At 39.1% G+C, this 144179-nt stretch overlaps 2 protein-coding genes, 1 non-coding gene and 2 pseudogenes across 3 annotated transcripts; 4 read left to right on the top strand and 1 right to left on the bottom strand.

Moving 5' to 3' along the window:
- The window catches only part of LOC141419771 (small ribosomal subunit protein eS24 pseudogene), a 368-nt pseudogene extending 168 nt beyond the window's left edge, over nucleotides 1-200 (top strand).
- Nucleotides 201-12038: 11838 nt separating this feature from the next.
- LOC141419626 (retinal rod rhodopsin-sensitive cGMP 3',5'-cyclic phosphodiesterase subunit delta pseudogene) lies at nucleotides 12039-12691 on the top strand (annotated as a pseudogene).
- Nucleotides 12692-43582: 30891 nt separating this feature from the next.
- Klhl15 (kelch like family member 15) lies at nucleotides 43583-83428 on the bottom strand. Its single transcript, XM_074063897.1, has 4 exons — nucleotides 83272-83428; nucleotides 82500-82704; nucleotides 66609-67320; nucleotides 43583-48864 (listed from the first exon to the last, which is right to left on the bottom strand). Exons 3-4 carry the CDS (start codon nucleotides 67311-67313, stop codon nucleotides 47755-47757), a joined length of 1815 nt encoding a protein of 604 aa, XP_073919998.1. The 5' UTR covers nucleotides 67314-67320; nucleotides 82500-82704; nucleotides 83272-83428; the 3' UTR covers nucleotides 43583-47754.
- A 7780-nt stretch (nucleotides 83429-91208) lies between these two features.
- LOC141420052 (U6 spliceosomal RNA) lies at nucleotides 91209-91315 on the top strand. Its single transcript, XR_012444760.1, has one exon. It is a non-coding gene; the product is annotated as a U6 spliceosomal RNA (small nuclear RNA).
- Nucleotides 91316-99758: 8443 nt separating this feature from the next.
- Nucleotides 99759-118473, top strand: Eif2s3 (eukaryotic translation initiation factor 2 subunit gamma). Its single transcript, XM_020178043.2, has 12 exons — nucleotides 99759-99917; nucleotides 100459-100522; nucleotides 102549-102676; nucleotides 102763-102884; nucleotides 104988-105082; nucleotides 106599-106757; nucleotides 107859-107993; nucleotides 108691-108785; nucleotides 109170-109314; nucleotides 112368-112537; nucleotides 114518-114690; nucleotides 117884-118473. The coding sequence occupies exons 1-12, from the start codon at nucleotides 99849-99851 to the stop codon at nucleotides 117945-117947; spliced, it is 1419 nt and encodes a 472-aa protein (XP_020033632.1). The 5' UTR covers nucleotides 99759-99848; the 3' UTR covers nucleotides 117948-118473.
- Nucleotides 118474-144179: the final 25706 nt, after the last annotated feature.

Genomic DNA, 144179 nt, shown 5'->3' with positions numbered 1-144179 from the left:
TTTGGATTCAGGACCATTTTGGTAGCGGAAAGACAACTCGCTTTGGCATAATTTATGATTCCTTGGATTATGCAAAGAAAAATGAGTCCAAACACTGACTTGCAAGACAGGGCCTGTATGAGAAGAAAAAGACCTCAAAGAAACAGCAAAAGGAATGCAAAAATAGGATGAAGAAAGTCAGAAGGACCGCAAAAAGCTGAAGGAAAAAGAATTCCACAATGACTTTTAACTGCGATGGGTGTGCAGGTTTTCCATGAGGATTAATAAACTGTAAACATCTGTGATGGTTATGGGCTTTTCGTGAGGATTAATAGACTCAACACTTTCATGAAAAGAAAGGTTTTGCTGTGAGTTGAGATATGAGAGAAATAAGAAAGAAGGCACCATTTGAGAGGGAGAAAAGGATGATACATGTAGGAGAACTGGTTTAAAATGCTTGCTTGAGCCGGGCACGGTGGTACAACCTGTCATCCCAGCCATTTGGGAAGCTGAGGTAGGAGGAATGCTTGAGCCTGAGTGTTTAAGGACACCCTGGGAAACACAGAGAGACCTGGAAACTCCATCTCCAAAGGGAAAAATAGGTGGCTTGAATGTCTGTGCCTCAGCTCCCCACTCAAGTCCTACTAAGAATAAAGAGGGTTTTTTAAGTCATAAACCTTCAATAATAGAGATCAGATAAAATGATAACAAAATTTTGACAGTTGAAAAGCCTTTGAATGATTGGTGATTGACTTAATAGATCTGGAAAACTGAATCTTAAATTGCTTTTGAAGAAAGCTAAGAAGCAAACCAGTTTATACCAAAGTGCCCCAGAAAATCAGAAATTGCAACAGCAGGTTACCTTTAAAAGTGAAGGGTAGGGCTGGTGGAGTGGCTCAAGTGTTAGAACACCTGCCTAGCAAGAGTGAGGCCCTGAATTCAAACCCCAGTACCACCAAAAGAAAAATGAAAGTAGGGAGTAAAGAAAAAGGAATTGGTTGAAAAATCTGTTTAACAACAATTAGAGGGGGCTGGTGGAGTGGCTCAAGTGGTAGAGTGCCTGCCTAGCAAGCGTGAGGCCCTGAGTTCAAACCCCAGTGCCACCAAAGGAAAAACAAAAAAATAACAAACAATTAGAGGGGAAGAAAAGAAACAATTGCAGGGCTGGGGCTTACCTCAGTGGTAGAGCACTTGCCTGGCATGTGTGAGGCTCTGGGTCCCATCCCCAGCAACAAAGAAGGAGGAAAAAATGAGAAATTAAAACACCAAGTCTTTCCCCATCATTAGGGGTTGAATTACATCTCTCACAGACATAATTAGTTGAAATGAGATCATATTGGAGTAGAGTGGGTCGCTAATCCAGTATGACTGTTGTCCTTTTATAAGAAGATAGCCATGCCAGGTTCTGGTGGCTCATGCCTGAAATCCTAGCTCCTCAGGAGGCAGACAGCAGGTTCAAGGCCAGCCTGGGCAAAATGAAAATAAGACCTTATCTCGAAAATACCCAACACGAATAAAAAAAGGATAGTAGAGTGGCTCTAGTAGTAGAGCATCTGCCTAGCAAGCGTGAGACCCTGAGTTCAAATTTGAGTACCACAAAGAAAAAAAAGATAGCCAAATAAAAACAGACACACAAGGAGAACACCATGTGATTGTGAGGGATTGAATTTATGCAGCTATGAAGCAAGGTTGTTAAAATTTGTCAACCAACCACCAGAGGGAGCATGGGCCTGCAGATACTTTGACCTCAAATTTCTAGCCTCCAGAACTGACACAATACATTTCTGTTGTTTTAAATCACCCAGTTTGGAGTACTTAGTTGCAGCAGACCTGGAAATCTAATATACCCACCTGTAGTCAGGCAGCTACCCCTTCTTCACTTGGACAAACGGCTAGACTTTTCTGTCTGGAGAAGGCAAAACAAAAGTTCTGTGGACTGGAAAACATAAGGTACAGCTAAGAGCAGGGTACTATACCAAATGGGGATTAAACACAAGTTTACATGCTGAATGCTGAAACTCTTGCCTTCTGCCCTGATCAAGCACTCACAATGCTGAAAGCTAGAGTTGCACCCTCCAGGAAGTTTATAAGAAACCTCTGGTAAGTCTGATCAACAAGGAAAAAGACTTCAAAATATTGGTATGGGGAAGACAGTCCTACAACTAATGGCCTAGCCAGACAGAGAAGCAAGCCTACAGGCAGCTAGCTTCACTCTACATGGAGCCTCGGATTTGCTTTTTCTAGTACTCCAATCTTAAATATGTGCAGAAAACTGGGCATCACTGCACGTCTGAGGAAAGCTTCTAGCATGAAAGAAAGAGACACAGAAAAAGCTTTGAAGGATATAGTTGGTTCAAATATAGAGGCCTAGAAAAGATCATTAATAAGAGATAAGAAAAGATACCGCATTTATGAAATAAGATTAGCATAATTATATATCTATGTATCTAGATACATAGATATATAATTTAGAGAATTGGGGGTTTTAAAGCCTCAATATAAAGGGTTGAATTTAAAGTTAAGGAACTTAACCCAGGAGTGAATCAAAATCACACAGTTTCATTGTAATATTTTAGAATACTAGGGACAAAGAAACAAATAATAGTCCCATAAATTTCTAGAGAAGAGAAACCAATTTCATATAAGGGATCAAGATCAGTCTTCTCAACTGTATCACTGAAGCTGGAAAACAATAAAGCAGTACCTTCAAAATTCTGAGGAATATCATTTCTTGCCTAAAATTCCAAAACCAGCCAAATTCTCATTTGAGTGAGGGTAGAACAGGGCATCTTTCATTCATGCAAAATCAGAGAAATTTTACTTCCCATATGCATTTCTCAGGAAACTCTGGAGGATATCATTTCACCAACACAAGAGAACGAACAAAGAAAGATGAACATGGGATCCAAGAAACAGGGAATCTAACACAAGAGAGACAAGAGAAATCCCTAAGGTGATGGGGGGAAATCTCAAAATAGCAGCCATAGAGCAGACTTGGAGAAGCATCCAGATTGGGGCAGGTCAGATGGCTCCAGAAGACACTTCTTAGGAAGATGAAATCATAACCTACTGTGTCTGAATATGAAAGAAGGTTTAGGTAACTGAAGAAAGTTTCAAGACATGTACTTGGAAAACCAAAAGCATGAAAAAACAGGATACTTATTAACTTCAGGAAAAGCAAAAGGTGTTAATGGAAAGGAAGAGTAATTGCAGTATATTATATGTTAAATAACATTTCCATTTTACTGATCTAACTGTAATTAGAAAATAGCTGTATGGGAAGACTGGAGGGATGGGAAATATGTATTATGTAGTTGTGGAGGTGGGTAAAGAATGAAAGAGTTTAATCCTTATCTCCCATAAAGGGAAGTCATAGGTGATATCTATCTTGGCCTGATTGGGCAACTGTAACATAATAGCAGAAACTGTGTGGCTTATAAACAACAAAAGCTTATTTCACATGGTTCCATAGACTGGAAGATCCAAGGTCAAGGCACCAGTACATTCAGTGTCTGGTGAAGAGGGCCTGCTTCCTGGTTCGTTGATGGCTGTCTTTTTACTGTGTCCTTACATGCCAGAAGGGGACACATGAGGTCTCAGGAGTCCTTTTATAAGGGCACTAATCCTATTCATGAGTGCTCCATCCTCATGATCTAATCATCCCCCAAAGGCCCACCTCCTAATACCATAACATTGGGGGTTACAATTTCAGCATGTGAATGGAGGTGGGGTCACAAACATTAAGTCTATAGCAGTGTCTGAAACTAAAAATCAAGAAGTATCTAATTTAGAAACATGGAGGTAAATGCCAAAAGAAGCTGTTAAAGTATTTGAAATGATTGCCTCTGAGAATTAGAAAGAGGAAGAAAGAGGAGCAAGGTCTAGTGATTTTTATAACAATCATTGTAGAAGTTTTTGATTTTTAAAACTCTGAGCCTGTACACATTTGATTTTTTTTAAAAAACTAAATTTAAAAGAAAACAAAATTACTAGGTATATGATGGAGAAGCTCATATCTAGCTTGCTAAAACTAATTGTTAAATTTTCAGGAATTTTGTGAGCCAGTTGTTAAGCACAGACATTATTAAAAAATAAATTGTAAGGCTGGGCATGGTGGCTCAAGGCTGTAATCCTAGCTACGTGGGAGGCAGACTTGGGGAGATTTCAGTTTGAGGCCACCATGGGCAGAAAGTTGGCAAGACCACATATCAACCAATGGCTGGGCACTGTGGCATGTGCCTGTCAACCCAGCTACATGGGAAAGCACAAATAGGAAGATTGTGATCCAGGCCAGCCCCAGCATTAAGCAAGACCCTATCTCAAAAATAAACAATGCAAAAAGGACTGGCAGAGTGGTTCAAGTGGTGGATGCTCGCCTGCCTAGCAAGTGTGAAGTTCTAAGTTCAAACCCCAGTACTGCTGATGGAAAAAAAAAAAACTAAGTTGTAAAAACAGCTATAAACTATATTAAAAACACAGTTTACCTATTCAAACCATCACTTTTGTGTGTGTGTGCATGTGTGTGTGCTGGAAATTAAGCCTAGGGTCTTGCACGTGCTAAACATGTGCTCTATCACTGAGCCATACTCCCAGGCCAAAACTCATCACTTTAAATTATTTTGCTACATTTTTACATTGATCTCTGCTGTTGTTATTTATATCTTTATATTATATATGGTATTATTTATATCTGTTGTCTCTGTATGGCGGAAGTGCTATATATTGGTGAGCCACTGGATATCTCTTCCCAACTATGTTATGAATATCATATTGGAAACTTAAGAATATATATACATATGTATACATATTCCTTATTTGTTTCTTAAACATTTTAGTTTTAAAATATGCATCTATAGAAAACCATATAAAATAAATGTACACTTTAATGCATTATTATATGACAAGATACCTTTGTAACTACCACCCATATCAGAAGAACTATGACTGACCACTCCAGAAACCCTCCACCTGTCCTCATTTCTCCTAAGGTAACCATACTCCTCACTTTCATGGTAATTATCTCCTTATAGTTTCATCACCTAAACATGCATCCATAAGCATGGTGGTTTAATTTTGCCTCGTATTTTTTATGGATTTTACCTCTTTTAATCTGGAAGTTCCCCACAAACCTCGTTCTTCTCCTTAGTGGTTTTTTTGTTTTTTGCAGTACTGGACTTGAACTCAGGGCCTTCACCTTGAGCCACTCCACCAGCCCAATGTTTTGTAATGGGTATTTTTGAGATAGGTTCTCGCAGAACTATTTGCCCCGGCTGGCTTCAAACTGCAATCCTCCTGATCTCTGTCTCTTGAATAGCTAGGATTACAGGCGTGAGCCACCTGCACCCAGCTCTCCTTAGCATTTGGTGATGGAACTAGTTCATTCATCCTATAGCATCTCCTGTGATCTGAATTTTGCTGATTGAATTCCCATGATTTAGTTGACATCTTTCTCTGTCTTCTGTATCTCCTGTAAATTAATTGGTAGTTGGATCTAGAAATTCATTCCTTAATCTTAAAAGCAATGACAAGAACCAAAATACCAAATATAGCAAATATAGGTTGAATATTTATTACATACTTGAAAAGGATAAAAAATATGAAGTAATTTTAGAGACTTTCATCATTTCAGGCAACACAACAGAGTCTTTTTTTTTTGGTGGTACTGGTATTTGAACTCAGGGCCTTGCACTTTAGGCAGGCACACCAACACTTGAGCCACACCCTCTGCCTTTTTTGCTTTGGTTTTTTTTTTTTTTTTTTGGCTTGATAGAATCTTCTTGTAGAACAAATCGTTGTAGTTCCCTCTGTAACATTAGCTTGATCTCTGTGTTAGTCAGCTGTCTGTCACTGAGACAAAAATACCTAAGATAATCAACTTATAAGGAGGAAAGATTTATTTTGACTCAGTTTCAAAACTCATTTGGCCCTGTCTCTCTGGGCCTATGGTGGCACAGTGCAACATGACCAGACTGTGTGGCAGAAAGGTCCTGTTCACCTCATGCCAGTTGGGAAGCAAAAAGAGAGATACAGAAAGGGGTCAGGGTCCCAATAACCCCTTCAATAACACACCCCAAATAACCTAGCTTTCTTTCAAGGACCTAGCCTTTAATATATGAGCCTTTAGTGACACTTCCAAACCACAGCACTCTCCAACTCAGGAGACACTTCAAAAAATGTTAGGCCTTATGTGAGAAATATATATTAACTGACAAAAGAACTCCTGATTACAGCATAGAGGTAGTGCACCAATGCCTTCCCAAAGAAATTATTAACTGGGCCAGGCATGGTAGGGCACACTTGTAATCCTCTCTAATTGGGAGATGGAGATCAGAAATATCATGGTTCGAGGCCCGCCTGAGCAAAAGTTCGGGAGACCCACTAGGCATGGTGGCACTGCCATCCCAGCTACAAAGGAAGCATAAATAAGGATGGTGGTCAAGGCTGGCCCAAAGCATAAACAAGAGACTCTATCTGGAAAACAACTAAAGCAAAAAGGGCTGGGGACCTGACTCTAGTGGTAGAGCACCTGCCTAGCAAACATGAGGCCCTGATTTCGATCTCTAGTACCACCCAAAAAAAAAAAAAAAGAAGAAATTATTAACTGTTTAATCACTCACAAAAAAGCTGCTGTCTATTTTCCAAGGCCAGTTTTATGGTTTTAACAATGGTACATTAACCAAGCACCACTAATTTCATAGGAATAATTTGCAGGAACTCAGCAATCAAAGATTTTCTAAAAAGACTTCATTACATATTTCCAAATGATCAGAACTTTAAGTTAAAAATAAAAGAGGACACCAAATAATAAGGTTCTATAAATTTTTCCTATAGTGAACCAGCAATAGTTTCCCTAAATAATGCTAATTATTTTAAAAGAATATTGACAACTTGAAGAAATGCCGATTTACTTAAAATCAAATGTCAAGGCTTCCTTTTCATGAATAGTACTAAGCTAAATTATTTTAAGTGTGCCTTAATTTAAAATTGTTTTATGGCTTTTTTATATTGTACTAGTGAATATATATACTATGTTTATAAAACTAGTGTTTTAATAATATGTGAACTTACTTCACCTGTACTCTTAAATGTTTGCTTGGAAGTAAGGTAAGAAAGAGGCTTAGATTGGTGGGCCAGGAAGATGTGAAAAAAATGAAGATTGCCCAAAATCCAAAAATTTTCAACCCTACTCTATTAATTTACAATATTATATTCAGCTATGATTCATAGAAATGACATTAAGTTTAAAATATTCATGTGCATCATTTTATAAAGTTCTCCAAGAGTAAATCATTTCCTTCTGTATTTCTGGAAAAGTGAATATTCATTTCTCCCTGGTAATATTAAATATGACAATCTTTGGCATTCAAATTAACCTGTCAAATTATATTCACCAACATTTGTAGAGATATGAAAGCTTCTAAAAGTGAAAATAACAAGATATGATGGTTATTGACCACAGTAAAAAGTTACAAAAAATTATACTGTTCCATCATGGAATTTTTAAAAAGAATCAAATATAACATAAGCATATTTTGGATCAATAATTATTACAGATATCTATAAATAAGCTTCCAGTGTTAAAAGATGTTCGGTCAGCATTTCCGGAAATCTATGACTAATACAATTATACTATCTGTTCCAGAGAGTTTATTATGACATCATCTCTTGAGAAACTTTAAATATTAATCTATAGGTTATTCTCAGCATGCAATCCATTACTTTTTCCCTATTCAGGGTACTTTCTCATTTAGTACAAATAAATTAATGTAATCCTTTTAATGTGCTGAAGTGAATAGGATTAGATGATGATATTTAGGTTTGCATTAATTTAACATGAATAAAAATGCCCTATGCAAACATTATGCCTTACCAGTCTCTTTTTGCCTTAATAGATTACTTCTGAAGGCACAGCATCAAAGGAATATTTTTTGAGATGGGGATCTCACTGTGTTGCCCAGGCTGGCCTCAAAATCCTGGACTCAAGCAATCCTTCCGTCTCAACCTCCCAAATAACTGGAATTGCAGGTACGTGCCACTTGTGCCTAGCAGGAACATTATTTTTGACAAAATTTTTACAGTGTCACTCTCAGGAATATATTTGTATAGTTCAAGTAATTTTGAAATAAATTAAATCATGATATTCATATTTTCCTTCTAAGATCCTACAAATCTTTCTCCAGAGGATAATTTCTCTCACTATGCCCAAATGTAATTCTTCTGCCCTGCTGTGGTAGAGGCTGTAGGTGGGCTACCCAAATCTTCTGGCCTTTGCCACTTACTTGACTTCCAACTTACCAGCTCCTAGGCTTCTTTGTTTTGGGCATTCTCCCACCACTGGTCTTATGCAAGCAGGCCTGAAGTCTTAGAGAATTGTTACCCCTCGGAGTAGCGATCACTCAAATACCTAAGAGAAGTTGGTGTATCCTCAAGAGGCCACGAATAGCCAAGACAATACTCAGTCAAAAGAACAATGCAGGAGGTATCACAATACCTGACTTCAAACTATATTACAAAGCAATAACAATAAAAACAGCATGGTACTGGCACAAAAACAGACATGAAGACCAGTAGAACAGAATAGAGGATCCAGATATGAAGCCACACAACTATAAGCAACTTATCTTTGACAAAGGAGCTAAAAATATACGATGGAGAAATAGCAGCCTCTTCAACAAAAACTGCTGGGAAAACTGGTTAGCAGTCTGCAAAAAACTGAAACTAGATCCATGTATATCACCCTATACCAAGATTAACTCAAAATGGATCAAGGATCTTAATATCAGACCCCAAACTCTTAAGTTGATACAAGAAAGAGTAGGAAATACTCTGGAGTTAGTAGGTATAGGTAAGAACTTTCTCAATGAAACCCCAGCAGCACAGCAACTAAGAGATAGCATAGATAAATGGGACCTCATAAAACTAAAAAGCTTCTGTTCATCAAAAGAAATGGTCTCTAAACTGAAGAGAACACCCACAGAGTGGGAGAAAATATTTGCCAACTATACATCAGACAAAGGACTGATAACCAGAATATACAGGGAACTTAAAAAACTAAATTCTCCCAAAACTAATGAACCAATAAAGAAATGGGCACGTGAACTAAACAGAACTTTCTCAAAAGAAGAAATTCAAATGGCCAGAAAACACATGAAAAAATGCTCACCATCTCTAGCAATAAAGGAAATGCAAATTAAAACCACGCTAAGATTCCACCTCACCCCTGTTAGAGTAGCCATCATCAGCAACACCACCAACAACAGTTGTTGGCGAGGATGCGGGGAAAAAGGAACCCTCTTACACTGTTGGTGGGAATGTAGACTAGTACAACCACTCTGGAAAAAAATTTGGAGGCTACTTAAAAAGCTGGATATCGATCTACCATTTGATCCAGCAATACCACTCTTGGGGATATACCCAAAAGACTGTTACTCCAGAGGCACCTGCACATCCATGTTTATTGCGGCACTATTCACAATAGCCAAGTTATGGAAACAGCCAAGATGCCCCAGCACTGACGAATGGATTAAGAAAATGTGGTATCTATACACAATGAAATTTTATGCAGCCATGAAGAAGAACGAAATGTTATCATTCGCTGGTAAATGGATGGAATTGGAGAACATCATTCTGAGTGAGGTTAGCCTGGCTCAAAAGACCAAAAATCGTATGTTCTCCCTCATATGTGGACATTAGATCAAGGGCAAACACAACAAGGGGATTGGACTATGAGCACATGATAAAAGCGAGAGCACACAAGGAAGGGGTGAGGATAGGTAAGACACTTAAAAAACTAGCTAGCATTTGTTGCCCTTAATGCAGAGAAACTAAAGCAGATACCTTAAAGCAACTGAGGCCAATAGGAAAAGGGGAACAGGTACTAGAGAAAAGGTTAGATCAAAAAGAATTAACCTAGAAGGTAACACCCACGCACAGGAAATCAATGTGAGTCAATGCCCTGTATAGCTATCCTTATCTCAACCAGCAAAACCCCTTGTTCCTTCCTATTATTGCTTATACTCTCTCTACAACAAAATTAGAAATAAGGGCAAAATAGTTTCTGCTGGGTATTGAGGGGGGGAGAGGGAGGGGGCTGGAGTGGGTGGTAAGGGAGGGGGTGGGGGCAGGGGGGAGAAATGAACCAAGCCTTGTATGCACATATGAATAATAAAAGAAAAATGAAAAAAAAAGTTGGTGTATCCCTTGTGAAATAACTGGACGGGGGTATGTCCTGTATACTGATTCTCAAAATTTCCCCAGTACAATTGAATTTGGGGTACCCACAGTAGTAATTGACTTACTAACACATCCTTTATTGGCTGCTTTGCCTTCTTTGTCCTATTTCCCTGGTAATTTCCCCATTCTCCAACTGAGATATTTTTCATTTTGTTTTGTTTTGTTTTCACATCTTATATATAAACTACCTGCACTGGAATCTTTGCCTTAGGTTCAGCTTCTGGGGAAAAGCAACCTAAGGCTCACCAGCCCTTACTGCTCTGGTTTGTTCTTTCCTCAGCATTTGACTTCATTGTCATCTCCTGCTTTTACAGTGTAGTGAAGACAGCAAATGTCAACTTTCTTAGGAAATGGTTTTTCAGCTATTTCTGAATATACTTACTGTCTTCTTTGTACTCTGTATCAAGAACAGTGATTTTATTCCTTTGCTAATCCTCCAAGATACAAAAATCTCCAATTGGTTTTGGCTACCTGGAGAGAAAAAATGGGATCTCTAGGGTGTCTATAATCAGACCAAGGTTCCAGTCAGTCCTCAATGATTTCAAGGGTGTCTTTCAGCTTTAAATTCTATGACTTTTAAAATGAATTCTTCAGAAACTATTCCATAAAATTGAATAGAAAGGAATATTTCCCAACTCATTTTATGAGAACAATATTATCCTAATATTAAAAGCACAGAAAGGTAGTAAAAAAGAAAAGTACAGAACAATATCACTCATGAACTTAGATACAAAACTCCTTTAAAATTTTACAAAATCAAATTCAATGATATATAAAAAGAATTATATATACCATGATCATTTGGGAGTATTCCAGGATATAATGGTTTGATGTTCAAAAATCAAACCATGTGGGCCTGGTGCCCAGTGACTCACCATGTAATCCCAGCTACTAGGGAGGCAGACACTGGAAGAATCACAGTTTAACTTTAGCCCAGACAAAAAGTTAGCAAGACCACATTCAACAATTAAGCTGGGCATGGGAGGCACGTGCCTGTTATTGTAGCTATATGGGAAGCCATAGGTAGGAGGATAGTGGTCTGAGGCTGGCCCTGGGCAAAAACGGGAGACCCTTCCTACCTGAAAAAAATAAGCAAAAGCAGAAAAGGATCAGAGATGTGGCTCAAGTGGTAGAGTGCTGACCTAGTACATTCAAGGCCTTGAGTTCAAACCTAAGTATCACCAAAAGAATCACAAAATGTAATCCTTCAGCCACATCAGTAACTGAAGTAGAATAATTTCATGATGTTGTAATTGATGCAGATAAAGCATTTGACAAAATTGAACACCAATACAAGATAAACACTCTCAGCAAATTAGGAACACAGGGGAACTTCCACAACTCGATAATATATATAATATATTCAGATTCCCACAAGTAACATCATACTTAATGACGAAAAACTGATGCTTTCCCCCTAGATCACACTAATAGTTATTCTTTTTTGACATAGTACTGAGAGTCCAAAAAGCTACAATAAAGCAAGAAAAAGAAGTAAGATGCATACAGATTGGAAGCAGAAGGGAAACTATCTCTATTTGCAGATGACATGATCATCTAAATAAAAAATTCACCAGGAATCTACAAAAAAGCTTGTAGAACTAATGAGTTCAGCAACAGTACAGGGTACACAAAAATAAGTCTGATTTCTACATACTAGCAATGAACACGTGGAAATTTCATTGCAAAAATTAAAAACACAATACCATTTAAGATCGCTTTTTACAAGAAGAAGGGATCAGCAGTGGGAGCTGAAGGGAGGGAGAGGCTGGTCCGGGTCTGGCCTCTGCTGCTGCTCGCCTGAGGTCTCTAGGCCGGGCTGTGGCTCTGTCCTCGGCTTCTGGGTACCGTCTGCGAGGCTCGGCTGGCCAGTGTGGGAGAGCCGCAGGTGGCAGCCACCACATCATGTCAGCCAAGGACGAGCGGGCCAGGAAGATCCTGAGAGGCTTCAAACTAAATTGGATGAACCTTCGGGATGCTGAGACAGGGACGATAACTCTAGCAAGGAACAGAGAACCTATCGGTCCCTGGTGTGGAACATGAAGCCCGTGTTCCCAAGAAAATCCTCAAGTGCAAGGCAGTGTCTCTAGAATTGAATTTTAGTTCTGCAGAACAAATGGAAAAATTCCTCCTGAAACAAAAAGTTTACTTCAAAGGACAATGCCTAGAAGAATGGTTCTTCGAGTTTGGCTTTGTGATCCCTAACTCTACAAATACCTGGCAGTCCCTGATAGAGGCAGCACCTGAGTCCCACATGATGCCAGCCAGCGTCCTGACAGGGAACATCATCATAGAGACAAAGATTTTTGACAATGATCTTCTTGTAAGCACGTCCAGAGTGAGGCTTTTCTACGTTTGAGAGAAGAACTTGTGTATACTTCAAGAATTGGGGTTTTGCGGGGAGGAGGAAATTGTTTACTTTTTTCCTCCACACATTTGATTTTTGACACTTCACTCAATTCCCTTGATGCAGAACCTGCTTATGTAGGTAACCAGGTGGCTTTTTTCTCCTAAGCTGCCATCTTCCACTGACCAGTCTACACTCCCAACCTGAGATCAGGGCAGGCGATATGCCTGGACTCCTTCCTGGTACACACACAGGAACAAGCCCATACCTCAAACCAGTACTGCAACTGTCACCTGCCCCACCTGCTCCTTGGGCCCTACAGGCTTCCTTTGGCTCTGGTCAAATTGGAAACATTCACACTCCTGACCCATGTCCCATGTTTAGTTTTTTCCACCATTTCTATTTCGTACATTCTCATACATTTAACTTGTAAAATAGACTGTGATATTATTATTACATAATGTAGTTAAAACATGAATTAAAATATTCCTACAGTCTTTAGCATGGCAAAAAAAAATCACTTTTTAAATGATACTTAGGTATAAATGTAGCAAAACACTTATAGGATCTGTTTGCTGAAAGTTTTAAAATGCTAATGAAAGGAATCAAGAGTTAAATAAACGGAGAGACACACTGCGTTCACAAATTGGCAGACTCAGTATACTAAAGTCGTCAATTCTCCCCAAGCTAACAATTCTATCAGGATCCCAGCAGAACAATGGGGAATAGGTGGAGGAATAGACACCTAGATCAATGACGCGAAATAGAACCCAGAAACTGACCAAAACAAATATACCAAATGTATTTTTTACAAAGGTGCAAAGGCAATTCAATAGAGGAAGAGTAGTCTTTTTAACAAATGGTGCTTGACCAACTGGACAACCATAGGCAAAACCAAAACCCAAACAAAAAATGAACCTGAAGTGTGCACAAAATTAATATAAAATGATCATGGATTTCAGTGTAAAACATAAAACTAAGACTTTTAGAAGAAAGCACAAGAGAAAATCTTCAGGAACTAGAGCTATGCAAGGTTCTTAGAGATGACACCAAAAAGATAATCCATAAAAGTTATTAAATAGCACTTTAGGAAAATTAGCTTTCATACTACAAAAGACCCTGTTAAAAGGATGAAATGACAAGTCGCATACTAGGAGAAAATATTTGCAAACAACATGCCCAACTTGTATCATGAATATATAAAAAGCTCCCAAAGCTCAATAATAAAAACAATTTAAAATTAGAAAATGTACAAAAGAAATCTACAGAGGATATAAAAATAACAAATAAGCACATAAAATGTGCTTCATTTTATTCATGTTCAATATCATTAGCAAAATTAAAACCACAATGAAATATCACCATTCACCTATCAGAAGTACTAAAATAAAAAATAGTAATTATACCAAATGCCGGTAAGGCTGTAGAGGACCTGGATCACTCATACATTGCTAGTGGAAATGTACAGTGGTACAGAAAGTCTGAAAAATAATATAGCAGTTTCTTAAAAAATAAACATACACTAGCCATATGACTGACTATTCCCACTGTTGAGCATTTATCCTGGAAAAAAAGAAAACATGTTCAGGGGGAAAAAAAACTGTGCATGAAATTTTCATAGCAGCTTTATTTGTAATCGCAAAATGCTAGACACAACCCAAATGTACTTCAGTTGCTGAATGGTTAAACAAACTTTAATACATACACAGAATGGAATTCTATTTAGAAATAAAAACAAATGAATTCTTGATACACGCAGCAATTTGCATGGACCTCAAGAGTATTATTGTCAGTTTAAAAAAAGTCAGTCTCAAAAGGTTATATGCTGCATGATTCCATCTATATAATATGCTTGAAATAACAAATCTTTAGAGGTGGAGAACAAATTAGTGGTTGCCAGGCAACAAGAACAGGAGAATAGAATGGGGACTGCATGCTAATACAAGAAGTAGTGAGAGAGTATTCCTCAGTGGTGATGGAACAATTCTGTATCTTGACTGTGGTGGTCAGTACTCAGATCTACACATGGGATAAAATGTACTCTCACATAAAATCCACAGGAATGAATGTTGATTAAAAATGGTGAAAACTGAATGTCTATAGTACAATTAATAATAATTTATCAGTGTCTGGTTTTGATATTATACTATGTCTATGTAAGATATTACCATTGGGGGAAGGGCTCATGGGACAATTTGTACTATTTTTGCCACTTTCTCTAAGTCTCTAGTTATTCCAAAGTTTTTTTGTGACTTTTTTTTCTTTTGGCAATACTGGGATATGAACTCAGAGTCTCACACTGGCTAGACAGAAGCTCTATCACTTGAGCCACACCTCCAACCCAAGGTTTTTTTTTTTTTCAATTCTATGAATTTATGTCATTATAACAAGAGAGGGATAAAAGACCAGATGCGGGGGCTCACACCTGTAATCTCAGCTATTTGAGAGGCAGAGGTAGGAAGACTGTGGTCCAAGGCCAGCCCAGGCAAAAAGTGAGAGACCCTATCTGAAAAGTAACTAACAAGAAAAAATTTGCTGGTGGAGTGGTTCAAGTGGTAGAGCGCCTACCTACCAAACACAAGGCCTTGAGTTCAAACACCATTACCACCAAAAATGGGGGGTGGAGATAGAGAACATGGCACAATAGGTATTGGTTTTGAATTTTTTACCAGTATTGGGACTTGAACTCAGGGCCTTCACCTTGAGCCACTCCACCAGTCCTATTTTTGAGAAAGGTTTTTCGAGATAGGGTCTCTGCCTCCTGAGTAGCTAGGATTACAGACGTGAGCCACCAGCGCCCGGCTTGAGTTCTTGACTACTGTCATTTTCCAGGTGATAAAAGTATAGGCTGATATAAAACCAGTTAAGGCCTGACTGAGGCTAGAACAGTTATTTCTACTCTACCAAGAGTTGAATAAATTTCACCATGTCACAGTGCCTCATTATTCTTGCTGCAAAGGAATGAGAGTGGAATGAGGAGGAAAAGGGACCTGACCCTAGCCTTTTTGATCTTACCTACTTGGCACAGTGAAGCAGGTGTACTTGCCTTGCCTTTCCTCAGCTTGCTAACCTAGGAAAAGCTGTTTAATTAGACAAAGAATCTTTAAGCCACAATTAGAAATGATATAAGTACTTTCAAATGTAATCTCCTTGGCCTGAGGATGTAGCTGAGTGATAGAGCGTTTGCCTAGCATTCTTAAGGCCCTGGGTTCAATATCCAGCACAGAAAAAAAAAAGAGAAACACACACACACACATACACACTAGGACAGTAAGCGCACTGGTATGTATAAATTTCTGGTGTGATGTAAATTACCCATCATCATAAAAGCTGTAATAGAGTTTTCTTGAAGCATGAAGAACAAGAGGAGTTTGTTCTGCCCATTGGGGTGGAAATGCTCTCAGAGGACTGGACCTTTTCTACTGTTGTACCTTGTGTTTCTATCTGATATTCTGTTGGTATTTTGCTACAGTTGGGGATATATGAAGTCTTATGGTTTATATATAATATAATGATAAAATATCCCTCTTTATCTTATTAGATGTTTACTGTTTTGAATTCCACTTTGCCTATTATTAAAACTTCCACAATGCTTTCTTTTTGCCAGAATTTGTTTGGTATAGCTTGCCCAAAATTTATTTTTAACCATTGCTTGTCATTATATGTATCCTTAATAAATAGCAGATAGCTGTATTTTATTTTCTTTGCCCATCATCAAATCATCAAGACTTTGATCTTTCAAAGAAGAAATTTAAGCCAGGCATGGTGGGACATGCCTATAATCCCAGCACTCAGGAAACTGTGGCAAGAGGATCTTAAGTTTCACACCAGCCGGGCTGCATAGTGAGACCCTATCTCAAAAAAAGAAAAAGAAATTTAGCCCATTATACATTACACTTACTCTTGATCTTATTTGTAGTACTCTATTTCATGTTCTCTGCTTCCTATGTGTTCTTTCTTTCCTTTTTTTTTTTTTTTTTTGGTGAGACTGGGATTTGATGTCAGGGCTTTGTGCTGCAATGCGGGGCTCTACTACTTGAGCCATGCCTCCAGTCCATTTTGCTCTGGTTATTTTGGAGATGGGGTCTCTCACACTCTGCCCAGACTGGCTTCAAACTGCGATACTCCCAATCTCAGCTTCTCAAGTAGCTAGGATTTCAGGCATGAGCCACCAGTACCCAGCTCCTATGTGTTCTTGATGTTTTACTTTTTCTTTTCTGACTTTTGCTAAGATGATCCAGTTTTCATCCATTTCTATTTTCATCCTAGTATTTCATCCTACTTTTACTTTCTTTACTATGTTGAATTTCTAATTCTTGACTCCATATTTGAAAGGATGTTCTATGTCATTTAATTATGAAAAGTAAAAATTATCCCATTCCTGTCAAGACATTAATTGCACTTTAACTCTACTCATATATCAAATATTTTGCTGAAATATTCTGGAATTTAGTTTGTATTTTACCTGTTTTTCAAAATTGCTTTTTTGTCCCAATCATATTATTTAAAATTGTGGATATTTAACTGCTGATTTTGTTGGATTCTTTGCTTGTGATTGTTTCTCATACCTTGAAGCTTGCTGCATTCTGATTAATATTTCACATGACATTATTATTGCTTCTAGTTAGCTCTTAGAAAGGGAAATGACTGCTGACATATCTGAAAATATGTCCTTATGCACATGAAGAATAGTTGGAAGAGGAGCTGAATTATGCAGCCACATTTCTTTTCTGACACAATTCCATTTTTTCCATCACTCGGTTCCAGACTGGAAGCTTTGCACTGGTGAAAAATAATACTTAATAGCGTTTTGGTCAGATTGAGATGAGGGATCAACATTGATAATGATCAAAGCAGTATGACAGAATTCTTTTAAATTAAATTTTATGTTTTCTTATCTTTCATTTATTTCCTTCCTGCCTTTACTAAAATGCTTCACTTTCAGCCAAATGTTGAAGTGTACTGGTTAAAGAAGCATAATTCTTCAAGTAAAAAAAAATGAATAATAATTTTCAAAGAGGAGAAAAATAATTTAGCTCTTGAGTCCCTGTTTTTCTGCTCTTGCTAACGGCTGAATGGCAGGCACTTCATCAAGCATGACTACAGTTAAAATTTTCACTTAGAAAAATGGGCTAGGGGAAAAGATTCTCAATACACAGTGATGACTTTTAAATTAATTTTAAATTTTTAACTTCTTTATTGAGGTACATTGTAATGCACAGTAAAATGTGCATATTGAGGGAAGACAATTTGCTAGGTTTTAAGAACATATACATCACAATGAAGGCAGTGAGCACAGCTTCCCTATTCGCCTCAGTTTCTTTGGGTTCCTTGCTCTCTTCATTCTCAGCACCCACCTCCAAGCCACCACTCATCTGCTTTCTATCAGAACAAAATAGAGTTCTAAAGTTCTAGAAAATGAGAAATCAAATAGCATGTGCTCTTTTTCCATCTGGTTTCTTTCCCTCGATTTCTTTTGCTTTTTTTTTTTTTTTTTGATACTGGGGTTTGAACTCAGGGCTTACACCTTGAGCCACTCCACCAGCCCTGTTTTGTGAAGGGTTTTTTCGACATAGGATCTCTAGAACCATTTGCCCAGGCTGGCTTCAGACCGCGATCCTCCTGATCTATGCCTCCTGAGTAGCTAGGATTACAGGTGTGAGACACCAGCGCCTGGCACCTCGATTTCTTTATTTTGAAATTCATCTATATTGTTGTGTATATTAACAGTTCATCATTCCATTATTTCAGTATACCAGAATGTGTTCATTCACGTGTTGATGGACCTTTGAGTTGTTTCCAGTTTGGGGGCTATTACAAATAAAACTACTACCAGACACGTGTTAAGCATCTTTTCATAGTGTTAGGCAGGCACTCTACCACTTGAGCCACTCTGCCAGCCCTTTCTCATGTGTTTATTTTCCATTTGTGTGTCTTCTTTGGTGAAGTCTCTGTATGAATATTTAGTGCATTTTGGGTTGGGTTGTTTGTGTTCTTATTATTGATTTTTGACAGTTCTGTATATAGTCTGCCTACAATTCCTTTTGTGATTTGGGTTTTTTCCCCTTTTTTAAAGTGCTTTTCAAAAACCAAAAATTCTTGACTAGGCGAAGTGGATCACTCTTGTAATCCCAACTACTCAGGAGGTGGAGATTGGGAAGATCATAGTTTGAGGCCAGTCTGGGCAGACAAAAAGGGAGAACCCATTTAACCAATAGCTGAGTGTGGTGGTATGTGACTGACATCCCAACTACACAGGAAACATAAATACAAGGATTGCAGTTCAGGACAGCACAGACATAAACGCAAGACCCTATCCCAAAAATAACTAAAAGAAAAAGTAGAAGTTCTTAGCTTTAGTGAAGTTCAACTTATCAATTTTTATCTATTATCCGTCTACTGTCAGAAATAACAAATTTTTGTCTAACCTAGGTCAAAAGATTTTCTTCTAGAAATTTTATTGTTTTAGATTTTATATTTAGGTCCATGATCCATTTTGAGTTCATTTTTGCACATCATGTGGGATATCCAACAAGGCTCTTTGCTTGTTTGGAATGTTCAGTAAGTTCAGAAATATTCATTGAAGACATTATCTTTTTAAAAATTGTTTTGGCACATCTGTCAAAAATCAATTGACCATATATCTGTGGGTTTATTCAGAACTCTTTGTTCTATTCCATGGATCTTTGGGTTCATTCTTTGCTGATAGAATTTTTGTTTTGATTACTCTAGTTTTATAGTACATCTTGAAATCAGGTACTGTGAGTTCTCCAACTTTGATATTCTTTTTCAAAATTATTTTGACTATTATAATTCCTTTGCCTTATCACATAAATTTTAGAGTCAGCTTGACAGTTTCTACAAAAAGTCTTTCTGGGATTCGAGTTGGGCTGGCAACAAATCATCTCATCAATTTGGAAAGAATTAACATTGTATTATCTATTACTACATTACAAATTAGCCCAAAAATTTGGCAACCTACAACATCAAATATTTCGTAGATTCTGTGGTTCAGGAATCTGGGTGCAGCTTAACTCAATACCTCTCTGCCTCATAGTCTCTCACAAGGTTGTAATTAAGTTGTCAGGGCTGAGCTGAAGGCTCAACTAGGGGCTCCCAAACCCACTCATGTAGTTGTTGGCATGATTTAGTTCCTTGCTGACTGTTGGCTAGAGGCCTTCCTCGGTTCCTTGACTTGTGGACCTCTCTGTAGAGCAGCTGACAACATGGCAGTTAGCTTCCCTCAGAGAAAGAGACTGTGAAAGTACTCAAGAAAAAAGCCACTGACTGCAACCCAATCTAGGAAATGGCATTCCATAATATTTGCCTATTCTGTTCATTCCAAGTAAATAATTAGGTTCAGCCCACCTTTAAAGGGAGGGAACTGCACAAGGATGTGAATACCAGAAGGCAAGGACCACCTGGGGCTATCTTACAGGCTACCTGACACAGACCTATCTTAACAATGAGGCTTCAATTTAGAACACATTGTTTGTCTAGGTCATCTTTGATGTTTTTTACTGATGTTTTGTAGTGTTCAGCATAAAGACCTCATACATATTTTATCATTCTGTGTTTAAGTGCAGTTTTATTTTTAATTATCCTGCTTGGTATTTCTTGGGTTTATGCATCTGAGGATTGGTGTCTCATAATTTCTGAAATCTTATTTCCTTATATGCTCCCTGATCATCTATTATCTTTGTTCCTTCCTCTGGAACTCCAGTCAAAACATATATAGTACCTTATCCCACTATGATCCATTTCTTTTCGCCTCTAGTTAGTATTTTCTATCATTCTGTCTTTTGTTCTAAATTGATAATTTATTTAGAGCTATCTTCTAATTCACTAATTTTCTCTTTAGTTCTATCTGTTGTTTGTAGCATCACTTTGAGTTTTCAATTTAAATTACAATTTTAATTATTTAAACTTCTGTTTGATTTTCTTTCAAATCTGCCCTAGACATTTTTTTCTTAATCTTTTTGGCAGTACTGGGAATTGAACTCAGGGCCTTCACTTGAGTCATGCTCCCAGTCCATTTGCTTTTTAGTTTGTTTTTTTTTTTCAAATAAGGTTTTACACTTTTGCCCAGGCCAGACTTGGACCCTGATTCTTCTATTTCCACCTAGTAAGTAGCTGGGATTAAAGCCATACAACCACCATGCCCAGCCCTTTTAATTTTTTTTTTTGAGATGATGAAGTCTAGGGTGTCCTGGAACTTCCTTTTTTTTTTTTTTGCGGTACTGCAGTTTGAACTCAAGGCCCACACCTTGAGTCACTTTGCCAGCCCTTTTTTGTGATGAGTTTTTTTCAAGATAGGATCTCGTGAACTCTTCTCCCGGGCTGGCTTCACACCATGATCCTCCTGATCTCTGCCTCCTGAGAAGCTAGAATTACAGGCATGAACCACCAGTGCCCCCGCAGCCTGGAACTATCTGTGTAATCCAGACTGGCCTCAAATTTATGATCCTTCTGCCTCAGCAGTGCTGGGATGACAGGTATGAATCACCATGCCTGACTCTTAATGTTTTATGTTTTAATCGACACATACAATTGTACATACTTATGGGGTACCCTGTGATGTTTCAATACGTGTACATGTTGTGTAATGTTCAAAGCAGGGTGAGAATATCTTCTCAAACATTTGTCATTTCTTTTTTCTTTTTTTTTTTTTTGAGTCAGGGTCTGGAACTGACTCAGGTTATGGCCTCGATTATGGCCTCGAACTCATAATCCTCCTGCCTCTGCTTCTTCAGTACTGGGGTTACAGACATGTGCCACCATACCCAGTCATTTATCATTTCTTTGTGGTGAAAATATTCAAAATTCTTCTAGTTTTTTTGAAAGATACAGTACATTTTCATTATCTACAGTCACCCTACTGTGCCTTAGAACAACAGAACTTATTCTCCTAACTATAACCTAGTACCTGTTAATCAGCTTTTCTACACCCTTCCTCCCTACTCTTCCCAACTTCTGGTAACCACTACTTTATTCTTAGTTTCTATGAGATCAACTGTTCTAGATTCTAAATACCAGTGAGATCATGTGGTGTTTGTCTTTCTGTGCCTGGCTTATTTTACTGAACACAGTGGCCTTTCAGACCATCTATGTTGCTGCAAATGACAGGATTTCATCCTTTTATGGCTGAGTACTATTCCATTGTGCATATATGCTATGTTTTCTTATCCATTTGTCAGTTGATAGACATTTTGGTTGTTTCCATTTCGTTATTGTGAGTAGTATGGCAGTAAACATGAGAGTGCAGATGTCTTTGGCATATTGATTTTCTTTGTATATATAATCAGAAGTAAGATTGCTGGATCATATAGTAGTTCTATTTTTAATTTTTTGAGGAACCTCCATACTGGTTTCTATAGTGACTGTACTAATTTACATTCCCACCAACAGTGTGAAAGATTCCCTTTTCTCCACATTATCACCAGCACTTGTTACCTTTGTCTTTTTTGACAATAGCCTCTTTTTTGGCAGGACTGGCAGTTAGACTCAGGGCCTCACACTTGCTAGGCAAGTAAACCACTCTGCCAGCCTTTTTTGTGTTGGTTATTTTGGAGATAGGGTTTCGTTTTGTGCCCAGGCCATCCTGGAACATGATCCTCCTATTTGTGCTTCCCTGCATAGTTGGGATAACAAGCGTACTCTACTGTGCCCAGTCATTAGTTGAAATGGGGTCTCATGAACTTTTTGCCTCTGCTGGCCTTGAACTGCAATCTTCTCCATCTCTCCCTCCTAAATAGCTAGGATTAAAAGCTTGAGCACTGTGCTCAGCCTTATTAAAGCTATTCTTACTGGAGTTAGGTGATCTCTCATAGTTTTAGTCATTAGTGAGGTTGAACATTTTTTCATATACCTGTTAATCATTTATATGTTTTCTTTTGGGGAAATGTCTAATTAGGTTTATTACCCACTTTTAATCATGTTAATTTTTTGCTATTGAATTGAGTCCCATATATATTCTGGATATTAATCCCCTGGTGGGTTTTGATAGCTTATTGTACCCTTATTCTACCAACCTTATCTTTAATTCTTTATATGCAATAAATGTCCTTATTTATGTTCTAGATCTTACAGTTTCTCTACCTATCATCTTTATTGTGTACCTGATTCTGAAATTTGATGTTTCTGCTGACTCTTACTAATGATGGCTTGCTTCCTAAAGAGTTTTGTGATTTTTTCTTTTTTTTTTGTGTGATACTGGGGTTGAACTCAGGGCCTACACCTTGAGTCATTCTATCAGCCCTTTTTTTGTGATGAGTTTTTTCAAGATAGGGTCTCGAGAACTATTTTGCCTGGACTGGCCTTGAACCATGATCCTCCTGATCTCTGCCTCCTGAGTAGCTGGGATTACAGCTATGAGCCACTGGCACCCGGCTGTGATTTTTTTTTAATTCTGAATTTGTAAATTTATGGTAATTCTTTAAAGTCTGTAGAATGTGTGTGTCCAAAGAGAAAAAATTTCTTCTCTAGGCAGCTTTCTGTAGGTACTAAGGGCCACTTTGAACTCTATTTTTGACCAGGGCGATTGCTTGTGCTTGGCGCTTCTCAGCCAGTTTACTTCCACCAGCCCTGTCTGCAGGATGGGCTTTTTCCAGTTGACCTTCCTGAGAGTGTTACTCTTTGGCTTTCCTGCCTTCATGTATATGGGAAAGATCCACTTAGTTTTTATGTGAGCTCTTTGGCTGGATCTAGGAACCCAATTAAAATAAGTGCTGATTGACAAGAGGAAAGGATAAAAGTTTTATTGATTTTGCATGTATATGGGGATGTTCACAAGAGAGTGAAGTCTGAAAAAATGACCAAAGGAAAGAACAATACATTTATGAAAGAATGGCAGCACGATGGATAGCTGGACTAGGGTACAAACTGTAGGGATCTTCCCAAGAGATATATAGGGTGGGGTGTAGAATCTAGTGGGAGATTAGAGTTACTTTCAGGAGTTTGTTAACTCAGGTTCATTGTAGCTCCAATGACCAGACTCTGGTGATCAAAGCTATTTTCCAGCCTTGATATGTGAAGGATGTCCCTCCCCAAAGAACCGTATGGCCTGTGACATGTAGGGAAAGTCAAGCCAAATGGCCTCTCCTGCAGCTACAGTTCCTTTAGTGATTTCAATTTCAAATAATCAATATGCCAAATTGGCATACTTTAGGGTGGCACATCTTTGACCCTGCACACATAAGAATCTCCAACCTGACCTTGCATACTGCTTGGGCTCTGGGCTTTACCTCCTGTCCCCAACAGGACTGGCTCCAGCAGGAATCAGTAGATGATGCCAGAATAAATAAGGTCTCTAGCTCTTGTGGATTTGTGCTTTCTTACCATTTGTGCCTGCCAGGAATTCCCTTACTTTCTCCACTATGCTACATATTAAAATATTAAAACTTCTTTTGGTATTTAATGTGTTCTGAACTAGAAGGAATTTCTCTTGAGTTTCTAGTCCAGCATATTGTTAGAAATATATGCCCTGCTGTTAAAATAATAGTGTATTCTTTTGCAGAGTATTTTTCTATGTGGGTAGATAGTCTATATTATAAGAAAACACTATGTGTACTGCTTTTTAGCCTGTTGTGTCATTCAGGAATATATTTTGCATCAATTTCTTGGTGGTACTGGGGTTTATGTCGGGGGTCTTGCACGTGCTAGGCAAGCACTCGATTGCTTGAGCCACACACCCCAAGGAGTATATTTTGAATACCTATGAGAAGAAAATAAGTTAGAATGAGACAGAAGAAGCTAGGCAATGGTATAGTAGCTGCAAGGGCTCTAGCTCTGGAGCTGGAAGGGCCCTGCAGAGTGGTCCCAAATTTTAAAAAATAGTCTGGATCTTTATACTATATAAACTGATATGAGCTGTCCCTGGGAGGAGATTAGGGGGACACCTGGCAGGGCAGATAGCCAGCTGAGTGCAATTCCTGGAGCTAGCTGACAGAGTATCTGAGAGTCTTGATGGGGGATCTGAGTAGTACATCAGAATCCACCACAGTTAGTGATACTTTGGGCTACAGATAATAGAAAATCCAGCTGATCTTTGCTTAACAAGTATTTAATTTTTCTCATTTCACATAAGGTCTGCAGAAGAGTATTGCTGCCATAAACAATATTTGTCCCTTTTTATTAGGAAAGCAAAAAACTTTCTCAAAAGTCTCCTAGTAACCAGGCAATGGTGGATCATTCCTGTAATCCTAGCTATTTGAGAGGCTGAGATTGGGAGGATTGAAGTTTGAGGGGAGCCCAAGCCCCCCCCAAAAAAAGTTTGTCAGACCCCATTTCAGCAGGAAAAAAAACTGGGCATGGTGGTTCACATCTGTCATCCCAGCTACAGCAGGAAGCATAAATAAGAGGATCAGTGATCCAGGCCTGCCGGGGCAAAAAGCAAAACCCTATCTCCAAAATAATTGGAGTAAAAAGGGCAAGAGGAATGACTCAAGTGGTAGAGCACCTACTTACTGAGTACCATGAAAAAAAAAGAACCCCCTGTAGACTTGGCTGTACATCTCATTGACTAGAACCAGACCTTGTAGCCCACTCCTGGCTGCAAGGAAAGCTGGGAGAGTGGGATCAGAATTGTCATAATTTTCTGCCTGGATTGGTGAACACTGCTGCCCTGAACAATAACTGGGTTCTGTTAGCATAGAAGAGAAAAAAGGATATGACATATACAACTAACAGGGTCTGCTGGAAAATAGACCTCCACAAAATTATTTTGAATAATTGCATATGGATATGAGTTACCAAAGCAGTCCCTCATTGCTGGGTATTTTGGTTTCTTCTATACTTTACTATTATCCACTATGCTGCGTTAAACATCCTTATCAGCTCCCATCCCTAATTATTTCCTCAGGACCAAATGCCAAATATGCCATTTCTGGCCAGTAAGAATGTGTATTTTTTTTAAGGAGTTTGGTACAGATTACCAGATGTACCCGAGGAGAGCTCCGCAGACTTGTGTTCCCAAGAGCAGTAAGTACAGCAGCCTAAATTCACCCACATCCTTACTGGCACTGCATATTAACGTTCTTAATTTACTTCATCAGACTTATATTATAAAAAGTACTTTGTTCTAATTTGCATTTTCTTCCTTTTCATTCATCATATTTATTCATTTTTGAGTTATGGTCCAAAAATGGAGCTTCTATGGTTTTAGTCTTTTGGAAATTTTGAGCTGTCGTGTTTTACTCTTGGGTTGTAAGGGTTAATTATGGCATGTCTGCAATTAGCGTGAACTGTTTGGTTAAAGCCCCTTCTTGACACTGATGCCTGATCAAAGCATGAGGCACATTGATTAATAGTGCCTCTCTGTAGCCAGGAGTCCAAAGAGCTTCAGGACAGTTTGACCCAGCTTGTCAGCATTGCTAATCGACAAAGATGAGATTGAAGAGTTGCACCCAGACTTGATGTGCTATCTCTCCCCAGAAATCTCGCCCTCCTCCCCAGAGATCTGCTGGTTATGCAGCAAGGCTATGCCTAAGTGACCAGCTACACATAAACAACCTGGACAAAGATTTCATTTTAATCTCTGCAGCTCCAAAGTGTTCTCCACACACATCAGTGGCTCCTGATCCACGAGATATCTGGCCTGGCCCTTACAGATAGAAAAGATAGCAGAAGCCCGCACCTGGCCTCTCCAGCCCCATGCTGGGAGTCATCTGCTGTGACGTGCAGCCTGGCTTTCATGCTCTTACCATAGCATGTCCTTTCCCTGTAATGAGGCATAGACTGGTGTCCTGTGAGTTTTCTTTAGCAATTGAACTGGTTGAGGGAGAGTTGTTTTGTTTCTTTGGTGCTGGGGATGACCCAAGGGCCTTGTACATGCTAAGCACATATCCTGTCACTGAGCCCCACCACCAGCCCTTGAACCTTATTTAAATGCCATTGTTAATGCAGCTATAGATTCAATTTCTGTAAAAGTTGTGCAGGCACTAGGAAAAAAAGATACAATCACATTTCTTTCCAGGAAGCTATTAAAAAAAACTAACAAAAGCTGGGTGTGGTATGTATGCCTGTAATCCCAGCACTTGGGAGGCTGAGGCAAAAGGATCTCGAGTCCAAGAACAGCCTGGGTTACATAGCAAGTTCAGGGCCATCCTGAGTTACATAGTGAGTTCAAGGCCAACCCAAACTAAATAGGGAGACCTTGTCCCACAAAAAAAAAAATTTAAGACCAACTGTATTTTTGAGTCCACATTATATTTTGCCTTTATACATTTCAATGTCATTTTATTCAGGTTATTTTGGTCTCAAATTTTACCAACTTGAGTATTTTCATCTTTGGTTTCCCATCTTCCCCATTCTCTTACATTGTCCCTTTTGTGCCATTGTGTGATTCTTATTTTTAGATAACATCGAATTGATTTTTAATCTAATCTGGGACTTTTTATTTTTAAGTGTGGGAGTATATTCCATTTATATTTATCATTATGACTATGCCATTTAGGTTCTTATGCTTCATCTTTCATTGCTATTTTAAGTGGTTCTTTACCCTTTCAGTCTATGAATATTTTTTCCCTTCTGAGTATTTTGTTTGTTCTTAGCTTCTTCATTGCTTTGGAGGGCATAGCTGCTCCCCTTAGAACTAGTAAGTATGAGCCATAAGAATTCTGAGGCTGAGGAAGAACACATACAAAACTTTTTTTTTGCAGTACTAGGGCTTGAACTCAGGACCTTTACCTTGAGCCACTTCACTAGCCCTTTTTTGTGCAGGGTTTTTTCAAGATAGGGTCTCTCGAACTGTTTGCCCAGGTTGGCTTCAAACCACAATCCTCCTAATAGCTGCCTCCTGAGTAGCTAGGATTACAGGTGTGAAGCCACCAGTGCCCGGCAATGAGTCATTCTTAAAGTAAGTTCCCCTTCGCCACAGTTGGGGTAATGTGAACATCACGGTAGATAACTGCAGTGGACTGAGACACAACAAAGAAGTTTGAATCTGTGAGTTCATAATACTACCAAAAAAGGAGTCTTTATTGTCTACCTTTAAAAAAACTTAATTGCTTTCCTTAAGAGAAGCTTATGGCACAAACTATTTGGAAAACTACTAAACAAAATATTTAAGCAGAACAACAATAATTTTGGGGGGCGTGTGGGCAGTTGAACACAGGGCCTCACACATGGTAAGCACTAACTCCACCATGAAAGGCACATCCCCAGCCTCAGGACAATAATAATTTATAAGCATTCTGCATCCTATATTGCTTGTGAGAATGTTAAAAATGAAATGGTAACTTTTCATTCTTTGTAACTCAGCCAAGTTGAGCTCATATTTATTTTCTCTACTCTTTGATGAACTATTTAGACTTTTAAAAACAACCTTGTAGCTTTCGCATGAGTTTTCCATTTTTTAGCTATTTGGTTTTTTGATCCTTTGTTATTGTAGAGTATACTTTTACTAGATTTTTTGCAAGACATGTGCATTCATGTTATGTCTTTAATCCTGGCAATATAGAAGAACAGTTCACAGCATAGGCGCAGAAAGTCAGGTTCCATCATGGCTCTTAGATAAAGTCACCTAACCTTCTTGGGCTGCAGTTTTCTCATCTGAAAAATGAGAATAATAAGAATTCCTGTGTGACAGGGCTGTTAGTGGAGTGGATGACGCTGTACACATATAAATTACTTAGAACAGTGTCCGTCACACATCTTTGTGTAATACTTATATATGAAATCATGAAAGACAATTTGATAGATGTACAAATGACCAGTTAACAACCCTTTTCTCTAAAAAGTCTAGCTATATGTCTGAAAGCTAATGTTGCACAGAAGTCTGTGGAAGCAACTGGTTCTGCTTCTTTACAGCAGAGCAATTAAGAGCTCAGGAATTAGTCTCCTTCTTTAGTATGCTAGCTTCCCCCTGACTAGATATGTGACATTAAGCAAGTAAGTTATTGACCTCTCTTATCTTTACTGTGATTATCTGTAATGTGAGGAACACATAAGTCTTCTTTGTCATGGACCTTTTGACCAAACTATTTTCCTTCCCTTTTATTTTATTTTGTTTTGTTTGTTTCTTGCTCCAATGTTTTAATTCCAGTGGGATTTCCAATCATGGTAGCCTCACCTCCTGGCCAACTATCCTACTCCACTCTGTGGGCCACTGTGCTGGATCTAAGTATTGAGAACACCAATGAATCCTTCTACGGTAGTTCCATGAAGCAGGCACCTAGGACTCTTGTGTGCACAAGTGAAATTTTGCTGAAACCCCAGCTCTGCTTGGTCTCTCCTGCTTGGCCTCATCTTTTTATCAATTCCAAAATTTGCCATAACTGTGTTGGAGGAACCAGAAGGAAGCAGCTCTCTCCTCTTCTTTTGGGCTCTAGGGCTGGAATCACATTAGCCCAGAGTTGCCTGTGCTGCACTGGAGGGAACCTGTCTGTGGTCTGAGACTGGGGCACTACGTAGAATGAAACAGGCTGAGTGATTTTGTTGGGTTGCCCTTGAAGTTCCAACAAGAGAATTCACACAAAGCACCAAGTAGCACCAGCCTTGTGTTGCTCCCAGCCTTCCTGGGCCTGATGAGGCACGGGGAGGGGTCTGAGCCACTGGCTGTCATGAGCCCGGCCCCTTTCTCCAGGCCACCTGAGGAAGAAAGTTCTGCCATTTCCTGCCTCCCCCTTCACACACACACCTTGCCTGTCTAGCAGCAGCGCTGGCCAGTGCTTGCAATGTGTGACTTACAGGTGACACAGACTCCATGCAGGAGAAGCAAAGCTCTGCAGGATCCCAGAAACCCCTACTGCTCAGACCAGTGTGGTCTAGGGCATCCCTGGGTGCTGCTGGAATGCAGATTCTTGGGCTCCATCCTGGACCCTCTGAATTGGAATAACTGTCCTTGCAGCACCTGGGGACATCGTGTGACCTCCAACAGTGCAGAGCTCTGGTCCAGATCACAGCTCAGTTTACCCCTTTTACTCATAATCCAGTTTTTTTCTGCCCACAAAGTCATTCCTCACAGCGAAAAACCCCAGCTTCTCACCAGACCAGATCACGGAAGCTCTGACTCTTTTTATATTGCATTTTCATGTGAAATTTCCCCTTAATACGATGATATTGCTAAAAAGCAGGGGCTCCGTTGCCAGGCACCTAGAAATCTTGTATGCACAATCCAGACTTTGTTGAAACTTTCCTGGGTCCCTCTTGCTGTATCCCTGGTTTGCCTCACTTTTGCAAGAATTCCCAAATTTGCTGTAGTTGTGCTGGCTCCTGTTCTTCCCTCCATAGGAGTCACTGATTTGAATGTTTTTGTCCCTTTGTTTCTACTTACTAACCTTGCAAATTTTCTTTCTCGAGTGTTGGGTCAATATTTCCTACTCAACAATGACAAACTTACTAAATGACTAACATTGGTTGCCATACATCATTGGCATGGTTCATTAAATCTAATACTCACCCTGATTTTCTGGGGTAGGTTTGAATATTCCCACTTTGTGATGAGGAAACTTAAGTGGAAGTAATAAATGGCAGTTCAGATCTTTCTCTTTCTCTTTAGGGGACTTTACAATTTTTTTAAAATCTTCTCTCTTTTATTTTCTTTCTTTTTTTTTTATTATTGTGCTTGGTGGGAGTACATTGTGGCATTTACAAATGTTCTGACAATATATCAAATATATCATGATTGAATCATTCTCCTTTATCCCCACCCCTCATTCCTGGAACGGTTTCAACAGGTCTCATTTTTCATTTACACACATGTGTACACAGTATTTGCACCATATTCACCCTCCCACACCCTTTCCCTACCTCTTCCTCCCTCCAACTGGTACCAACCCCCACATTCTTATGGTAAAAATTATGGTGGCTATATGGAGATTCATTATATTATTTGATCTATTGTGTTAGTTGACTTTCTGTTACTATAACAAATAGCTAAGATAATCCACTTATAGCCTGTAATTCTACCTACTCAGGAGGCAGAGATCAGGAAGGTCTAGGTTTGAAGCCAGCCCTGGCAAATAGTTTGTGAGACCTTATCTTGAAAAAACATCACAAAAAAAGGGCTGCTGATGTGGCTCATGGTGTAGGCGCTGAGTTCAAGCCCCAGTATGGCAATAAATAAGTAAATAAATAAAAATAAAAGATAATCCACTCATAAAGAGAAAAGGTTTGTTTTAGCTCACAGTTTCAGTCCATAATCAAGTGGCCTCAATGATTTGGAGCCTGAAATGAAGCAGAGCCAAGCCTTCTCCTCATCTTGTGGCTGGGAAGTGAAAAAGAGAGGAAGAGACCAGGGTCCCACAAACCCCTTTGAGGGCATGCTTCCAATGACCAGAAGACCTCCAACCAGGCCCTGTTTTTGTCCTCATGAAACTTATAATTAAGCCTGGTAATTGTTTTCTTTCTTTTTAATAGTTGTTTTGTTCTGTTTTTTGTTTTGGTGGCCCTGGGGTTTGAACTCAGGGCTTCGCACATGCAAAACAGGTGCTCTGCTGTTTGAGCCACACCTCCAGCGGCTCAGTCTTTCTTTTAAATAGTGATGGGGATTGAACCTTAGGCCTCACATATGCTCAGCAAACACTCCTCCACTGAGCTACAGTCCAGTCCCTAGGCACCTCTTAAAGGTCCCACCACCTCCCAATAGCACCATGCTGAGGACAAAACCTTTACCACATAAGCCTTTGGGGGACATTCCACATCCAAACTATAGCATCTACTTTTATAGTGGATGAACCATCCAGATAGCTCTCCTGTTCTGTCCATATTTATACATCCAGTGATTCTGGACCTTACAGGCATCTGAGGCCTAATGTGCCTAAGCTCATATTCCTGTTTTGCCTTCCTTAAATTGCTCTTCTACCCCTACTTCCCCTCTTAATTAATGGAAGCGACATATGCCCTGCACACCCTCTCCATCCATCACAACCTTCAACCATCTTAACCTGCAGAACACATCCTGGCTCCATTCACTTCTATGCACAGGAGCCAGCACATCACACTGTCCATGGCATTGTCACCCCTCACCTTACCTACTCCTCTCAGTGAGCTTCCCTTTAAAACATAAATCTCAAGCCTGGGGCAGATTACGTCTGTAATACCAGCTCCTGAGGCAGGAGGATTGCTTGAGCCCAGGAATTTGAGGCCAGCCTGGGCAACATACCCAGACCCTGTCTCAAAGAAAAAAACAAGTCCTATCAGCCATCTACTTACAACCCTTCAACAACTTCCCAATTTCTTTAGCATAAAATGCAAACTTCTCACAACCTCTTCTGTGGCCCGGGCCCTGCATGCCCTGGCCTCAGTGTCTCTTCTTGTGTCTTGTGCTGCATTCCTTGTCTTGCCCTGTTCCTCTTTCAGGCTCATTCTTGGCCCTCTCTTACTCCATTTTATATCCCAAACTATACGTTCCTTCTTTGAGAGAGAGACAGAGAAAGAGCTGAGAGCCCAGGCTGGCCTTAAACTCTCAATCCCCCTGTCCCAACCTCCTGATTGTTGGGATTACAGGCATGCACCATCACATTTGGCTATATGTTCATCTTGTGTGTGTGTGTGTGTGAGTGTGATGGTACTGGGATTTGAACTCAGGGACTTGTGCTTGCTAGACAGGTGCTCTATCACTTGAGCCATGACTCCAGGCCTTTATGCTTCAGTTATTTTTTGAATAGAGTCTCACATTTACGCTCTGGCTGGTCTGGGTAGAGATCCTCCTATTTATGCTTCCTGAATAGCTGGGATGACAGGTGTGCACCACCACACCCAGCTTTTATTGATTGAGATAGGGTCTCACTAACTTTTTGCCTGTGATTCTCCTGATGTTCCCCTCCTGAGTAGCTAGGATTTCAGGTGTGAGCCACTGCACCCAGTCTATATGACTTCTTTACAGAGCTCTTCCCTCAGCACCTAATCAGAGCTGACTCTCAATCGATCTTTACAGTGCAATCAAGGCATCAGCACCCTTCACATCTTTGTTTCTATCTGTGGCAACCCTCACAACTTGTTAATTATACGTTAACCTGTGTTTAAGGGTTGAATGGTTGCCTGCCCACTCTGTGGATGGAGAATGTGTCAGACCTAGCACAGTGACTGGCACAGTGTCAGTGTTCACTAAGCACTTTGCATTTTCATCTTGTGTTCTGGAAACCTCAAGAATGTATTTTACATCAGCAAGTGAATTTTCTATAATGTCCCTTCTGTTCTCTTGCCATTGGATTCTTTTTGGTAGTGCTGGCATTTGAACTCAGGGCCTCACGCTTGCTAGTCAGGTGCTGTACCACTTCAGCCACTCTGCCAGGGGGCCTTTTTACATTGATTTTATTTTTTTGGCAGCACTGGAGTTTGAACTCAGGGCTTCATGTTTGCTAGGCAGGCATTCTTAACCACTTGAACCACTCTGCCAGCCCTACGTTTTTAAAAAAATTTTACATTACAATGATTGTTTTTGAGGTAGGTTTTTTATTGAAATTTAATTTTAATTTATTTATTATTTATTTAATTTGAGATAGGTTATTTTGAGATAAGGCAAGATGCTTTGTGTCTGGGCAGGCCTGGACCGCTTTCTACCATAGCTGGGGCTGAGAGGCATGTGCCACCACGCCCAGCCATTGGTTCAGATGGAGTCTTGAGAACTTTTTGCCTGAGCTGGCCTTGAACCACGATCATGATCTATGCCTCCCAAGTAGCTAGAATTACAGCTGTGAATCACCGTGCCCGGCTACCCTTGGAATTTTCTTATACTCACTGAGTCATCTACCTTTTCAAGTATTGCTTTTTTCATCAACCTCTGACCTTTTGCTTCTGGTGCACAGAGGTCATGGTTGTTAACAATCTTTTGAAGACACCAAATTATTTGACTTTTTCTTCTGGCTCTGAAAGCAATTAATTTTCAGAAATATTTTCTTTCTCTGAGTCTTCCAAGTTGTTCCAAGTTGATGGGTACTGCTCCTAGTGCACATTTTGGTTTCTGGTCGGCTTTTCCTGTTGTACCTCTTTTTGTAGCCTGGTGCCATCTCCCTCCTGTCATCCTCCCCTTTTCTGGTACTGGAAGCCAGTGGTAGTAAGTGGGGTACTTCTACCTCTATGGTTGCCTACAACAAACAATGGGAGGATACGCTCACACTGTGGCTATGGCAGTGTGCCCTTACCTCTGCCCAGTTGATTACTGGGATTGTTCTCTCTGTCTCAATGTAAAAAATAGTGAGTAGATGGGAATGGGGGCCAGCAAGGGACAAAACTGCTTGCCTCATTAGTGTGACTCCTGGAGTCAAGAGCCGAATGCCCAGCCCTCTTAGTGAAGGCCGGCCTAAATCTTAAGTCAGAACACAGTTGGAGAGCAAGAACAATGGACCCTAAGAAAAGTCTTCCTCCAGTTGTTCCCCTGCATGAGGTATTCCCGAAGGTGAAGGACGGAGCTTTTACTCGGTCTCACTCCATTTGCCTTAAATTCTTTTCAAGGCTGCTCACAATTTTGTATTATGTTGTCTGTCAATCTCTCACTGTGTTAATCGGTTTTATTCTTTTCCTATAAAGCCATGGGATATTTTAGTGAAAAGTTGTGAGGCACAGCAGGGGGTGGGGGCTGTAAAACTGATTTTTCTCTTATCCTCTTTTAAAAAGGTAATCTGCAGATCCACAAAATATTCATGAATTTTTTTTTTGCTTGACATCTGCTCCCATAGTTCTGTCAGTAAGGAATTCATCACTTCCAAAGCATTCCATATGCTTTTCCACTCCTCGTTTGCCCATGCAGTCTCCCCTGGCACAAATTCTCTTCATTTTTGGCCTGTAGCAATTCAAAAAACAGGCTGTTTCAACTGTTCCCTTGTTTTGAGCCTGAGGACATAGGCTCCATTTTTGTGAGTACAAACATTTTAATCTGAATTACACCAACATGGACAAATCTTTTTTGAGACAGGGCCTCACTATGAAGTCCAGGCTGACCCCAAATTCGAGATTCTCCTGACTCAGCCTCCTGAGTGCTGAGATTACAGGTGTGAACCATCACACCAACCTCCAACAAGGATGAAATTTTATGAAGAATGTATTTCTCTAAGCAAACTCAAATCCACTTCTTATATTTTTTGGCAGTATTGGAGTTTGAACTTAGGGCCTTGTGCTTGCTAGGCTAGTGCTCTACCACTTGAGTCACATCCCCAGCCCATAATTCACTTATTTTCTTTCTTTATTTTTATTATTATTGTGCTGGGTGGGGGTAGATTGTAGCATTTACATCACTTATTTTCTTGATATCAATTTTCTATACAGTGTAGGCAAACTAATCCTAGTATTGTTTTCATGTCTATTTTTATTTTACTCACTATTTTCATATGGAAAATTCATATAAATGATACCATAAAGATTTATTTTGAAATTTGTTCCAATGAATTTTGAATTTTTTAAACTTATGAGTTGGTTTACTGTTATGGTTATTATTTCTACAATTTCCCATGGTTGCAAATTTTGTCAGCCTAAATTTTGTCAACATGCAATTTTTCTGATAGCTTCTAGTTGATAACAAATGAGGCAGGCGGTAGTGGTGTTCTACCTATCTTCGTTTGGCATTCACCTTTCAGAACTTGAGAAGGGCAGCTGGCTTCAGAGTATAAACAGCAACTCTCCATGTGAGGGCTTTCTCTCAGCCAAGATGCCCCAGCACTGACGAATGGATTAAGAAAATGTGGTATCTATACACAGTGGAATTTTATGCAGCCATGAAGAAGAACGAAATGTTATCATTCGCTGGTAAATGGATGGAATTGGAGAACATCATTCTGAGTGAGGTTAGCCTGGCTCAAAAGACCAAAAATCGTATGTTCTCCCTCATATGTGGACATTATAGATCAAGGGCAAACACAACAAGGGGATTGGACTATGAGCACATGATAAAAGCGAGAGCACACAAGGGAGGGGTGAGGATAGGTAAGACACCTAAAAAACTAGCTAGCATTTGTTGCCCTTAATGCAGAGAAACTAAAGCAGATACCTTAAAGCAACTGAGGCCAATAGGAAAAGGGGACCAGGAACTAGAGAAAAGGTTAGATCAAAAAGAATTAACCTAGAAGGTAACACCCACGCACAGGAAATCAATGTGAGTCAATGCCCTGTATAGCTATCCTTATCTCAACCAGCAAAACCCCTTGTTCCTTCCTATTATTGCTTATACTCTCTCTACAACAAAATTAGAGATAAGGGCAAAATAGTTTCTGCTGGGTATTGAGGGGGGGAGCGGGAGGGGGTGGAGTGGGTGGTAAGGGAGGGGGTGGGGGCAGGGGGGAGAAATGAACCAAGCCTTGTATGCACATATGAATAATAAAAGAAAAATGAAAAAAAAAATAAAATAAAAAATAAAGTCATAGTGAGTTAAAAAGGAAAAAAAAAAACACATCTGATAGGAACAAGTCCTAAAAAAAAAAAAAAAAAAAAAAACTAGCTAGCATTTGTTGCCCTTAATGCAGAGAAACTAAAGCAGATACCTTAAAGCAACTGAGGCCAATAGGAAAAGGGGACCAGGAACTAGAGAAAAGGTTAGATCAAAAAGAATTAACCTAGAAGGTAACACCCATGCACAGGAAATCAATGTGAGTCAATGCCCTGTATAGCTATCCTTATCTCAACCAGCAAAACCCCTTGTTCCTTCCTATTATTGCTTATACTCTCTCTACAACAAAATTAGAGATAGGGCAAAATAGTTTCTGCTGGGTATTGAGGGGGGGGAGAGGGAGGGGGCGGAGTGGGGGGTAAGGGAGGGGGTGGGGGCAGGGGGGAGAAATGAACCAAGCCTTGTATGCACATATGAATAATAAAAGAAAAATGGAAAAAAAATTGGAAAAAAAAAAAAGAACTTGAGAAGGGCAGCTGGCTTCAGAGTATAAACAGCAACTCTCCATGTGAGGGCTTTCTCTCAGCCAGCTGCCCCAGCTCAAAGTGCTGAGGAGTTCGTGTCCCGGGGAACCACCCTAAGCCAATGACCAATGGGAGTTGGAGGAAAATACCCCAGCATCCCAGCTTTCTTATCTCTCTGGTGGGATGAGTCTGAGGTAAAGTCAACACTATATCCCTGTTCCGGGGTGGGAGGGACTGAACTTTTTCTCAGTGGAGATGCTACACTCTTGACGTCATTCCCAGCCCTGTCTTATGTTCCCCCTCCCCTATTGGCGCTTCCTGGAATGACCTCTCCAGTTTGCCATTCTCATTCTGTTCTGGGGATAGCCCAACTTAAGACTACAAATGCCATTCTAGAAAGATTCTGCATTGTCAGTTTTAGTGTGCTAATTATTTTTACCAGCTATTTTTCCCATGGTCAGAATTTTTTAAATTCTCAGGTAAATTTTCTTTAATGAGTTAAAATGAGTCTTTGTCTTTTTCACTCAGACACTGATTATGGTATTTCTACCAGTACTAGAATCCATTGGAGTGGAAGATTGAGAGCGATCACCAATAGGGGACAGGCATTGCATCTGTGTGCATACCTGGTCACTGTTCGAATATCCTCTCTTCCAAGCCCTTTTCCCCTATTCTCCACCTGGAGAAATCCTGCTCAGTCTCCATGACCAAGTAGAAAATCAGTTCTTCCATGGAATTCTGATTCTCATTAGAGAGGATCGTAACTTTCTGAGCTCCCAGGACATGTGGCTTTTTCCTCTATTTAGCACTTTTTCCTGCTTTCCGTGCTTTTTGTTTATACTCCCTCGTTATATTGACAGCAGAGTGGATCTTACCTGTTTTTCTTTCATTTCCACCTACCTTCTCTCCTACTAGCACTCACATAGCAGGTATTCAATAAAAGCCTGAATTATATCTCCATTACAAAAGATGGAACCCTACAAAGAACCTTCTCACCCGCATGTGGTGGTACACACCTGTAATCCCAGCTACTCCGGAGACTGAGGCAGGAAGATCTCGAGTTCCAGTCCAGTCCAGGCAAAGTAAGTAAGACTCTTATCTCAGAAGTAAAATGCAAATAAAAGGCCTGGATGTGTAGCTCAAGAGGTAGCACACATCCCTAGCATGCTCGAGGCACTAGGTTCAATCCCCAGTACTGGAAGAAAAAAAAAAACACTTCTCATACTCCAGATCTAAGTAGAATGCTGTTTGTTAACTTTTGAATAGGTTTCCTCTTGAATCTGTAATGTATACTGTGTTTTTCTCTGTATCTTCATGGCTTCCCTCCCTCAATTATATTTGATTCTTTTTTTTTTTTAGTAGTGGGGTTTGAACTCAGGGCCTACAGCTTGAGCCACTCCACCACCCCTTTTGTTTTTTTTTTTTTTTTTTGAGATAGGATCTCGCAGAACTATTTACCCTAGCTGGCTTCAAACTGCGATCCTCCTGATCTCTGCCTCCTGAGTAGCTAGGATTATAGGCATGAGCCACCAGCACCTGGCTTGTATTTGATTCGTAATCCTTTTTGCTGTCAGTATAATTCTCACCCGCTTTGTTTCTTCTAATTAGTTTTGCTTCCCACAGTTAATGAAATTTGATTGTATGATTGCTAATAAATCAACTCCATGATTAAAGATACCTTAGTCATCATTTGGAGTATTCAAGTGTAAGAAAGCATAGATGAAGAATCCTTTAAAAATCCACAATGAGCCAGGCACCAGTGACTCAAACTCCAGTGCCACCAAAAAAAAAAAAATCCATAATGAAACTCCAAAATACCATTGAAAATGCATAAATGAAATGAACAGGAATTCACAGAGCATATATGGCAAATAGATGTAAAATTACTCAGCACTCACTGATAAAGAAAGAGAAGACAGGTGTGGTGGTCCACACCAGTAATCCCAGCATGCGTGAGGCTGAGGCAGGAGGATCTCAAGGCCAGCCTGGGCTACAAAGTGAGGCCCTATTTCAAAAAAAAAATAGAAATTTCATCAAGAAGATGATATGGGTAGAATATTCTACAGCTTTTCTGGAGCCTAAATCTACCAATATTTGTGAGGGCATTTAAATAGTTCATTTTTGAAGCTGAAGGCATAGCTCAGTGGTAGAGCACTTGCCCAGCGTGTGCAAGGTGCTGGGTTTGATCTCCAGCGCTGGTAAATATAGAATAATACATTTTTAATTCCATTCTTAGAAAACTACATTAAGGAAATAATCAGAGGTATGGATACTATATATATAATATATATATATATAAAATGAACAAAGAACTTTAAAATATAGTCTCACAATTAGGGGCATGGTTAACTTATGGTATAGACATACTATGTAACACTAGGTAATCACTAAAAATGTCAATTTCAAAGAAATTTTAATGGCTTATGAAATTTTCTGATAAAACTTTAAGTGAAAATACAGGATATGACCTCAGTAACACTGATTCCTAGGAGAGAGTTTCTATTGACTCCTCACTTTCCTGTTTGCATGTCCTGTTTCTTTTAGATAACATATTATAGCAACTCTGGATTCTGTGTTCCGCAGTGAGGGGGGGTTGCTGGCTTTTTGGTTTTGTGCTTTGCCTGCACATTCTGCTGTTTTTCCCCCCACCCTTCTCTCCTTACTGTGTACAATCACTGATGTCTCTGCACAGTTTTTTTTATTCTATTTTATTTAGGGTCGGGGGGCCTGTCTCAAGTGGTACAGTGCTACACAGTAGCAAGTGTGAGGCCTTGAGTTCAAACCCCAGTAACACTAAAAAATAAAAAATAAATTCTAAGGCTGGAGACATGGCTCAAGGGGGAGAGTACCTGCTTAGCAAGTGTGAAGCCCTAAGTCTTAAAAAAAAAATGTATCTGTTTTGAGATGGGGTCTCACTACATTGCCCAGGATGGCCTGGAGCTCCTCCTGCCTCTGCCTTCCAAGTGGCTGGGAGACAACAAGGCACACTCAGCATGCTGGATTGCTAGGGCTTACCACTGAGTTGGCAACTTTTGTGGTCACTGACTGGTCAGTTGTGCTTCGACACCTTGAGCCAATAAAGCTTCCACCCTTTGCTGATGAACGTGTGGCGTGGGGAATGCACTCAAAGTCTGAGCAGTTTCCATGTCTATTCTAGCTTTTTATTTTTTGTTTCCGAGTTTTCACATCCAGTCAGGGACAAGTAGCTTGCTAGGTCATTCTTTATTCCCTCCTTGGATACACAGTCCTGTGCATGAACACAGCCTCTAGGGAGGTCTCATTCCTCGAATCTCCATTCAGCTGCTGGCTGCTCTGTCTGCCAGTGTATTGCTAGCCCCAATCCCTATTGAGATCTCAGGCTAGCTGTAATGTTGGCCACCTGAAATATGGGATTCTCCACACTCTACTCCATGGCCTTGGTAGAACCTTTGTGACATGCAGCTAGGGATCAGAGTTGTTGGGATGGGAGTAGCCCCAGGCTAAAATGTGCACACTTCTTGAATAAACAACATGTCAATTTGTTGCAGGTCTTTGGTCAATTTCCAGAGTCTTAAAGCTTTTTTGAAAAATTGGTTTTATTATTGTTTTGTTGTAAGAGGATTTGCTAAACTTGGTCATTCTGGAAATCCTGCTTCTTAAACCATACAAGTTGTGCAAATTAATTATATAAATTGATCCTACTTCAGGAGCAGTAGGTGGTAACTTTCTTGTGATGTGAAATTCCAAAGGTAATGTTACCTTGGCAAAATGTTTGATTCAGCCTGGTATCTAACTGCATCTGCAGAACCAAGTCTCGTTCAGAGACCAGAGAGCCTGAATCAGTGATACTCTGTGCTTTTCTTCTAGTTATTCCTTAGCCAGGCTTTTTCAAGAGCATTCAGGGATCACTTATACTCGTGAAAGAGCTCAGTGGTCAAATGTTTAGTTTACACCGAGGTAGGTAAACAAAAATCAAGATGAATCAACAGTAGGACTTCTCAGAGCCTTTAATATGCTAATGTTGGTTGAGATGACTAAGAAAAGACAAAAGGTATGTGGTGTGTCCCAAGATTCTGAACACTTCCCGCACAGTGACAGAGAGCATTTCATAGGATTAATGTTCTGCAAACACCCCTTAGTCCATTTTATTTGGTAATTGCAGCCTAGATCAGTAATGAGGTGGTAAGGGAAGTTTTGTTAACCGTGATAAATGTATGTGTCGACCTTACAGGCATGGAGTGGTGGTAGCAGAAATGAGTGGAGGGAAATTCCTCAGAAGTCAGTTTTGACAGACATTCAAGCACACAGTTACCACTCCTCCCCAGGAGCATTTTGTTGGTAACCCTCTGAGGTTCTGGGTTCTATTTTTATTAAGGCAGACTTACCATATGCCAGATAGCAAGTCAGAGTCTTAGAAGGTAAAAGATAAAAAGACACAGTATCTGTTCTCAGAGAATAAAGTTAAGGGTGGAGGGAAGAAGACAGTTACCATCAGGTGTCAGAAGAGATGGGGTCTAGATATCCATAGGTTGCTACAGGAAGACCAAAAGGAAGGGCTACAAAAAACACTTGACAGAGGGCTTGATGCTCAGGTTGGCTCTTGAAGTCCAAGAAAGGGTGAGTTAGAAGAGAGTGGGTACAAAGGCAGTGAGGCTCAAGAAAACAGCACGTAGCTTGTATAGGAGAGTGTGAGTAGAAGAGACTGAACAGTGGTTTGAGGTGTAGTTCAGTGGTAGAGTTCTTTTACATCAAGTGCCAAGTCCCTGGGTCCCATCCCCAACACAGAGCTGGAGGTAGGGGGAAAGGACAGGTACCAAGGGAGCAAGACATGAAATGGGCCTTGTGTGGCACTAGGCGTTGGGGTCTCATTCTGAGGGTAAAGGGGGATTATTAAAGACTGCTGAATCTCAGCATCAGATTTGCCTTTGAAAACTCTGGTAGCAGTGTAGAAAATGGATTATGGAGGTAGAAGATATGAAAGAAAGCTACAGGAATCTAGCAAGAATGATGTGAGCGTGAACTAGGTTAAGTATGGCAGGAAAGGAGAGGGCAGTTGAGAGATGAAAGTGACAGAGGTAGGTGAACTCAGATATTGGGGGTAAAAGGAAGAGAGGCAGTCAGAGGTTTCTGACTTAATATAGGCAATGGTAGACCTTTATGTGGTAATACAGGGACTACAGGACAAGAGGCAGGTTTGCTGAGAGGAGATGTGTTCAGGGTTGTACTTGTCCAATTTGACATTCCAACAAAACAGGTGAAATGTTAAGGAGATAGCCGAACTCAGGTTGAGAAATGCAGATTTGACAGGTTATCAGAATAAAAGTTGTAAGTGAAGCTGTAACTGTGGATGAAATTATGTAGGGAGTGTGGACCAAAAAGAAAGCAGAGACAAAAATGCTGGGGAACTACAATCTCTCCTTCATTTGAATCCTTATAGTCATTTATATGGAATCTGTCATATGCTGCAATAAACTTAGCCCAGGGTCTACTGTGAACCAAGTACCATGCTCTAGCTATGAGGGTACAGGGAAGAGTAAGAGAAGGTCCCAGGTCCCTTCATCCACGGGCACTATCATCTAGCCAGGGAGAAAAAAGTATATACACAATTGTGCCAAAAAATGAAATAAAAACTACAGATGTGTTGAGTGTAGAAAAGGCAGGTAATTCAATACGGGTTTCAGGAGGGCAGGGAAGCATTTGAATTGGGCTTTGCAAAATAATTTGGATTTGAAAGAAAGGCAAGCAATTTGAGGCTTATGGAAAGATAACAAATGGAGTGGAAGAAATGATGAGGAGAAAGAGACTGGAAAGGTGTTCTAAGACCAGAATCTAGGTGCCTGGGAATGCTGCTGGGGTTTCTTAGGAGTCCATTTGAAAGAAGGCACACACTTATCTATGTATACCCAAAACCTTGGGTTATTTTCTTAAATTCAGAAATACCTTTAAGAATAATGAATCAGCTGGGTACCAGTGGCTCACACCTGTAATCCTAGCTACTTGGGAGGCTGAGATTGGGATGATCTCGGTTCAAGGCCAGCCTAAGCAAACAGTTTGAGAGACCCCATCTCCAAAATAACCAGAGCAAAACAAACTGGAGGTGTGGCTCAAACAGTAGAGTGCTTGCTCTGCAAGCATGAAGCCCCGAGTTCAAATCCCAGTCCCATCTAAAACAAAACAATCAATCAGGGGGAGGGAGGGAAGTTAAAAGTAATGGAGTAAATTTGACCAAAGTACGTTATATGCATGTATGGAGATAACACAATGAAATCCCTTTGTGTAATTAATTTATGCTAATAAAAAATTTTCAGATATAGTCTAAATAATACAAAAAAGAACAATGAACCAAACATGCTAAAGGAAATATTTTAAAAACCTCCAAACTAAGGCTTGAGGCTTCTAAATGCTTTTACTCAGTTCTATTATTTCCATTCTTTTTTTTCCTTTTAAGCTTTAATAACTGTAATAATGATGACGATTATAACATTAGGCCACAGTGGTGTTCTGTGGGCTAAATGAGTTTAAATATGCAAAGTACTTGAAACAATGCCTGGTCCAGAATAAACCCAATATAACTTATTTGCTATTATTATATAGATATCATCTTTTTTGTAATTATGGTTATAATTGGATTTTACAATTTTATTTTTTTCATTTTTATTGGCATATATTCATTGTATAGGGGGATTCATTGTGCCTATTTCCAATAGACTTACATTGTACATTGGTTACACTAAACTCAACATCCTCCACCCCGCCCCACTTAAAGCAATTGCAAGAGGTTTCACCATTCTATTTCACACATGTATATGAAGCCCATCAACCATATTCCCTTCACCTTCATCTCCTCCATTCACTGCTCCCCAGTACCCCCCACACTGTAACTATTTTACAGTCCTTTCATTTTTAATTCCAAAGTCAGTGTTCAAAGGGGTTTCTCCATGTATCCAGCTGTCAATACACTTTACTTTGGTCAGTTCAATCCCTCTATTCTTTCTATTCTGAAAAACTGCAAAACTCCTGTTAGTGGAACTTTAATTATGTGGCTTCATTATAAAACTTCCATTGCATATAAGAGTATAAATAATTTCACTCTAATGCTAGCATTTATATCTGTGGCTGAAAGCACTGACAGAAATTACAATTTCATGGCATTTTTTTAGCATAATGAAAGACAGCAAAATATATACTGCTAATCATTAGGGACTCTGTATGTGAGGGACTACATTTAAGACAGTAAATAATCAGAGATATGAAGACGTATACTTTAAAGATTAAAAATATTTTATTTAAACTTTTCTTCATAAACACTTTTAACATTTTTTTTCAATTTAAAAACAGAATGGATAGCATAAACGTGTTTGAATAGATTATATCCACGGCTTGGGAAAAATTACCTGACAAAAAATGTAAAGGCTTCCAAAACAGGTATAAAAGGCAAACCTTAAATTATTCTAACACTTTTATATCGGCCCTAGGATTATTTGACTACTAGCCCAAAATGACCTAAAGGTCAAAATATTTTTCTATAGACAAAAGTGTGCCCAAGAGGTATAGGGCACATACAAGTTAGGTAGAAAATAACCTCTCCGATCACCTCTTAGGAACACTCCTTCCGACAGCAAACACCTAATCCTGACTGATATACTGATTAATTAAATTTTAATGCAATTGTTCCCAAAGATGTAAAAAAAAAATCCAAGAATTTTAAGAGGGAACAAAGCTAATGGTATTCTCTCAATGTTACTCATGTAATATTGAAGTTATACTGGTATACTGAAAGAATATTATTTCCATGAATTTATCTATTCCAGTCTATGCCTATTGAATATGTGATTTTATAAACTCTCAATAAACTAATTTTTAGGACTTTAATTTTTAAGATAAATCTCTTTTTTTAGAAGATATTTATTCCCAAACCGACTCTAAATGTGATTGAACAAATGTATGATCTCCAAAAATGTTCAGAATACAAAAAAATCAAAAATGTGTAATAATAGGCAAACAAGAAAACTGGCACTAGCAGTTTTACTGCCATATAGCCCTCAATTATCTCTAATTTACACTATTATCTATGCTTTTACTTCAGTCTAAAACTTTAAATTATGTATTCTCAAAAGAGCTAGTCTCTTCTGAGAGATAGCTTATAAACTGAAATAACAATTTATATTATAAACTGAAATGTTATGACCTACACCCACATATACATATATAAAAATAGTCCCACTGAACGTTTGACATGTTTAGATTATGCAGCTCAAATAATTTGTTATAAAATATTTTAAAGCTTAGTTTCATGTAATTAAGACAAAACTCTCCATTTTACCACTACTTCCCACACAAATGTGTGTCTTTTACTATGACTCGAGCAGACGTCCCAGAATGAGGTGTCCAAAGGTGCTGCTTTAGAAAAGGTAAGTGAAGGGCTCAGTCAGTATTTCACGCAGGGCAGAGCAATGAGGACACAGAGAAAGCTGTCTCAAGAAAAGCTAATCATTCTATTAATTAAACATTGCTTTTTAAAAACCAGTAGCATTTCTTCCAATACAAAACCTTCACGGTGAGAATCTTGTATTTTATGAAAAGGCTATGCAAGAATTTTCTTTAAAAATCAAAACTTAGAAGGTCAACAACATGGCAGAGAACAAACAGTGCTGAGATGCCAATTAATGAAGATCAGCTATTTTTGTCAAGTCTGGCATTTAAAATATAAAGTGAAAATAACACATAGATCACAACAGTTATACTGAATAGTTTTCAAATCTCTTACTGAATTTTTTTAAATGACTGTTTTGGGCATACACAATGTACATATAAACAAAAATGGTTTCAAATGAAGCACACAAAAATACTTGAAAAAAATCTATGAAAAAAATCTCCACAGTTTAGTATAAAAAAAATAAATCTCTTGCAACAATTAAATCATAATTTTAAAAGGGAATGTAAGTTAATTGTGGATTTACTACCTAAATTAGAAATACACATAAACAAAAGGGTTTTCTCATACATTCAGAACCCAAGCAATAGCAACTATTCTTAAAGCTCAAAACTGATTAACAGCTAACATCAGGTCAGACATGACTTATGTGAAGCTGAACCCAGAGTTAGTTCAAGTTAAGATTTCACAAATTTCAAGAAACATAAACTTTGACCTTGGCCTAGTCTTTAAAATGGAAGACCAAGAATATTCAATTGTTTGCTCAGATGTTACCCTAAATAGGGTTATGAAGTGATATCTAAGCAATTAAAGAGAACCACTACTGGAGTGTAAAACCTTTGATACCGGTACCCTGGCCGATGGCTCTTTCTTGGTCTTTTCCAGCAAAAGACATCGATGAGGAAAATAATGAAAACGTTATTTTTTGTAAAGCAAAACAGCACAAATACAAGATTCTAAATGAACTAATGTATTAGAAAAAAATTAAATGGCTAACCTAATTCCTCAATTTCAAAAGGAAAATAATTAAAATTCTTTTTAAAATATAAGAAAAGACTTTTACCCACATTCCATGGGAAACTAAGATACTGAATTCCGTTTTTAGAAATTATACGTAAGTGAAGGACCACTTAATGAAAATTTACGCCTCACATACAAAAAACCCTACTATTATTAACTTGATTCCTGAAACCAATGTGCCAATGTCTCTCTTCTTTAAAAGCTACTTGTGCCCTGGGTTCAGTCCCCAGCACTGGGAAAAAAAAAAAGTTACTTGTATACCTAACGGTTTCCTAAACTCAAATACCTCCAGTTTTGGAGTCTTAAAATCAGGTTTTATGTCATATTATGTCTAATTGAACTGCAAAAAAAAACAACAAAGTTCACATTTCTACAACTTCACACTTCCGTTTTATGTTCAATGGTGGCAGCAGCAAAAAAAAAAAAGTGAAACTAGAAAATTTATACAACAGCAGCCATATAGAAGGCATTGCAATATTGCACCAATATCCTAAGATCTGGCAAGTTTTGCCAGTGTAGATCTATTCTGAATCAGATATAGACTACTCATGAGAAAATCTGAATGATTCACTCCCAAATTACTCTTGACTAATTTTGCCAACTATATTTTCTTCCTTTGTATTGAAAGATTTGAAAGGTGCAGCTAATCTTAAAAAATTTACAAATGCTTTTTCTAAACTATTCTTGATCCATTCTGAACTTGGTGGTTATTATCCTTCATGCTAGTAGCTTCCAGTAAATAAAACAAAAGCTGAGAGCTGACAACCCTAGTGCCACTGAATATTTTGTACAAAATAAACAAGTAGATATAACCAGTTACAATTGTTTCTTACCTCAAAGTCAAAACTGAGCTCAAATTTTCTAAGAGTTGCTACTCTCCATTAAAAAACAGATGCAGCAGCTTTACTGAGTGTAAAGAATGGGAGTTGCACTTACTTTTAAGGGGCCTTTATTTAGGAGTCTGGTATTACTTAACTTCTCTTTAAAAGTGCTTGCACGTTGCAGGGTCAGAGCTTGTCAGATACCACTCTGATTCTCACTAAAACAGGGCAACACTAAACAGACTACAAAGAAAAACATTTTCAGGAAGAAAAGACACATATTGATAAGGAACACTAATGTTTACTTTTGAAAATAAAATGTAAAATGTTAATTTTCATGAATCCACACGTTTCAGGAATATAAGGAGTTTGAATATTACTGAATCAGTATGGACATAGGCTATTTTGATACCAAATGAGGACTCCAGTTATTTTAACTTTCTAAAAATATTAATACATGAAAAGACATTACATATAAAATTCAACAAAGATGGCGAACCGTGTGTGCAAGTGCACTAGCTGAAAAATATAGAACCTAACCACACATAAAAGGGATGTGCCTTATATATTTATAGGATGTATGCGAATATGGATATGCTTTTACTAACACAATTCGTAAGAGAAGGCAGCTTAGAAATAGTGTTCTGAATATAAAAAGTTAGTTTTGTAGAAAATTTATATTTTGCATTTTCAGCAAAAAGCCATGCAAAAAGGTTGGGTTTTAAACTTTTAAATAATAAAACCAAAACATATAACAGACTGAAATTAATGTTCAAAAGGTTTCAGATACAGAACGGGACTGAAATCACATCCAGTGACACTTATCAGGTCTTCTCTTAGAAGATGCATGACTCCTACACTAACATCTGAAAGAAATGTTTAAAGCAGAAAATCAACATCCACCAGTTAAGTGGAGCATTCTATCAAACTGCTTCTGGAAGTAGTTTCAAGAGCTAGCACTTAGAATTAACTTATTGCATGAGTCTGAGGCCACCGAAAAGACAAAAAAAAAAAAAAAGATGCTAGCACAGAATGAAAAATTCTTACGATATTAGACTAATGGCTTTGACAGTAAAACTGGTGAGGTTTTTCTTTATGCTTTTTAATTAACTACTTTATCACGAATGCTTTATTTGCCTTTTTAGGGGAAAAAGATGTCATTAATTGCAACGTCTGACCTCATCCAGTACATAGTCCGGAAAATGCAGGTTGCATACTTGCAATCCATCCAGCTTGCAGGGCATCCGAGGGTACTCATCTTCTTTCCACTTGTTTTCATCTGGATCAAAAGTGAGAATGGAGTCGCTGTAATGTCCATTATAACAAAGGCCTCCGAGAACCATTATTTGTTTGTCCAGAACAGTCACACCATGGCCACTTCTACCAATTGGCATGGATGCCAAGATGGTCCACTGATCAGTCTCTGGGTTGTACACTTCTGTGGAAGGGCAGCCCTGAGACTCAAAAGAGGCCCTCAAGATCACACAGACACCGCCAAAGACGTAAAGCTTGCCATTGTAAGAAATCATCTTGTGAAAGCATCTGGCGTAATTCATCTTGCTCTTGTTCTCCCAGCAGTTGGTAACTACTTGAGTTCTCCTGGTCCGCTGTTCTATGGTCCCTTCTTTACTGGGGTCAAACACACACACTTGTTTAGAGGTGGAAGATGAGGTGATTCCACCTGTGATAAACAACTTGTTATTTAGTACTGTCCCCTCATGTCCATATTTGTTAACTGGATAAGGATCCACAAATTCCCACTTATCATTGGTGATGTCATATCTCTCTGTTGAATAGAAAGTCTCATCTCTGGTTCTACCTGCTACAGCATAAATGAACTTCCCAATAACACCAACTGCAAATTCTGAACGTGGCACAGACATGTCTGCCATTCGCAGCCAAGAATTTTGTCTTGGATCATACCTGAACACTTTGGAAGAAGCATGGAATTCACCATCTGGGCCCAACTCTTCCCCACCTAACAGGAACACAAAGTTATTGACAATAGCAAGGCAGTCTGGACGTAAAGGTACTTGTGGGCCCTCCAGTTCCCACCAGACTCTTGGTTTCTTTAATAGAAGTATTTTACTGTTAACCATGCTATGTCCAATCATTCCTCGGAATACTGTTGTCTGGGGTTTGGCAGAACGGATGCGGCTTGATTTCATGTCCAACAAGGGCTGCTGGTGAACATTCTGAAAGTAATTCAATGCTTGGTCAACTTCATAGCGCAACTGTCGAGAATATCTATAAAATTCTGATGTTTTAACCTAAAAATACAAGAAAAAGAATTTAACCAAAAGAAAAGGCATCAATGGCAAACAAAGTATCAAAGCTCACTATGATGATTGGGGTATTATTTTAGGCTCCTTTACTAAAACTGCCTTTCCTAATAAAAATTACCTACTTTCTATTTTATAAAAAGCTTTTTAAATAATATTTGTATTTATAATCATCAGTGTATGTTCCCAAGCTTTTAAAGGTAAGCAAGCTATTTTTTTAGGTCTAAGTTAATCTCCAGACAGAAGGAAATTTGTAACAAAATTAGACACCTATTGTATGTCAGGCATTAGGCCATAAGTGGGGACTAGGAGGTCAAATTCAGGGTTTCACAGTAGAGGAAACCATGTCTGTAGTTATCCTTTTCTTCAGGGGAGGGAGGTGAGACGGTACTGGAGTTTAAACTCAGGGATTCCTGCTTACTAGGCAGGCACTCTATTGCTTGAGCCACACTTCTAGCCTTGCAGTTTTCTAGTCACTGGTAATATCATAAAACAACCAAGATTCAATAATTTGGGGAGTTATGGTAGTGAGTTAATGAATATTTAAGTACATACAAAATTCCCAGTAGGCTTTTGACATAAAGTCTTGGTCTTATATGCTGAAGTCAAACCCCAATACTGCAATCAATCAATCAAGAGTTGGTCTCATATCAACACCTCCTATAGTAATAATTCATTAGACAAGACTAGGTCAAACTTTCCTTTTTTTGCTTTTGGAGCTAGAACTACCTAATAATGATGGCTATCAAGATCTTATAGAGCACTTTTTAAGTGTTATGCTAAGCACTATGGTGAAATATAAAAATAAGTGCAAGATGTGTTCTGTTTCCTCAAAGAACTTAGAATATGGTTGAGAAAATGAAAACACATACAAATTTATTAATATATTGAGCCAACTGACAATCAGGTATGCATCTGTGAGTGTTGCAGCAGCACTGAGAAGGAGTACTTTGTGGCAGAAGTAGAAAAATTGAAAACCAGCAGAAAAATCCACCCTTGTAATATGACAACAATGTGGTAAGAGGGTCTTAAATTTAAAAAGGAGAAATGAGATATTGTAGAGATAAAATCTATAATAAGGGCTGGAGGTATAGCTCAGTGGTAGAATGCTTGCCTAGTATGCACAATGCCCTGGATTCAATCCCCAGCAACACACACACCACTACAGATGTCCATGACTGAACTAAAGCAAGAACAGACTGAAAAAGAACGAACTCACTTGAGGATTTAGGCTTTAAGTGATAAGCAGGTAGTGATATCAATATAGAAAAACAGGGAAGTCCAGACAGTTTGGGAGAGGAATTCAATTTCCCCAGTAGGGTAAGTTGCTGATAGGGTACTAAGGAGGAAACTTCTAGGAGCCTATTGGAAATCTGAGATGACAGCTTGGAAGGGAGTCAAAAGCAGGCATATGTATTTATGAGCTTTTTCTCCTTCTCTTTTTCCTTCTTGTGTTTCTCTTTCATTAATCCATCAATTCATTCATTCCCCATCTACATCCAAAAAAGTATTTGAAATGAGAAGCACTACAAATTTGGCTTAAGTCTTTTGATAACTGTATTCAATATAACTGGTTTCCTCTATAAGGACAGGCATTTTGTTTTTGTATATAAAAGTCATTATTTTGAGAGAGTCTCCTTCCATGGGCTTTGCTAAACTAGCAGGGATAAATGACACAAAAATGTTGGAGAGCCCCTTGCCTAACTATGTAAGAGAGAAAATTAACCCTGTTAACACCTGCACTTGATGTTTTACATGTGCATCTCCTATGAGAGAGCAGTAACAATCCTGAGTTTCCTGATAAGAAAACAGAGGCTTCGAATTTTAAGTGAATTGCTCAAGTTATTTACATAACTAAAACCGATAGAGCAGCCAGGCATGGCAGCACAAACCTGTAATCTTAGCAGTCAGGAAGCTAAGACAGGAAGAACTTCAGTTAGAGGCCTGCCTGGACTATACAGTGAGACCTTGTCTCAAAAAACAACACTCACAGGATTGGAATCCGAACCTTGAACCAGGATAATTTTACTCCAAAGTTCGTGCAATTTCCAGTATGCTACAATACAGCTTCCAGGTTTTTTTGTGGGGGTATGAGGGGGAGTTGCCTTTTTGAGACAGAATCTCACTATGTAGCTCAGTCTGGTCTCAGCCTCCTGAGTGCTGAAATTGTAAGTATGAACCACCATGCCCAGCTACATTATTCTTTAGAAAAATCTTTAAATGACATATTCATTTATTAAAACACTTAACATGTTCAGCAAATAAGCCTGACAATTCCTCTCAAAGAAGACATAGTATAACTGCATCAACAAAAAAAAAATCAATCATAAGGATCACAATGATTAAGCCCCAGCTCAATTCTTCCTAGTCAAATAACAACTGTGAAAGAAATCAGCTAATAATGAGTAACTGTAAACAAGTAATTTCAATAAAACAAATAATAAAGGAAAATATGAGAAAGATCTCATTGTATCCTTTACTACTGATAAAAAAAAAAGTTACAAAGTAAAGAACCAAAGGAAAAAACTAAGCTTCAATCTCTACGAGAAACAATGGAACACTATTTATCCGCTAAGGATTACTTATTAACATGGAAAAATGCTGACAGTTTACTGTTTCTAAACAGCAATAATACTCTGGTATTATCCCAAGTAAATAAAAATTTACGTATGCTTGCTTGTATTAGTGATTCTCTCTGGAATTCTGTGAAATTTTTTTGCATTCTTTGCTTTTCATATACCATATTTGCAAAAGAAAAAGTTTTTGCCATTTTAAAAATGGGTCTCACAGGGCTGGGATGTAGCCTGGTAGCAGAGTGTTTATCTACCTACCAGTGAATAGTAGGTTTGAACACCAGCACCAAAAAAAAAAAAAAAAGCACTTTAGAATCTTTTCATATTTCTCTTTCCCATTCATTTTTTGTATGAATTGCCTAATAGTGTACCACTTTTATCTTTTTCTTTATTGCCTTTTAGGAGCCAAAAGGCCATACTGTATAAATCAACAAGAATCATAAACCTCAAATTAAATATTTAAGTGCCTACTGAGCACAGCCAGTGGTCTGACAGATACACAGGTTTTCAAGTAATAGAATCTTGTAAGGTGATTAAGAATTTGACTTAGGAAATTTCTGACATTGGCACTCACAAACTGTACGGTCTTAGACATGTAACTCAATATCCTTAAGTCCTTTTCCTCATCTGCTATTCTTAGGATAACAATACCACCCATGTCTCTTAGCCCTATGATAGGACACGAGTCAGACAGTTCATATACAAAAGATCTCATTTGGTGTCTGTCATGTTGCAATGTGCAAATAAACATTAGCTATTATCAGGTAAATATTATTGACCAGGGGATATCCATGAAAAAGTGTCACTCAGCTTAAAGCATCTGATAGCATGTTCTTGATCTGCATTAAAAGGTAGTCTTTCATAAAGTAAAGAAATGAGAGGAGCCAGGTGTCAGTGGCTCACACCTGTAATCCTAGCTACTGAGAAAGCAGAGATCAGGAGGCTCACAGTTCGAAGCCAGACCAGGCAAATAGTTCATGAGACCCTATCTCGAAAAAACCCACCACAATAAAGGGATGGTGGGTGGAGTGGTTCAAGGTGGAGGCCCTGAATTCAAACCCCAGTACTGCCAAAAAAAAAAAAAAAAGAATTGAGAGGAACTGTTACTTTGAACCTAACCCTCACTAGTAAAACATAATTGGTAATGTACAAGTAGAAGGAAGCTTTAGAGAAAGCAGCCATGTTGTTTGGAGATCAAGGGAGGAAGGAGAAATATGCACATATTGGAGAGGCAGATTTTAAGTTTTTCAAAGGAAAATTAGGATCAATTCCAAGATTTAAAACTGAGTAAGGAAGCTACAGAAGGCTTGGAGGCTCTCAAAAGCGTAATACTAACTGTATAATTGCAAAATGCACTGATGAAGAAAGAAAAGGGGAAAGTATCTAAAGAATCTGATGTGCCGCATCTGATGAGAGCCTTCTGGAATTCGGGTATTTAAAAAACATTTACAACACGTGGTTAAAAAATGGACCCATAAAACAAGTTTTATAAAGAGTGAGATGATGCTCTAAAGCCTCAGGATGAATTGTGACTCTACAAAGTACTAGATATTGAATAAATGGCACTTTAGAGGTTAAAGTAAAAAGTAGAGAGAAAAGTGAAGCCCTCCCTAATGGATTGGTTAGTATTATATTAACAAACAAGAGAAACAGCCTTACTCCTATTTTATTTCCATTACTAAGAATGTCTTTATTCTTTCCAATCTGAAGATCAAATACAATTACTGAGAAGAAACTTAAATCCAAGATGGTTGAAGAAAAAAAGAAAAGAAACACCAGCTAGTTACTCTCACTGAGCTCATCATTTGATCTGACAAATCATGTCCTGAGATCCTGAGAGTAGGCATAAATAAGGCTATTTAATTGCCTTCTGTAATCTGTGTGGAATTGTGATGAACGGGCGAGCACTAAAAGCCAGACAGATTTTCCACCTACAGACTCGTTAGCCTGAGGTACATCCTGGATTGTTAAAAAAAAAAAAAGGTACTTAAAAATAAGGAAGTGCTACACACTAGGGAGGCAGCATGGACTCACCAGGTAATGCCAATACTGACCCTGTTTCCTGCTTAATTTCTGATGATGTAATAGCACTGCTAGAGAGTAAGAGAACCTGTACCTTCAGGAAAGTAATCAATAAAATCTAATCAGAAAGAAAATAGTAATACCAGGAATTCATGAGCCACCTGAAATCATAGCAATAATTGTATGCTAATGCATTTAGAAGGTAGTGTGAGATTATAGGAAATCTGTAATTTTTATCAGATGCTCTGAGGATCTATAAACTACAAATGTAAAGTTTTGACTGATGCTATCCTTAGAATGAATAAACAATGTGATATGGCAGCCTTAGGAGCTAATAAAATTGCAGACTGAATTAAAATAGACAATCTCACCCTCTTCATTCAGGTAAAAACCACTGTCTTGAGAGTGTTCAGTTTCATCACTACACCACAGTGCAAGACAGAAGAGGTCCAAAGGAAGAATGGTCAAACAGATCAGGAGATTTCAACCCAAGAAAAGACTCAGGAGAAAGATGGCAGCTGTATCCAGGATCAATAAGTGTTAAGCTAGGAGGAAGATTTTAGGCCAGTAAGAAAAAGATCTGTAATTAGAACTGCCAAGGTAATGGATAGTCACTGTATTATTCTCGTGAGAGCACAAAAACTGGGAATAACTCAGTAAGACATTAGTTGAATAAATTCTGGTATATACCATATGCAGTCATTAAAAAGAATGAGGTTAATCATTATGCAGTGACACAGATGTTCAAAATGTTAGAGGAAAACTGCAAAACAGTACATGCAATATTCTCAAAAAATAAAATAAAAACAAACTGTTACAGTCAGCAACATACATAAGGGAAAAAAGATCTGTATGTATGTACAATGTACAGCTACTAGTGAGCTCTTAGGGACTTGCTCTTTATTGATTCTATTTAGATCAGTGTTGTTTTTCTTTACAGGGACCATATCCCTCTTTTATAATCAGTAAAACAAAAAAAGGTTGTGAGTACACATTTCCCCAAATCATGGACTACTGGCCTTCAGAGTTAGTAAGTCTCCTGTCATTGGAGGTGGCCCGGGAACAATGGAGAGTCCAGCGTCACAGACAACTACATTAGATGACCTGTCGTGGACCTTCCAATCCTGGCTATTGCAGATCCCATCAAACTGATCCAGCTGAACTGCTCTGGAGTCATTTTCTAGTCTTTCATTTTATACCCAACCTTCTTGTTCCTTTGTCCTGTCCCCATTCATTTTATTGTGCCCCTTTGAAACTTGGGTTCCAAAGAGTCACTTAAATTCAACTTTATGTTAAAGTCCAAATCAAAGCTGTATCTTTTACCTAATCTGTTCTACTTCTAAGCCCCCAATAATGGAAGTTGTGCTTTCTGAGATAGTTAATTCAAAGTATCTCCCAAGTAAAGAAATTTAGCTCCTATCTTCCACAGCTAGTTCTAGATCTGCCTTGGGTGGGCACAGTGGCTCACACATGTAATCACAGCTACTTAGGAGGCAGAGATCAGGAAGATCATGGTTCAAGGTCAAACGAGGTGAAAAATTGGCAAGACCCCATCCTACCACAGAAGCCAGGTGGCATCTGCCTGTTTTTCCAGCTATGCAATCATAAATAACTAAAGCAAAAAAGGGTTGGGCATGTGGCTCAAATAGTAGAGCTCCTATCTAGCAAGCACAAGGCCTTGAGTACTGCCAAACATACACACGAAACAAACAAAAAGCATTTCTCTCATCATTCTTTCCTCATGTTGCAGCTTAACTGTCTGCTTATCAAGTGCTCTTAAAAGAACGATATGGAGAGAGTGATTTTTCTTTCATGTTCTGAATTACTTTCTCCTTTCAAAGGAATAAAAAAGCTGTCATGTTTTAAAACTTGGAAACATTACCACTTTTCTTGCTTGGATACTTTAGAAAATTGTATTATAAAAAGCATTTTGCCTTTCTGATAAACTGCTAGAAAGTATGTATTTAGTCTTAAAAACTGCGGTCTGAAATTTTAAATTGTCCATTTCCGCCTCTAAAGGTCTTTTAATTTAATGTAATTGTGTACAAACACAAATACATATGGTGAGCAAAAGAAGAAATGTGAGACATGATTAATTTTGAACATGGTTCCTGTAAGAATAAAGGTAGAAGAAATAGACATTACCACTGGGCAAAAACTCAATTTCTCCATTAATAGTCAAAATAAGAAACTATTTATTAAATACTTAAGTTTTTTTATTTTGTGTGTGTGTGTGTGTGTGTGTGTGTGGCACTGGGGTTTGAACTCAGGGCCTCACACTTGCTAGGCAAGTTGTAATATAAATAGGTGTTTTGGCAGAGCTTACTACCTTTATCTGATTCAAAACTTAGAATTTTAAAGATCTACTAAAACTGGCTACAGTCTAAATATTTTTTTGGCAGTACTAGGGGTATGAACTCAGGGCCTCATGCTTGCTAGTCAGGTGCTCTACCACTTGAGCCATTCTAAAATTTTAAACTGGCTTTTTACCAGCCAGTTTAAGATATTATTACCTGCTTCCCTTTTCAAACAGTACTGGGGAACAAACTCAGGGCCTCATGCATGCTAGGCAAGTGGTCTCCTACTGAGCTATACCCCCAACCTTAAAATGACTTTTACATGTCCAATATACTAAACCAAAGAAACAAAACACCTTTTAATTTTTTGAAACAGGGAATTCACTATATGGGTCAGGCTGGTCTTAAACTCATGATCCTCTTGCCTCAGCCTCCTAAGTGCTGAAATCACAGGTATGTACCACCATGCTTGGCCACAAAATGCCTTTTATTAGTTTATCCACAAGTATGTGCATTGGAGGAATGAGAGACAATTCTTGACCTCAAGATCCCAGGTTTTCTGAGTCCTGGTTATTAGTTTTATACTGCCTTCCCTACCATGATCCAGTCTTCTCAAGAGAAATTTCCAAAAACAAAGCAGTTACTATCATGGACCCTTAATACTAAAACAAATCGTACCTTTCAGAGACACTGCTACATTTAATATAATTTTGATTCTCAGGAAAATGTGGGGCAGTCTTTTTTGTTGTAATGCAAACTATCTACCCTAGTACAATAAGTCTTTATTTCATTGCTTAGGGGGCTGAGGATGAACTCAGTTGGGTAAAGCCCTTGCCTAGCAAATGCAAGACCCTGGATTCTACCCCAAAACTGCAAAAAGAAAAAATACTCAGAAGCTAAGTATAGCCAAACGCCAGTAGCTCATGCCTGTAATCCCAGCTACTCAGGAGGCAGAGATCAGGAGGATCATGGTTCAAAGCCAGCCTGGGCAAATAGCTCGTGAGACCCTATCTTGAAAATACCCATCGTAAAAGGGCTGGCAGAGTGGCTCAAGGTGTAGGCCCTGAGTTCAAGCCACAGTACCACACACACAAAAAAAAAAAAAGCGCTAGGGGCAGTGGTGCACACCTGATATCCCAGGCACTCAGGATGCAGAGATCTCAGTTCAATGCCCACCCAAGCAAAAGGCCAAGACCCTATCTGAAAAAAAAAAAAAAAACTAAAAATAAAATGACTGGGGGAATGCCTCAAGTGGTAGAGTGCTTGCCTAGGAAGCACGAGGCCCGAAGTCCAATTCCCAGTACGACCACCCAAAAAAAACAAAAAAAAAACCTAGATGTAAAATGCCTTAATTAATCCCTTTGTTCTAAAACACACTAGTTAATGGCCAGGATATGCTAACTCAGTCCATGCTAAGCACAAATTCTTTCAGTAACAATACAATTAGTCCTTGAGGAGGACTGGTTCCAGGCCTTCCTATAGATGTTCAAATCTCATATGAAATGGCAGAAGATTTACATTTAACCTACACATAATGCTCCCATATACATTATTAAAGCATCTCTAGGTTACTTTATAATACCTAACATGATGTAAGTGCTACACAAAGGGTTGTTATGCTATTATTTGACAAGGAAGAAATGACACATGATGGGCGCATATTTTCAATCTAAGGTTGGTTGAATGTGTGGATACAGAATCCACAGATTGGGAGGGCCAACTATACAGTCAAATACCAAATGGCAAAGACAATTTTTTTTGGCATTACTGGAGTTTGAGCACAGGCCTTTATGCTTGCAAGGGAGATGCTCTACAGCTTGAGGCATGCCTCTAGCCCTTTTTACTCTGGTTATTTTGGAGATAGGGTCGCACTTTTTACCTAGGCTGGCCTGAGCCACCATCCTATTTTAGGCTTTCCACCATAGCTGGGAAGACAGGTACCACCACAACCAGTTCTTTCCTGCTGAGATTTGAGTCTCACAACTTTTTTCCCTGGGCTGGCCTGGAACTGAGATCCTCCTGATCTCAGCCTCCCATGTAGCTAGGACTACAGGAATGAGCCATCAGTGCCCAGCCAAGGACAAATTTTAATAAGAATTTATTCATCCTTTCCTCTCAGAGCAGCCAAGAGTCTGAAGCACTGACCTGAACTTTTGAAGTAAAGTGACTCAGGTAAACAGGGGTGAGAGAGGTCACCCTCAACAAGATTCAGAATTTCAGACTTGTCTATAGAGTAAAAAACAGTTAATTCAAAACTAAATGTGCTTAGAAAGTCTAATTTCCTTCCAATTGAGCACTGTTCAAGATTAAGTAACAGTACACAAGCCTAAAAAGTAGAAAATGATGTATTTCTTTTAAAGCTTAAGACCATGCTTTTATTATCTGCTTATGCTAATATTTAGGCAAGTGCTCAACCACTTGAACCATCCCCCACAATTATGCTAACATTTACAGAGCACAACTCAGTTCTAGAATTCACAACTTAGGAGGGATTTTTTCCTATTTATGGAAATGCTCTCCACTATGCAAATATTTTATTTATAAATACGTTAGGACAGGTCAGATAAAAGGTTTAATTCTAAAACTAACTTCTGAATGAGCAATGCTTACTTATGACACGTGGCATTTTTTTTAAATAAATTTGAAGATTAAAACTTCAAAGCCTAAAACCTAAATACTTCATTTTTTTGTCTTTCCCCTTAATTTTTTTTAAAAAGTTTCTTTTTTTACATGGCAACACAGCTGTCTCCATTCCATGTCTTCCTTTTCTAATCTCCAATTCTCTGATGGTTTTGTTTTCATCTCTCTTCTTTAAAAGGAAAATCAGCAAGTAAGACTGAATTTTAAACGCCCATTTTCAATAGGTTCCAGTCTTAAAACATTGTCTTTCCCAGGGCTCTAACGGCAGTCGACACCTAGGTTTCTGGCATTCTTCAGGAAGGTATGAGCTTGGAGTGAATACAAGTCAAAGTTGAATATAAGAGCACCATATATATATATATATATATATATATATATATATATATATATATATATATATATATGGCAAATTTCAGAGAAGAAAAACACCTTGTGTGGTCTTAAGTACTTCACACGTGTTAATTACAATCATCTATGTCCATGGAGAAGCGGGGCTGACAAAAGGGAAACTGATACAGAAAAAGATATTAAGCTAACTGAGAAAGTAACACTTAACCCATTGACCTAGTTTCCAACAGAAAAGCTGTTCATCTCTGTGCTTTAACTCCAAGGGGCAAGTGAGCTGCTTGTTAATTTAAGTAATTTCAAGTTCTGGCTGCATAAATACTATTTAATAATGAAGGGGATTTAAAACCTTTTCAGGACCGGTGGAGTAGCTCAAATGGCAGAGCATCTGCACAAAAAGTGTGAGGTCTGAAAACTCTAGTACCATCCAAAAAAAAAAGAAAAAAAAACTTCTTAGCCAGGTGTCAGTGGTCACATCTGTGATCCTACCTACTTGAGAGGCTGAAATGAGGAGGACTGTGGTTTGAGGCCAGCCCAGATAGTTCATGAGGCCCCATCTCCAAAATAATCACAGCAAAATAGACTGGGGTGTCGTTCAAGTGGTAGAGCGCCTACTTGTAAAAAAAAAAAAAATTGAACACAACTCAGGCTTATCAAATTCTAATGAAGTTTCACATTTTGTTTAAAAAACATTTTTACTGTCAAATACAGTAAAATATTTTTCATGGGCTTCTAAAACTTTGAGGGAAATTTCCACTTACTCTTCTAGATTTATCTAGTTCTACTTGAGGTTATTAAACAAAGCCTTTTCAAGAATTTTTGGCTAACCTGTGCTAACAGTGTAGTTAACAGTTTGGTTGCTGGACAGAAATTTTCTATCAGGCAACCACTAGATTAGTCGAAACATATTCCAGTGTCTAAGTGAAGGGATTCTGGAGGAATTTGAAGATGACAAGTACATTCTAAAATGGGGGTTAACAGGGCACTGGTGGCTCATGCCTATAATCCTAGCAACTCAGGAGGCATAGATCAGAAGGATCTCGGTTTGAAGCCAGCCTGGGCAAATCATTTACTAGACCCTATCTCAAAAAAACCTATCACAAAAAAAGGCAAGGTATAGGTCCTGAGTTCAAACTCCAGTGCCACAGAAATAAATAAAATAAAATGGGGGTAAGACATCTTAGAAACTGACAGATTTCAAAGATGACAACTTAAGTATCCAAAGTATATCTTACTTAAGAATATAGTAGCTCTCAGAACTGGTCTTCAACAAACACTAATCTTCCTAATAGAGGTTCATTGTTAAGAGTGTGTGCCTAGTATATGCAATGCCCTGGACTCTATCAGTAGCATCAAAAAAATTTTTTTTAATAAAACATATATAAAATAGTGAACTATATTTAACAGATTAGGAGAAAAGCACACTATGAGTCTGAATATCATAAGCTCATTTTTAAAACACAGTATTTGTAATAAGCATAACAGGCTTACTTAAAAACAGAATACATCTATATAATCTGCTTCTTTAATAAACAGCCAAAAAACCCAACTACAAAATCCTAAATACAAATCTGAACTAATGTGTTTTTTTTAATATTAATAGGATTAAGAGATTTTTTTTCTTTCCCTTGGAAAAATTCAAAGACCTTATGTATACATTAATACAACTTCTAAGGGGATCATTGGTGTCTTGAGTCTTACCTTATACACATTTATGACACTTAGATGCTCTGGGATTCAAAAACTGTTAAAATGTCACCGCACCAAAAAATCAACAAACAGATATTTTAATCAATAATTTAACGATTTTGCTAAGAATCTGATCTTTTACATACAATAAGGTATAATATACATTTACTTCATGAAATGTTCTCAATAAATAATTGTTTTTATAAAAAAATTTAAAAATCTAAGAGAACATAGTTTAAGCTATTAAATCATCATTGAAATTCAGAACAGCAAATGTTAGGCCTTATATGTGTTAACAGATACAAAGACCATCAGAGGTAGTAAAAATACACACCACAGACATTAAGTAAAAACTGAAATTGTAGTCTAATTTTAAAATGGAATCTAGTATAGATAAAACAAATCTTAAGAACTCAGTGTCAAAAGGACAAGATTTAGCTGGGGATGTAGTTTAGTGGTACAGCACCACATGCCTAGTATGTGAAATGACCTGGGTTTAATCCTCAGAACTGCAAAAAAAAAAAAAAAGATACTATCTTTAAATTTTTAGATTTCGTTATACAGTGAAAAACTCCAAAATCATGCTTGCACATCTTACATTCTCTTTCACTGTCATTAAAGCTCTTAGGCTTTGTTTTGTTCATTTAAGCACATTAGAATTTTCACAACTCTAAACAACTTCTAAATGACCCAGGCTGAACCACAGTTAACAGCACGCTTTCTGCAGCTTAAGAGTTCTCTCCCTAGTCTAGCATCTATAAGAAGTGCTTGAACTAAGAAGCAAGCAGATCTGGGTTCTACTCTGGACAGTGCCACTTCTTCTGGAATAAGATTCCTAACCTTTCTGAGCCTGTTTTCTTATCTATAAATGGGCATAAAATTTAGACTCTGCCCAAATGTAGTGCACAACCTGGCGCACATATATGCATACACATACACACAAACAATACTCTATGTGTGTATACACATACATATCCATATATAGCATTGAAATAAGTAGTACCACTGCCTCTAATGAGCTCGGTGAGGAAATCTGGAAGCCTTAGCTTCTTTAGTGGTGGCTCTTAAGGCAGTGTTCTCAGCTTCAGGGTAAATCAACTAGAGGACTACAAGAATAGGCTGCAGTAAAACAAACTCAAAGATTTCAGCACAACTTGAGGGCATGATTCGGGTTCCTGAATTTAGGGGGAGCTCTTCCTTGGGGAGACATGTAACATCCCTCCCCCACCCCTTTAAGAAGGCCTGCTTGGATCTAATAGTTACTACACCACAGGAAGAATTGAAATCTCCATAGGTTCCTTCACCCAAGTTTTGTACTGTTTCCCTTTGTTTTCATGCAAACAGAGAAAGGGTCTTGACAAAGAGATGCTGTAGTCATTAAGAGTTATCTTCATCAACCAGTCCACAAAATCATTAAGTTGATGAGCTCCTTAACATTAACTGTACATCACATTTCTTAAGACTGGGAATGTGGGAGAGGAGCTAAATATGTGAGAAAGACTGCTTACTATATGCATAGAATTTCTAATTTAAAAAAACTCACTTCCTTAGACAGTGCTATGCAATGAAAATACAACCCAAGCCACCAACACAAGGCAAAGATGTAATTTTACATTTTCTAGTACCCACATTTCAAAAAGTAAAAATATATTGATCTTAAAATATATTTAACTCAATATATCCAAAATGTTATTTTAATATGCAATCAATCTGAAAAGAATTGAGGACTGGAGATGTAGATGAGTGCTTGCCTCAGACTGGGGACTGGAGGTGTAGCTCAGTGGGGAAGAACATGGGCATAGCATGAGCAAGGCCCTGTGTTCAATCCCCAGCACCAAAAAAGAAAAATAGCTTTGCATCTCTGTCTGTAGAGCTCCACTGCTCAATATAGTTGCCACATGTGGTTACTGAATATGTGAAGGGTGGCTAGTCTGAATTGAGATATAGAGACTAAGACGAGAAAAAGTGTAATTACTTCAGGATTTTTTCATTGCTGTTGCTGGGGATCAAGCCACTGCACCTAGCCCTTTAAATCCCAGTACCGCCAAAAGGATCTCAATAAATTGAAGTGTCAGCCAGGAGCTGGTGGTTCATACCTGTAATCCTAGCTACTTAGGAGGCAGAGATCAAGAGGATCATGATTCGAGGCCAGCCTGGGCAGATAGTTCATGAGACCCTATCTTGAAAATACCCAATACAAAACAGGGCTGGTGGAATTGCTAAGTGGTAGAGTACCTGCCTAGTAAGCATGAAACCCTAAGTGCAAACCCCAGTACTGCCAAAAATAATTGAGGTGTTGTAAATTTTTTGAAGGGTGAAAAATATAACTCTTAAAGAAACCTAACACAGAATACTGTGAATAAAATTTTGATTATAGTCACAGAATTGAGCTACTTAGCTTCAGAATCCAAACAGAATGATTTTTTTGAGACTGATGATTTCTAAGTTTGATCAACTTGCTAAATGGTTTTCCAAATTTTTCTCTGACATTACAATATTTTCCTATAATTGTTCCTAAAAACCATGATGCTAAAAAGTAAATGAGTCAATAGAAAATAAAGGGAATAGAGGAACTAAGTTAATACCAACACAAGGAAATAATCATGATACATCCAGAATGTGGAACACAGTAAGACAATGGGCAGTGTGGTCACGCCTATAATCCTAACTACTTTGGAGGCTGAAACCAGGAGGATCATGGTTCAAGGCCAGTCTGGGCATATAGTTCACAAGACCCCATCTCCAAATAACCAGAGCAAAATGGATTGGAGGTGTGGCTTAAGTGGTAGAGTTCCTGCTTTGCAAGTGCCAAGCCAAGTTCAAACCCCAGTATCACCAAAGGCACAAAAAAAAAAAAAAAAGAAGAAGAAAGCTTAGACAGGCATGATAGCCAAAAGCAATAAGCAATGCATAAATCTTGACTGGATTCTAGGAGATTCTGGGAACAACTGGAAAAAATGTGAATATGAAATACTTATTTGATGAAGATCTTAGTGTTAACATTCCTGGATGGAACAGTATTGTACTTAGGTAGGAAAGAGTCTACACAGGTATTCATTATACTATTCAGCTTTTGTATGTTTGAACATTCTCATAAATGAATGGAAAGGAGAGGGAATTCTAGATGAAAAGAAAGACACAATCAAATGTGCTGTGTGAAACTTGATTAAATTCTAGTTCATGAAAGGCAGCTAAAGAGACATCTTTGGAATAACAGAAATCAGAAAGTGGACTTGGCATTACATGATGTTAAGGAATTGTTAATTCTCTTAGATGTGACAATAGTACTTTCATTATGTATGAAAATATCCTTGCCAGTTACCAGTAGCTCATGCCTGTAATCCTAGATTCTCAGGAGGCAGAGATCAGGAGGATTGCTGTTAGAAGCCAGCCTGGGCAAATAGTTGGCAAAACCCTCTCTAAAAAACCCTTCACAAAACAGGGCTGGTGGAGTGGCTCAAGGTGTAAGCCTTGAGTTCAAACCTCAGTACTGCAAAAGAAAAAAGAAAATATCCTTACTGAGAGATGCTTGCTTAAGTAGTTATGGATGAAGTGTCATAATGTCTACAACTTTCTTCGAATTAGTTTAGCAAAAAACAAAATTATACACAAAGGCTACTGGAGCTGGCAGAATGGCTCAAGTGGTAGAGCGTCTGTCTACCTAGCAAGCATGAAGCCATTCAAACCTCAGTACTATCAGGGGGAAAAAAAAGGTATACAACACAGCTTCTGCCTATCTTGCAAATATGGCAAAATGTTAACAATTAACTTGTTTTTGAGTAAGCATTCTATTCTTTCAGCTTTTTTGTACATTTAGAAACTCTCATAATAGGAAGTCTAAAACATGCTAAAGCTAAAAATAAAACGCACATGTCAACAAATTCCAGCAAACTGGGTAAAACCACAAATCAAAACTATCTAAACTTTTCCCCATGTAGACTCTCTTACTGAAAAAGGTCCAGCACAGAGGTAAGTAACATGCCTGTACTTCCATGTATTCTCTCTAGTGCCATGCAAGCATAATGGATGTTAAAATGGCCTTGTTTGAGACCTGCAGTGTGCTAAGTACAGGAAAAAAGAGATGAGTCCTATTTTCAAAGAGCTCAAAATACTGTGATTTAAAAATACTCTAAATTCTTATGTGCCAATCAAATTTTCCATATTAGTTTGCTTTCTGGAGTTTTATTTCTAGAGATAAAGTCTCAAATATGCCTAACAATGTTTGTCAACACTTAGAAAGCCAGAGATTCCTTTGATAAACTTAAATATTCACATAATACTAAGGCCTACCTTCCACTTACCATAACTAAAATAAAGGAAAGATTTACATTATATTACAAAAAACAAACATTTCTCAGTTGCTGGGTCCTTATTAAGTTTTTCTAAGAAATTAATTCCAAAGGAAAGCCTTAATAACATTTTTATTTTGGTAACTCTGAGTACTTAGCCAATGGTAATAACCACTCTTATGCTGGAGATGCCAAAGGAACTCATCAGCAGGTTCAATTGATGTCTTCTACATTTTAAAAATTTACCTGACAAGGGGCTGCAGGTACAAGGCCCTGAGTTCAAATTCCAGTGCCACAAAAAAAAATCTAATAGTATTAATATTTAGCGACTGTCACAACTGCCTACCTGGAACTGATAGTTGGAATGTAAAAAAAGCTCAACAGCTCAGCACTTTCATACTTTCCCACAAAGAGGGGAAATTTTACTTTTTATGTCACAAGTACATCCATCTACACTGAAGTAGGAAGAGTTCTATTTTAGTAATGGGAAAGCATTTGCATTTAATGTGTAAAGACAAAACAGGATTCCCCAGGGAAAGATAGCAGCAAAAACAATAGTAAAGAAAAAAAATCAACACATGAGAGACAAATAATTGACAAGGTTCATACGGGGCTGACTGTCACTGAAAAAAGTATATTCTTTACTTTCAACTATTTGTCATAAGAGTACATTCTGAGAATAAAGATAAAATTAAGTTCTGTATTAAAAGTGTAAGATAATGACATTTCACAGTATCTCTGAGGGGAAGGGGCATGCTAGGCTGGCTGTAGAGTGTTATTCAAAGGTGCATATTTGTTTATTTTTTGTCAAATGGCATAAACAACCCTCCTTTGCAAATACTGTATTTTTTTATCACCTGGCCTGGTAACTAAAGCTGAGGAACTGTTTAATACAAAGGGTATCAAGCAAGCTTTGTGTGCTTTCGAGAAAGAAGAAAAGATGTAAGAGGAAAATAGAGCCCCAGAGGTAACCATGTGATTAGAAACCAATTAAGTTAAGCAATTACTGAAACTGCTCTCTCCTTTGGGCAAGAATGGATCACAAGTGAGACTATGATATAAAACAAAACTGCTTATATGCAAAAAGACCAAAGCTGTTCTGGAGAAAGACTATTTTGGAGAGAGAACTATTTACCTGGTAAAACGTACACAGGCATGTTTGATGAATGTACACAGAGGATTTATATTCTACTTGTTTTAAAATGCCAAGATGATGTTTTTAGACATAGAACATGTATCATGGTTAAATTTACTTAGTATTCATGTTGAAATGGGGATGGGGACAGAATTAGGAACGAACAGGGAAGAAAATCATTACTATGGCCTATTGGTTTTCAAGAGCTATTTTATGTAACCTTACATTTCAGAAGAATAAGAAACTGTATTAACGTATATCATGCAGAACTGTAAAACTCAATGCCAATTCCAGTATGTATTACTTAAAAGAGCTAGCCTGACCCAGTTCAGATTTAATTACTTTGTAAAAAGAGAAAAAAGCTAAAACAAATTTGAAATAGTTTACATCAAATAATTATGATTCAACTTTAAGAGTACCTTTAAAGGACTAGTGGAGTGGCTCAAGTGGTAGAGCTCCTGCAAACATGAGGCCCTGAGTTCAAACACAGTACCACCAAAAAAATAAACATTAAAAAAGAGTACTTTAAAAATGAAACTATTCTACTACCTACCTGGTTCATCTTTCACCCACAAAATGCATTTTTAAAATAAAACCTAAAAGCACAAGCTACAATAAAATTAGACTTTTTACATATAAACTATTCTTCTAAACTACTCTTTCATTTTTCGACTCCTGACCAAGTCTGGAAATCTTATCTATGCACACATACTGCCTGTCTATTGCTTTCAAATGCACCAACCTTTTCAAAAACACTGGATGGGGTCATCAAACAAAACCTGATGTTCTGAATGATGGTATCTGTATGTCTCCAGCGTCTTCTATCATGCCGCAGCCAAGACTGCACAGCCTCGTACAGCTCTATCTCTGGGAACCTGCTCAGATGATCATTATCCAAATAAGACATGAGTTTCTCAAAGCTTAGATAGGACAGGAAATCAGGCCTGGACATAAGTGGCACAAAGTTGTCTAGCAGAAAGGTGTCCAGCTTCTCCCTGACTCCCTCGATGTTTACACCGAAATCATCTAAGAGTCTCATAATTTCTGCACAATTTTCTAGGCAGATTTTTGCTAATAGGAAAGAACAGCAGAACTTCACCACTTCTATAAGTTGAACATACATGGCAGCCTGAAGAATCTCATGAACAGTATTCATACTCAGTTCTATAGTTCCATAGTACATAAACTGAAGAACATGGCTAAAACCAGTAGCTGTTAGACCTTTCAAGTGAATTTTGTCCTGATCTCGTTCCCTCATGTCTGCAGTAAACATAATTCTGAAGTAATCACTCTGGGTGGCCAAGAGTGCTTTATGGGCTTGGAACTGATGATCTTCAATCACCAGAGTGACATCAAGAAGCAATCCCTCCTCATACAGTGCTCTGAACCCAGCAGAGACACTGGTGTCATGGATGGAGGAACAGAATCCTTCCACGTCCCCTGCCATGAATCACCTGGAAAAAGAGTAATCAAAGAAAAATGGTGTTAATCATTCCCATGCATTCAGAAAACACTGTTAACTTAAGAGTTTTTAAATTTTTTGTAATTATCTTAACTCTACTGCCTAAGTCCTAAAAGGAAACCTAAAGGTTTTCATTCTTCTTCTTCTTCTTTTTTTTTTTAATAGTACTGGAGTTTGAACTCAAAGTTTTGTGCTTTTTGGCAGACACTTTACCACTCGAGCCACTCTGCCAGCCCAGGGTTTTCAGACTACAGTGTTTTTTGCTTTCTACCTGGGGAACACCATCTATTAAAGATGTATTTATCAAACAATGGTAGATTGTTAACTTACAAACAATATAGATGTTACACTGTTCATGAAACATACTTTTAAAAATTCCAAAATTAGCAACACAGAAAAGATTTCACAACCAAATACTAAACTTAAGAAAAAGACAAGAAGAAAGAGCTGGTGTCAGTGGTTCATGCTTATAATCCCAGCAACTTGAGAGGCTGGGATCAGGAGGTCAAGGTTTGAGGCCAGCATGGGCAAACAGTTCTTGAGACCCCCATCTCCAAAATAACCAGAGCAAAATAGACTGGAGATGTGGTTTGAGCAGTAGAGCACCTGCTTTGCAAGTGAGAAGCCATGAGTTCAAACCCCAGTCCCATTAAAAAAAAAAAACACACATCAAAAAAAATACACTTAAAAACTGCTAGAAATTTGCCAAAAGGAAATAATCAGATAAATATGCCAAGTCATACATCCAAGATTTTTCTTTCTAGTTTTATAATAAATAAAATTAGAAAGTATCCAGGCACAATGGCAAGCATCCATAGTCCCAGCTACTTGGGAGACAAAAAAAAAAAAAAAAAAAAAAAAAAAGGACTGAAGGTGTGGCTCTAATAGTAGAGTGCCTGCTTTGTAAACCTGAAGCCCTGAGTTCAAATCCCAGTCCTGCCAAAAAAATAAAAAGGAAAGTATTCAAAAGTCCAACAACAAAGGAGGGAGGACAAAGAAGAATAATGGAGGGGGTGAATTCAACTATGATATTTTGTAAGAACTTTGGTAAATGTCACAATGTACCCCCAGTACCATAATTTTAAAAAGATATAATAAAAAATACAAAAATCCTCTTAAAAAAAAAAAAGCCCAATTACAGGAGGTATAGTTCAGACAGTAGAGTGTTTTGTTTAGGAAGCATGAAGCCTTGAGTTCAAACCCTAGATTCCACCAAAAAAAAATAGTAATAAATTGAAAAAAAAAAGCCTTTGGAAAATTCAGCAACAATTCTATAACAATTAAGAATGGTGGCTGCAATTTGCCTAATCTCACAAAGGTTATTTCTTAGATGCTATGGTATTCTGAGTATATACTTAAAAATTAAGCATTGGGCTGAGATGTAGTTCAGTGGTAGAGCTATTGCCTAGCATGCACAAGGCCCTGGGTGGTTCAATCCCAGCTCCAAAAAAGAAAAGACATGTATACATGTATTTCTTTCTTTCTTTTTTTTTTTTTTTTTTGGCAGCACTGGGGCTTGAACTCAGGGCCTCAAACTCAGGGCCTCACACTTGCTAGGCAGTTGCTCTTACCACTTGAGCCACTCCACCAGCCCTATATGTATTTTAGATGAGAGAAAATCTGGAAGATACCAAAATGATGTCTCCAGGTAGTAGGATTTCAAGAGGTTTCTTTTCCTTTTTACTTACCTCATTAGCCTATTTTTAAAAACAATGATGATGAATTGCTTTTATATTTAAAATATAAACATATAATTTTAAGAAAATTAAACCAATCTAACCATAGCAGAGAAATGAAGCTAAGATAGTTGAATTAAAATCAGATCTAGGGCTGGGGAGGTAGCTCCATGGTAGAGTACGTGCTTAGCATGCATAAAGTCCTGGGTTTAATCTCCAGTGTTGTAAAAAATACATAAAAAATAAAATTAGATCTAAGTAAAACAGAATAAATAAGTCTATTACGCTATTTATGAAGCAAAGTTATTCCTTTTCACAGGAATGCCCATCCCAAGCCATCTATCCTGTTCTTTACACACATTCTCACACAGCTTCCTCCCCAATGAACCTCTCCTTCACTCCTGAATGCCCTCCCCATTCTTTCCACTGTGCCCTGTAGGAACCTTGCTTCACTGTACACAAACTCCCTTACATGCTCATGTTAGTCCAGAAAGCAATCTCCTCATCCTCATTTAAGTAACATGGTTTTCCTGAAAGTCACAGCTTCCAGGCCTTGTCTCCTACCCCTATCCCCACCTCCTTCCACATTAGAAAAAAATACTCTTCCAGAACTTACAGACCTAACTTTCTACACTTTCTCTTAGTTTTCTGTCCTTTTTCTAAAACCTGGCCTTTCAATCAGATAAAAATCCATTTTCTGTGCCACTTTATCATATGTACACACCCCCTGATCGCCCACATTTGCTGAATGGCGCTACCTGGCTGAATCATCTTCACCTATTCAATGTTCACAAGAGATAACCCATTCAAAAACCAAGAGTCAAAGTTCCCTGAACATCTCAACCCCTGCTAACTCCCCCTTATTCCACTACAAACCCTATTCCCAAATCCCTAGGACCTGCCCTGATACAGGACTGGTCCACACCTAAAATCTAGACTGTCAACTTTCCACTTACCCTTCCTGCTCTGATTTTGTTGATTTGAGACAGTCTCACTATGTATCCTAGGCTGCCTCAGACTCTGAAGTGCTGGGATTACAGAGTGCTGAAATTACAGGCATGCCCAATCATGCTGGGAGACCTTCCTCTTTTTTTAACTTGGTACATCATCTCTTGGAACTTCACCTCTATCCTTTTCCAGCTTAGACCTTCCCATATCATAGCAATCACTCTCTTGTTAGGGCTTTCATTTCCCTTATCCCTTTTGCCTGTCCTCCATGCTTGCCACGCTAAAACAAAACTTTGCTGACTGGTTCTTTAATCTCGGAGTGCCTTTCTGTAATGCCTCTGGGCAATTTTCTTCTTTGAACAGTTGTGAGGCCATTCTGTTCTGGTGTGCACTGATGCACAATGAAAGATTTTACCAAACTAAGGATAACTGATATGGACAAATTTGTGGGATACTACAGCCATTTTTAAAGCATTATCTTGAATACCTCATGATTGAGAATCAGATGTTTGACCCATTTGCTGAATCACCACCCACAGACCATGCTAGCCTAGAAGAGCACAATCAAAGGATATGGCAGCAACACCTAGGCTCTGAATCCTCACAAATTCTAATCTTCCCAAATTCTTTTCTTCCCTTGGTTGGGTGTTTAGGTGGACCAAGAGCCCTCTGGTGAAGTAAATGGAACACAGTTGACTCCTATCACCTGTTCTACCTCCTTCTTTAGCAGGCTGTCTCTGTCAGTCTCACCACTGTATTACCAATAGCTCCTCTGTGTGTCACATCCTACATTAGATATGGAGATATGTGCCAATCAGGAATCCACTCTATACACGGATGTGGCTGAGCTCTCAGGTGCTGAGAAGAAAGAGGCTTTTACAGAAACATAAATGGCACCACTCATCCACTCTGGTGAATAGGCAATCACTAGACTTACTACTTTGCTTCATCAAATATGCTATTACACCCTATATTTTAACTTCTTCACATTTTTTTGGTGGTACTGAGGTTTGAACTCAGGGCTTTGCACTTGTAAAACAGGCACTCTTTACCACTTGAGCTACACCTCTAGTCCATTGCACTCTGGTTATTTTGGAGATAGGGACACATGAACTATTGACCTGGGCTGGTCCTGAACCTCAGTCGTACCAATCTCAGCCTCCCCAGTAGCTAGGACTATGGGCAAGAGCCACCGGCACCCAGCAACTTCTTGACATTTCAATCAGTTTAAGTTATCCCAGCCTGAAGTCATATGAAAAAAAACCTTCTAAGTTAAAAAAAAAAGTTTCAGTCAAGTGCCAGTGGCTCATGCCTACAATCCTAGCTACTCAGGGGGCAGAAATCAGAAGGATCAGGTTTGAAGCCAACCCCAGGCAAATAGCTCGCAAGACACTATCTCAAAAATACCCAACACAAGCTGGGCGCCAGTGGCTTGTGCCTGTAATCCTAGCTACTCAGTAGGCAGAGATCAGAAGGACTGCTTCGAAACAAATAGCTCAAGAGTCCTATCTCGAAAAACACCCAACACAAAAAAGGGCTGGTGGAGTGGCTCAAGGTATAGGCCCTGAGTTCAAACCCCAGTATCGGGAAATATATATATGTATACATATGTATGCATATATAGGTACACATATTTTTTATATATGCATATATACATATATATAACACAAAACAGGATTGGAGTAACTCAAGTGGTAGAGTGCCTGCTTAGCAAGCATAAGGCCCTGAGTTCAAACTTCAGTACCTTCAAAAAAATAGTTTGATGGGTGGCGAAATTGTTCAAGTGCCTGCCTACAGAGTTCAAGCTGCAGTACCACAAAAAAAAAAGGCTCATCAAAAATCTTTAAAAGCCCTAACTGTCTAGTCCCCACATACGCTTAGTTACACATATAATGAATTGACTGCATAGTAGACTCTTCTTCTGAATGCCCTATTTAGAGTGATTCCATTTGGAGATCGCACAATCAACATATCCAGGCTGGTGGCATGGCTCAAGTGGTAAAGTACCTGCCTAATATGTGTGAGGCCCTGAGTTCAAACCTCAGTGCTGCCAAAAAAAAAAAAAAACCCACTAAACAGAATCCTAATTCTTTCTCTAAGCAGTTTTTTTCTTTTGTAGTCTCCATCTTATCAAGAGGCATTCTAGGTGCCTCCTTCTTCCCATCTGTCTCTTAGCCTACCTTAGGTCCAATTGAGTCTACCACTTTAAATATGTTCACTTATTTAATATACTTTGCTAAGTATGCATAAGATAAAATTAAGATCAAAATTTTTATTAATATTCTATTAGTCAAAAGCAAGCATAAGGCCCTGAGTTCAAACCACTAGTACCACAAAAAAAGGAAAAGTACTCTAAAGGCAAAGTATTTTAAAAAGGAGCTACAACCGGGCACTGGTGGCTCATGCCTATAATCCTAGCTACTCAGGAGGCAGAGATCAGGAAGATCGGGGCTCGAGGCCAGCCCTAAGCAAATAGTTCAAAAGACTCAATCTCAAAAAAAAGAAAAAAAAAATCACAAAAAAAGGCTGGTGGAGTGGTTCAAGTGGTAAGAGAGCCTGCTTAGCAAGCATGAGGCCCTGAGTTCAAAACCCAGTGCAGCCAAAACAAACAAACAAAAAAGGAGTTACAAGGCCCAGGGGTATAGCTCAGTGGAAGAATACATGCTTAGCATGTACAAAGGCCTGGGTTCAACTGTCAGCACCAAAAATTAAATAAAAAGAGATATTATATTTTTTGAGATAGGGTCTCACTACTTAGCCCAGCTGGCCTCAAACTTTTGATCCCCTTGCAGGAAATACTATACTTTCTCAAAAAATGTAACTCAGGTTCCAGACACTGGTGTGGTAGAAATATCATAGGGAAATGAAGCAAATACCATAGGGGTAGGGTTGATAAACTGAATCAAAAGACCCCAAAGACAGGTGCAGGTTACCTACCTGAGTGCCCAGCACCATCTTCTTGGCACCTAGTCTGCCAAGGGGGATTCCTAGTGGGTAGGCTCCTATCCCTTGATCAGACCCAAATGGGAAACATGAATCAAGATGAACACTCTTTTGTGAAGAATTTAGAGAAGTGAGGAAGAGAGAGAAGTGGAAAAAGAAAAAAGGGGAAAAGAAAGAGATGAATTGGAACAGGACAAAAAGCAGGTATAGGCACCCACTTCTGCCTGTCATGTGGGCTAAGTATCAGAGAAAGGAGGTCAACTGAGAAAGACAAAAGCCAGGATAAGGCAAGGAGTGCTCCCTTAACACCTTCATTTTCTATTCCCAGACCCAGCTCTATATAGAGCCTGCTCTTGAGTTCTGAGAGAAATCCTTACATTTTTAAATCCCTCCTTTTTACTATCTTAGTTGATTTCTCCTTCTTATAACCAAAGGTCCTGATAGTTTTAGAACAGAAATACCTTTAAGATACTTAAACTTACTTAGGTTTTGTTTTGTTTTTTTTTTTTTGCATTGATAATTTTATGCCTGGGCCAACCTGGACCATAATTCTTCTATTTGTACTTCCCCACATAGCTTGGGATGACAGGCCACTGGCTGAGATGGGGTCTCTAGAACTTTTTTGCCTGGGTTGGCCTTGAACGTCCCAATCTCCACCTCCCAAGTAGCTAGGATTACAGGCTTGAGCCACCAGACCTGGCCTGGTAAGTTACTTAAATTTTCTTGGCCTTCTCTCGATATCTGTAAAAAGTTAAGAGCACTGGACATTATGATCTCCAAACTTTCTTTTCAGTCATAAAATTTTCATTTATTATTCTGCTTTTTATATGATTTTATAGATAAGAAATATCATTACATAGATACACAAAGTAAATAAACTACAGCTACTTTCAAAGTCTCACCAATGCATTTATGAAGCTTACCTAATCCAGATCAACTTCTAAAAGAATTTGTGATAGCTAGTAACTTTTCTAACAGAGAAAGTTTAGTGCACCTATCAATAAGACTAACAGCTTTAACCGGGGAACTGGTGGCTCACACGAAGGCAGCCCTGGGCAAATAGTTCATGAGACCCTATCTTGAAAATACCCAACACAAAACAGGGCTGGTAAGGCTGAAGGAGTGGCTCAAGTGGTAGAGTGCCTGCCTAGCAAGTGTGAAGCCTTGAGTTCAAACCTCCCTCCTCGCCAAAAAAAAAAAAAAAAAAAAAGACTAACAGCAGTATTTTACACTTTTATGGGAAACATGTACAGAAGTAGAAACAACGAAATGCTCAGTGACTATACCTAATTAACATAATATAGTCTCTATGGAAATGGTTGAGTTAGAATACCCGTCTGGAGTCACACACTGGAGGGACTGAATCCTGGTTAAACTTCTATTAGCTCTTAGGGCAAGCTATTTAGCTTCTCTATGCTCTAAAGTCCTCATCTGTAAAATGAGAGTATTAATAGTAATAGAATCCACATCATAGGTTGCTGTGAGAATTAAATGAATTAATGCATGTAAAAGCACTTAGCAGCCAGGCACTGGTGGTTCATGCCTGCAATCCTAGCTGCTTGGGAGGCTAGGATCAGGAGGATCACAGTTTGAGGCCAACCTAGGCAAACAGTTCACAAGACTCCGTTTCCAAAATAACCAGAGCAAAATAGACTGGAGTTGTGGCTCAAACAGTAGAGTATTTGCTTTGCAAGGGTGAAGCCCTGAGTTCAAATTCCAGTGCCACCAAAAAAAAAAGAGCACTTAGAATAATGCATGACCCCTAAAAGAACACCATGTTAGTTAGAGCTTACCCCTTTCACTTGGAGCCCAAATAGTAAATCTAACCCTTAAAGTCGGGAGTAAATCTGACCCAGTTAACGTCAGAGAAACCCTCTCCCTGGCAGCAGCACTTCTAACCACAGCCTACCTTATCAGTACCCGACCAACTCTAACTTGGTAACTGAAGATGCTAAGGTTTACAGGTAAAGTGCCTTTTTATTCAAGGTCATACAACTAGTTAAAAGGATTGAGTGCCTAGTATGTCCAAGGCCCTGGATTTAACCCCTAACAAGAGAAATAAAAAAGAAAAAGTTAAAGAAAAAAAATATTTACTAGAATTTGATTTGCAACATAAAGTAGTGTGGAAAGGGCAAAAGCTTTGAAATCAGTGTCTACTAGTACTTATCACCTGTGAGACCTGGAGAAATTTTATTAACTGCCTGATCTTAGCTTCACCCATATATTAGGAATAATACTTATTGAGTTGGGGAGGTGATTAAATGAATTAACATAACCATAATATCTAGTTCAGAGCAAGGCATCCAAGCAGACTCAATCAATGCTGGCTTTCCTCATCCAACTCTCCTAAAGCTCCTTATCACCCAGAAGTCTAGACAGACTTGAGACCCCTCAATCCCTTCTTAATAGGCCCCAAGTCTTCCTAGGGTTCATCTCAATGTAGGTTTGTAAGAAATCATGAGATGTACTAGTAGTCAAAAACACTGAACCTCATTTTGCATTGTTCTCCATTCTTTCTCATCATGAAAATATAATTCTCTAGCTTTACTAATGGGCTCCTTAGGCTCTTCTGCCCTAATCAGAGTTAATCTGTATCTACACTGTTTTAGAAACCACTAGCCAGGGGGCTACTGATCACTTGAGATGAGGCTACTCCAAATTAAAATGTGCTTAAAGTATAAAATGAACACCAGATTTTAAAGACTTGTCACAAAAAAAGAATGTATAACTATCTCATATAAATTTTATACTAATTATATTGAGATAATATTTTGAATATACTAGGTTAAATAAAATATATTATTAATCTAACCTGTTTCTTCTTACTTTTTTTGGTGGGGGAGGGGAGTGCTGGGGGTTGAACCCAGGGCCTGGCACCTGCCAGGCAAGTGCTCTACCACTGAACTACATCCCCAGCCCAATTCTTACTTTTTAATAAAAACTATGGCTATGAGAAAATTTAATATTACATACATGGCTGACATTATATTCTACTGGACAGCATGGATATGTAACATCAATGTTCAAGGCATCTAACAACCAAATTTACAACTACAACACAAAAACACATATAATAAAAAACAGCTAGAAAAAGGAAAATGTAAGAACAAAAATATATAAAATCTTCTGCATAAGTATTTTCTAAAAACAGAATATACCAACTTTAGGTAGAAACTAATAGTTATAAGAACTAATCATAAAACTAACATAAAACTCAGATAACTATAAGTCAATGGGGGCTGGGAAAAAAATCTATTAAGGGAGTTTCAGAAAAGACATTTGCTGCTGGTGCCAGTAATTCTAGCTACTTGGGAGGCTGAGATCAGGAGAATCGAGGTTCAAGGCCAGCCTGGGCAAATAGTTCAAAAGACCTCATCTCCAAAATAACCAGAGCAACAAGCTCCAGCTCCTGCTCAGGCCCAGGCTCCAGCACAAGCTCCCAAAGGTATCTAAGCCTCCATGAAGGCCCTATAGTAAAGGCCTCTGTCTGCCCTATGCTGTTTCTACAAATGAACCTGAAGCAGGAAAAAAAAAAATAATACCCAGAACAAAATGAACTGGAGGTGTAGCTCAAGTGGTAGAGTGCCTGCTTTACAAGTGTGAAGTCCTGAGTTCAAAACACCAGTCCTATTAAAAAAAAAAGACATTTACTGACATAACAATGTTCAATGTTCAGGCCAGGCACTGGTGGCTCCTGCCTGTAATTCTAGCTACTCAGAAAGTAGAGATCAGGAAGATCTAAGTTCCAAGCCAGCCCAAATAGTTCATGAGTTCCTATCTCAAAAATACCTAACACAAAAAAGGGCCAACAGAGTGGCTCAAGTGGTAGAGTGCCTGCCTAGGAAACGTGAAGCCCTGACTTCAAACCCCAGTACAAAAAAAATTCAATGTTCAGAAATTCTGTATCCTCATTTCTCAAAACAGATCATCAGAAGTAAGGGAGATTATGTTTTAGAAACCTAGGATATACATACTCTACACCTGGCCTCAGAATTTTTCAAAAGGGGAATGAACCTAAATTAGACTAAATTACAAAGCATACTTATACTATTAGGGAAAAAAATGTGCGTCTTGCTTTTTTCATTGACTTATCACTGATGAAGAAAAAAGGGGACATTGGGGACATAGTTCAGTGTTAAGAGTGCTTCCTGAGCATGTGTTTAATCCTCAACATAGGGAAAAAGAAAAATCTCACATTTTTGTGCTTAAGAATGATGAGTAGGGTGATTCTTAAGTATGGTCCAGTGGACTGGTGGAATGGCTCAAGTGGGAAAGTGCCTGCCTAGCAAGCATGAGGCCCTGAGTTCAAATCCCAGTACTGATAAAAAAAAAATAATAAATACGTAAATGGCATACTCATTTTAGCCAGGCACTGGTGGCTCATGCCTGCAATCCTAGCTACTCAGGAGGCAGAGATCACCAGGCAAAATGTTAGTAAGAACCACCCCTCAAACTGAATAACCCAGGTGTGGTGTCAAGCCTCTAATCCCAGCTATGAAGGAGGCATAGGTAGTAGTCTCAGACCCCTTCCTCAGGCAAAAACTTAAGACCCTATTTGAAAAGTAACTAAAGCAAAAATGGGTTGGGGAGCATGGCACCTGCCCATCCAGAGTTCAAACCCCAGTACCACCACCAAAAGAAAAAAAGAAAAAAACCCACTTGTCTCTCAGTGATTTCCAGAGGTTTTCACATCATATGAATTCAGAAGCTGAATTGTATTTTATTAAGCCAGACACTCTTCATCAACTTAATTGTATTGGAAAATAGTTATTTTGCATTTTTTAAATGTAATTTAAGTATATGAATCATAAATATTTTTAAATTTCCTAGTTTCAATACAATAAATCAATACAACCCACATAAACCAAAGCTCTTTAGGATCCCAATAACCTTTAAGAGTATAAAGAGAGGCTGGCGGAGTGGCGTAAGTGGTAAGAGCATCTGCCTAGCAAGTGTGAGGCCCTGAGTTCAAATCCCAGTGCTGCCAAGAGAAAAAAAGGGTATAAAGAGGTCCTGGGACCTCTGAGTACCACTGAGTAAGAGATAAGTTACTATATACAAACAAACATACACTAACACCCCAACTTCTTCCTACCTCTGCCCTGGAAAACTATTACTGCTATTTATATCACGGAAATTTCTAACATTTCAAACTCTCTAGTGACCAAGTAAAGAAAGAAGTCTGGTGGGGGTAAACTGGACAGGAAATTAAATGCTTCTTTTTTAGTTAGAAAGGTGACATTCTGATTTGAAGGCAAAATTCTAGACAGGTAAATAAAAGATGTTTCAAAATTAACTGAACTCCATGTTTATGCCATAAGCAATAATTTATTGCTTTCACATACCTCTCACAGCTGCCTGAAAATTCATACAAAACTCTACTCAGTACAAAAGCTAAATTCTCAGAGGTTAGTATGCTTACCCTTAATGGAAAATTTTAATGATTTTATACTATCTTCACCCTCAAATTCTACCAAAAATGATGCTTATACAGAAAATGCCATACTTGCATATTAAAGAGAATGCAAAGTTTATTATGTATAAATAGAATTAACTTTAAAATTGTTAACATTTCTCACAATTTCTGTAACCTATAAAACAAATTTTAATTTAACAATCTCAAAGCCAATTTCTCAATGTACCAATTGAAAAGGAAAGAAAATTTTGAAAACAGAAGCTAGGAGTGGTGACTCATACCTGTAATCCCAGCACCACACTCAGGAGGATGAGGCAGGAAGATCTCAAGTTTGAGGCCACCCTGGGCTTCATAATAAAACAGGAATTTTTAGCTCTTGCTATCAGTCATTTTATCCTAGGCTACACTACTCAAATTGAGAAACAACTCAGTTTAATATACAAGGAAGGGCTATATAAGTTAGCTCTAATTTAATACTGGAAATTCTTTGTCATCAAAATATTTTTAGAATTCAGTACCAAATTGCAAATGACCATTTAACTGAACTATTGCTAAGACTCTGGATCCTCCCGCCTCTAGGCTGGCACCCGTTACCCAAATTACCTTACTTTTCACGTATGTTTAGCATTTAGTCATCGTTTAATGCAAGAAAACTTTCAAGAAAAAAACACCCGTTTCAATACTATTTTTCATCAGCAGACCTTAATGCTCCTCTGCTTATTCCTCACAAGTAGTAGTCCAAGAGTGATGTCGTGGAAAACAGCTTCCCTAGCCTTTAGAAACTGGATCCAGTGAGAATTCTAGGAAAAGCCTCTATTGGGAAATAAAATCCCAAATCTTCTAAGTTACATTCTAACACAAAATCACAAATCCTGTAATGTTAGCATTTTGTTCTCCCCAAGAACTATACAACTACATCAAATCTTTTTGAAAATCCTGATGTTGCAACAGATTTCCTGCAAATCTTTAAAGACCATGATGTGGAATCATTAACTAAATTCAAAGATATTCTCAAGGACACAGAATAATTTTTCTATCTGTTCTTGCTTCAATGATTCAGCCAGATTGTGTGTGTGTGTGTGTGTGTGTGTGTGTGATGCTAGGGATGAACCCAGGGCCTCAGATGTGCAGGCAAGAGCTCTATCACTGAGCTACATCTCCAGTCCCAGCCAGATGAGCTTTAATCTTATATTAAAAATAGAAAACCTTTTCTACTTCCTTCACTCCAGTTAAAATTTCTAGGCTGGACACACAGCTTTCTTACCTAGCGTGCCTGAGGCCCTGGGTTCAATCCCTGGCACCGTAAGAAAACAGAAAAAAAAAAATATAACTCTGAAAAGGTTTTCTACTTTTAGACCAGCAGCAATACAGTGTATATCTATGGCAGAGGTGACCTATGAGAGCCTTTCCAGTGATTCCTAAATGGCAAAAATACATTTTTTTTGCAGTACTGGCGATAGAACTAAGGACCCCAAGCTTTCTAGGCAGACACTCTATCACACTCACAGCCCTAATAATCATTTACTCTTCCCTTTATTGCTGCTGTTCCTTGAAAACCAGCCATGCTCCACTTGCTACTCTCTCTGCCTAGATCACTCTATCAACATACATGAGTCCCTTCAGGTCTTTGCTCCAGTGTCAGCTCAGTGAAACCTCCCCAAATGCCCTCTTAAAATTGTAAAATCCCTCTGCCCCAAAGACCAATCTCTATCTTCATTCTCTGCTTTACTTTTCTCTACATACTAAATGGTAAATTGGGCTATCTACCTTATTTACTTTTTGCTGCAAAATTTTTTTTTGTTTTGTTGACTACTGAATCCCCAGCACCTAGAATAGTGCTTCACACATAATAAGTGCTTAATAAAAACATGTTGCATGAACAAAGTTAAACCTCACAACCCTTCGTATTCTATAATCACTGTCAATTTAAAGATGAGAAAATCAAAGCTCAAAGGTTAAGTAACTTATCCAAGGTTAAGATTATTAGTAAGTTGTAAGGCTGGGGTCTGCCCGACTTCAGAGCCTTCCCAATTAACCACTATTCTACCATGACTCACCAATGAGTGTCTTCATTGTTCTCCAATTAAAAAAAAAAACAGAAGCGATAGCATTCCGATTCAGAGGATATATATATGTTAGTAAATTAATCCACAAAGCCCTCCCAAGCTAAAGAATCACTCTCTTCACAGTTAAAATTATTCACTAGCAATACATTTGCAAAGGGAAAGTCCATGCTTGACAACAGCCTAGCAATATCATTGGGGGGAGGGGGTTGTTCAAAACCAAGGAAAAAATGTTGGTAAAGGTACTAAAATATAAAGCTTTTTCTTTCTTCTGTCTCTCTTGACTTGTCATGATGTGTTTTATTTGCTGATAAATGTCATTCTAAATAAAGAAAAATTAAAATTATTAGCATGAATTTTACCATTCATCTTTGTATTGTACAATGCCAGTTTTACACACAAATTATTAAACCAAGTGGGGCCCTTCTGAACATCCATGAAGCCAAGCCAGCCCTGGTGCCCCAACAACCCAAATAAAGGCAGAGAGGTCAAACCTTGAAATCCCCAATAAAGAGTGATATGCCAAAATTTTATCTTCAGGACAAGTGATAAATCCAATGTATGAGAGTTACTACTTATTTAAAGTAGGCTCTTCCTTTTGCCATTTTAATTCTGCCCACCTTACCTTATTCTGTTTTTACAAAACACAAAAGCATACTTTGAAAGATAACTGGTATTGGGCTACAGGATTATAAATTTAATAAAACATTTAACTGCTCAGAAAACCATTTGCTGACTGAAAATAACATGCCCCAAAAATGTTTCTTTCACTTTCCATGGACCATTTTTAAGCTAAAACATACTACTGTTGTGATGTGCCAAGTAAGTACGATTCTATACTATGTTATACACACACATTCTGGCAAATAAATTCAATTTTCAAAGCACAAACATTTACTACCCTATTTTCCCCTGAATCAGCAGTAAAAAGTGCAGATAAACACCCTTTGCCACTGACAAACCATGACTCAAAGCACCTACTAAGTGTTGCGATGATTAAAAATGAAAATTACATAAATAGTACAGCAAGTGCCATAAAGTTCAAATTTCTTATACATGTGTAGCTCTATTAAAAATTACAGAAACATGAATGCATTGTATAAACTCCTCAAAAACAATTTTCCAATGGGTAGTGATTTTTCAGGCATCCTGCTCCCTAGATACGAAAAAGAAGCATTAAAATTAGGGCATATACATCCAAAAAAGCATTTTCTAAATTACAATTTCACCAGATTAACAAAGGAAGAGAAACTGGGAAAATGTGTAAGACTATACAAATGTAAGGTGTTAAATATTCTGAGTAAGGAAAGGGACCTAGGCGGCCTAGAAAGACGAAAAAGCAAAGCCCTTGCAGTAGCATTAAATTTGAAATTAAAAATCCCGTTATTTAAATAAGCAGCTAGCATTTCGTAGGAGGAAGGCCAAGCAACGTGACTATTATGTCTGTGTATCGATTCGCAGCACTGCTTTGCTATTCCATACTTATTTACTGATAATGTAGAAATAAAGAGGCAGCAACAGTTAGTCACTACATTAACCACTCTAGCAAAGGTTACTTAAAAAACGGCCTTCCATTTTTTTTTTTTACACTTTAGAGCTCTAGATTATTTTCACATATATGACCTCATATAGTCCTCACTGCCTTATGATGTGGTATTACTGACAAGATTTCATAGATAGGAAACCCGAGCTCCGTACGCGATTTTCTCAGTCACCCACCCAGACGATCTTTCGAATTCCACCTTTTTACGCTTCAAATTTTGCATAGTTTCATTTCGGGCACAAACGGGATTTTTAAAGGGACGGAACGAGTTAGGGGGAAAATAATCATGGTACCTGCAGCTGTGTGCTGCAAAAAATGGCTGAATTATGCTTCTTCCTTTTTTTTTTTTTTCTGTCTGTCTCTCTGTCTCTCTCCCTCTCTCCCTCCCTCCCTCCCTCCCTGGGGGAGGGGGTGAAATACATTTCAAACAATTTAAGTAAACTCAAAAGATAAATTAGGTCCCGGCGTCTACCAAATGTTTGACTGAGATCAGTGCAGGGAGGGCCACGGAACCCGTGTGTTGCACGGCGCCGCGGGCAAAGCCCGGGCTCCGCAGGCCGGCGGCCAGGGGCGGCTACGCACCTCGGGGGTCCTGTCCAGCCTCTAGTGGACGGCAGTCTGCATCAGGAAGAAACGGGCCAGCGGGCCGAACGGTGGGCGGTCGTGCGCCGGGATGGACCTCAGCAGGCTCCTTGAATGGCTGTCTACAAGGGACCGCTCCCGAGCCGGGCCGGGACGCTCCGGCGGGGGGCGAGTCTGCGCGCCTGCGGCCCCCTCGGAACCAGTCCTGGGAAAGAAGATAGCGCTGAGTCGCGAGTCCAGACAGTCGGGCTAGGCGCGAGGCGGCGCGGCGTCGAGGCCGGGGCCGACCTTGCCAACGCCGGGGGCCTCGCAGTGCCCGACGGGGCTCGGCTGTAGGGCCGACTTGGGGCCACGGGCGGGGAAAAGGGACCGAGGGGACGTGGGCAGTAGCAGAAGCGCCGGCGGTAGCGACGTCGACGACGGCGTCTCCGGGCTTCTGCCCCGAAGCGCGCCGAGCCTCAGGATCACCCACGCCGGGGGTGGAGGAAGGCGGGAAAGGGGCGGGCAAGGGGCGGGGCGTGCGGGGCCACGAGCCAGGGGCCGCTCCGGGCCTCGCGCCCCCTGCGGGCCGCGGGAGCCGCCCGGGGCCCGCCCAGGGAGGCGGGGCCGGCCTGTAGGGGTCTCCGTGCACAGCCTTTTCAACGCGGAAGCTGACCACGCTAGGAGAGAGGGCGGAGGGGACGAAGCCAGGGGGTGGAGAGCAGACCCTGGAGGCCTCATCGGCCCCTGCTGCGCCCCGAGGGGGCCAGCGCGCGGCCTGGCGGGTGTTTACCTTCCCACTGGTTGAGCGCCAGTGCCGCCATCTTTCAGCCCACCGCGCGTCACTTCCGGCGCCACGGGAGCGGGAGCGGGTGTGGGAACCGGGTAGAGGGAGGGCTGTCCCGCTCTCGCGGCGTGCCGCGTCTCTGCCGAGGGCCCGCCACAGTAGGCGGGCCCCACTGAGGAAAAGCGGCGACGGGGCGCTGTTGCCGCGGCCCCATCAGAGGCGGCTTCCCTTGCTACGCCGCCGTCGGGGCTGGGGACGCTCGGCTGTGCACGTCCCCTCGCTGCAGTTTCTCTCCGCCTGCGCGAGGGGCGGACCCCAAACCACTGTGGTGCACCCACCGTCCACAAGTTGAGGGCAGGGGCGAGAGGGGGAAAATGTCTTTTTACATCTTGCACACGATGAGGGTGAGGGAAACTGGAACAACGTGCAGGAAGCTTTGCTATAGGTACCTGTTATAAAAGTGACGATCTGCGCCAAATGACATCATTTTTTGTAAGGCAACTTGCAGTGGATCATTACGTCACAGTTCCACTTGGCTTACTGCACAGCAATTACACATATCAGAAATAAATTTCCCAAAGGTGAGAGAAGTCATAGAAAACAGCATGTCTTCACCACACGGAGAAACGCTGGATCTAAAAAAAACAAGCTGCTGTTTCTATTTGCATCAAAATAAGCAAGAACTAACATCAAAAGGGCAGTGGGTTTTGTTATTCGTTTTTAACAAATAAGCTATACAATTCTAGCCAATTTTTTTAAATATCACCTTTTCTGGATTTAAGAATATAAAATTACACTATAGGACTGTTTTGTAAATTTCTTACGAAATCTCTGTGGGAAAAGTGTAGATGACAGAAATACACGGAGGCCAGTGGTTCCACAACTAACCTTAAATTAGGTCATCCATTGCCCATTTCTGATCTTAAACAGAGGTATTTCTGCTTCCCCACTCCCCGCCGCCATTTTCTCTGTAGACCAATATCCCGATGAACTTTATGTGAAATGTGTGACTAAAAGCGATCATTATCTCTTTCTAGCAAACTTGAACATGCCATGTTTCCCAAGAAGCCAAAATTGCACACGGTGTACTGTTCTGCTGAAGTAGACTACTTCGTGGGAAAAAGACAATCACCTTAATATTTTGAAAATAAGCTTCCCTTTTCTCAAACTGTAAAACAAGCTTTAAAACTATACTGAAATTCCTAAGTTCACACATTCTGTCTTTTCCAATAGCTCTTTTAATATTTATGTTCATTACTTTAAAATCCTTGTTTGCTATATTTGCACCTATTACTACATGACAAATTACACCAGAAAGTGTCACCTTAAAAACAACGAATTTTAAGCAGAAGAGTGCTTGCTTTGCAAGCACAAAGCCCTGAGTTCAAACCCTAGTCCCACTAAAAAAAACCCTCAAAACCATCATGTCCTTTCACATAAATGTTTCAGTGGGTTCTAATCCATCAGAATAAATTTTTTGAACAAGTTTAAAAAAACTAGACCACAAAATAAACTTTAAAATTGCACATATTCAGCTTTTGAACATTTTCATATCTTATTCCTGGGATCTATAAGTGTTGGCTTTTTTTTTTTTTTTTTTTTTTGCAGTACTGGGGTTTGAACTCAAGGCTTCACACTTGCTACTCAGGCGCTCTACCACTTGAGCCACTCCACCAGCCCAAATTTCTATCTTTTACATTACCTAACAGACATGCATTTTGAGCTATACATTGTCATGTGGCATTGACTTGGCTAGAGGCTTCTGTTCCTGATTCGGTCAAGAACTGAAATGTTAGAACTGACTACGTTTATATTTAACTGAATGCAGTAAAAAAAAAAATAAATAAAAATAACTGAAATGTTTCTCTGTCCTGTGTAGCATGTATATGTACAGTGAGTGGTGCCACGAGGCATTGTGGTCAGTGTACACACACTTTCTTATGCCATTACATGACCTTGCATGGCATTTTGTTACCTCCAAAATCTGTTGGGGTTTTTTTTGGTTTTTGATGCTTTACTGTTTCTGAAACCGAGTTGTGTCTTTCAATCTCTATGTTTATTATGTAGAGCCCTCTCTTGAAATTTTCTTTAGTCCATGGTGCTGCTTTTGCTCCCCACCACCACCTTCTTTCTCCCTCGGTGCTGGGGATGGAACCCAGAGCCTCAAGCATGCTAGGCTATACCCTCAGTCTTCACTCTCCACTTTTTTCAAGTATACTGCCTTCAGAACATATTTTGCTTCTCAATTACTAAAGAAAGTTAAACCCCCTCATCTAAATAAACTAACACCTTAGACGGTAATTCCTGTCTTCAATTATAGTCAGGCATTGCTTAACAACAGTGATTTATTCTGAGAAATGCATAGGCAGGCAATTTCATTATTATGCAAACACCCTGGAGTGTCCTTACATAAACCTAGAGGATGCATATCAATCACTAGAGGTGGCCTCTTGATGCAATCAAAAGACAGAATAGGCCCAGCATGGGGTGGTGGCTCATGGCAATAATCCTAGCTACTTAGGAGGCTGAGATCTGGAGGACTGCAGTTCAAGGACAGTCTGGGCAAAAAGTGAGGGAGACTTACATCTCAACTAATGGTTGGGTGTGGTAGTGCCCTCCTGTCATTCCAGCTACAGTGGGAAGTGTACATAGGAGGATCCTGGTCTAGGTTGGTCCAGAAATAAATGTGAGACCCTAATCGAAAAAATAATTAAAGCTAAAAGGGTAAGGGTGTGGCTCAAGTGGTAGAGTACCTGCCTGGTGAGTACAAGGCCCTAAGTTCAAACCCCAGTAGCACCAAAAAAAAAAAAAAAAAAAGCAATAAACACTATAGATACTAGGCTGCTCCTTGCCTATGGGACATGACATGTTTTAATGTAAACTTTTTTTTTTTAGTGGTGCTGGAGTTTGAACTCAGGGCCTACATGTGTCAGCCCTTTTTTGTGATGGGTTTTTTTCGAGTTAGGGTATCACGAACTATTTGCCTAGGCTGGCTTCAAACCACAATCCTCTTGATCTCTGCTCCTGAGTAGCTAGGATTACAGGAGTGAACCACCAGTGCCTGGCTACAGTAAACTTTTTTAAATAAGTAGGCATATACTCTAAAATAACAATAAAACAAAAAAAAACAATAAAACAAAAAATAAAATAGCAATAAGCATACAGTATATAATTAAAACAGCAACATAGTGGATTGTGATCATTATCAAATATGTACTGTACATCATTGCATGTGCTGTACTTTCCTAGGACTGGCATCAAGGTAGGTTTATTTACACCAGCATCCTCACAAACATGAGGAATATGTTGCAGCACTACTATAGGATTACTATGACACCATTAGATATTGGGAATTTTTTCAGCTCCATTATAATCTTTTTTTTTTGGTGGTATGGGGTTTGAACTCAGAGCCTCATGCTTGCTAGGCAGGCCTTCAACCGCTTGAGTCACTCCAGCAGCCCTTTTCTGTGTTGGTTATTTTCAAGATAGGGTCTTGAGAACTATTTGCCCAGGCTGGCTTTGAACCTCGATCCTCCTGATCTCTGCCTCCTGAGTAGCTAGGTTTACAGGAGTGAGCCACTATAATCTTTTGAGACCACTGTCATACATGACCTAAATGTCCTTCCCATGACTACTTTTCTCACCACTCAGTGAGAAAGGAATGGAAAGTAATGGCATTCCTATTCCTAAATACATTCCGTGTTGGAAGAGACCCACAGGGCAGTTGCAAGTTGTCTTCTTAGTTCTCTAGCCTAAGTTTTTTTGAATACAATACACATTTCTCAATCTGTTTAGGAGGCATTGAAGTCTGATCTCCCAGAGGCATGCTAGAGGCCTGGGCCTGGGAATGCTGGTGGAGTTGGAAGGAGGTTTCCAACTAGGGTTTCTTGACAATTTAGAAGAGTGTATTCCCTCCTCCCCCTCCCTTATTCTGTTTTGTTTTAAGAAGTTGAAGGCGCTGGTGGCTGACACCTGTAATTTTAGCTACTCAAGATGATCGAGGTTCAAAGCCAGCATGGGCAAACAGTTCGTGAGACTCTATCTCAAAAAAAAAATCATCACAAAAAAAGAGGGCTGGTGGAGTGACTCAAGGTGTAGGCCCTGAGTTCAAACCCCAGTACAGCAAAAGAAAAAGAAAAAGAAGATGAAGAAGAAGAGGTTGAAAGCTAGGTGCTGGTGGAGTGACTCAAGCCATAAGAGTGGCTGCCTAGTAAGTGTGAGGCCCTGAGTTTGAACCCCAGTGCTGCCGCCAAAAAAAAAAATTGAAGCTAGAACCCTAAACCTGTAACTCACGCCTGCCTATAATCCTAGCTACTTGAGAGGCAGACATCGGGAAAATCACAGTTCAAGGCCAGTCCAGGCAATAAAGTAGGTGGGATGACCCCATCTCCAAAATAACCACAGGCCTTAGAGCTCCTGCCTAGCAAGCACCTGAATTCAAACCCCAGTGCCACAAAAAAAAATTGACAGCTGGGCATGGCCCTGCACATTTGTAATCCCAGCACTACATAGTCAGACTGCCTCAAAAAAACAAAAAGGAGGGGAACTAACTTAAGCCTTACTTCCTTATGTTGCATGACTAATAAAAAAATTGTTGCTTTTATTCATATTGGAGGATTCCTGGTGAGCACTTAGGACATCTTGGTCATTGTTGGTTACCTCTCACTTGGACAGACTCCTCCTCTTAGCTTCTTTCCTATTACCTCTGGCCTTCTGTTCTATCACCACTTTCCACATTTCTCCAACTTTATCCACTTTTTCTTAACTCAAGAACATGACCAACTTTCCTAGGCAAAGACAAAATCCTAAAGGAATCACAAAGAAACTTCAGTCTTTACACAGGTCATGGCTTCTTGAGATTCCTACACTGGTCATCACTTAAGTCATATATAAGTCATTTGATGAGAACCTTTAAACCCATCTGTCTTTGCCAATCTCAGAAGGCCCATATCTGCCCCAGGAACCAACTGGGGGAAGACCAATTCCCTATACATCCAAAAGGGTTGTGGACACAAAGGCAAAAGAAGACAAAACAACTGCAAAAGTTGTTTTTAATCTTTGTAGGAGGTTGATTTTGAGACAGAAGATACTCAAAGTATGTACATTTGTATCATTTCACCAATGCAGGGAGCTACCCAAGGAAAACTAGCTAAAAACTTTGCCTTATAGCTACATGACCAAGAGAACACAACATGATCTGTCCTGGAACTTCCAGCTCTAGCATGCAAATACCCGCTGGCAGTTATTAGAATAACTGCATGGCCCCTTGCAGCCAGTCATCAAGGGTTCAGAAACATTGGCAACATTCAGAAGCATACACACCTGGCCTCTAGCCTCCAACACATTGTGACAAGTTTAGGCAAATAGGGAGGTCTGCCTTTCTTTTTCCTTCCTTCCTTCCTTCCTTCCTTCCTTCCTTCCTTCCTTCCTTCCTTCCTTCCTTCCTTCCTTCCTTCTCCTCCCTTCCTCCCTCCCTCTCTCTCTCTGTTTCTTTCTCTCTCTCTTTCAATGGTAAGACTGGGGTTTGAACCCAGGGCTTCCCACTTGCAAAGCAGGTAATTTCTAGGCTTGAACCCCCAATCCAACATGGGGACTATGATATAAACCAGGTGGGGAAGGATCAAGCAAGGGAAGCAAAGGAGGAAAGGGGAGGGACTAATAAAACATCTAGATCTAGGAGAACTGCTAATAGTTTAGTAGAGTGAGAGTGTAGGACAAAAGAAGGGGAGAGGAGAGATGGGGACGTAATTCAGTTTTACACCACTTGCCTAGCTCAAGTTGAGGCCATGGGTTCCATCCCCAGCATTGAAAGAAAAAAGCCCCACAGGAAGAAGCTAAAGGTCAGACAGGTCACTGAGTGTAGACAGTGACAGTCAATGCTTCCACCAGCCTGAATTGCTTCTTGACCCACACTCTTTCTGACACAGAATAGATCAGGGAAATTGATGCATGAGAAACAGCAGCCAGGAATTTACAAATAAGCATTGTACTAATGAATAGCCTGATTAAAAGCATATAAATATTGCTTTCTTTGCTTTAAGTCTTACACCTCCTCTAAAAAGCTGCCAAAAAAAAAAAAAAAAAAGCAAGCTGCTGTCCCCCTGACCTTGCTGGCTTGCCCAAAAGTAATTAGTGCACGCTGAGAACTGAGCAAGAATAATCTTCAAGACACTTAACCTGGGAAAGAACTCTTGGAAAAATGACTCCTCTGGGCTCGAAAAGTTTGTACAAAGAAAAATATTTATCAAAAGGATGGACACTGCTCTGAAAGGACCATCTGACAGGACCCATCCTTTGTTTAAAGGGATCTCCAAACATCTATGTCATAGTGACCCAAATTTAATGCCCGTGCCAACCTTCAAATCTTTGGGCTCAATTGTTAAGACAGTGTAACAGCAAAAGCAACTAATCATACCAGGTGTCAGAAACAGAGGGAGCACTTTTCCTAAGGTAAATTCAAGCAAACCCCCAACCCACTTTTTCACTATACATAGACCTGATGTTAGAACACTCAAGTTGCACCTGTTATCAGATATGCCCAACCCATGTCTGGGTTGTGTACTATAGTTCTTTTTTTGTTGCCTTGTATTACTAATAAACTTCTTGGTCCTGACCTCGATGTGTCCTAAAGTTCTTTTTTGTTGCGAGACATCAAGAACTTGGTACCCAAGGGCCAGGTGGAGGCTTCCTCCCTTTTAGAGACCTCTTCCCTGGAGTAACCTGGGTTCTGGTAATATTTACACTGTTCCCTGTGATTATACTGATTAAATGATCTTCATATCCTTGCCCTTGTTTTGGCAGTACTGGGGTTTGAACTCAGGGCCTTATGCTTGCTAATGCTCTACCACTTGAGCCATGCCCCAGCCCTTAAGGTTTTTGTCCCCAGGAGGCCTCGTACTTATGGCCTCCCATGTAGCTGGGATCACAGGTGAGACACCATCCTCAGATTATTGATTGAGATGGGGGTCTCACTAGCCTTTTGCCCAGGCTGACCTCAAAACATAATCTTCCTGATCTCTGCCTCCAGAGTAGCTGGGATTCTCTATAGGCTTGAGCCACCATGCCTGGCCATATTGTTGCATTTTTATTCCTAACTAATTCCATAAATTTTAGTTTATAATCCATTCCATGTAGGCCATAGTAAGATCTGTGGCCTTTCAGATATTGGGAACCATTGGAAGATTCTGAGAGCAGCAGAATGATTTGACATGTGTCTGCTGTGTAAATCATAGAATTTGGGTAGACAAGCATGGAATTGGGGGGATGGGTTAGGAGATTATGGAATGGAGTAGAGGCTACAGTTGGGATGTGCGAAGTAGCCAGACTCTGTAAATATTCTGATGATAGAACCAACAAGATTTCCTAGACGTAGAGATAAAGGAAAATGAGGATTCAGTTGATAATGCCAAGTTTTCTGACTTGAACAGCTAGAATAATGACACTGTCATTTTCTAAGATCTGAAAGACTTCAAGAGAAGGAGGGTTTGTGTTTTGTTTGTTTTTGCGGCACTGGGGTTTGAACTCGCTTGCTAGTCAGGCAGTCTTACACCACTTCACCCTCTCCACCAGCTCAAGAGGAGGAGGTTTGATGGGAAAGAAGGACAGAGTAAATATAAAGACTGGGCCCAAGGGCACGCGAAGGATGCAGAGCCCTGGGGAAGAATATGACAAACTGGTCTAGAAGATCGGACAGGGCAAGCAATGCTACAAACCAGGAAGAAAGATAATGTAAGTTGTTAGAAATCCACTATCAGTAAACAGTGCAACAAATATCAGCATTTTAACTGAACAGTCTTACTTTGAAACATGATGTAGACAATGCCCCCTTGTAAATGGAATATTTTAAAAGAATAAAATTTTAAAACAACTCAATCATTTTGTACTCTTACGAACCAATGAAAAATAATACTATGCTTCAGAAACCTCAAAATTTGAGCCATCTAGTGCTCGCTTAGGCAGCACATATACTAAAAATTGGAACAATACAGAGAAGATTAGCATGGCCCCTGTGCAAGGATGACACCTAAATCGTGAAGCCTTCCATAAACAAACAAAAAAAAAATTTGAGCCATCTATTCAAGAGGTGTTTTCAAGATCACCAAGAGATTGAGTGCAAATGGAGTAAGGACGGGGCCCTGGGGCACACCAATGTGCAGGAGGGAGTCCTCTGGGAGGTGTGGAGGAAGTCAAGGAAGTTGAGAAGGAGTAGCCAGTGAGAGAAGCATAAGACAAAGAGTGTGCTATGTATGCTAAACAGGATAGAAAAGTGTTGAATAGTTGCATTTTAACTGAATGTATCTACTTTGAAATACAAGATAGACAATGCCCACTTGTAAAAGAAAATGTTAAAAAGATCAACCTCTAAAAGTTAATCACCAGCCTTAAAAATCACTTTCAAGCTTTCTGTGAACTAATGGAAAGTAATGGAGTAATGGAGTGGTTCAAGTGGTAGAGTGCATGCTTAGCAAACCTTAGTTCAAATCCCAGTACTGCCAAAACAAACAAACAAAAGTTTTGTTATAGCGTCACTATACTTTAGCAGCCTCATCACACAAGGCTTCATTTCAGATGTGGAAGCAAACACACACGTATCCTATGTATGAGCACCAGGTTTGAGGTGAATAGTAACAAAGAAGAATTGCTATATGGTGTTGTACAATGGAAGAAATGAAAAAAGCCTTCAGTCATGGCTGCTGCCCACAGCACAGCATTAGAGTTTGGGAACTGTGTTCAGGAAAAGAACAGGATTGAATGTAGGCTCTGGGGTTATTTGTTCTAAAACTAAACTCCCTTCGGGAGAGGGCAGTAGTTCTTTAGGTAGCCCAGGCTGGCCTTGAACCCATGATCCTCCTGCTTCAGCCTCCTAAGTGCTGGGATTACAGATGTGTGCCATTGTGCCCAGCTAAAACTAAGTTCTTAAAAATCAGAGATTGGGGACTGGTGGAGTGGCTCAAGTGGTAGAAATTGACCAGGCATTGGTGGCTCATGCTGTAATCCTAGCTACGTGGTCTATGACTTTTTTTTTGGCAGTATGGGGGTTCAACTCAAGGCCTCATGCTTGCTAAGCAGTGTTCTACCACTTGAGCCACTTCACCAGCAATCCTAGGTACTTGGAGTTGAGATCAGGAGGATCAAGATGTGAGGTCAGCCTACTCAAATAGTTCGTGAGACCCCCCCTCATCTCCAAAATAACCACAGCAAAATGGATTGGAGGTGTGGCTCAAGCAGCAGAGTACCTGCTCTGCAAGCATGAAGCTCTGAATTCAAATCCCATCCCACCAAAAACAAAACAAAACAAAAAACCAGAGATCACATAACTAGACAAAATTTCTTTGTAGATACAGGACAGAGAAGGACTTTAGGTAAGTCAGTTCTGGCCTCCTCAGCTTTAGGTGGGGGAGTTGATGGGAAAGCAGAGGTAAGTATCACATATGAACATTGGGTCCCAGCCTGGTGGAAAGCCAGGCTAAATTTCATGCTGCCTAGGGACTTGGGAAAAGAAGGAGGAAATATTTCCTTGGTGAGGTTTGGTAGAATTCTAAGCATAAGTGAGGCAGGATAGCCTTCTCAGATTAGAAGTCTCCATATTGTCTGATGCTGATTCTTCCCAAATTGACCTATAGATTCAAAACAAAACCTATCAGGCTGGGAGTGTTTCTCAGTGGTATTGTGTGCATAGCATGTACAAGGCCTGAGGTTCAATCCCCAGCATGAAAAAGAAAGAAAGAAACAAATCAAAAGAACAAGAGAAAGAGGCCTGGCCCTGTGGCTCACACCTGTAATCCTAGCTATTCAAGAGGCAGAGATCAAGAGGATCAATCTCAAAAAACCCCAGTACTGCCCAAAAAAAAAAAAAAGAAAAGAAAAGAAAAGAGAGAGAGAAAAGAAAAGAAACCCACATCAAAACCCCAGCAGGAATGAATACAGATTACCAGTTTTGCAAGTGAAAAAGTTTTAGCAATCTGTTGCACAACAATGTACATATAGGCATGGGTGCCGGTGGCTCACTCCTGCAATCCTAGCTACTCAGGAGGTAGAGATCAGGAGGATCGTGGTTCAAAGCCAGCCCGGGGAAATAGTTCACAAGACCCTATCTCAAAAAACCCTTACAAAAAAAAGGGACTGATGGAGTGGCTCAAGGTGTAGGCCCTGAGTTCAAACCTCAGTACCGCCAAAAAAATAAAAACATAAAAACAATGTGCATGTAGTTAAGACTGCTGTATTGTACATGTAAACATGGTCAAGGTGGTTATTATTTTTTTTGTACAGTTCTGGGGATCGAACTCAGGGCCTTGGGCATACTAGGCATTCTCTCTACCACCACCAGCCCAAGATGATAAGTTTTACCTTGCTGCTTTTTGTTTTATTTTGTTTTGTTTTGCCACAATTAAAAGAAAAAACAGTAGGATTGTTTCACAGAAGTGACAAGCTGAGGGCTGGGATGTGGCTCAAGTGGTAAAGTGCCTACTTCATAAGCTCTCAGTCCTGAATTCAAATCCCAGTACCCTTTCCAAAAAATAAATTGATACTCTGATTCTAAAATTGATATGGAAATACAAAGGTCCTAGAATAGTCAAAAGAACTTTGAAAAAGAACATAATTAAAAGGTTTACACTTTTTAACTTTAAAATGTAGTATAAAACTATAAGCTGGGTGCTGGTAGCTCATGCCTGCAATCCCAGCTACTCAGGAGGCAGAGATCAAGAGGATCAAGGTTCAAAACCAGCCCCGGGAAAATAGATCGAGAGACCCTATCTTGAAAAAACCCATCACAAAAAAGGGCTGGTGGAATGGCTCAAGGTGTAGGCCCTGAGTTCAAACCCCAGTACCATGAATAAATAAATAAATAAATATGAAACTATAAAAATCAAATAGTGCAATACCAGTATGAGAATAGACATATACTTAGAGTAGAATTGAGAGTCCATAAATAAACTCTTTTATTTATGATCAATTTATCTATTTATTTGTTATTGTTATCATTATTTTTATTATTTGGTGGTACTGGGGTTTGATCTCAGGGCCTTGCACATGCTATGCAAGTGCTCTACCACTTTACTTTTTTTTTTTTACTTTATTTTATTTTTTATTTATTTTTAACTTTCCTTATTTTTCTTCTTTTTTAATTGTTTGTTTATTCATATGTATATACATTGTTTGGGTCATCTCTCCCCCCTATCTCCCACCTCCCTCCTCTCCTTATTTTTTATTTTTATATATGTATATATAAGGGGAAAAAGGATAGTCTTTTCAACAAATAGTCCTAGGACGACTGGATAGCCACATGCAAAAAGATGGATGCAAAAATTAACTCAAAATAGATAATAGACCTAAATGCAAAAGATAAAACTATAAACTCTTAAGAAGAAAACATATTTGTAAATCTTTGCATCCTTGGCAAAGTGTTCTTATATATGTCAGAAAGGAGAAAAATACCCCAGTACCACCACCAACAGCAGCAACAAAAAAAAAAAAAAAAAAGAAAGGAAAAAATAATACATAAATTGGACTTCATTATGCTGGCTGCTGGTGGCTCATTCCTGTAATCCTAGCTACTCAGGAAGCAGAGATCAGGCAGATTATGGTTCGAAGCCAGCTTGGACAAATAGTTCTTGAGACCCTATCTTGAAAAACCCATCACAAAAAAAGGGCTGGTGGAGTGGCTCAAAGTGTAGGCCCTGAGTTCAAACCCCAGTACTGCAAAAAAAAAAAAAAAGTAAATAAAATAAATAATTTGGACTTGATCAAAGTTAAAAACTTGCTCTTCAAACACACCAATAAGAAAACAGATGCCAGGCACCATGGCTCATACCTGTAACCCTAGTTACTTGGGAGACACAGATCAGGAGGATCCTAGTTCAAAGCCAGCCTGGGTAAATAATTCCCAAGATCTTATCTTAAAAATACCCAACACTAAAAAGGGCTGGTCGGGGGCTGGTGGAGTGGTGTAAGCCGTACAGTGTCTGCCTAGCAAGTGTGAGGGTTGTAGCTCAGTAGCAGACTGCTTAGCATGTGAGAGGTTCTTTGGGTCCAATACCCAGCACCAAAAAAAAAAAAAAAAAAAAAGATGATCAAGCCAGGTGGTGGTGGCTCATGCTTGTGAGCCTAGCTACTCAGGAGGTAGAGATCAGGATCATAGTTGGAAGCCAGCCTAGGCAAATAGTTTGAGAGACTCAATCTTGAAAATACCCAACACAGAAACAGAGCTAATGGAGTTGGCTCAAGTGGGAGAGTGTTTGCCTAGCAAGTATGAGGCCCTGAGTTCAAACCCCAGCACTAAAAAAAAAAAGATAATCTAATTTTTAAAATGAGTAAAAGGATTGAATAGATATTTTACTAAAGAAGAGATGTGACTGGGTAATAAATCTCTGAAGAGATGCTGGGACTGGAGCAGAGAGCACTGCTCCGTGGGTTCATTCCCAGAACCCCCACCCCACTAAGAAGATGCTCATCTTGCAACAGAATACAGAGCCTCTTCTGACTCTTTCCCTCCTTCTTTTAGTAGTAATTTGGGCCATTAGTAATTTGGGGTTTTTTAATCCAGAAGGTACATAGAAACATTTTCAGATTTTTTCATCTGATTGCACAGATAGTACTTACAAATTTCTATTTTAGTTCATTAAAAACTGCAAAATCAGCTGGGCACTGGTGGCTCATGCCTGTAATCCTAAATACTCTGGAGGTTGAGATTGAGAGGGTTGTAGTTGGACAAATACTTGGCAAATAGTTCCTGAGACCCCCACCTCCAAAATAACCAGAGCAAAATGCACTGGAGGTGTGACTTGAGAAGTAGAGTGCTTGCTTTGCAGAAACGAAGCCCTGAATTCAAACCCCAGCCCCCCCAAACACAAATTGCAAAACCAATCTGTATCATGTACCAAACCAATGTGAAATAAATCTACATGTTTATTGAAAAAGAAGATGCTCAACATCCATTAGTCATTAGGGAAAGCAAATTAAAACTACAGCCACTAGAATACTTATAATAAAAAATTACCATTACATGTGGTAGCAAGGATATTGTGAAACTGGAACCCTGATACATTGCTAATGGGAATGTAAAATGGTTCACCCAACTTGGGAAACAGTTTAAATGTTAAATGTAAGCAGTAGAGCACCTGCCTAGCAAGCACAAAGCCCGGAGTTCAAACCCCAGTACTGCCAAAATAAAAATAAAAATAAAATGTTAAACATAAATTTACCAGAGGACTCCAACTATACAAGTATTTACCAGGATAAATAAAAACATGCCATAAAAACTTCTACATTGCTGGACACCAGTGGCTCACACCTGTAATCCTAGCTACTTGGGAGGCAGAGATCAGGAGGATCAAGGTTCAAAGCTAGCTAGGGTAAAATAGTTCCCAAGATCCTATCTCAAAAATACCCAACAGAAAACAGGGCTGGTGGAGTGGCTCAAGTGGTAGAGCACCTGCTTAACAAGTGTGAGGCCTTGAGTTCAAATCCCAATACTACAAAAAAAAAGAAAGAAGAAAAGATAGAAAAAAATCTTGTGCGCAAATGTTTATCAGCATTATTCACAATAGCCAAAAAGTAGAACCAATTCAAGTATCTATTAACTAGTGAATGGATCAACAAAATGTCATACAAAAATGTATTTGACATTCTGCTCAGAGGTGGGGGGTTGGCCCAAATAATGTAAGTAAATGTAAAAACAATAAAATAAAAAAATTTTTAAAAATATTCAACAATAAAAAGGAATAAACTGGTACTTACACAAAATGGATGAGCTTCAAAACCAAGATGCTAAGTGAAAGAGCTTACCTTATTCGTGGATTTTATTCCATTTGGTTTTGAACAAAATTGGTCAGGAAAAAATATTCCCCTACAGCTCCATAGACCCTGAGAAGTTCTGTGAGTCCTGTGTTAATGTCAGTTATGTTTGAACTCTGTCCACTGGGAGCATTTGCAGTTTTTCTTCAACAGTGGTCTCCATGGATACCAAGGGTCTACTGTTTGCTCATACCTGGTTCTGAATTCCATCTCTGTTACTTACTAGCTGCGGTATGTTCTGTATGTTTGATCTTTCTTGGACTCAATTAATCATCCACAAGATAGGAATAATAGCTACCTTGAATTTTTTTTTTTTTTGTGATACTGGGGTTTGAACTCAGAGTCTACACCTTGAGCCACTCCACCACTCCTCTATTTTTTTTTTTTTTTGTGAAGGGTTTTTTCGAGATAGGGTCTCATGAGCTATTTGCCCAGGCTGGCTTTGAACCTCAACCCTCCTGATCTCTGCCTCCTGAGTAGCTAGGAGCAGGTGTGAGTCACCAGCACCCGGCTACCTTGGACTTTTGTGAGGATGAAACAAATTTAACATGTTTGGGATTTGAACACCCTGCCTTATGCTTGCTAGGCAGTTGCTCTAAAACGTGAGCCACTCCACCAGCCCCTTTTTGGCCCGGCTGACTATGAACCATGATCCTCCTGATTTTTGCTCCTGAGTAGCCAGGATTATAGGCGTGAGTCACGGGTGCCAGGCCAATGTATATGGATTCTTGAGACAGTCAGGTTGCCCAGACTGGCCTGGAACTCCATATGCAATCCAGACGTGCATCAGCCTCCAGAGTACAGGAATACAGGTGTGCACCACCACACCTGGGCTCAGTGGGTTTTCTTTTCTTCTTCTTTTTTTGAGACCCAGGTTGGTCTCAAGCTCTGCCGATGCCTCCCATGCCTAAGTGCTGGGATTACAGGCCTGACCACTGCACATTGTGCAATGAGTTTTATTTTATTTATTTTTTGGTGGGACTGGGGTTTGAACTCAGGGTTTCGCACTTGCAAAGCAGGTGTTCTACCTCTTGAGCCACACCTCGTTCATTTTTGCTCTGGTTATTTTGGAAATGGGGTGTTTTTTTGCCCTTTTATTTTTATCGTTTTTACATTTACGCACATGTGTATGGAAATGGGGTCTTGAGAATTATTTGCCCAGGCTGGCCTGGAACCTTGATCCTCCTGATCTCAGAATCCCAGGTAGCTAGGATTACAGTGAGCCATTGGCTCTGGTGATTGGGTTTTGGTAAAAACTCATTTTGTTTGTAAGGCAAAACCAAACCAACACTTTCACCCAAAGTACATTATATTGTAGTTTACACCATTACTAAACCAATGAATGTACTTATTGAAATATAACTTTTTTTTTGTAAATTGCTGTACCTAAAATTTGTGATGCATGTTTTAACACGCATTTTACATTTACTTAGGTATTCAGTGAATTCAGATACCCTAAATTCTTATTCACTGTCCTTACATTTTTTTTCTGGTTAGAAATGAATAGGTGGTGGCAACACGCCAGTGATTCCAGTATTTGAGAGGCTGAGATAGGAGTTTGGAGGCCAGCCTGGGCTATATAGCAAGAGTCTGTTTCAAAAAAAAAAATCCTAGAAAATCCGGGAAAATTGTACAGAAATACAAGGAGAAAAGAAAAGCCCCCTACTTTGTTATTCTTATTATTTTATTTTTTATTTTCTGATGGTGCTGACTGACCAGGGTCTTTCGCGTGCTAGACACCCGTTCGACCACTGAGTTATACTTTCATTCCTTGAGTTTTTGAGACCAGGTCTCGCTATGCAGCCTAGGCTGGCTCCCAGCTCGCTATCCTCCGCCTCCCGAGCGCTGGGATTATGACACGCTCGTTCCACCACGCCCGGCAGAAATCACTTTTTAAACACATTATGAAAAACGGGTTAAGGAAATCTCAAAAAAGAATTCTTCACATTTTCACCTAAAAATACCGACTTATAAGTAATCCTTCCACTAAGGAAGTGGGTTTCCTTGGATCGACCTTAAAAAAAAAAATCTAACTTTGGACGCTCTTACGACACCTAGCTTTTACCCGACGCTAAATTCGCTCTGAACACAGTCTAGCGTCACTATGTACCACCTCCCTGGGCCCTAGAAACCCCTCCCTGGGAACAAGCTAGGGACTTTTCTTTTCCCAAGCCCTTCACCAAATCCCCACCAGAGGGCGCTCTACCGAGCACCCGAAAGGGACCGCGCAGCGATTAAGAGCGTGGCCAGATCAACACGCGGCCTCCCCGGGGCCAAGAGCACATGACAGGCGGGAGAGGATCCCGTGCTGATCCAGCCTTATTAAAATATAGAAGTGGGTAAAAAAATAAAAATTTAAAAGAAACAGTTCTCTCTTTCTGATCTCACACTCTAGGTAAGACCCCCCCCATACCGGGACACTTTCGACCAACCCCCAGGAAACGGAAATGACGTCTGCCTTGCCAGCGCGCGTGTCGCATTAGGTTACCCGCCTCGTAAGGGGCCTTTTCCAGGGACTGCCCTCAGCTTTGCCTGAACAAATATCTAACAGGAACGCAAGACTAGATCCCGAAACTTTGTATGGTGCTTTTTAAATAAGCCTGCCGGTAGGTTCTGTACAACTTCAAGAAGAGAAAAGTCCAGGCAATGAGGCCGCTGCTGCATCTGTCATCCTTTTCTCTAGACCTAGGCCCTAGTCGGCCTTCCCCTACTCCACTTCCTCGCCCCGCCAAGGGGGCCTGCGTACTGTCAGGCCGCAGCCGGAGCAACTTCCTTCCTCTCCGAGCAAGATGGCGGGGGGTGAGGCTGGAGTGACTCTGGGACAGCCGCACCTTTCTCGGCAGGATCTTGCCACCTTGGTGAGGTTTCGCTTTGCGTGGAGGATGCAGAGTGATCTCGGGAGTGGAGATGGATTATTCTCCCGGGTCGCGTTGGGATTAGACAGTGCTGGGCTGTCGGGAGCATGGGGTAGGGGAGGGACCCTTGGAGCCAGTTGTCCCGCCAGTCCGCTAGCAGGGCGTGGGGGCGTGCGATCGTGGGATCTAGAGCACCTGAAGGATTCGGCCAAGTCTTGGTGTTAAATGTCATTGAGGATTAAACCTTTGAAGGTCTGGGAACGGGGCGTTATACTGTCTTTATATACTGAAGACTTGTTAAGGCTCCAAGATTGGGGTTCTCCGGCCTCCAGGCCCTCAGTGAGAGGGGGTGTCTTGTGTTACGATGAAGTGCTCATAGGGGTTCACAGCTATCAAAGTATAAATTTGCCTACACGGGAAAAGTGCTTTAGAAGTAGAAGAGTGCTGTACAGATGGTGGTTGAGTACTACATAACAAATGCGAAGTCGAGGGGAAAGTTCTGGTTTGTCTTGTATTTGCTGTTTTAAAATATACTTTATTACAGGACGTTACCAAGTTAACACCACTTTCCCATGAAGTTATCAGCAGACAAGCCACAATTAATATAGGTAAGATAAGAATGACTTAAAGAGTCCTGACTTACAAGTAATTTCAACCTTTCCTTTTGTGTAATTGCCTGAATATGGAGATTTAGTTATTTAAGAACAGATGTTGAAGTTGGCCATGAAGTTGCATAACTATAGTCCCAGCTACTAGGGAGGCTGAGGAAGGAGGATCACTTGAACCCAAGAGTTCCAGACCAGCCTGAGCTAATACAGACCTTGTCTTCAAAAGAAAAAATAGAAGTAGCTGGTTAGCTTTGTGAGCAAATCATCTGCTAGGGTTTGTAGGGAAAGACAATGCCATCCATGTCCAACTTACAGACTACATGATAAGAGATTTGGCATGAAAAGCTTAATAGCATAGGGTGCTATGTAATCATTTGTGGCAGAAGTTTAAGGAAGAGCTGAAAAATGCAGCTTATCTTGCCACACAGGGTTATTGAAGGGGCAGAGTTTATGAAAGTTTTATTTATTATGTAAGCTATGATAAAGTAGAATGTCTTTTTCTTAATTGGTACCTCAAACTTCTGAGGAGAAGTTGTTGATTGATGAGTTTCCTATAGATGTTCCAGGGACCACTAGAGGCATGGCTCGTGGTAGAGTACTTGCCTAGCAAGCACAAGGCCCTGAGTTCAAACCCCAGTACCACCAGATGTTCTAGGGACTATAAGGAACTTCACATTAGTCAAATTGAAACAATTGGTAAATTTTGGACATTTCGAGAATCATTACAAACAGCGCAGTAAAACCTAGTTAAAAGTAAGACTCTACCATGAGGCTATGAAAAAGTTGTAAAATATGTGGTGTCATTGACACTACTATGATTAGAGGTGGGTTTTCTTTTTATAAATTCCTTTTTGTTGTGTCAGGGCTTGTCATAACTATTCTGGGTATGCTGGAACATTTCTTGGTGTGTAAGTTTTTTTTTTTTTAAATCAGGTGTTTCTCTTAAACAAAGGCAGCCTTTTCTATGATTAAAAACAAATAGCTTTTCTTATGCTGAGTATGATTTTTTTTTTTCTTTTTGATGGTACTAGGGATTGAACCCAGGGCCTTGCACATATTACTAGGCAAGTGCTCTACTACTGAACTACACCCTCAGCCCTTTAAAAATGTTTTTTAAATTTTGAGACAGAGTGTGTGTTGCTTAGGCTGGACTTGAATTGTGATTCTTCTGTCCCGGCCTTCTTTTTTTGTTGTTGTTGGGACAGGGGTTTGAACTCAGGGCTTCATGCTTAAAGCCAGCATGCTACTTCTTGAAGAACCCCTCCAGAAGTACTGGAGTTTGAACTCAGCCCTTTTTTTTGTGAAGGTTTTTTTCAAGATAGGGTGTCTCGAAAATTATTTGCCCAAGCTAGTTTTAAACCTCAATCCTCCTAATCTCTGACTTCTGAGTAGTAGCTAGGATTGCAGGCATTAGTCACCGGTGCCTGGCTTTGAGTATTTTTTTTAAGTAAAGTTGGTAGTTACATAGTAAGTTCTTTGAGGCCAGGAATTGTGGTGAATGCCTATAAGCTCAGCACCCCAGAGGCTGAGACAGGAGGATCAGGTGTTTGAGGCCAGCCTGAGGCAGTTTGAGGATAATCCTGTCAGGAAGGATGGGAGGGAGGGAGGAAAAGAAAAAAAACAGTCTTCAGTTCTGTATCAGAACACATTTTTTTTTTTTAATTGTGCTAAGTGGGGTACATTGTGGCACTTACAAAAGTTCTTAGAATATATCAAATATATCATACTTGAATTTATCACCCCCCAAATTCTTGGAACAATTTCAACAGATCTCATTTTCCTGTTTACATACATGTGTGCATAGTATTTGCAGTATATTCACCTGCCCACACCCTTTCCCCACATTCTCCCAGAACACATTTTTAATAGGAAAGAATGAGTAGGAGGAGAAAACTGAAGGTACTGTTGTTTACATTAATATTTACAGTGAGTTAATAGCTTTTAGTTTTCTATTCTTAACACTATTTGAAAAAATAGTTGGTATAATTGAATGCACCTGAATTAACTTTTTGTACTTTGTTTATAGGTACAATTGGTCATGTAGCTCATGGGAAATCCACAGTTGTAAAAGCCATTTCTGGAGTTCACACAGTCAGGTTCAAAAATGAACTAGAGAGAAACATAACAATCAAGCTTGGCTATGCTAACGCGAAGGTAGGTTGTTTACTGTGCAACTAGAAGCTATTTAGCTTTAATTGTGCACATAACAAATTCAGTTCTTTTTTTCATTGAACTTTTAGATTTATAAACTTGATGACCCAAGTTGTCCTCGACCAGAATGTTACAAATCATGTGGAAGTGGTACACCTGATGAGTTTCCTACGGACATTCCAGGGACCAAAGGGAACTTCAAATTAGTCAGGTGACCTCTTTTGTGCTAAAAATAGTTCATGCTTTTTATTTTTACTGTCTTGTGCTTTTTAAATATTTGCATGAGTACAATGAAAGGGAAGAAACATAATTTAATGAACTTAAGGGATTCTTTTTCTGTGCTTTAAACAGTATTGTTTCTGTTTATTAGAATGAAGCCTTTCCTAAAATTCTCTAAAACACATGGTCTTGTTCCCAGTCTTCTGAATGTGATTGCATATTCTGGTTCTTTATTAGAAGGTCCTGACATCTGTCTAGTGCTGTCTATGGGGGGTTGCAGGTACACCACCAGGAAATTTTAGATCACAGGCAGGGCTAAGACTAGGGAAAGGTAAGTGAAGTCTTCCATTGTGGGCCCCAAATCTCAGTAATTAGGATAAATACTCAATGCAATTTTTTTTTTTTTTTGCAGTACTGGGACTTGAACTCAGGGCCTTCACTTGAGCCACTCCGCAAGCCCTTTTTGTGATGGGTATTTTCAAGATAGGGGCTCTAGAGCTAATTTGCCGGGGCTGGCTTTGAACTGCAATCCTACTGATCTCTGCCTCCTGAGTAGGTAGGATTACAGGCATGAGCCACCAGTGCCTGGCCTTTAATGCAGTTTTCTTTGCAGAAAGTTGTGATGAATAGAATAACAAACTTTTAAATAAAGGGAAACTAGATACTACTGATGTTTTTGTCACTTAAAGATCACTTTTTTTTTTCCCTTTTGTCTGTCATGGCACTGTTACTGATCCTTTTTTCATTTAAAATTTTATCATTTTAAAGTTTAAGTATTGATCTTGAGTACTGAGCCTTTCGACATTCCTCCTTACATTTTGCACTTGAGGCAAGTGCCTTACTTATTCTAGCCCTAGCCCTGATCAGGGATCAGCATACTTTTTCTGTAAAGGGCCTGATAGTAAATATCTTCAACTTTGCAGGCTGTAAAGTCTCTGTTGCAGGTTCTCATCTCCACTCTTCTATTACAAAAGTATATACAGACAACATGACCGTTTATGAGTTTGCTGGTGGACCACAGACCTGGCCAAAAGGCCCTGACCCTTGACACCTGTTTTATGTCATGGCAGTATGAGTATACAGTTTTTATTTTTTTTATTTTTATTTATTTTTTTTTTTCAGAGTATACAGTTTTTAAAAAATCATTCTAAATGAGTGCCATAGCCTCATTAAAGTAGTATTTCTGGGCACCTGTGGTTCACGCTTAGTGACTCAGGAGGCAGAGATCAAGACTGTGGTTTGAGGCCAGCCCCAACCTAATTTCAAAAATACCCAAAACTCACACAAAAAAAAGGGCTGGTGGAGTGGTTCGAGTGGTAGCGCACCTGCCTAGCAGTTGTGAGGCCCAGAGTTCAAGCCCCAGTACTGCCAAAAAAAAAAAAAAAAATTAAGATAAAATAGTGCTGTCATCACACTTCAAGTGCACAATTCTAGTTTTTCCAGGTAGTAAAAGTATTTTGTAGCCAGGTGCCAGTGGCTCATGCCTGTAATACTGACAACTTAGGAGGCAGAGATCAGGAGGATTGAAGTTCAAAGCCAGCCGGGACAAATAGTTTGCAAGACCCCATCTTGAAAAACCCTTCACAAAAATAGGGCTGGTGAAGGCCCTGAGTTCAAACCCCAGTACCACAAAAAAAAAAATTTGTACAAATTATTTTTTTAGATGACAATCCTCATTCTATTAACATAGTTTTTGCATGTCATTAGGTTTTAGCTTTCAATTTGATAACTATTTTTTTTTCCTGGCACTAGAGTTTGAACTCAGGGCCTCACACTTGCTAGGCAGGTGCTCTTACCGCTTGACGAACTCTGCCATCCCTTTTTTGTGACTCAGCATACATTCCATACCATTATTCTACACCATATTCACTGATTAGATTTGGGGATTTCTGTTTCTTCATTTATTTCTACACATAGCTAATTTCATTTGCTTTGTAATCTGCAGTGATCTTATTTCCTAGATCTAGAAACGCCAACTCCTTATTTTATAGAAATAAGAATTATTTCCTAGGTGATTTAACTTTTAAGAAATCTATAATTTGCATGTGTAAGTGTTGATTGATCTGAAGACTAATTGTTGTTTCTCTATTGTTAGACATGTTTCCTTTGTTGACTGTCCTGGCCATGATATTTTGATGGCTACCATGCTGAATGGTGCAGCAGTGATGGATGCAGCTCTCCTGTTGATAGGTGAGAACATCAGAATTGGTTTGGATAAATCAATCTGGAACAAATCCAAGTAGAATATTTAAAGGGGAGCTAAAACCTTTAAGGACCGTATCCATTACCTCAGGGTGACATGAATAGCAACTAATGTCATCCAGGATGGCATTCCTCCTTACCAGCTATCATAAAAACACTAAACAAGATAGACCCGGAGCTGGTGGAGCGGCTCAAGTGATAGAGCACCTGCTTAGCAAGTGTGAGGCCCTGAGTTCATACCTCAGTACTACTTAAAAAGAAGACACAAAAACAAAAAGATAGCTTCTGAGAAATTTTTTTTTTTTTTTGTAGTATGGGGTTTAAACTCAGGACCTACACCAGCCCTTTTTTGTGATGATTTTTTTGTTTTGAGGTAGGGTCTCCTGAGCTAACTTGCCTGGGCTGTCTTCGAATTGCAGTCCTTCTGATCTCTGCCTTCTGAGTAGCTAGGATTACAGGCATGAGCCGCTGGCATTCAGCTTATTCTGAGATTTCTTATGATAGTATCCACAGGGGAAAAAAGTCAATACTTCATTTTTCTCATGTAAATCACATGAGGTAATTTATTATTTTCGTTTAAAATTTATGTGTAAGAGCATATGGAAGTGTTGTGGGGTTTTTCTCTCTGAACTGTCCACTTGCAGATGTATAGTTTGATTTAGATACAAATCTCATTCATAATAATTGCTGAAGTGTGTATGGTCCAGGTGGGGTTTTCAGGGCCAGGGTTGTGCTTCCTTATGTGAGCTGTTGAGTGATTTGGTTGCTATGGGGTACTGTTTTTGAAAAGCATGCAAGAGGCTGTAGCTCAGGACCCCTGAACATCACACCTTTGAGGAAGGTGACTGTCAGAATGCTGAACAAAACATGCCTATTTCTTTGTAATACACTTGGTTATCTTCATAGTTAGTGTTCCTCCTGTCCTTTGTTAAAGAGTAGCTTCTATTAATTCAAATTCACACGTAATTAAAATTCATCCTCTCTGCCTTTCGGGAGCTTTAGTGGACTATAACATCTCTAAGACTAGATAGAACCAGAAGGCTATGCTTTATGCTTAAGTGAAAGCTGAAGGCAGACACTAAGAAGCCAAACTGGATTCAAAGCAGGACTAAAAGGTGGATGCTTGGCAATGATATTCAGGACTTTGACCTCAAGTAGGGCTAAAATATTCTCAAGTTCCCTTTATTTGATGCCAGCACTTTTTTTTAGATGGTGGTGGTTAAAGCATAAAATTTACCATTTTTGCCATTTAACATTTACAATTCAGTGACATTAAATGTGTTTACAGTGTTGTGTGTACAACGATTGTAGCATCACCAATAACTAATTTTAGAACTTTTTTTATCATTACAAAAGGAAACTCCATGCCCATTAAGCATTCATTGCCCAGGCTCCTGTCCCCGAGTCACTAGCAACCAGTAATCTGCTTTCTGTCGCTGTGAATTTGCATGGTCTGGATGTTTCTAACTATTCTTGTCCATTTTTTTTATTCTTTATCACCTAGCTGGTAATGAATCTTGTCCTCAGCCTCAGACTTCTGAACACCTGGCAGCAATAGAAATCATGAAATTGAAGCATATTTTGATTCTACAGAATAAAATTGACTTGGTGAAAGAAAGCCAGGCTAAAGAACAATATGAACAGATTCTTGCGTTTGTACAAGGTAAGATGCCATAATATCTAATCTATGAACCACTGAGAGGCATTTGATTCAGATACCAGATATTAAATTAACTTTTAATATAGTACACTATTTAAAACAAAATAAACTTAGGAGTCTTAAGCCTTATCTCTTTACTACTATTTGCTAGCAACCTTGTGTTAACTAGTGAAACATGTTTTTGAAAATAAATATTGTACTTTTTGTGGTACTAGGTATTGAACTTGGCCTAGGCAAGTACTCTCTTGAAATACATTTTTGCTGGCTGAAAGTTGGAACTAAAAGTTGTATTCTGGAAACTTTATTACTCAGATTAAATAAGTATCCACACGGCTGGTGTGTAACTCAGTGGTAAAATGTATACCTAGCATGTGCAGGACCCTGAGTTCAGTCCCCAGCACCACCCCCCCCAAAAAAAAAAAAGAGTGATTGAAAATGAATAAAGGCACTTAAAAAAGTCTTGATAATGTTCCTTTCTGTAGTAACATAGTGTAGTTTTCCATTTCAGGGAAGACATGATACATCTTATTGTTGACATTTGACACTTAGCCTTGTTTTTCTTGCTAAAAAGGTTAACTTCCTATAAACCCAGTTCTGTCATTGTGAGAAAGAATCAGTAATTTTGATTAAAATCTAATTATGCTTGGTCTATTTCTTTGGCCAGCCTGTTTGACATGTAATTAATAAGGAGTAAATATTATGTATGCCAGCAGTCTTTGATTAGTAAAGAGTCTGTAATTTTATCTTGACGTTTATTGGGAGGCTAATTACATGTTAGAAATCTTTTCAACTAGTAAAGTGCTGTTCCCATGAGTGTCAGTATTTTACTCCTTTAAGCAGTTTTATCATTTTGCTACATTAAATATAGCCATTAATATAATTTGAACAGTTTTTCCCATAAAGGGAGTAGAATTCATTTTCAGGAGTTAAAACAAAGGTAGAGTATTGTCATCTTTCTAAGTAGAATTATCACTTTCTGCTTGCTGCTGGCATTTGTGTGGGGATGTCTATGCCTCTTAGTAATTTTAATTATTAAATGTAACATGTATAGAACAAATTTTATAAAACTGAAGAATTTTCATTTTTCTGAATTTTGTCATGTAGGTACAGTAGCAGAAGGAGCTCCCATTATTCCAATTTCTGCTCAGCTGAAATACAATATTGAAGTTGTCTGTGAGTACATAGTAAAAAAAATACCAGTACCTCCAAGAGACTTTACTTCAGAACCCCGACTTATTGGTAAGCAATACGAGTCTCCTTTAACTCTTAATTTGGTCTTTTTCCATATTAGTGATTCCCCTTAAAGGATGTTTATTAAATAAATTTACTTTTTCTGCAGAGTGATAAAATCTGTAAAAGTTTTTTGAAATTGATTCTGAGATTGTGTTGCTGGATGAGGGACAGAGTCCTAAATACACTAGATAGAAACTTTATGCTCAGTATGTAGTGTGTTTTCCATGGAATTATAACATTTCAGAGTGTTACAATTTCCTTGCAGGTGTGGTCATGGTACCATTAAGAACTGATATTGGTATAATTTCAGGTCTAAGCTTGTGGGTTCTTTTTTGTTGGGACTGGGGTTTGGGCTTAACCTCACTTTGAGCTTACGAAGTAGGTGCTCTACTGCTTGAGCCACACCTCCAGTCCATTTTGCTCTGTTTTATTTTATTATTATTTTTAGTGTTAACTGGGGTTTGAACTCAGGGCATCACACTTGGAAAGCAGGCACTGTACCACTTGAGCCCTTTTTTTTGTTTTGTTTTTAACAATTTTATGGGTTTGTTTTAACTTTAAAATTTTTATTTGCATGAATTAATTACACAAAGGGGTTTCATTGTGATATTTACAGCATGCATCCAGTGAACTTTGATCAAATTCACCCTGTCTACATTACTCATTCCTGACCATCGTTTCTCCTTCCCGTTTTTTCTTTTAGTTATTCGGTCATTTGATGTCAACAAGCCTGGCTGTGAAGTTGATGACCTTAAAGGAGGTGTGGCTGGTGGTAGTATTCTAAAAGGAGTATTAAAGGTAAACTAAGTTTTGGGTTTTTGATTTATCCTTGTCTATTTAGGAAAAAAAAAGTATGGCTAATTCAAATTGAAAAATGCATTGTTTTCATAGTGTCTGGTATTGGATGTAGATTTGTTTTCTTTCATGTCTTTGGAATGAGTCTGAATTTCTAGGTTTCTTGGTGAGTGTAGAACACATAGGCTTGTGTGGTAGGTAGTTAGCAATAGTTGGGTGAGTCTGATCTTGAAGATATCTTCTATATCTGCTTTTCCTTTTTTTTTTTTAATATTGACCTTTGAAATAGAGGAATTATTGCCTTTTTGGTTTTGATAGTGCTCTTGATAGGTAAATAATAATTATATTGTTCCACAGTAATTCTCATTACAAATTGTATGTTTACAGGTGGGCCAGGAGATAGAAGTCAGACCTGGTATTGTTTCGAAAGATAGTGAAGGAAAACTCATGTGTAAGCCAATCTTTTCCAAAATTGTATCACTTTTTGCAGAACATAATGATCTTCAGTATGCTGCTCCAGGAGGTCTTATTGGTAAGAATTTCCTTCTCATCATTTTTCTTGCCCTCTTTTTTTTTTGGCGGGGTATGAGATAGTACTGGGATTTCATCTTGGAGTCTCACACTTGCTAGGCAGGTGCTCTACCATTTGAGCCGCTCCGCCAGTCCTGTTCTGCATTGGGTTTTTTTTTTTTTTTTTGAGATAGGGTCTCACAAATTATTTGCCTGGGGCTTGTTTTGAACTGCTATCCTCCTGATCTCTACCTCTCAAGTAGCTAAGATTGTAGACATGAGCCACCAGCATCTGGCTCCTTGTCATTTTTTTTAACTTGTGGATATTTGTGGTACTTTTTTCATGGGAAATGAACTACTCAAAAATATATTGTAGATCTTTAATCAAGTATTTATTTTAGTAATTGAATAGGGCAGACAACATTTATTTGGTTAAGGTGTTGATTTTAGTTTATAAGGTGGTTTCATGTGTTTATGGTAATTTTTTAATTAATTTTGTTTTTTGCAATACTGGGATTTGAACTTAGCTTTGCACTGGCAAAGCAGGCATTCTGCTGCTTCAGCCACATCTCCAGTCCATTTTGCTCTGGTTATTTTGGAGATGGGGTTTTGCAAACTTATTTGTCCTGGCCAGCTTGAACCATGAGCCTCCCAATTTCAGCTTCTCAGGTAGGTAGGATTACAGGATTTCTGAACATAAATAACCAGAGCTAAGGTGGACTGGAGGTGTGGCTCAAGTTGTAGAGCTGCCTACTTTGCAATCGGGAAGCCCTGAGTTCAAGCCCCAGCCCCATTCAAGAAAAAATTTTTTTGCTGAGAAACTGCTTTTTATCAATAGCAAATAAGTTATGTGACCTAACATTTAAAGTACTCTCTGTGTGTGTGTGTGTGTGTGTGTATGTGTATATAGTGTGTGTATTTTTTTTTTTTTTTTTTTGAGGCAGTGTCTTACTGTGTTACCCAAGCTGGCCTAAAACTCCTGAGCTCAAGCAGTTTCACACCTAAAATCCCTAAATCAGTCCAGGCAAAATGTTAGTGAAATCCATTCTCAACAAATAAGCCAGGCATGGTGGCACATGTCTACAATCCTAGCTACTTGAGAGGCATGGATAGGACTGTGGTCTGAGGCCAGCCTCAGGCAAAAACAAGAAACACTTTCTGAAAAATAACTAAAAAGGCAAAACAAAAACAGAAAAAAGTGTGGAGGGGGGAAGGGTTGTGGCATGGCTCAAGTGGTAGAGCACCTATCCAGCACACACCAGACCCTGAGTTCAAATCCCAGTGGCCCCCCTCCAAAAAAGCATCTTTTGAATGATATCAGATCATGTTTGTACTGAGGTGGGGATAAAAGAAAATAACCTCTACTAGGTGTGGTGATGCATGCCTGTAGGCTTGTGCTCCAGAAGCTAAAGCAGGTGAATTGCTTGAGCCCAGGGGTCTGAGGCTAGCCTGAGCAACATAGTTGGACCTTCTCTTATGATTTTGTGTCTTATCAGATACTGTAAAAAAACCCAAAATTTACTGAGAATTAGAAATGTATCTTTGCATTAAAGAAGAAAATGTTTGGTGAAGAAAGTTTACTCTTTGCCAAACAAGATGGTTCTCTGATTTTTTGGTAGGTAATTCATTTTTCCATTCTGTGCTGTAGTGAAGAGTATACTTTTCCCACTTGTCATCCTAGCTATGTGGGAGGCTGTAGATAAGGATGATTGTGGTCTGAGGCTGGCCCCGGGCAAAAACTTGGGACCCTACCAGAAAAATAACTAAAACAAAAAAGGGCTGGGGTTTGGTGGAGTGCCTGCCTAGCATGTGCAAGACCCTGAGTTCAAACTCCAGTACCGCCAGAAAACAAAGAGATTGCTATCTATAATTTTATCTTTTTTTTGTAAAGGAAACTCTGGAAATATTCTTTAGAAAATTTAACTTCTAGAAGTCTTGAAACTTAACATCAGAAAATAGAATACTGTAATAATCACCTTCATGTAGCCACCACTCAGTCAGTAATTATCAGAATTTTACAATCTTAAAGAATTTTAGGCTGGAGGCATGGCTCAAGTGGTAGAGCACCTGTATAGCAAGCATGAAACCCTGAGTTCAAAGCCCCAGTACCGCAAAAAAAAAAAAAAGAAAACAAAGAATTTTACCAATCTTGCTCCATCTGTGTGTCTTCTTTCCCTTTCTCCACTCAAGACACAGCTAACATTTTAAAGTAGAACCCATACATATATGAAGGCTTTAAGCGCCTCCCTCCCTCCCTTCCTCCCTTCCTTCCTTACTTTCTATTTCTTCCGCGCTCCCTTCCTGGACGAGATCTGACTATGTAGCCCTCAAACTCTCCATTTCCCTGCCTCAGCCTCTCAGTGCTAGGATTTACAGGTACGCTTCATGTCCAGTGATCTTTTTGATCAGTCTTCCTGGAAGGAAGGATACTTACCCTGGGCGCCTGTTGGCTCACGCCTATAATTCCTAGCTGCTTGGGAGGCAGAGTTCAAGAGGCTCACGGTTTGAAGCCAGTCCAGGCAAATAGCTTGTAAGACTCTGTCTTGAAAACACCTGTTATAAAAAAGGACTGGTAGAGTGGTTCAAGGTGTATACCCTGAGTTCGAGCCCTAGTGCTGCCAACAAAAAAAGGATATTTACACTCATTGCCATTGTTTAGGGATTTTGTTTGTTTATTTTTGTGGTGCTGGGGATTGAACCTAGGGGCTTGTGCATGCTGCACAAGTGCTATACCACAGAGCTTCACCCCCAGTCCTTGCTGTTGTTTAGAATTTAAAAGAATTTTCCCCGCCTTTGGTGCTGAGGCTTGAACTCAGGGCCTACACCTTGAGTCACTCCATAGGGTCTCGTGAACTATTTGTCCGGGCTGGCTTTGAACCAGGATCCTCCTGATTTCTGCCTCCTAAGTGACTAGGATTACAGGTGTGAGCCACTAGTGCCCGGCTAAGAGAATCTTTCTCTTCTCAATTCCCTAGTGAATCTATGAATTTGCAATTTTATGTCTTCAGATAAAGCGTATTTTGTTATACCTTAGGAAATAAAAAGTTGGTCCGTATACATCTTATCTTATATCAGGAGTTGGAACGAAAATCGACCCCACTTTGTGCCGAGCTGACAGAATGGTGGGTCAGGTGCTTGGTGCAGTTGGAGCTTTACCTGAAATATTCACGGAATTAGAAATTTCCTATTTCCTACTAAGACGGCTTCTAGGTGTACGCACTGAAGGAGACAAGAAGGCAGCAAAGGTAAGTGTTTTTCATAATTCCTGTTTCAGAAAAAGTGACACTGTGATGTTAAAATCAGTTTTATTCTTGTATGGTTAACAAAAAATTAAGGCAAATCAAACAAAAAGGAAAGAAAAGAAATAAAAAATTAAGGCAAATCAATGTCACTTCCTGAAAATCAAGAACTGAATGACAATTAGTTTAAAGTAAAAACAATGAAAAAAACCCTCAACAAAAACAAAAACACAGGGAAAAGTATTTGTGTCTTGTATGACATAGACATAGTACTTTCATACTTTTTATGCTTTAGTTATGAATATGTTGACAGATGGAAAAATTGTTGACAAGAATGTGGAAAATAGACGGCTATTCTTTTTAAGAAAGGGTAAATTGGCATTACTTCTAGAAAGAGAAGTTTGATGGTATTTATCAACAGGGCACTTTGCCCTGGCACATCTCAAGGTAGAAGTGCTTTTTTTTTTAAATTGTTGTACTGGCGGTATATAGTGACATTTGCAATATTTTTTGTTTGGTTGGTTTTGCTTTTTTTTTTTTTTTTTTTTTTAATTAGGCATAATGCTGTCCTTTCAGAGAGAATATGTGCCATATGAAAGCTATAATTGTTTAGAAGGAGGGCCAAGATGTATGAAATAAGGAGAACAAATCAAGTTATACATTTGTCACCTTTCAGTTGAAACACTAAACTTTCTTAGTCTCCTGGTTAAAAAAGAAATGAGAAAGCATGCCTGTAAAACTTTTAATACAGACTATTTTTGACTCCTATGACTTAACAAAAATATGAAGCCATTAAAACAGTGGTCTGAGTTTGGGCATTCGGCTTTCAGTGAACAAAACAGCAATAATAGGAATAGTAGCTAATAATTCCCTTAGTCGTCCATGTGTGGTAGGTGTTAGCTAATTTTAGAGGCTCAGAGTTTCTGTAACTGGTTTAGGCACATGAAATTGAATTACCTCCAGAACCACCTTATTAACTCTTATATAGCCGTTTTCTTGTTCTCACCCTCCCCTTCGCCACTTTCTCTCCCTGGAATTTTATGCCTTTTCTCATATGGTTTGAATATACCTTATTTAAAAAAACTTAAGTCCAAAATTCTCCAAACTCCAAAGTTTTTTGAGCATTGACATGAAGCCACAACTGGAAAATTCCATACCTGACTTCATGTGATGAGTCATAGTCAAATGCAGATGCCCTAAAAATATTGTAGAAAATTGTAGAATTACCTTCAGGCTATATGTACAAGGTGTACATAAAACAAAAGTGAGGCTAGGTGTGGTAATCCTAGCACTCAGGAAACCGAGGCAGGAGACTCACCAGTTTGAAGTTAGTCTGTGCTACATAGTAAGAATTTATCTCTACAAACAAAACAAGACATACGGGAATTTAGTGTTTAGACTTGGGTCATATTGTCAAAATATCTCACTGTGTACATGGAAATACTCCAAAATCCAGATAAACCTGAAACCCTTCTGTTTCCATGCATTCCCAATAAGGGACACTCAACCTGTACACAACTTCTTCAGACTTTTAGGAAGTTTTATGCTGTGGTTACTAGCTTATGTTTTAAAGGTGGGTCTTGCTGGGTACTGGTGGCTCACACCTCTAATCCTCATTACTCAGGAGTCAGACATCGGGGGAATCACAATTAAAAGCCACCTGGGCAAATAGTTTAAGAGATCCTATCTTAAGAAAAGCCATAACAAGAAAGGGCTGGTAGAGTGGCTCAAATGATAGAGAGCCTGGCTAGCAAGTGTGAGGGCCTGAGTTCAAACTCCAGTGCCACCAAAAAAAAAAAAGGTAGGTCTCATAGATACCAAATAAACGTTTTGTTTGCTACCTTTAGACTATATGATATAGTTCAGATTCCATTAAAATGAAATATCTGTAAAATTTCTTTTTATTTCCAAAAGTATTTGGTAAATTCTCATTTTTGGAAAGCATTTTCTTGATTTGGAATGTTTTCCCCCAATATGTTTTCCTAGGTACAAAAGCTGTCCAAGAATGAAGTACTTATGGTCAACATAGGATCTCTGTCAACAGGAGGGAGAGTTAGTGCTGTCAAGGCTGATTTGGGCAAAATTGTTCTGACTAATCCTGTGTGCACCGAAGTAGGAGAAAAAATTGCCCTTAGCCGAAGAGTTGAAAAACACTGGCGGTAAGTTTATTAACCTTTGCTACTGTCTAGTAAGAAAGAGTCAGTTTCCTTAAGTTCTTGGTGGTGTACAAACAAGTACACATGCTTTCTTGTTCTGTTTTATAAATAATTTTATCTTTAATAGAAAAATTGCAAGAATTGTGTAGAAAACTTCTAGATACTCTTTTTCCAGATACACACACACATACTTACTTACTTATGTTACCCTTTTTCTGAACTATTTGAGGGGTAGTAGATTGTATGTCATCTTCCTTGATTTCTTGATACTTTTGGTATATATTTCCAAAAAGCAAGGATATTCTCTTTCATAATCACTTTAGGAAATGTAGCATTGATAAAATACTGAGATCTACAGCCCATCTTCTGGTTTTCTCACTTGTCCCAGTAATGCTGTTTATGGCCCTCCAGTCTGGAATCAAGCATTACATTTAGATTTCATATTGCTTTGATCTGTAATTTGGAAGTTATTCAAACCTTTCTTTGTCTTACTTGACATTGACAGATTTGAAAAGTAAAAGCAAATTATTTTATAGACTGTTCCTAAACTTGGGTTTATCTGATGGTTTGGAAACCAAATGTTAGAGTTAGGTTATGTATTCTTGGCTAGAATTCCTTTTTTTTTGGCGGCACTGAGGTTTGAACTTAGGGCCACTAGGCAGGCATTCTTACTGCTTGAGCCACTCCACAAGCTAGAATTCTTATATGTGGCCATATCTCCTCAGGGAACTATAGCCAGAGGCACATGATATCTGACCATTTCTTGTTGAAGTTTATTTTGTTCATGTAGTCAGAGTGTTGTCCATTTTCTCTGCTATGTAGTTTACCCTTGTAGTTAAGAAAAAATCTGTGAGTCTGTGCATATAGCCTGCTGCTCATCAAATCCCACTCCGTGCATGTAGCACACACTGATGATTCTTGTCTGAATTGAACTTAGCTATATTGATTACAGAATGGATATTCCACCTAGCCATGCCCTACCCCCACCAACTCCACCACTCCATGTTTATCATTTGTAATTTTTTTCTTTGCCATTATTTATTTACCTATCTACTGTTATAGACTCATGGAGTTGTATTTTATTCAATTAGCTATGATCCATTAATGTCTTTATTTCAATGAGCAGATTGTCCAAGGTTTAACCAGTGATTCGTATGTTCTTCTGGCATAGGGCCTTTAAAAAATATATATATATTGCTGGTAGAGTGGCTCAAGTGGTAGAGCACCTGCCTGGCAACCATGAGGCCCTGAGTTCAAACTCCAGTGCTGCCAACAAAACAAACATCTCTGTATTTTCTGACACAAGATATTCTAGATTCATCTTGTACCTTCCCTGCTTCAGTTTAGAACTGGCCAGTTAGAGAAATGGCCTGATTCATTTTACTGGGGAATGGTAATTAGAAATAAAGATCCGTATGCCAGCTGTACTCATTGCTCTAGGATGGTATTTCTTCTGGGTCCTGTGAATGCCTGAGCTAGAAAACATATGCATAGCTTTGGGTCCTGATTCTTTTTTGCTCTTCCCAAGTTAGTTACTGAGTCTGCCCATTTCTTTCCATTCCTTGTAACATCATAGTCTATACCACTGTCATTTCATACTTAAAAGTTGCTGCTAAAGATTCTTAGTTTGCTTCATTCTTTGTTTCTGAAGAGCTCAGTCAGAATTAATCTTCCTGGGGCTGGAGGTATGTCTAAAGTGTTAGTGCACCTGCCTAGTAAGCATAAAGCCCTGAGTTCAAACCCAGCACCACCAACCAAAAATAATAGTAATATCTTCCTAAAATACTTTCATAGTGGTATGCTCAGTAATTTCTAGTAGCTTCTCAGTAGTTTAATTCAGGACCTTTCTAGACGCTTGCTTTAACCAATTTTAACATTTTCTGTTGCTCTTTCTTACATATACCCTGGAAATTAGGCAACCTGTATCCTGATTTTTCCATATAATTATTCCAATCACCCTGGCTCTCTGTTCTTTCCTCAGCACCTCCCTCCTTTATTAAGATTTCCATATTACCATGTCGATAATTATCTCATGACTTAACTGTTTAGAAGATTAATCTGAATTGTTGCTTTGTAATTTGATAAGTTAAAATTTGTGTTATCTTTTAAGTAAATAATTCTGCTTTGTGGTAATTTATGCCTATTTTACTCTTGTGTGATTATGCTATTAAGGTTAATAGTTTAAAAACTCTCAACATGGAATTATATTGTTATCACTTGTTTTGAATGGTAGTTTGTACATTAGAACAGATTTTAAAACAAAGGATCTTTTTGGATCTACCTACAATATAAGATTCTATTCAAGTGAAGTTTTAGACTTTGCTTCAAAATTGGCAGGTATATTAAAGTCCTAAGAAGAAATATTTTAGAATTCTGGGGTTTTTTGTTTGTTTGTTTTTGCAAAGCAGGCACTCTACCTCTTGAGCCATATCCCTAGTCCATTTTGCTCTGGCTAGTTTTTGGAAATGGAGTTTCAAGAACTATTTTCCTGGGCTGGTCTCAAGCCATGATCGTTCTGATCTCAGCCTCCTAAGTAGCTAGGATTACAGGCGTGAGCCACTGGCACCTGGCTAGAATTCTGGTTTTTACCAATGTTTAGGTAGAATTGTTGAAGAAACTATGGTTGAGGTAGCAATATCTAGTCTGAGCATTGACTAGAGTAGGCATCGAAAGAGAGTGCAGAAGTCCCTTTGCTGTGAGAGTAATCTTACAGACTCTGTGTTCCTATAGTTCTTTTCTTACTTTCCTTTAGCATCTGAGTCATGCTAAATGCATTGTTGAGGTACTTTGTGTGGTAGGAAAGCATTTTTGAAAGAGAAAAGGATAAAGAATGAAGTTAAAAAACTTCCCACTGGGCTGGCGTCAATGGCTCAAGTGGTAGAGTGCCTGTCTATCAAGTGTGAAGCTGAGTTCAACCTCCAGTACTGCCAAAAAAAATAAATTTATTCCAACTGATGTTGTTTCTGTATTGGGCATAGTGCCTTGGGTGGGCTGCTGGACTCTTGGGTGAATCTGAAGGGGTAGGTGTATTTTGATATAGTGAAGACAAGTATATTCATGGAATTTTCATTGTGGATTTGAGAATAAATTTAAATTTAGAAGATGGGCGGGTAAAACCAGTTATGTCATATGATTGCATGGTAATATTAATGAAATGAACTCAAAATTCACAATTTCTTCTATTTTCATTTTACAGTTTAATTGGTTGGGGTCAGATAAGAAGAGGAGTCACAATCAAGCCAACTGTAGATGATGACTGAAGAATCCCAGTTAAATAATGCATTTGGATGGAGTTGGAATTTCTCTTAACAACCTAGGGGTATATTTTCAAAGCAATACTAGGGAGTTAATTTCACAGCTCATTACTTTCTTAGGTAGCTGTAAAGTTATTCTCATTTTTTGGTGATGAAAATTTAACCTCTAGCATACTAACATAGTCTACAATAAATGTCAAAACTGGTATCCTGTTGGATTGAATGTACAATTTAGCAGAAATAAGTATTCCTCAATGTCTAATTTATACATCAATGAAGGTTTGAAATAAAATTCTGCTACAACCAGCCTTCACAGTAGCACACATACCACTAAACCTGTCTGGAATATAGTTTTCCTTCTTTTTCATGATTGTTCTTTGAGTAGCTCCAGGCTGAAGGACTGTTGAACCAGTAAAGACTGGAAGACACAAATTTTCCTTGAAGACCACCTTCCCTTTGTTTGGCCCCATATTTTGTGTTGCTTTGTCTTTCAAATTTTAAGTGAAAAGAAAATTAGTTGGTTCAAACGAAATTGACTTTTAGAGTGTGAGTGCTCGTTCCCATGAACAAACTTTTCCCCTTACTGCTTTCCTGGACTGGAACATAGGAAACGAGAACCAGAAGTTCTCACCCCTTCCTTCTAGTGGCTTGAAATTATTTCTTAGTTATTTACACCTGAACTCTGACAGTCTTGCCTCATTGGCAGATAGTAGTGTGCTAAGTGGTTCTAGATAACCTTAAAAGATCTTTTCAGACTTTATTTTCTGAGTTTTCATTTTTGTTTTGGTGAACTTGGGGATCAAACGCAGGGCCTCATGCATGCTAGGCAAGTGCTGTAACCACTAAACTATACACTATGCTGTTTTTCCTTAACTTTTTAATTGATACTGTTATAACATAGATTCTAACAGTAGTAATCTTTAAGCCTTGCAAGAGATAAAAGGTGTTTAAAAGAAAGGGATGTGTCCTTTTGGGTTTTTTTTTTCTTAGCCTATTCTCCATGTCCTTTCATTATTCCTGTGCTGTGCTTTTAAGTTTTTTTTTTTTTTTTTGACTTTTTTTTTATTCATATGTGCATACAAGGCTTGGTTCATTTCTCCCCCCTGCCCCCACCCCCTCCCTTACCACCCACTCCAGCCCCCTCCCGCTCCCCCCCTCAATACCCAGCAGAAACTATTTTGCCCTTATCTCTAATTTTGTTGTAGAGAGAGTATAAGCAATAATAGGAAGGAACAAGGGGTTTTGCTATACAGGGCATTGACTCACATTGATTTCCTGTGCGTGGGTGTTACCTTCTAGGTTAATTCTTTTTGATTTAACCTTTTCTCTAGTTCCTGGTCCCCTTTTCCTATTGGCCTCAGTTGCTTTCAGGTATCTGCTTTAGTTTCTCTGCATTAAGGGCAACAAATGCTAGCTAGTTTTTTAGGTGTCTTACCTATCCTCACCCCTTCCTTGTGTGCTCTCGCTTTTATCATGTGCTCAAAGTCCAATCCCCTTGTTGTGTTTGCCCTTGATCTAATGTCCACATATGAGGGAGAACATACGATTTTTGGTCTTTTGAGCCAGGCTAACCTCACTCAGAATGATGTTCTCCAATTCCATCCATTTACCAGCGAATGATAACATTTCGTTCTTCTTCATGGCTGCATAAAATTCCATTGTGTATAGATACCACATTTTCTTAATCCATTCGTCAGTGCTGGGGCATCTTGGCTGTTTCCATAACTTGGCTATTGTGAATAGTGCCGCGATAAACATGGATGTGCAGGTGCCTCTGGAGTAACAGTCTTTTGGGTATATCCCCAAGAGTGGTATTGCTGGATCAAATGGTAGATCGATGTCCAGCTTTTTAAGTAGCCTCCAAATTTCTTTCCAGAGTGGTTGTACTAGTCTACATTCCCACCAACAGTGTAAGAGGGTTCCTTTTTCCCCGCATCCTCGCCAACACCTGTTGTTGGTGGTGTTGTTGATGATGGCTATTCTAACAGGGGTGAGGTGGAATCTTAGTGTGGTTTTAATTTGCATTTCCTTTATTGCTAGAGATGGTGAGCATTTTTTCATGTGTTTTCTGGCCATTTGAATTTCTTCTTTTGAGAAAGTTCTGTTTAGTTCACATGCCCATTTCTTTATTGGTTCATTAGTTTTGGGAGAATTTAGTTTTTTAAGTTCCCTGTATATTCTGGTTATCAGTCCTTTGTCTGATGTATAATTGGCAAATATTTTCTCCCACTCTGTGGGTGTTCTCTTCAGTTTAGAGACCATTTCTTTTGATGAACAGAAGCTTTTTAGTTTTATGAGGTCCCATTTATCTATGCTATCTCTTAGTTGCTGTGCTGCTGGGGTTTCATTGAGAAAGTTCTTACCTATACCTACTAACTCCAGAGTATTTCCTACTCTTTCTTGTATCAACTTAAGAGTTTGGGGTCTGATATTAAGATCCTTGATCCATTTTGAGTTAATCTTGGTATAGGGTGATATACATGGATCTAGTTTCAGTTTTTTGCAGACTGCTAACCAGTTTTCCCAGCAGTTTTTGTTGAAGAGGCTGCTATTTCTCCATCGTATATTTTTAGCTCCTTTGTCAAAGATAAGTTGCTCATAGTTGTGTGGCTTCATATCTGGATCCTCTATTCTGTTCCACTGGTCTTCATGTCTGTTTTTGTGCCAGTACCATGCTGTTTTTATTGTTATTGCTTTGTAATATAGTTTGAAGTCAGGTATTGTGATACCTCCTGCATTGTTCTTTTGACTGAGTATTGCTTTGGCTATTCGTGGCCTCTTGTGTTTCCATATAAATTTAACAGTAGATTTTTCAATCTCTTTAATGAATGTTATTGGAATTTTGATGGGAATTGCATTAAACATGTAGATTACTTTGGGGAGTATCGACATTTTTACTATGTTGATTCTACCAATCCATGAGCATGGGAGATCTCTCCACTTTCTATAGTCTTCCTCAATCTCTTTCTTCAGAAGTGTATAGTTTTCCTTGTAGAGGTCTTTCACATCTTTTGTTAGGTTTACACCTAGGTATTTGATTTTTTTTGAGGCTATTGTAAATGGAATCGTTTTCATACATTCTTTTTCCGTTTGCTCATTGTTAGTGTATAGAAATGCTAATGATTTTTCTATGTTGATTTTATATCCTGCTACCTTGCTATAGCTATTGATGATGTCTAGAAGCTTCTGAGTAGAGTTTTTTGGCTTTTAAGTTTTTAATACTAATTTATGGTTTTGCTTTGTAAGAGATTTTTTTGGAGCAGTGATTCTCAACTCTAGCTGACTTTAAAATTGCTGAGGCAATTCTTTTAATTTAAAAGAAATTAAAAGATGCCCCATAGAGATTCTGATCTAATTGTCTTGGGATGGATCCCAAGCCTTGATGTTTTTTAAAACTCCCCAGTGTTCAGAAACAAGTGTAGAGTTGAGTGGTGGGTATATTAAATAACAGTATCTTACTGAGTTTTGGTAGTCTGTTATTCTTCAGTTTGCTTTCCTTCAGTTTGTATTGTGATGGGATTTCATGACACAGTTACAATATTGTGCTCTTGGATGTTAAAGCTGTTGGCTCTAGGTTGCCATTTAAGTTGAAAATTTTGAGAAGGCATATTAATGTTATGTACTTGATTGACTTTAAAGGCTTGTAGCATGAAGAACAAACACATTTAAATAAAACAAGATTCTAAATCAAACATTAATTTTATATCTAACATTCCCCCATGTGTTTTGTTTAAAAAAAAAAAAAACCACCAGAAATTCTGGCATAAGACCCAAAATATCAACTAACTTACTGTGATTAATCTCATGTCAGTACTGAAACCAGAAATCTGTTTCAGTACTTAACTAGTTGTTAAGCATCCACATGAATTCCAACAACTTTGCAAAGCACTGTGTTTAGTATATTGACTACATATAGATACCAAAACATTGGACCTTATTGTCTTAGAATTTGAAATCAGTGCAATGATTCTCAGCAAAAGATGTACCTGGTTGAAAATCTGCCTGTGATGAGTGATTACTGATGAAGATACATTGCATATGTCAACCCTCTTGGCCCTACCCATCTAGATATTTCCAAAATCGTATCAGTTCTCAACACTTCCATTTCTACCACCCTAGTCAAAGCCACCACTGGCTCTCACCTGAAATAGCCTTGTAACTCCTCCCTATTTCTATGCTTTCCCTGATGCAATCTGTTCTCAGCAGTGAAGCCTGTTAGTGTTTTTGCAAGAGAATGCTGTGTATAGTTCTAAGGTAATAATTGTAAAATTATTAATCTAACAAATAAGGAGCATGAGGATAGTACATAGAAAGCTCTCCCTAGTTTACTCCTTGCATGTGACCTCTGAAGATGATGATGTGTGTGTGAGCATGTTTGTGCTTGCTTGTTTTGGCAGAGGAAAAAGAATGTGCAAATAAGTGGACTCATAAAACTAAAATCTCTTTTCTTAAAACCTTGACATAGTGATGCTTCTAATGAAATAGATGCTTTTCTGGAAATAATTTTTTTTAATTTATTTTTTGGCGGCACTGTGGTTTGAACTCAGCCTCACACTTGCTAGGCAGGCACTCTGCTATTTTTTTGTGATAGGTTTTTCGAGATACGGTCTCTCAAACTATTTGCCCTGGGCTGGTTTTGAACTGCAGTCCTCCTGATCTCTGCCTCTTGAGGAGCTAGGATCACAGACAAAGCAGATCTCTCTTTTTTTTGGTGGTACTGAAGTTTGAACTCAGGGCATCATGCTTGCTAGGCAGATGCCCTACAACTTGAGCCATTTCACCAACCCCAAAGCAGATATCTTTAAAGATTGATACTCAGTTGGACATGGTGGCACAGGTTGTAATCCCAGCATTCAGGAGAATCAGGAGTTCAAGACCAGCCTGGGATACATAACAAGATCATGTCTCCATGGAGGGATCAGGAAATGTATCTCCCTTTTTTTCCATTTCTCCCCACTTTTATCCTGATGTATTAAATTCTTCTAATAAACTTTACTATTATTTTTGCTACAAAGATTGATACGAGACTGAGGTTATTGAAAAATGGTCTTTGCAAAAATCTCAGACTCAGCATGCATTTTGCCAAATTTCAAGAAATAGATCATTCCTGTGGGTTTCTTGTTTGGTGTTTTGAGGAAGTCTTGCTATGTAGCCAAGGCTGACCTTGTACTTGCAACCCTCCTGTCACAGCTTACCAAATATTGACTTTACACAGGTGTACACCGCCACACCCGGCTCCTTCCTATTATTTAACTGTTCTCGAATATAGGAAGAGATGGGGAAGATGGCACATATCCTAACTTGCTCAAAATTATTATATCCTCAGCCAGGTGTGGTAGTGCACACCTGTAATCCCAGCACTTAGGAGGTTGAGGCAAGAGGATCATTGGTTCCAGGCCAACCTGGGCTACATCATGAAACCCTGTAATACAACAAAACAAAACTAGAGGGTTGGGGTAGCTCATTTGTAGAGTACATGCAAAGTCCTTGGTTCAGTCCCCAGCACCACCAAAGCGAGACCATTGTCACGTTATGTAGATATAAAATCCATATAAAAATTTAAGTGAAGTTCAATGATGTATTAAGAGAAAAATGCGGTATTGTGTCTACATGGATATTTTAAGTTGAAAAAGTGTCTTAGAGAATTGTTTCAAACAATTTAAAGTAATTTTTATTTATTTTTGGTGGTACTGGGGCTTGAACTCAGGGCTTTACCACTTGCTAGCCAGGCACTGTACCACTTGAGCCACTCCACCAGCCCTTTTTTATGTTGAGTATTTTCGAGATAGGGTCGCACGAGTATTTACCCTGGCTGGCTTCGAGCTGCGAGCGTCTTGATCTCTGCCTCTTGAATAGCTAGGATTACAGGCGTGAGCCACTGGCGCCTTGCTCAGAACCATAATTTCTGTGGTGGCACTGGGGTTTGAAATCAGAGCCTCACACTTGCTAAGGGTAGGGGTGGAATTTTTTTTTTGTGGTACTGGGACTTGAACTCAGGGCCTCATGCTTGCTAAGCTTACTAGGCAGGCGCTCTACATTTGAGTCACTCCACTAGCCCCTCACGCTTGCTAGGCAGGCACTCTTGCTGCTTGAGCACTCCACCAGCCTTAATGATTCCATCGGTTGTTCTTCTGGGGGGGGGCGGTACTGGTGTTTGAACTCATGTCACACTTGCTAGGCAGATGCTCTGTCACTTGAGCCACTTTGCCAAGCCAGAGCCATAATCCTTAAACATTGGGTTTGGGTGTAGCTCAGTGGTAGAGCCCTTGCCTACTGTGGGTTGGGGGGAGGAGGGGGGCGATGGAAGATTCTTCACTTAATGAAACATTGGAGCATAGTAATAGCCCATAATGGTAGAGGTGGGGCAGTTTTTCCATTTCATAAAAATATGAAAGCTGGGTGTGGTGGCTCAGCTCTGTAATCCCAGCACTCAGGACACTGAATCAGAGAGTTTGAAGCTATCCTTGGATACAATAGTGAGACCCTATTTCAAAAGCAAAACAGAAAGTGTGGGACAGGAGAGCTGGAGAAATGGTTCAAATGTCACCTACCAATTGCAAGGCCCTGAATACAACCAAGAAAAAAAGTATATATATATATATATGTATACATATACATATAAATGTTGTATTGATGCAAAATTGATCAATCATTCGAACAAACCACAACCACATGTAAAATAGAAATTTTTTTTTGTGGCAGTGCTGAAGTTTGAACTCAGGGCCTCATGCTTGTTAAGCAGGCACTCCACCCCTTGAGCTGCTCCACCAGCCCTTTTTTGTGATGGTTTTTTTCGAGATAGGGTCTCACAAACTATTTCCCTGGCTAGCTTGAAACCACGGTCCTCCTGATCTCTATCTCTTGAGTAGCTAGGATTATAGGTGTGAGCCGCTGGTTCCCACACACACTTTGTTTTTTGAGTTTTGGCGGTACTGGGGTTTGAACTCAGGGTCTCACGCTTGCTAAGCAGGTGCTCTACAACTTGAGTCATTCCACCAACCCTGTACATTCTTGTATTAAAGGTTTTTTTCTTTGTGGTGCTGGGCATTGAACTCCAGACCTCATCACGGCAAGGGCTATACCACTGAGCTACATCCACAACCTGTCATACATTTTATAGGCAGTATTTGAGGTCAGTGAGGAAAAGGATAGCCTTTTTTGTCTGTTTTGGTGGTTTGAACTCAGCGTCAGACTTGTTAGGCAGATGCTCTTCCACATCAGCCACACCTTCAGACTAACCACTTAGAAGAAAAAAAAAGTACTGGAGGTGTGGTTCAAGCTGTAGAGAGCCTGCTTTCTCACCAAAAAAGCAAAACCAAAAATTTTATTGGCATATATTAGTTTCATGGGGGGGAGTTATTGCGACATTTCCACACGTGCTTACAATGTATCTTAATTAGATTCACTCCCTATATGATTCTTTCCCATCCCTCCTCCCCCAGGAATAATATCCACAGATTCCACTGAAGAACTGAAAATTTATTACATGCCTAAGGTATGGGAGTATTAGGCACTGAGACAAAGTTGTAATCAAAATAGGTAGTCATTTGAGGATGGAAGTTCTTTTGCTGAGAATTGTATTTTAGATTTAATTTTATTGAGACAAAATTATGAACAAAGAGAACCTAAGAGTATTTTGAAAATTGGAGCAAAGAAGGCAAAACAAGAAAGTCAAGAGCCCTAAGAAAAGTTGGCAGCTCTGACAAAAGTTGGGAGAAAATGCTTAAAACTTATGAGAAATATTGATACCCATAGTACAAATCAGTTACTAAGGCAAGGAGATAGAATGAAAATGGGACAAGATAGGCATTGTGTTGCTTCAGTGGTATAAATACTGGCAGGAAGCAAACACTGTGTATACTTACATGCCCACCGACTGCTACGGCTGCTTTGGGCAAAGATGCAGAAGTTAGGAGCAGTGAAGTGGTTGCATGAAAGGAGCAGGTGCAGCATAACACCTGGAGTTATGCCTTGTGCCATAGACTTCCTAAAAGAAGTGGGTTGTGCTACTGCCATTGACTTTGTTACAAGGCAGGGGCTTGCTGGATCAGAGATGATGGATTTTGTGTTGGTCCACTGTGCCTGTGTAACTGGGTATTATACCATTGTTCAGGAAAAAATTAGACAAATACTCTTTTTTTTTTTTCATTTTTCTTTTATTATTCATATGTGCATACAAGGCTTGGTTCATTTCTCCCCCCTGCCCCCACCCCCTCCCTTACCACCCACTCCCCCCCCTCCCACTCCCCCCCCTCAATACCCAGCAGAAACTATTTTGCCCTTATCTCTAATTTTGTTGTAGAGAGAGTATAAGCAATAATAGGAAGGAACAAGGGGTTTTGCTGGTTGAGATAAGGACAGCTATACAGGGCATTGACTCACATTGATTTCCTGTGCGTGGGTGTTACCTTCTAGGTTAATTCTTTTTGATCTAACCTTTTCTCTAGTACCTGGTCCCCTTTTCCTATTGGCCTCAGTTGCTTTTAAGGTATCTGCTTTAGTTTCTCTGCGTTAAGGGCTACAAATGCTAGCTAGTTTTTTAGGTGTCTTACCTATCCTCACCCCTCCCTTGTGTGCTCTCGCTTTTATCATGTGCTCAAAGTCCAATCCCCTTGTTGTGTTTGCCCTTGATCTAATAGACAAATACTCTTAATATTTCCACTTAAGAGAATGCTTGCAAACAATGGGCATGGAGAAATCAAACTATATTCTGGGGGCTCTTCATAGTACTGGGGATCAAACTCAGAGCCTCACCCATATTAGGCAAGTACACTACCACTGAGCTACATCCCCAGTCCATATTAGTTAATTGTTGGATGTTACATCAACCTTATGTTCCCAGGATAAATTCTACCTAATGCAAGACTTGTGTCTAGAATATGTAAAGAACTCTTACAACTGATAATAAATAATAAAATAAATAAGCCAATTTAAAAAATGAGCAAAAGATGGGCTATGAGTGTGACTCGGTGTTAGAGTGCTTGCCTACCAGATGAGAAACACTGGGTGAGAAGCAACAACAACAACAAAAAAAAAGAGCAAAAACTTTGGCTACAAACCAGGCACTGGTGGCTCATGTCTGTGATCTTTGCTACTTGGTAAGCTGAGATTGGGAGGATCGTGCTTCGAGGCCAGCTCAGGCAAATAGTTCACAAGACCCCCATCTCCAAAATAACCAGAGTAAAATGGACTGGCTCAAGCGGTAGAGCACCTGCTTCGCAAGCTCATAGCTTGGAGTTCAAACCCTAGTATCACCAACAGACAAACAAAAATTTGGCTAAATAGTTCACCAAAAAAGAAACAGTGTTATATTATATAATCTTTTTTTATATGTTACTTAATTCAGTTGGCTGATATCTTGTTAAGGATTATTGCAGTTATGTTAATGAGGAATATTGGGTTTTAGGTGCTTTTTCCTTTGATGGCTTTGTCTGTCATTGGTATGGTGTTATACTGATGTCATAGAATTAGTTAGGAAGTTTTCTATCCTTCTCTATTTTCTGAAAGATCTGTTGAAGGATTGGTAAAATTTCTTTAAATATTTGATAAACTTCACCAACGAAACTATCTGGACCTGGGCTGGCAGAGTGGCTCAAGTGGTAGAGTGCCTGCCTAGCAAGCGTGAGGCCCTGAGTTCAGATCCCAGTACTGCAAAAAAAAAAAAAAAGCCATCTGGACCTGAGCTGTACCTTTCAGGAAGGTTTGTTTTGCAGTGCTGTGGTTTGAACTCAGGGCCTTCACCTTGAGCCACTCTGCCAGCCCTTTTTTAGGATGGGATTTTTGAGATAGGCTCTCGAGAACTATTTGCCTGGGCTGGCTTCAAACTGTGATTCTCCTGATGTCTGCTTCCTAAGGAGCTGGGAGTAAACCACCAGCACCTGGCAGGAAGATTTTAAATTACTAATTCAATTTCATTACTTGTTGCCGGTATATTTATATTTTCCACTGTTTTGTGTCTCCTTAGCAGTTTTCCCGTTTCGTCTACATTTTCTAATGTGTGGACATAAAACTGTTCATATCGTCCCCTTTATTTAATTTCTGTAGAGTAGGTAGCTAGGTCCTCTTTCATTCTTGATTTTGCTAATTTTCTGTCTTTTTTAATGTGATCAATCTAGCTCAGGGGTTTGTCAATTTTACTGATCTTTTCAGTGAACCAACTTTTAGTTCTTTTGATTTTTCTGTTCTCTGTTTCATTGATGTCAGTTCTGATCTTTATAGTTTCTTTCTTACATTTGATTTGTGTGTGGTTTTCTGTTCTTTCTCTAGTCCCTTAAGGTAGAAGCACAGGTTATTGGCTTAAAACCTCCTTTTGTGATATAGGCATTTAAAGCTGTAAATTTTACTCTAAACACCACTTTCTTTCTATCCCACCCTATTTTTTTAATTAAACTTTTTATGTTAGTTTGTTTGGTGGTACTGTGATTTGAACTCAGGACCTAGCCCTTGCTAGACAGGCACTCTATCACTTGAGCCACATTCCCAGACCTTTTAGCTGTAGTTATTTTTGGATAGGGTCTTGTGCTTTTCCCAAGGCTTGCCTCAAACCCCGATCCTCCTATTCTGTCTCTCTCATAGCTGGGATTACAGGCATGCACTACTATGCCTGACATAAATTAAACTTTTTTTTGGTGGTACAGGGGTTTGAACTTGGTCTTGCACTTACTAGGCAAGTGCTGTACCACTTACAGACATGCCACTAGCCCTGAATTAAACTTTGTGTTATGAGGTAATTGTGAATTTCCTTGCTCTCCTAAGAAATTGTATAAAATGATCCCATGTATCCTTTGCAGTGTCCCCCAGTGGTAACATCTACAAAACTGTGGTAGTATATCACAGCCAGGACACTGGCATTGATACAGTAAAGATGCAGGACTTCTCCATCACCAAGCCTTTCTCAGCTTACCCTTATGTAGACACATCTGCTTTCCTTACCCAAACTCCCTTTCCTGTCCTTAACCCTTGGTAACCACTAATGTAGTCTCCTTATTTTGCCATTTCGAGAATGTTAGGTATAAATGGAATGGAATCATTTCTTTGGGGGTTGGCTTTTTTTCCATTTAGCATAATTTTCTGAAGATTCATCTAAATTGCTGTATGTATCAATAGTTCATTACTTTTTATTACTGGATAGTATTCCGTGATATAGATGTACCATAGTTTAACTCTTACCCATTGAAGGACATCCGGGGATGTTTCTAGTTACTGCCTATTACAGTTAAAGCTGCTATAAATTTTTATGCACAGGTCTTGTTTGTTTGTGCAGTGTTGGGGATGGAACCCAGGGCCTCACGCATACAAAGCACATTCTGTACTACTGAGCTACATCCCCAACCCCTGTATAGGTCTTTGTGTGAACTTCAGAAAAAGTGTGCTTGCCTAGCATGCGTGAGGCCCTGGGTTTGATCCCAGCACCAAAAAAGAAAAGACAAAAAAAAAAAAAAACCTCCCCCAGCCAAAAAAACAAACCTCTCCCCAGAAAAAGTGCCTTAGCAATATAATGGCTGGGTTATGTGTTAGTTGCATGTTTAATTTTTTAAACACTGTCCAGGGTTGTAGGTGTGGCTCAAGTGGTAGAGGACCTGCCTAGCAAGCACGAGGCTGTGAGTTCAAACCCCAGTACCACAAAAACAAAGCCAATTGCTCATTTAAAAAAAAAAAAACTGTCCAGCTATTTTTTCAGAGTAGGTCTACTGTTTTACATCCCCACCTGCAATTTATCAAGTTTTTCCACATCCTTGCCAGAAATTGGTCTTGTCACTGTGTATGTATGTATGTTTTACTGGGATTTGAATTTAGGGACTTGTGCTTGCTAGGCAGGTACTCTACTACTTGATCCGTTCCCCTAGCACTTTTCCTTTAGTTATTTTTCTGATAGGAACTTACTTTTGGCTGGGCCACCCTTGGATTTTGATCTTCCCATCTCTGCTTCCCTTATAAAGATGGGATTATATGTGTGTACCACCACACCTGGTCCAACCATTTTTTATTTTAGCCATTCTGATAGGCATGTCATGATACCACATTTAGTTTTAATTTACACCTGTAATAGCTAATGATAATGAATTTCTTTTCATGGGCTTATTTTCTTTCTAAATATCCTGTTTGGTAAAATAACTGTTCATGTCTGTCCTCATTTTGTAATTGTATTGTTTGCTTTTTTTTTAATGTTGGGTTTTGAGACAGTAATCCTTTATTAAACATATGCTTTGCAAATATTTTTCCCCATCTGTAGCTTGACTTTTTGTCTTCTAAATAGGTTCTTTTGCAGCAAAATTTTACTTTCTTATGAAGTTCAGCTTACCCATTTTTTTGCATTTCTTTTTTGTTGTGGTACTGGGGTTTGAACTCAGGCCCTCACACTTGCTAGCCAGGCACCCTACCACTTGAGCCACTCTGCCAGCCAGCTTACCCATTTTTCCTTGTGTAGTACTTTAAGCGTAAACTCTAAGAACACTGCCAAGCCCTAGATCCTGAAGACTTTTTTACTCTTTTTCCACCTAAAGTTTTATAGTTTTATGTTTTGCATGTAAGATCATGATCTATTTTGAATGAATTTTATATGAGGTGTGGGGCTAGGGTGACTTTCATTATTTTGCCTATGAATATACATTGCTCCAGTACCACTTATTGAAAAGACTGTCCTTCCCCTATTGAATTACTTTTGCACCTTTGTTAAAAACCCATTCGGGCATATTCATGTGGATCTGTCTCTGGGTTCTCCATCTGTTGCATTGACTTACTTGTGTTTATCCCTCTGCCAATAACACGGACTGGATTACTATAGCTGTATAATAAATCATGAAATCAACTTGAGTGCTTCCTTAGACTATTCTTTTTCTCAAAATTAACCTAAGTTAAATTAATCCTTTTTCTTTCCATATAAATTTTAGAACAAGCTTGTCTGTATTAATAAAAACTCTTATCAGGATTTTGATAGGAATTATATTAAGCCGATATATCAATTTGGAGAGAATTGACATCTTTTCTATGTTGAGTCTTCTAATCCATGAACACAGGTCTGTTCATTTATTCAGATCTTTTATTTTTTAATCAATGTTTTCAACATTTTATTCCTGCAAATGACTTTGTCAGACTTACACCCAAGTATTTTATTTTCCTATGCAATTATACACAGCACTGTATTTTAAATTTTGGTATGCATGTCTTCATTGCTAACATACAAATGCAGTTGATTTTGTTTTGGACCCAGGGTCTCGCCTTATATAGCCCAGGCTGGCCTGGAACTTGCTAGGTAGCCCATGTTGTCCTCAAACTCACAATCCTCCTGCCTCAACTTCCCAAGTGCTGGGATTGCAGGTGTGCACCACACATAGAAAACATTAGTTTTTCTCTGTTTATTTTGTTTCCTGTGACCTTGTTAAACTTAACTTGTTAGCTCTAGAAATTCTTCTACAGATTTTCTTTTTTTTGTGGTACTGGGGCCTCACGGTTGCTAGGCAAGCACTCTGCCACTTGAACCACTCCACCAGCCTTTTTTTGTGTTGAGTATTTTCAAGATAGGGACTTGCGAACTATTTGCCAGGGCTGGCTTCAAACTGCGATCCTGCTGAACTCTGCCTCCTGAGTAGCTAGGATTATAGATGTGAGCCACCAGTGTCCAGCTTTTATAGGTTTTCTACATGGAAAATCACATCATCTGTAGGGCTAGTGGAGTGGCTCAAGTGGTAGAGTGCCTGCCTAGCAAGCATGAAGCCCTGAGTTCAAACCCCAGTGCTGCCAAAAAAAAAAAAAAAGTCATATCATCTGTAAATAGATACAATGTTCTTTCCAGTCAATCAAATGCCTTTTATTTCTTTTTTGTCATTGTTTTGCTGTGCTGGCTAGAACATCCAGTATTATATTGAATAGAGTGATAAGAGGAGTCATCCCTGCCTGTTCTTAGGGAGAAAGCATTCAGTCTTTCACCAGTAAGTACGTTAGCGATAAGATTTTTTTGTAGATTTTATCAAGTTGGAGAAATACCCTCTATTCCTAGTTTTCTGAGAACTTTTATCAGAAGTGAGGCTTGAATTTTGTCAGATGCTTTCACTTCATCAGTTGGTATGATTTTATGGTTTTTCTTCTTTAGCTTGTTAATATGGTAGATTACATTGACTTTGAACATTGAACCAGATTTGCATCCAAAGAATAAACCTCAGTCAATTGTGCTGTATGATTTAAAAAAAATTATTGTAGGAAAATCCACATAGCATCAGATTTCCCATTTCAACCATTTTAAAGCGTACACTTGACATTAAGCACTTTCACGATGTTGGGCAACCATTATTGCTAATTTCAGAACATCTTCCTCACCCAGAACGAAACCCTATATCCATTAAGCACGTACTCCCCATTCCCATTCCTCCCACTCCCTGGCAACCACTAACACACTTTCTGTTTATGTGGATCTTCCAACTCTGGATAATTCATATAAATGGGATCATATATTATATGGTCTTTTGTGTCTGGTTTCTTTCACTTAGCATAATGCTTTCAAAGTTCATCCATGTTGCATCATATGTCAGTACTTCATTGCTTTCAGCAACTGGATAATATACCATATTTTGTTTATCTGTTCATTTGTTGATGGACATTTGGGTCGTTTCCACATTTTGGTTATTGTGAATAGTGGTACACTGAATATTTATGTACAAGTTTTTGTTTGAACACCTGCTTTCAATTCTTTTATGTATATACCTAGTGGAATTACTGGGTTATGGTCATTACATTTTAACTTTTTGAGGAACTGCCAAACTATTTTTCCCAAATGGCTATACCATTTTATGTGGGAATTTTCATATTAAGAATACAATTTCTGCTCGGGCTGTGGCTCAGTGCTAGTGTGTCTGCCTACCATTCGTGAGGCCCTGGGTTTGATCCCCACCACCACAAAATAAATAAACAAATAATTATACCATTTCCTTAAGAGAGACAGGACTATTCAAATCTATTTCATATTGGGTACATTTTGGTAGTTTATATTTTTAGAGGAATTTGTGCATTTTGTCTTAGTTGTCAAGCTTTCCTGTGTAGAATTGTATGTGGTAGTCCCTTTTTTTTATTTTGGTGGTAGTGGGGTATGAACTCATGGTGTCATGCTTGCTAGACAGATGCTCTACCTCTTGAGCCATTTTGCCAGCCCTGTTTTGTGTTGGGTTTTTTTTTTTTTCCAAGATAATGTCTTGTGAACTATTTGCTTGGGCTGGCTTCAAACTATGATCCTCCTGATCGCTGCCTCTTGAGCAGATAGGACTACAGGTATGGGCCACCCTAGTCCCTTCTTCTTTTTTTCCTTTGAAGTACTGGGGTTTGAACTGAGGGCCTACACTTTGAGCTACACCACCAGTTCTTTTTTGTGAAGGGTGTTTTTCGAGATAGGGTCTCAGGAACTATTTGCCCGGGCTGGCTTTGAGGCATGATTCTTCTGATCTCTGCCTCCTGAGTAGCTAGGATTACAGGCATGAGCCACTGGCGCCAGGCTCATATTCCCTTCTTATCTATTGAGGTCTTCAGGGTTTGTGATCATATCCCCTGTTTCATTCCTGAGTTTTTTGTTTCTTTGATCTTTCTCTATTGCTCTGTTCCCACAGTGATTTCTTATCTTTATTATTTCCTTCCTCCTGCTTTCTTTGGGTTTATTTTGCTCTTCTTTTTCTCTGTTCTTCTATGGTGAGCTTAGATTAATACTTTGAGATTTTTCCTCTCAGCACTGCTTTAGCTATGTCTTGCAAATGTTGGTATGTTGTATTTTCACTTCCATTCTGTTCACTATATTTGTTTTTATTTTGATAAGAGGTGATTTATTTTTCTTTCCAGTTTTTCCAAAATGTGTAATGTTTTTACTTTTTAAATTGTGTTAAAAACAGAACATAAAATTTGCTATCTTAACCTTTTAATCAGTAGTGTTAATTAGTCACACTGTTGTGAAACAGATTTCCAGATCTGAAACTTGCAAATCTAAAACCCTATACTCAGGCTGGGGGTATAGCTCAGTGGGAGAGTACTTTCTTAGGATGTGTGAGCTTTTGAGTTTGATCCCCAGCACCAGAAAAAAGAAACAGCCAGGTGTGATGACACATGGCTGTAATCCCAGCACTTGAGAGACTAAGGAGAAGGAAGGTCCTGATTTTGAGGCCAGGCTGGGATATATAGTGAGACCCTGTCTCAAAAAAGCAAGAGCTAGGGATGTAGCTCAGGAGTAGAGCGCTTGCTTTCCTAGCATATGCAAGGCTCTGGGTTGATCCCCAGCATTGCAAAACAATCATAAATAAATAAAAATAAAAACTAAAGTACAACCTTATTAAACAATTTTTCTTTATCCTTTTCTCTTAGCTCCTCATTACCAACCACCATTCGACTTTGTGTTTCAATGAGTTTGACTAATTAGATACCTCAGATAAGTAGAATCATATAGTATTTGTGTTTTTGAATTTGCTGTATTTAAATTTTTTCCTTAAGAGTTCCTCTTTGACCCATTCATTATTTAGAAGTTTTTTAGTTCCCATGTGTTTAGAGATTTTGATTTCTAGTTATATTGCATTAGTTGTCAGAGAACACACTGTGTGGTTTTGGTTCTTTTAAATTTATTGGGACTTATTTTATTGCCATGATATGGTTTATCCTACAGAATGTTCCATGTGTGCTTATAAAGAACGTAGATTCTGAAGTGGTTCATGGAATGTTTTAAAAATGTCAAGTTGAGTTAATTGATAGTTATATTAGTTTTTTATTGCTCCTGTAACAAATTGCCACAAATTTAGTGGCTTAAAACAACATAAATTTATTGTTGCACAGTTCTGGAGGTCAAAAGTCTGAAGTGGGTTTCCCTGGGTGATGGTGAAGGTGTTGTCAAGGCTGCATTTTTTCCTGGAGACTCTAGGATAAAAGTTCATGTGTTGGAAGCTTGGTCTTCAGTGTGGTGATGTCAAGAGGTGGTGGACCTTTAAGAGATGGAGCCTAGAGGGAGTTCCTCGGGGGACTAGCCTCAGAAAGGATTCTTTTTTTTTTCTTTTTTGGCCATACTGGGTTTGAACTCAGGGCTTTGAGCTTGCAAAGCAGCTGCTCTACTGCTTGAGCCACATTTTCAGTCCCAGAAAGGATTTAAGATACTTCTTGTGGGATCCTGAATTAATTCTTGTGAGGCTATTATTCTAAAAAGAGAGATTCTATTTTTTTTTTTTTTTTTGGTGAGACTGGGGTTTGAACTCAGGGCCTCGAGTTTACAAAGCAGGCGCTCTACTACGTGAACCACACCTCTAGTTCCTTTTGTTCTGGTTATTTTGGAGATGGGGGTCTTGCAAACTATTTGCCCAAGCTGGCCTCAAATCCTCATCCTCCCAATCTCAGCCCCCCCCCCAAGTAGCTAGGATTACAGGTGTGAGCTACCAGGGTCTAGCTTAATAACAGTCCTTTTTATTTTTTATTGAAATACAATTTGCATACCATAAAACTTGCCCTTTTATATAACTCAGTGGTTCTTAGTATAATCACAAACTTGTGCAATCATCACTACTATCTAATTCCAAAACATGAAACCCCATATCCATTAGGCAGGCAGTGTAAACTCCATTACCACTACCAGCCCCTGACAACCACTACTCTACTTTGTCTTGATGGACTAGTTCTAGACATTTGTTTACATGGAATCATACAATTATGGTCTTCTACATTTGGTGTCCTTCAAGTAGCATGATGTTTTCAAGATACATTCATGTTATAGCCTGTATTAGTATATGTATTAGTTTTCAGAGCAGTGATCACAAAGTACCACAAACGGGGTTGTTGTATGTTGTGTGAGGAAGAGGACCAACTTCATATTTTTGCATATGGGTATTCAGTTGTCTCAGCACCATTTGTTGAAGATACTACTTCTTTTTCCATTAAATGCTCTTGGGAAGCCACGTGCAGGTGGCTCACGCCTGTAATCCTAGCTACTCAAGAGGCAGAGATCAGGATTGAGGTTTGAAGCCAGCCCAAGCAAATAGTTTCACAAGACCCTATTTCAAAAAACCCTTCACAAAAATAGGGCTGGTGGAGTGGCTCAAAGTGAAGGCCCTGAATGCAAGCCCCAGTACTGCAAAAAAAAAAAAAAAAAAAAGAAAAAGAAAAAGAAAAAGAAAAAAAAAGATCTTGGGGCCCTTCTCAAAGTCAATTGACTGGACTGGCTCAAGTGGTAGAGCATCTGCCTAGCAAGCATGAGGCCTTGAGTTCAAATTCCAGTACTGCCAAAAAAAAGTACCAAATGTGGCCATTAAAAAAATATCAACTGACCACAAAATATAAGGGTTGACTTCTGAGCTCTCAATTCTGTTCCATTGATTTATATGCCTTTCCTTATGACAGTACTTAACTGTTTTGATTACTATAGCTTTGTAATAAGTTTTGAAATTGGGACATGTGAGTCCTCCAACTTTGTTCTTTTTGGGGGTATTCTGGGTCCCCTACATTTTCATTTTTTGGTAGTGCTGGAATTTGAACTCGGCCTCATGCTTACTAGGCAGGCGCTCTACCACTTGATCCATGTCCCCAGCTCTTGTGTTTTAGTTATTTTTTGGATAGAGTCTTGTGGTTTTGCATGGGGTCAACTTCAGACCTCAATCTTTCTACCTATGCCTCCCAAGTAGCTGGGATTACAGGCATGAACCATCATGCCCAGTTTATTGAGATGTGGGTCTCACAAACTTTTGACTGGGCTGGCCTACACTGCAGTCCTCTGCCTCTGGAGTAACTGAGATTATAGGTGTGTGCCATCATGGCTAGTCCTTTCATATGCATTTTACAATTAATTTATCTATTTCTGCAAAAGAAAGCACCTGGAATTTTGATAGGGAATGCATTGAATCAGTAGATGAATTTGGGATATATTGTCATCTTGACAGTGTTTTCTAACCCATGAGCATATATGCCTTTCCATTTATTTTGATCTTCCTTAACTTCTTTCAACCGTGTTTTATAGTTTTCAGTGTATAAATCTTATACTTCTTTTCCTTTCTTTTTTTTTTTTTGTGGTACTGGAGTTTGATCTCAGGGCCTACACCTCAAGCCACCAGCCCCTTCTTTTTTTTGTGAAGGGTTTCTTTGAGATAGGGTCTCACAAACTATTTGCCTGTGCTAGCTTCAGACCACGATCCTCCTGATCTCTGCCTCCTGAGTTGCTAGGATTGCAGGAGTAGGCCACCAGTGCCCAGTTCTTTTCTTAAATTTATTCCTAGGTATCTTCTTTTTGTTTCTACTAGAAATGGAACTGTTTTCTTAATTTGACTATTGGATTCTTTAGTGGTAGTGTATAGAAATATAATTGATTGGTGTATATTGATTTGTATTCTGACACGTTGCTAAACTTGTTCCTTAGGATTTTCTACATTTAAGACTATGCCATCTGCAAATAGAGATAGTTTTGTTTCTTCCTTTTAAATTCAGGTGCTTTTTATTCCTTTTCGGTGCCTGATTGCCCTGGCTAGAGAGTCTACTGTGATGTTGAATAGAAGTGGAAGAGTAGATATTCTCGACGACTCGTTCCTGACTCTCGGGGAAGCAGTTAATGTTTCTGCAAGTATGATGTTAACTGTGTTTTCCGGAGTGCCCTTTCCCCATCCCACTTTCAATGGCTCCCAGTGTGATCCCTCCATCCTAACATTCCACCCTTTACCTCTCATCTAGAGGTTTGTGTCCACTCATAATTATAACCTAAATTCATAATTTCTTTAGGAGTGACAAAATGTTGATTTTTCTGTTTCTCTCTTTTTGCATTTTTTGGCTGGAATTCTTCTACGAAGAAGAAGTTTTCTTCATTAATATCTGGCATCCTTGGAGTTCTGTGTAGGGACAGGAATACCATGTTAATACCATGATAAAGGTTTGTTTCAATTTATCAATTTACATCATGTTCTAGCATGATAAGGATAGTTAAAGTTATTTCTTTGGGCTCAAGTATAATGGATATTCTCCATATGTCAATCAATTGCAGTCATTATTCCTCATGCTCAAAGTATTCCTTGTTTGCTAGGGAGACCATTCAGGGGAACTCCCGTGCCTTCCCAATAGCATCCTTTCAAGTTATCTTAGGTTTGCTTGTAAATTTCCCATCCCAGATTTGGAATAAGTTATTTTGTGGTTTTCCTTTAAAAAAAAAACTAATCCATTTAAGAATAAAAGCTACCTTGAAATACTGATTTTTTTTTTGTATCTGGTAAGTTTTGAAATACATTACAATTAAGATATAAATATTTTTAGGGCTGGAGGTTTGGCTCAAGTAGTAGAACACCTGCCTAGCAAGTGCAAGGCCCTGAGTCCAGACCCCAGTAACACAAAAAAAAGATATAAATCTTTTTAAATTTCTGTTTTGATTTATACTTTAAAAAATAACTAAAAAAAACTTAGTATGCCCCCCACCTCAAAAAAAAAAAAGAAAAAAAGTGAGCCAGTTGCTAGTGGCTCACACCTATAATCCTAGCTACTTGGTGAGGCTCAGATTAGGAGGAGGATCGCAATTTGAGGCCAGCCCGCAGTTTGTGAGACCCCCATCTCCAAAAAAAACAGGGCAAAATGGACTGGAGTAGGGGCTCAAGTGGTAGAGCACCTGCTTTTCTAGTGCAAAGCCCTGAGTTCAAACCCCAGTCCCACAAAAAAAGCAAAAAAGAAAAAAATCTGTATTGAGATGTAATTTATATACCACATGGCTCACCCATTTAAAGTGTATAATCCAATGTTTTTTAGTATTTTCTCAGATATGTGCATCTTGAGAAGCCCCATGTATTTTAGTTTTCACCCTCATTCCTCCAACCTCTAGCCCTAATAACCACTTTCATATGAATGCAACAGTCTAGTACATAGTCTTTTGTGTCTCATTTCTCTCACTTAGCATAATGTTTTCAAGGTACATTCATGTTATAGCATGTATTGATAGTTTTTTTTAAATTTCATGAAGATGTAATTTATATTTCATACAATTCATTTATTTAAAGTATACAATTCAGGCAGGTGTGGTGGCACATACCTGTAATCCCAGAAACTGATGCAGGAGATCAGGAGATCAGGCTGATGCAGGAGAATGGCATGTGTGAGGCCAGCCTGGCTGACATAGCAAGACCTTGTCTCGACAAAAAACAAACAAACAAGCAAAAAACCCTACAATTCAGTGATTTTTAGTATGTTCATAGAGTTGTGCAGCCATCACCATGGTAAAATTTTGAGTAACCATCATTCTATTTTTGTGTCTCCATAGATTTTCAAATTCTGAACTTTCATTATGACCAGAATCATATAACGTGGTCTTTTGTGAGTGGCTTCTTTCACTTTGCATAATGTTTTCAAGGTTCATGGTCTGTTATAGCATGATCAGTATGTCATTCCTTCTTTTTTTTTTTTTTTTTGGTAGTATGGGGTTTGAACTCAGGACCTCATGCTTGTTAGGCAGGCGCTCTACCACTTGAGCCACTCCACCAGCCCTGTTTTGTGTTGAATATTTTCAAGATAGAGTCTCATGAACTATTTTCCCAGGCTGGCTGTGAACCATGATCTTCCTAATCTCTGCCTCCTGAGTAGCTAGGATTACAGGTGTGAGCCCCAGTGCCTGGCTACTTCACTCCTCTTTACGGTCAAGTAATATTTCACTGTATGGGTATATCACACTTGGTTCATTCTTTCATCTCTCCATGTACATCTGCCTTTTTGGCAATTACAAATATGCTCCAATGAACATTTGTGTGTGAGTTATTGTGTTGATATAAGCTTTCACCGCTGTTCAGTGTCTAACTGTGGGATTGCTGGGTTGCATGCTAGCGCTATATTTAACTACTCGAGGGTCTGCTGGACTATGTTCCAAAGCAGCTGCACCATTTTCCATTCCCACCAATAGTGTGCAGGGTTCCAATTTCCCCACATTCTAGCTCACACATATTATTATGGCTTCTTTGGCTGCATTCTTTTTACTTTCTGTATTGTTATCCATTCAGCAAGTTTTTTCTTTAAATTAAAGTCCATGTTAAGGCTCACTCTTTGTGTTGTATATGCTAAGGGTTTTGACAAATATATAAAGGCATGTGTCCACGATTACACTGTCACACAGAGTCAGTTCACTGTCCTTAAAACAATCTGTGCTTTACCTACTCCTCCCTCCCTTCCCTCAAGTCCCTGGCCACCACTGATTTTTTTTTTTTTACTGTCTGTATCGTTTTGCCTTTTATAGAATGTCATATAGTTGGAATCAAACAATACATAGCTTTTCAGACTGGCTTCTTTTACTTAGCGATATGCATTTAAAGTTCCTTTATGTGCTTTTCAGGCTTGATAGCTTATTTCTTTTTACCACTGAATGTTAAGCCGTTGTATGAACATATCACAGTTCATTTATCCATTCACCAATCTTAGGACATCTTGGTTGCTTCCACATTTTGGCAATTATGAATGAAACTGCTATAAACATTTATGTGGAGGTTTATATGTGGACATAAGTTTTCAATTCATTTGGGTAAATACCAGGGAGCATGATTGTTGGATCATACAGTAAGAGTATGTTTAATTTTGTAAGAATCTGCCAAACTCTCCTCTGAACTGACTATAATATTTTGCATTCTTGTCCACAATAAATGAAAGTTCCTGTTGGTTATGATTTTTTTTTGGCAGTAGTGGGGTTTGAACTCAGGGCTTCACATTTGCTAGACAGGTTCTCTACCACTTGAACCACTCTGCCAGCCCTGTTTTGTATTGAGTTTTGTCAAGATAGGGTCTCGAGAACTATTTGCCTCCAGGCTGGCAATCCTTCTGTTTATGCTTCCTGCATAGATAGCATGACAGGTGCATCCACCATGCTTACCTCTTGGTTGAGATGGGATCTTGCTAACTTTTTACCTGAGCTGGTCTTGAACCACAATCCCCCGATCTCTGCCTTCCAAATAGCTAGGATTACAGGCATCAGCCACTGGACCCAGTTTATGATTTTTTTATCATAGCTGTCCTACTTTAATGCAAATTGGCATTTCATATAATTTTTATTTGCATTTCCTCCAATGGCTAATAATATTGAGCACTGTTTCATGTGTTTATTGACTGGGAGGCAGAGATTGGGAAGATCAAGGGCCAAGGCCAGCCTGGGCAAAAAGGTAACAAGACCCTACCTCAATCAATAAGCCGGGTGTGGTGGTACAAACCTGTCATCCCAGCTCTGTGGGAGGAATAGGTAGGACCATGGTCCAGACAAGCCTGGGCAAAAAACATGAAACCTTGCCCGAAAAATAACTAAAGCAAAAAGGGCTGGGGATGCAGCTCAAGTGGTAGAGCTGCCTGCCTAGCAAGCATCAAGCCCTGAGTTCAACCCACCAGTACTGAAAAAAAAACCATAAAATATCTAGCTGTATGTTGGTGTCTCACACCTATAATCCTAGGACTTGGGAGGCTGAAATTGGGAGGATCACAGTTAGAGGCCAGCCCAGAAAAATAGTCCATGAGAGCCCATCTCCAAAATAACCAGAGCAAAATGGAATGGAGATGTGGCTCCAGGCAGTAGAGTGCCTGCTTTTCAAGCGCAAAACCCTGACTTCAAACCCCAGACCTACCAAAAAAACCCCCAAAAAAACAAAAAAACAAAAAATCCCAACTACTTGGGAGGCCAAAGCAGGAAGATCAAAAGTTCAAGGCCTTTATATATCTGTCTCCTGTTGGTTCTATTTCTCTGCAGAGCCCTGATTAATACACATCTATTTCTGCTGCTAAACCCTTCTAGTAAATTTTTAATTTAATATGTGATATCATTATTATTGCTTGCTGATTTTTTTTTTAAACTTTTCTTTTTTTGGCAGTACTGGGGTTTGAACTCGGGGGCCTCATGCTTGTAGGCAGGTGCTCCACCACTTGAGCTACTCCACCAGTCCTGTTTTGTGTTGGGTATATTTGAGATAGGGTTTTGTGAACTATTTGCCCAGGCTGGCTTCAAACTAGGAATCTTCATGGTATCTGCTTCCTGAGTAGCTAGGATTACAGGAATGAGCCACCAGCACCTGGCTAAACTTTATTTTTTAGTGAAGTTTTAGGTTCACAGCATAATTTAGAGGAAGACACAGATATTTGCCTGCCTGTACACATGTAGCCTCCCTCGTTATCAACATCCCCCACCAGCTCACAGTATAATTCATGAAACTATACTGACAGCCGTAATTGCCCAAAGTCCATAGTTTACCTTAGGATTTACTCTTGATGTTGCGTAGCCTATGGATTTGGTTAAATGCATAATGACATATACCTGTCATCACAGTATCATATAGAGTACTTAGCCTGCTCTAACATATATTGTGTTTGCTTTGTAGACCAGGCTGGTCTGAAAGTGCCTTGTAGCCCAGGTTAGCTTTGAACTCTTGATCTTCCTGCCTCAACCTCCCCACTGCTGAAATTGCAGGTATGCATCTCCACAGCTGGCTATTTGTTCATCTTTCATAACTTCTTATTACCCTGCTGGAAATTATATTTTTATTTGCTTAAAGGGTGTTTACCTTTATCCTACAGAACAAAATTATCATAATTGCTTTAAAGTCTTTGTTCATTTCAACATCGGAATCATCTTGGATTTGACATCTGTTGAGTGCCTTTTAGTGATATTTTCTTGGGTTTTTTTTTGTATGCCAAGTAATTTTGAATTATATACTGGACATTTTGAAAATTTTGTTGTAAGTCTCTCTGGGTCCTATTGAAGTCCTCTGGTGAGTGATTTTTTTAAAGCCAGGCAATCAATCAGTTAGGCTCCCACTATAAGGTCCATGTCACCTTCTGTGTACACTGTTCCAATGTCAGCTCAGTTTTCAAGGCCTTTGCTTTCTACTCTGGGCTTATTTTACTTGTGGTCTCCTCAGGGTTAGTTTGAGTGGTGTTTTATATCATGCTTCAGTTTAGTCTTTGCTGTGTTGTTTTGAATCTGATCCATGCATGCCCAGCTTAGAGGTGAGCCTGGGACTTGTGTTGTGTTCAAATTAAAGGATCCCCTTCTTTAGTCTCTCCTCTTTGTCATTCCCTCCACACTGTTCCATTTTCATGCCCAGAAAGATGGGATTCCTCAGTTTTTCTCCTTACAGCTCTGCTGGTGACTTCCTTCTGATCAGTGTTGGAAAAGAAAGGAGGAGGAAATGTAGGTGACTCACCCCTTCTTCAAGTTTTCACTTCCCTTCCTGCTCCATGTGTTCTTGCTTGCTTTTCACATTCTCAGGTCATTCTTTGTCTTCCACCAGAGAGTTTAATTATTATGAGTATGAGACATAGACTGTTGTGGGCTTACTCCCTTTTGGCTGTCACCAGAAATCAGAACATCACTAATATTTCTTTTGTTGACTCTGTAAGTGGTAAACTCTACTTCTTTCTATGTCTTAAATTTCTCTATTTTGCCTTTACTCTAGAAAGAGAATTTACCTAGGAATAAATTCCTAGATTGCTAATAAATTCCCTTTTTCACTTTGAAAATATTCCACTATTTTCTGACATCAGCTATCTCTCACGCTCCCTCCCTCCCCCCTTCCCTCGCCACCCCCCCTCTCTCTCCATTGACATTTCCCCCTTATAGGTTTTTTTTTTTAACAGCTCTTGCTATGTATCCCAATTTGTCTGGAACTCCTGATCCTCCTGCTTCCGTCTCCTGAGTGGTGGGATTACATCAGGCTTAATTGCTATCTCTTTTCACTGAAGTAGGGTTTTGCCCAGAGTCTGGTTGGGGTGGGAGAGCTCCAGTTTCTCATGATTTCAAAGACCAGACTAATCTCTTTTTCATAGACAAAAATGACAAAGATTCTGAAAATTGAAGATATAGGCTGTGTCTACAGAGTCCTCAATTTGGTATCCTACCAACCTATTTGTTTTATTGACTCAGAAAAATCTGCAGCTATTGCAAAAATTTTGGCTTTCTTCACTGTTTCCTTGCTTTGCATTTGTGCGCGTGTCTCTGTGTGTGTGGTACTGGGGCCTGAACTCATGGCTTCATGCTTGTAAAACATGTGATCCTTCAATCCACTTGAGCCACACCTCCAGTCCATTTTGCTCTGGTTAGTTTGGAGATGGGGTCTCATGAACTATTTGCCTAGGCTGACCTCAAACCACAATTCTCCTAATCTCAGCCTCCAGAGGATTTTTTTTGAGACAGTGTTTCAAACTGGCCTTGAACTAGTGATCCTCCTGCTTCCTACCTCTTGAGTTTGGGATTGCAGATGTGCAACACCATGCCTGGTTTGCTTTGCGTTCTTTATTCCTTTTAAGACATTTAAAAAT

Source organism: Castor canadensis, chromosome X, assembly GCF_047511655.1.
Source record: "Castor canadensis chromosome X, mCasCan1.hap1v2, whole genome shotgun sequence".
Classification (NCBI taxonomy): domain Eukaryota; kingdom Metazoa; phylum Chordata; class Mammalia; order Rodentia; family Castoridae; genus Castor; species Castor canadensis.
Note: the sequence above shows the minus strand (reverse complement) of the source record. Positions and strands in the feature narration are given on the sequence as shown.

Excerpts from the sequence above, each read along its gene's own strand:
- Klhl15 (XM_074063897.1), bottom strand. The coding sequence starts at position 67,313 with ATGGCAGGGGACGTGGAAGGATTCTGTTCCTCCATCCATGACACCAGT. Across the intron at positions 48,865-66,608 it reads CATCCAGTGTTTTTGAAAAG|GTTAAAACATCAGAATTTTA; the intron begins GTTGGTGCATTT and ends TTGTATTTTTAG.
- Eif2s3 (XM_020178043.2), top strand. The coding sequence starts at position 99,849 with ATGGCGGGGGGTGAGGCTGGAGTGACTCTGGGACAGCCGCACCTTTCT. Across the intron at positions 106,758-107,858 it reads GATTCTTGCGTTTGTACAAG|GTACAGTAGCAGAAGGAGCT; the intron begins GTAAGATGCCAT and ends TTTGTCATGTAG. Across the intron at positions 109,315-112,367 it reads TGCTCCAGGAGGTCTTATTG|GAGTTGGAACGAAAATCGAC; the intron begins GTAAGAATTTCC and ends ATCTTATATCAG.